Below are 116,491 nucleotides of genomic sequence, written 5' to 3' on the forward strand. Positions count from 1 at the left end.
GTGTTAGACATGATTCATACATCAAAACTCAGCCACATTTGAAGTGTTCCGTGTCAAACACCTACGCAGACGCACACAACCCCCAGCACCAGCATTATTTCCCTGCTTACCTAAGGACGCCAGTTTAAGTCACCTTCGGACCTGAGTCCGGGCTCATACTCACTTCAACCTCTTTAAAAATTCATCCCGGTCGTTTTCCGGATGAAGCAAATGAAATCGACACTTCCTAAACGTGACCAGGCCGGCATGGGGTGTAATCAAATCCATCACAGACAACTTCCAGGAAACGAGATTGATTTTTGATCCAACTCTCCAACGACTGTTACTATCTCCACAATACAATTTTATCTGTAAATGGAACGAGAATAACCTCCTAAACCATCAATGCCAGTCTGTTCCAGCTCAACCCCGAGCCGAATTCCGTCCTCACTTACGACCGCTTCTGTCCTGATTCTGTTATCACGTGCGGGTTATCGTTTCCTGGTGACCAATGGTCAAGCGGATAAAATTAAGCGATCGTGTTGAGATAGTTTGTACATGTCTGTCATAATATCTGGTCATTTACGATCCAAGATTTTCCACAGAGGAATATAATAGCAACTTTGTAGCCTATTTCTAACAGGACTTGTGGGGTGATGAAAGCATTCAGCATACTGAAGGCATAGGGTCAGATCTAGCCTTGCTCCAAGACTGAACTTAAGACTAAGCCAATGAACGTATAATTCTATCCTTCATATCTTCCTTTGTGTAGATACATCACACTGATTTGCTTTTAGTTTCACATAATGATCCTGGTGCATTTGTGGCGTCATCAACGTGATCCTGGTGCATTTGTGACGTCATCCGGAGTTGTTGATGTCAAATACGTTCATATGTTGATAATTGGTTCCAGAGAAGTGTATGCGCAAAGGAACATAGAAGAAGTTTGTGTGGGTTTATAAAGAACACAGTCACACAACACCCCCTTTATAAGAAGCACGATTGTGCTGTCGGCACTGCGCCAGTTCCATTTCGTGGACTGGCCATGGATGGCGATATTCTGTAATGGACGAGGTGTGTGCGGCAAACTGGCTTCGCTCTAACTTCCTCATACACAAAGAATGGCAATGAATAAATGATAATTACACATACCGGTTTGTTTATATGGTGTAAAGATTTATGGTGTTCTGCCTCAGACAGAAGATCGTGGATCTGCGCTGAATCCTAATATGTTGGTTTCGTCGTTTGTTTGTACATGGATTGATAGCCGTATTGTTGATTGATGATGATGATGATGATGATGATGATGGCGACGACGATGGTGACGATTATGATTATGATGTCAATGATGGCGTGGCGAAGGTTATGATGAGGAGGTGAAGGAGGAGGAGGATGACGTTGATGGTCATGCTGAACGTTTGCGTTAACGATGATGATGATGATGACGATTGTGGTGTCGGCGAAGGTTCAGTCTTGTGATGATGATGATGATGATGATGATGATGATTAATCACATGTATTAGGATACGTTAACACAGTATACGGACTCATGTATGATCTGATACTCATGTATCAGCTCCCCACGAAACCACAATTAAAGCAACTAACGACAGTTCACTCCCCCTGCCAGTAAAGCACACAACTCCTCTTATTCCAATTCCAAAAAGCACCATATCCAGTAAGCACTTGCAACAGTTACCAAACCTCCACAAACATCTGAAGTCGTTCAGCAACATCCGTTCAGGAAACAAATCAGTTTAATTTGTTTGGCAAGCAGACGTCGCTTTAAAGGATGGATGTCTGTTTGTTGAAAGGGGATCTTTTTTATTGCCGTGGGCACATATATCGCAGGTGTTAGATTGCTTTCTCGGAGATAAAGATTTGATGAACGGGAGATGCATTGAGCGCCCTGAAGCTGGTCTGGCGTCCATTGACGTCTGGTCCGGATGGCGAAGATTGTAGTGAGGATATACAAGTCCTGTTTGAGAACAGGGGCTTACACAATCATGTCCGATGTCTGGGTGACAGTTCGTGTGGGATTGGAGACTCGTGTTGAACAAGCACAGTAGTGCGTTAGAGGTAGCGTTTTCAGATATTATGTCTGAAAACTGATGAATGCATAGAAATGTATAGGTGTAGCTCAAGGTGGATTTGGGATCTGATCATTGTTCTGTTTAGACGAACCAGGTATAACATATAGTATACCCTTACAATGAATTGAAATCGAACTCCACCATTGTCTGGAAGTTGGGAGCGGGCTGAGAAAACTTATAACTGTGTAGGGGATGTAACACAAATACAAAGCACAGCACCAGTGGGGAATTGAGTTTTTTAACAATATTCCAGAAATGTCACGGCGAGGGACACTTGAAATGGGCTTCACGCGCTGTACCCATGTGGCGAATCGTCGACGTGATGAGCGGACGCCACCCCACCACCCCACGACCAACAGTGTGAATGAGTTTAGTTTTACGCCGCACTCTGCGTACTAGATATGCAGCAGTTGTCTGTAAATGATCGAATCAATCCAGTGATCCACAGCATGAGCATCTTTCTGTGCAACTGGGATGCGATATGTGTCGACAAAGTCAGCGAACCTTACCACCGGATCCTGTTAGTCGCCTACTGGGTTACTGAAGATCAGCTCTTACCCGGATCTTCATGGGTGTGCTCCAACAGAAAAATACGTATTGAGTTCGACTACTGTAGCCTGTGAGTCAAACCATCGACTGCACAGTTGAGTCTTATATTATCAACAAAGAAGGCGCCACAGGTTGTATGACAGGAGCAACAAAGACATGACAAGAACGCCTTCATGCACGGCAGCATCACGGTGGCAACACAACAGCACGTATTCGTTACAATAAGAAGCACATTTAATGTAGTCAAATAATTTACCCCCAGTGTTTAATCAACACAGTCATGTTTGAAATTATATGAAAAATATCAGTTTCAAACGCGTCCCTTGTTTTGACTACAATGCGATTTCACCTGCCACATGCCGAAATTGATAAACATGGTGTCCACACGTTGTAAGTGCGGTTACTCCCCCCCCCCCCCCCTCCCCTTCTGATTTCATTTACATTGTTAGAACACCATGGAATAAGAGGAAAGACTATTTAGTTCTGCTGTTCATAACGAACCAGTATTCCGCCATATTTGATCACATTGGGCAGTACGTTAAAGGTGTAACTAACAACTAAAACATAATCGTAAAATAAAAAAAAATCCTGCTGAAAATAGAAAATGCAGGAATTACCAAACAACCAATGTGCCAACAGACAAGAAATTACAGATTTTTACAGACCACAACAGGATGGTCGGCATGAAATTAAAACGTTCGTGACAGCTTCGGAGAATACGGAGCTCAAAACCAACTAAAAGTACAAGATAATGTAGGGTCATATGGAGAGGTCAGCAAATGTACATTTAGGCACCAAGCAACCATAGTCAGAAAAATGGCCACACAGGGGCTTGCAGTGCTGAAAATAGTACGTCCTGGGTCCAACAAGCGTACACTGATATCCATACACATATAAAGAAGGAAAGGGATGTAACGCGCACAAAGTTGTCAAACACCCCACTCTCGATTATGGGCGAATTCTGGGTGGGAGATTGTGGAATATACAGCCTCAATTCTACGGTATCCACCATGATTGTCCTTCACTCTCATTAGGCTTGCTCCAACGACGAGCTGCTCTTTTCTGACTGGTCAAAAATATAACACCAGTATTATATTTATTTGGTGGTGCGATATATTGTGTTGGTGCAAGCCTGTTGAGGGTGAAGGACAAACATGGGGAACTCGACCACTCGATACCGCTAATTTCCCAATATTGTCGTGTATTACAGGTAAACTAATAACCTATTTCATTTGAGAGGTTGTAGAACGCAAGCGGAATATCTAGCGATTACGGAAAGGTTATGTTCTTTCGCCGATCGGATGTTTTAAGTGAAATACGCAGTATTTCTTCTCCGAGAGGCGTTGATTTTGGTAGGCAGGTTTTTGGCGTACAAATGAAAAGGTTGTCTTTTCCCAAGTTCCAAGCAAAGTTACTCCTTACATAGAGCGCTAATTTTGATAATCTTGGATTTATTTGAAAGGGAATTTATCTGACTGTTTCAGTAAGAATTTCCCATCTAGAATTCGCCCATAATCGAGAGTGGGGTGTTTGACAACTTTGCGCGCGTTACATTCCTTTCCTTCTTTATATGTGTATGGATGTCAGTGTACGCTTGTTGAGCCGAACCGTGGTGGGTAGCAATAAACAAAATGCTTAATACTGTTCCAGCACCGCACCACCCAAAGAACCATCGACAGGGAACTGCATTTAGGTTCCTTTGTTTGTACATCTGTCGTAATAAGAGACAAGTATTGATTCAGTCATTTGTAGTTGTGTGTCCCACGCAAAAAAGAAATTGATTAGGATGTGCTGTGAGACAGGTGGAAGACTGGGAACGCCCTTTGCCATTACTATCTTGTTTTGATATCGACCGTGTAGCGTGATCTGTCTCCCGATAGGACATGTAAGCTTCTGATACTTCCGGGTACCCATTCACAGCCTCTGAACATGGTCATTTACGGAGCTGTTCTCTCTACAGTGTTGCGTGAAGCCCATACATAGTGTATCTTGCCTTAGTATTCTGTAGAACATGTCAGCATTTCATCCTACCGGGTACCCATTCACAGCCGATGAACACGCTCACTCGTCCAGCTGTTCTGTCTACAATGTTGCGTGAGGCCAGTACATGGTGTTCCCTGCCATAACATTCTGCAGAACATGCCAGCATTTCATCTTACCGGGTACCCACTCACAGCCCAGCTCACTCGCCCAGCTGCTCTGTGTCCTGTGTCTCATACTTGGCGTCTCCAATACGGACATCACTACTGCATGATATTGCCAAAAGCGGCACTGAACTCTACTCACTCACTCACAAGACAAATTCATTCCCACCACATCCCCCGCCCCTTTCCCACCACACCCCACCCATCACCCACTCGCCTCAACGTAGAATATTTAAACACACAAAGTGAGCTTAAATATATTTCCCTGAAGTGAACCTACAATAAATAAGTAGTTCAAATTGATTAAATCCTCTTTACAAAACAGTTTAGTTACAACAGACCATGGTTCATCATTTACATTACCACAGCAGTGTTAACATTCAAAACCCAATTAACCCCAATCTCTTGGCGTCAGACCAAAGTAAATATTCCCGGCCTTTCCACACGTCTACAAAATCACGAAACCCTGAAATAAACAGACTAGAGAAGTGGCTTGTTCGTTCAAAGCGATTGAAATTCAAAGTTGTTTCAATAGATCGGGAGGGAAAAAAACTCTTTGGTAGCCACTCCGAGTTGGCACAAGTCTGAGTCGTGTCTGCGCCGCTGAGAAAGATTGGTTTTCTGTCAGACGCCGGTACCAAAGACACAGTGCCTTCCAGACAGATGTCTGCTGAGATGAAAACATACTGGCAGTTAATGACTGACGGTGCTATTCCCCTTTCTGTATTGAACTAAGGTCTGTTCAAACAACGAGGGAATCGTTTTGGTAGATCGAGAGGACATGAACTCTTTTTTCTGCAATATTAAAATTCTGTTTAACAAGACATTCACTTAGGCTTTTCACGTTAAACTTTTAGATTTTAAAGAGTTTTGAACTTAGAATCAGTGTTCGGTTTAGAAAGTGCGTCCTTATTTTAATATTAAAATTGCTTTTCTTTTAGCTTCCTGCTGTGCTTGGGGCGGTGGGTAGCTTAGTAGTGAAGGCGTGCGCTCGTCACGCCGAAAACCAAGGTTCAATTCCCTACATGGACTTTATAACCCTCTTTCAGGTGTGCCCCGTTGTGATATTATTGAAATGTTCCTAAAATATCACACATTGTACCCCGATAAAAATTATCCATTACGCATTTTCCCTCAGCAATTTCAGTCTCAAAACCTATGATAACATAAAACAACTTACACTGTAAAACCGTTTATTCTCCAACACAATGTACATCATGAATTCATCTCTTGAAACAAAAAAGACAACATAGGAATATAATTTTAAGAATATTTGTCATGTTTGAATTGAACTTTATCGATGGAACCAACTTTGAAATTATCGTGGCACATTTATCAGCACTGCACTCCATCTGTCAATAATGTCGCAATAGTCTGTAAATTCACCCCCAGGCGATGTCTGTAACGTTGCGCGACATCGACAACAGCACTTAGATGTTGTCAACGTCAGCTGCTACGAGTCAAGTAGCATGGGAAATGTCAAGCATTCTGACTGACACTTGGAGGTTGTGGGTCCAGGCGAAATGCACTGATTGTTTTGTCATCAACCTTGCAGTAGATTGGACATGTTCAGTCGTGTTACAGCTTAAAGGTAGTGAGTGTTGTTGATATCTTCCACCGCTGACAGGCGGGGGAAGATATATGGTGAGCGTTGATCGGCGACTGTCTGGAAACGCACAGATCTTCCTGTAAGGGTGAGCGTTGATTCACGTCGGTCTGGAAACGCAAAGGTCTTCTTGTAAGGGTGAGCGTTGAATCACGCCTTCCTCAAAACGACGTCAACTATTTGTTGTAACGGTGAGCGTTGATTCACGTCGGTCTGGAAACGCAAAGGTCTTCAAGTAAGGGTGAGTGTTGAATCACGCCTGTCTCAAAACGACGTCAACATTTTGTTGTGACGGTGAGCGTTGATTCACGTCGATCTGGAAACGCAAAGATCTTCCTGTAAGGGTGAGCGTTGATTCACGTCGGTCTGGAAACGCAAAGGTCTTCTTGTAAGGGTGAGCGTTGAATCACGCCTGTCTGGAAACGCAGACATCTTGTCGTAAGGATAGGCGTTGATCGGCGCCTGTCTCGAAACGGCAAACGTACGTTTCATAAGGTAGGAATCGATGCAAGCCTCTCTAAAAATTCAAAAACATGCCTGATAGGGTGACTCAAGCCAGCTTTGGAACTGCAAATATGTTGTTTATCGCAACATTAGCTCTGTCATGACTCGTTGTGATAACTGGATGCGAGGAGAAACCCCCGAGGAATCCGGGTCACCGAGACTTTCCATTGATCTATCAACACCACACATCTCCGATGCTCGTGGATTCAGCTACAGCTGTAAACGTGTCTATCTTTTATATATAACACGCTCACCTTTCCGACACGTGTAAGTGACGTGTCATGATAAAACTGAATTATTATTCAAAGCGTCTCCCAGGTCCAAATCCCCTGGTGAGCCGGAACCCTCGGAGACGACATGCAGATGTTGACTACTTCCGCGTCTACAATAACACCTACCTCGGCAACAATTACTGCAACGTCAGCTGCTTTGCCGCGATATGCTGCTGTTGCATGTTGGGACACTTTTTCATTTCAGAAATAGGAGATGACTGTCTGCCCTCATCGTTTTCCTGAACGACGCTGGCACTGAGGTTTAATGTTTCGTTCGTGATGATTGCACTTACTCGTATATATCGGTGGTTATGTGCGTGTGTGTTTGTGTACATGTCGCTGGTCACACAGAAGGAATAACATCGGTTCCTATGGAGGGCAGAAAGTGCGAAATGCGTGATATCTCACTCACTCACTCACTCACGTGATATTGCTAACGCAGTAAAATTGAAACTGCACCTAGAAGATCAGCATGGATATTCGATCACACACGACTGACATACGATTATTAATTTGGTATGTTGTTTTTCATCTGGATAGGAAACAGACTGCTTGTCTATGCGACATATAAAGGTTCAGTGTAATTATCCCAATACAGGGGGGTTTTTTAACACAAAAAGCCATACTGAGATTAACGATGAGAACTGTTGACTGCAATTAGATACAATGACATGTGATGGCGGTGGTGGAGGGAAGTGAAGGGAGTAGGTTTGCTGGGTCCAGTGAAATGGGTTTCGAACCCGTGATCATCCGTTCTTCCGGCGTACGCCCTTACCACTGCACCATAGAGGAGGTCGGGGGTTGATAGGAACGAGATAGATTCTGAAGGTCCGCGTGGGAATTGTTGAATTGGTCTTCAGCAACCCATGTCGTAAGAGGCGATTAACGGGATCGGGTGGACATGCTCGTTGACATGGTGGACACGTCATCATATCCCAGCTGCGTAGGTCGCTGCTCATGATGTTGATCATCGGATTGTCTAGTCCAGACACATAGCTGTGACATTTGTGTGTGTAGCGTTAAAGAAGTATACAATGCGTTTTATACGATCTTTGTAAAGCGTAGGCAAACACATTAAATCTTGTGCTGTATAGAAGGTATCCCAGTAGTCATCTAGGAGGATTTGCGGCCCTTGAGCGTTCCAGGATCAGCACCAAGAATCAATAGCACTTTTTCTTTTAAATTCCGATGCCGAGTAACTGTCACATAGAATAACCACGACACTGACATATCAGGTTGAACAGATTCGAATATAACTCATGATAAAGTGAATGACTACAACCGTGAATTCGACACATCAGTGTTCGACATAGTGAAATTCTACTGTTCTCAAAATAATAAGCCCATTGGGATTGTGTCGTTTTCGTATCTATCATTGATCGGTCCATGGTCGACTCTTCTTACGAGTTATGTAAAGAGCCGAGTGGCAGCGTATGCCTTGATTGAAACAGCAAATAATTGTGTTCGTTTGATCTGTCGAACGATAATCTGTCCAAGAACGTGTCCGTTTTGTTTATTCCTGAAACCTCTTCACAAGGACACCATCAGCTGTTGTAACCTGAAGCCGTTTAAATGAACGGGCTTTTGTGTTGGTCTCGTAGCATCAGCGATGCCTTCTATACAGAGCCTCGGAGTATCTCCGAACAGCGTTCTTTGTTGCCATGCTGTATTCCTCACAACTCTAATTGGACGGTCAACATCTCCATACAACCCTCTGTTGATAAATAGCCTGGGGTCAGTCAGATGCCACTGAGCAAGCCGCTTTCTTGTTAGACGTTTTCCTTGGGGCTTGCTGTAACACAAAATCTGTCAATCATGTACTGTAAATACGTTGAAGCGATATGGGTTTTCTTGTTCTTTTTTCAGTATTAGAATTTAAGCTGGACAGATAACACACGCTTTGATCGGATTGTCTTTTCTACACACTTTATGTCTACACCACAATTTCCCGTTGTTTTCTACCCGTGAACATGCAGATTAGAAGTAGCCTTCAGGTACCCATGATTGTCGTAATAGGTGACTTACGGTTTGGGTTTTCAGGCTCGCTGACTTGGTTGACACATGTCATCGAATCCGAACTGCGTTGATTGATGCTCATGATGTTGACCACTGGATTGTCTGGTCCAGACTCGAGTATTTACAGATCGCTGTCATACAGATGGCATATTGTATTGCACCGTTAAAGAATACACCAACCAACCAAACCCGTTGTTCCTCTCTCGGCGCGAGGTATCGTGTCGCATGATTCGCTGCACCTCGCTATGCAGAGTTGTGTCCCTTTGGTCCGTCGAAAACATGGAGTCGTTTCGATTCGAATCCCGGTTCGTCACGTTTATGCTTCGTATTTTGCCAACTCCATGCACGTGCTTGTGGAGACCTGCTTCAAGCCTTTTTCCAATGTACGCTTGCGCGCTGTGATATGACATGAATACTCTGATAAGGTGAGCGGTGTTGTAGCGTCCACTCGTCACTTGGAACACCTGAGTTCGATTCCACACATGGGTACAATGTGTGAAAGCCATTTCTGGCGTCCTCCGCTCTGATATTGCTGGAATATTGCTAAAAGCAGCGTAAGATCACGCTCGCTCTCTCACATGTTAGACGTGCGTGTACCTCAACGCATCCACACATGCTCCCTCAGTATGGACATATTTGCCTGTTAAGAATTTCAAAAAGTGGAAATTTGCTAGTAGATGAGAGAAAGGAAGTATAGCACGTATAGAATAAATAATTTACAAATAATGTTTCTGCATTGATCGTTATGTTTAGTAATTAAAAACGGTATTCACCAGAATCAGAACGAATAAGTGAACGAGCTGGCGTGCAGTCTGTCACAGCCTGGCGAATGTCCAATGGCAGAACAATTAAAGGGCCCTACGTGTTGACTGTACATGGCTCGCGCGTGAATTTCAAGAGAGCACGATCTCTAAACCATTCGGGTCTACTCGGCACATTCCGTTACCTACGTAATGCAGCATCGTAAATGGAGTAGTGATTATGTATGATGTTACTGTAAACTGCATCACGACAGATCCCAGAGTACATGGTTTGTTAAACCACGTTTCATATGGTGAAAAGTATTAGGCATTAAGTTGTGTTGCAAGTACATGTTACTGACTGCGAGCGGAACAGAATAAGGTGCTTGAAAATGAGAGTGATCTGCCTTAGTTGTTTACTAGTATCTACGCGGGCTGTTCTTGACCTCTTTCACTGACACCCCCGGTCGAACTTTAGGTTGATCATAAATGCACGTGTCCGCAACGACGAATAAAGACTTCCGTTGGTGCCAAACTTCGGATAACTCGAAGCATTATCTTAGTTTGGCCATCAGGAACCGTGGCAATTTGCACTGTGTCGCTGCCGAGCACGAACTCAAGGATCTTCTCTTGGGCGTTCCTGAAACAACTGTACTTGTAGATAAAATATCTGTCTGTCTGTTTAACAACCATGGACCTAGGTACAATCAGTGACGAGATGTATACTTTACAATGAGAATCAAAGAATCAATGGTGATGGGTTGGTGGTTCTCAGCAAATATGTTCAGTCACGAAAACTGAACATAAAGATAACCATTCATCCTTTTAACTAATTACCAGATATTTCACGGCGAATCTTAGCAAAATATACGTCCCTACCCAGACAATTCTGACAACGACTAAAGGTCAGCTCGCGGAATATCTTGTGTTGAGATTGGTAATGTTTCTGGTTCAATAATTGCAGAATCGCAGTTCCAGATCCGCTTTGGCATGGTAACAGGTTCATCTTGTACTATGACTGTAGGTGTGTTGAAATTTAATCAAACCAACCTTGACTTTAACCATGGTGAAATCAGCATTTGAAAATAGTGTAAAAAACTAAAATAGACTTGAAATGGAAAGAATAGTATGTGACGTGTATGTAAAACTGAAAACTATAGCACAGCACAGTGATACGAAACTAAAAATACGAAACGAAAAATCACTCCTACTTTACCTGTTAATTTTGAAACTTAAGGTTGACAGATTTCATTGTAATGTTTTATCGCTATAACGATGAACCTTGTGTTGATCTGTTGAGCGAGATTATGGCTGGATGTATTTTCAAATGTTATTAGAAGTTTTCAACGTAATTATCAGTGCTTAATAATACGAGGTTTACTAGTTTTCAACCCATGTCATTTCTCATGAAGATATATATTATATACTGAACAGCAAAAGAAATGCAATACAGGTTCATATAACGATGAACCTTGTGTTGATGTGTTGAGCGAGATTATAGTTGGATGTATTTTCAAATATTATTAAAAGTTACCAAATGAATTATCACCGTCTGTGCTTAATAACGCGAGGTTTAGAAAAAGGTTTTAGAAGACGACCTAGGTTCACAAAAACGATGCAGAAGGCGTATATTCATTTCATGTCATTCCTTATAAAGATATATATTATATACTGGGCAGCAAAAGAAATGCAACTCTATTTCTCTCTCTTTTTTATTTTTGGTCAAGTTTGTCAATAGGAGACATAAACATGAACGCTTGTTTTATAGGAGTTCATTTTTTCGAAACGTGCATTTCTTTCGCTGTTCAGTATATATCCCCCGCCTTTACAGAAAATAATGACAAATCAACCTTTCATCATTTCCGACCAAAATCATAAGCTGATTAGGCTTACAGTCGCATGGGGATTACCATTCCCATAACGAGAATTAATTACCTTCGTCAACCTGTCTCAGGGATTAGGTCACGTTCATAGGGACTCATTTTACACTATTATGCTGGTTACAGTCAGTTTCTTTAAGCTGTAATCATTATGAAGCTGGGTTAGACTCATTATACAACAGGACTAGGGTTTAAATTGGTTTAGGCCATTATGATGGCAAGAATATGCTCTGATTTCACTGACTTGGATTACTGATTGACTAGATACTGATGTACATACAATACGTCAATCTGAATCAATAGGCCTTTAATTGATGTACCTGGTGGTTGTCGGAGCTCGGCAATTTAATAGTCCGAACTAATGTCAGTATCTATAGTCCTAGCCCACACATTGTGTCTGCATGCGGGTGCCTTGTCTCTGTGCCTGCCTGTCCCTTGCTTGTCTGCATGTCTGTTTGTCGTCATTGTCCAGACTAATGCCGGCTCGTTTGTGCTACAGCACTGATAGAGAATGTCGCAGTATAACATGAAAATCCCGCTCAGACGTATTATGAGGGGCGGTGGGAAGCCTCGTGGTTAAAGCTTTCACCCGTCACGAAGTTCGATTTCTGGTGTCCAGGTGTCACACGCTCATTCACTCACTAATTCATCTCCTGAACGCTTTAACCACTAGGCTACCCCACCGCTCCCTAACAGTACAGAAGTAGTACAAGTATTATGTGAGTTTTGTTCTGGGATGAAAAGGCATCAAGTTGATGGAAAACCATTTATGAAACCATTTAAGATTGCTTGGTTGATTTGCCCAAAACCACCTCCGATTTACCTTCTTTAAAGAAAAAAGACATTACAGTGTCAGTTTTACAGGGCCTGTCACACCTTGAATATTTAACCAGCGTATGTCGATGTATCAAACTAACTTAAACCAAGGAATGTTTAGCGAGTTCACAATATTAGTCTAACTCACGCGCTGCGTATCAACAACGATCACGTGTCGTAGCCTGTAAAAAGGCTGCCACTCTGGACATTGCACTATTAACATCACTGTCACAGTATCCACATCGCCGTATCAACATCATTCCGAAGAAACCTTCGAAGAACGCTGCCAAGACGTCTTCTGGCCGCAGCTGTGGTCGTGGAAGTGATGGACGTGATCCTCGCCATCCGATGGAGATACTGCTGATTCCAGCCACTCTCGGACATCGTCAGAGACCTCCTCTCGGCCCTCCTCCTCTCAGCCATCCATGGCCAAGAAGTGGAAGCAAAGAAGACACAGTTCTGTCTTGATGCCCAATGGGAGCAGCTTGTGCGCGATTTCCTTCTCGAGAACGCTGCCTTATGGGACATGAAGATGACTGACTACTGAAGGGTGTACAGAAGGGTAAAACTGTGGGAAGATCAAGCCAAGGCCATGAGGAAGACTGTCGAGCACCTTCAGGGATGATTCAAGTCGCTGCGAGACACCTAGACCCATCTCGGCAAGGAGAGCCGGGACAACTCCCTAGAACTGACTCAGAGAGAGCGGTGGTTTAAGGCAAACTTCGGCTTGATCAAGAATCTGGCCAGCCATCATGAGCCCATCAACAGAGTAAGTATGAATTATGATGATGATTATTATTATTATAGATTCATATCAATCTTATTGCACGTATAGATATTTGAAATTTGACTTCATTTCTTTTACTTGTATTGTCGTAATTGCACGTGAAGGCTTCAATTACAGAAAACAGCGGGGGCCTCGAGGTTGCCGAGGCTGCCTGTGCAGACATGGTGGTTGATGACCACACACCGTCTCCTGTCCTCTCCTCATATTCAAATTAGCCAGAACAATGACAACTTGCTGCAGTCACACCAGAAGAGGGCGCACAAGTCTGGGGAGCTCATCAAGGGTCTCGCACAGTCTCATCCCATCACAGTCACCACAGCCTTCACCAACAGCCTGGTTATCATGTACAAGAGCAAGGTCCAGAAAGCACGTTCACGCATCAACACCATCCTTAGTGAGCTGATGGACGAGGAGAGTGATGGGAAAGAACCTCCCAGAGTCCTCATCTTTCCTACTCGTACTAACGTGCGACTACGTTCGGCACCAGCTACCTACAACCCCACGGTATGGGTGATACGCCAGCTCCCCTCCTCAGCCTCCTCCTCAACCTCTTCCTCAGATGCCACAGCAGTTAACATCCGTCTCTGCACCCGCTACTCTAGGTTCAGCCCACCAGAGCCCCAGCGCCCTTGGCTCTGACGGGCAGAGTATGTCTAACGTCCCGGGTTTCTCATGAATGATCAGCCTGTCCAGTCCAGTTCTTTTGATCCGTCTGAGGAGCTGAAGACACCTTCATCACCAAGAGGGACTAGTTTCAGTGGTAGTGACAGTTGCAAAGTAGCGGAGACAGTGTTTTGACAATTTTTGCGCCGTTTTGTTTGAGTTTGTATGACCATTGTTGTTATATTCCGTTATTTTGCAGACGAGCACTTAAGAACATTTGTGTCAACATGTTCGTTAATGTTATTTTTACTATAGTGGAAGCTGTCTAAACCGGCATTCATTGGGACTGAAAAAATAATCCGGTTATGACGATGTGGCGGATTGTAGAGCTGGTGACGGGACTGAGATTTTATGCCATTGTTGACAACTTGCCGGATTGGACAGAATCCGGTTTTATCACCTTACACTGTATTGCATTCCTAAACAATAACTGATAATAATACAATACTTGTTACTTTATCTTCTAAGTCCTTATCCTGCATGTCAATGAAAAGCTGTTGGTTAATATGTAGTTTGTGTCTGTCGTTGTTAGCCTTTACTTACTATGTGTGACTATGTGACTTTGCGAACAAATATACACAAATCAACTGTAAATTTTTATTTTCACAATGTCATGCGTTTATTTATTTAACATATGTTATATGTTTGGCCGCACTTTGTTAGTAATGTACAAATTCTAGTACGTTTTTGGATTCTTATCGGGGATTCGACCCCACAGGCACCTAACTGCCAGCTCACAACGTCGGTCGCCTAACCCGCTCAGTCACCGCTTTGTGTGCTTGCAATTACGATCTGCCCATGCTGAGACGAGAATACCTATTGTCTGTCAGGGGAACGAAGGAGAAAAAACTGGGTGTGGCCATGGAACACTGGAAGGAGATGGTAGCCTGACATGTAGGACCAGTTTATGGTGGAACTCCAGAACAATGACAATGCATCCTTCACAACATCGTCGTACTCCGACACATTTTTGTGTGTGTGTGTGTGTGTGTGTGTGTGTGTGTGTGTGTGTGTGTGTGTGTGTGTGTGTGTGTGTGTTTGTTTTGGGGTTTTGGGGGGGGGTTTTGAGGAGGGAGGTTTGTTTTTGTGTGTGTGTGTGTGTGTGTGTGTGTGTGTGTTGTTGTTTTTGGTTTTTTTCATTTTATGTTTTGGGATTTCTTTTCTTACGTCGGCATATGCTGGCTACAGCTAAATCCTCACTGTGTGACCGGTCCTTAAAGGGCAAAACGGGTGTCCATAAGTGAGTGTACTTTTACTTTCAACAATATTCCAATAATGTCATGACACGGTGAATGACCTTCGCACAATGTCGCAAATACCCTTATTTGTTAGAGACCGTAATTATTGCAAGACTACATACTATTCTTATCACATAATTAGCAGGGCGTCCAGCTGACAAGATCTAATTTTTAGGAATATGGCACAATCCACCCCACCTCTACATTCCTACGTCAACATCCACACTCACATTCACAGCCGCATCCACACACACACCTGCATCCACACACACCAACACCGACGCTCGCACGCACATCCACATCCACATCCACATCCGCATCCATACCCACTCCTTCCTACACCCACTACCTCATCCACGCCTGCACCCTCACCCTCACCCACACCTGCATCCTCACCCTCATCCCTCACCCACACCCGCATCCACACCCTCATCCCTCACCTGCATCCATACCCACTCCCTCCCACACCTTCATCCACGCCCACACCCCAATCCATATCCGCACCCACACTCGCACCCACACCCGCACTCGCATCCACACCCACAGCCATACCCACACACGCATCCACACTCACACCAAAACCGACGCTCGCACTCACATCCACACCCGCATCTATGCCCACTCCCTCCCACACCCACACCCTCATCCATATCCGCATCCACACCCACACCCTCATCCATATCCGCACTCGCACCCGTACCCACACCCACATCCTCACCCACACCGGCATCTACATCCACACCCACACCCTCATCCAGATTCACGCCCACGCCCACACCCACACCCACACCCACACCCACACCCACACCCACATAGCCGAAAATATGAAAAAAATACGGTTACTTGTCTCCAACTACAACTCTCCATAGCCGTAAGTCCACTTCCCCGTCAGTGAGCTGTCATAGGCCCTGTTATCTCGGTGGGTCTTTATAATGCTGCTTCACTCAGACTCCCGACTGTAGACGACAGGTGCTTGATGGGAAGCCCTTTGACTTAATCCTAATACTCAAAGATCGGGTTCCATAATAGGATGAATTGGTCGCCCGTATAGAGGCTGTCGTCACATAATAAGGTCCTTGCTATCAGTAATCTAATTATCTCTGGTGAGAAGTAGTTGGTGAGTTAGATGTGGCGGTGGATATTTAGTTGCTGATACAAATAACTAGAATCTGATGTGGGTTGAACGTCGAGTGTCTGGAGTACCTCACACGAATGCGTTGGTGTTTTGATTAGTATTCAAGTTTCTGAATGACAGTTTCCTTGGCGTTCACCCCTTCAAAACGAACACCAGTGTGACGGGACAAGATGTATAGTCAAGGCGAATCTTAGGTTCATGATCACAATCAGCTGATCCGAGCACGCCCAAGGGGCACAACTCTGTCGTGAGGTAGTAGATAAGGTTTACGAAATGAGACACGGCGGGCAATAATCAAAAATAGGCTTCATACCTGTAATCGTAAGGATCAAACTCAGATGACGAGCGAAAGCTTGAAATGCTTGGCTACATGATGTGTTACACTTTAAAAGCTTCAACGAATTCAGTTCAAGGCCAACCTTTACTTCTTTATAACGGTCATAGCTGTTAGTCTCCTCCATACATCATCTTATCCCAGTTGCTCATGCTGTTGATCACTTGGTTGTCTGGTCCAGATTCGATTATAAACAGGCCGATGCCATATTGCTGGGCTATTGCTGAGTTAAACAACAACCAACCTAAACCTTGCATTCATTAGTATTTACTAGTAGTTTTGGCGATCTTTACGATTGTCTGTCCTCGTAATTATTAATCTTAACCACTGTTAGTCTTCGCAACCATTAGTCTTAACTATTAGTAAGTACACACGAATGTCTCCCACTGATAGTGAGTGTATACAACATAGAACAATTGTCTGTGCAACTATTAGTTCTTGCATATATAGTCCTTACTACTGTTAGTAATCCCATCCTTTTGCCCTTGCAACTGTCAGTCCTTGCATGCTTGCATTAGATGCGAACGCTTTAACCACAAGGCTACCCCACTGCCCAGTTTGGTAGTAGTTCAAGACAGTGTTTCCAGGAAACATTTTTTCACGATAGTAACGTTAAGGTTTTGCTTCACGTTGTTCGTAGTAATCATTCATCTGACGTAAGACGATCTTCCCAATCTTCTATCATGCATTTATTGTTTGAAAATGTAGTTATGCACATGGCCATGAAAATGTATATAACAGCTCGGTAAGTGATTGGTGTAATTTCTAAGATTATTGTACGGTTTAAGACCACTTCAACAAAAGACTGCACGACTTTACGACTACTGTTGGGCGATTCCGCTTTCCGTTGGGCAGGAATTAATAAAACGAAGACTGCCTTTTTAAGTTCCAAACTCCAGTTGAGGAGACTTTAAGAGAGCCGTTTTGGCTTCTGCCTTCTCCGACTTAAGGTGATGTTGAAAATATTGACTGGGAGCTGCTGCGAGAAGCAGACGACCGGTTTAAGGAATCTGCGGAGCAGACGACTCATTCATAACGTATACACTTCAGTTAGAGTCGTCTGCTTCTGTAGATACCGTTTCCAAAGTCGGATCAGGAATGGTTCATCGGAAAGAAAACTGTATGATAGAGGATTGGGAAGATCACCTTACGTCAGTCGATGTCCGATATTGAACGAAGTGGACGAGCTCGCGAAGCGCCCTTCTCCAACGATGTTTTGGCAGCTCGTGGATCAGTTAGAATGACCGCCTCGGCTTTGGAAGAACAGACGACCCTATTGACTCTGTATGTTGCCTATTTCGTTTGGAGAAATGTCAGTTATTTGAAGAGGTGTGTCGACCTTACTGGTTCGAGTGGGGATTTTCTTTGTAAGCCCGGATGCGACAGTTTACTGGTGGTGTGTGTGATGTAATCATTAGCATCCAGAATTATCCTCGGCGGAGACAATAGTGTTGAAATAGTGAGATTTCCTCCATCCTCTTTGATACGCTCATGGATGAATCGTTATGAAAAATGAAAAATCCATGACTCATTGTTCCGATTCCACCAGAAGATAGACATTATCAAAGGTCATAGTGACCCACGATATTGTCAGCCTCTGTTTTCTTGGATCAAACGTTGTGGGGAGTTTGGATCTACTTACTTACATATATGAAGAAGTGGAACTCCTCACCTCGGAAATGGCACGGTAAGGATTCGCTTTTCTCCCATTACATTCTAACGTGAAGCAAGAATGTACTTCGTTCAAGTCTTTTTCCCTCATCAAAATTGATTTTCAGTTCATAGAAATCCTGCGCGGTTGTTAAAAATGTTCAGTATTGGAAAGGACTAACTGACAGTTGTTTTAGAGCCGGGGAAATGGTTCAATTAAGGAGGGACAAATGTTAGATCCCGTTTACCGATATGACATCAAAGCGTTACAGTCAAGCTTCATTTTATATTGCCTCCCTGACACTCAGAATACTAAACCGGTATTTTATCACCACCACTTTTGCTCATTTATTCTGTTAACGTCATACTTGAGATATTCATATTGTCAGAACGACAAAATTATGGCAAACGATTAAGAAGGTTCGAACCATTAGACTTCAGCTTTGACCCCAGAGTCAATGTTGACAGATTAATGTTGAAGAAAAATATGGACTCTGACTAGCATTCGATTAAATAACTATCTTGTGATGAAAGGTCTCGCGTGCTGGAGGGTTGAAATACAGCTTGTTCGATACTTAGAATAAACGGAGAGCTTGCAACAATATGTTTCTGTTTACAGAAAGTATTGCTGTCGAGTTTTATTTTCTGGGCCAAATTCTTACGAGAAGTCGGTATTTTTGCGCCATTGGGTTCTTACGTGATTTGTTTTTCATGGTCTTACATCATTATAATGTTGACAGTTGTTGGGGGCGTCAGCTGACGGCTGCTAACATCATCAGGTTGATTCCAGTGGACAATATTGATCTATGAGTTGTAGCGTTTCGTTTGACATTTATAACAGATGAACGTTTTGTCACAAATTCGACAAGCAGTGCATTTCGGTGACGTTATTTCCAAGACGACGTCGTTACGTTGGCGTTTAATCTACGAATTATCGTTAGGATGTTGTCACAGATCTTTGTCGTTGAGTTTGTGAACAGATGTGAAAGAAATGTGTAGCAGTTTGTAATACAAAACAATTGTGGGTAATTAAGGACAACTGTCCTCTATTTGAAGCATCATTTGCAGCTAAGCTTTTATACAAAGGAATGGAACGAGGACGCCATAGACGCCCGCGCCGTTTTAACAGTGCCTCTGACCCTGCTTATATATATGCGTAACTGTAATCACCAATTTGTGTCACTTTGATCACATGTGCATATGATTTTGATCATTGCTTTATACCATTTTCATGCCCGCTTTATAGAAGTTCGACCACTGGTTAATATCATTTTGATCACTTGTTTTTGTCACATTCATCGCTGTTTTCTACCACTTTGATCACTAGATAATATACTTTTCATCAACGCTCTGTCACTTTGATCACTGCATTATATGATTTTAATCAACGCTTTATACTCTTAGATCCCTAGGCTATACCACTTTGACCACGGGGGCATATGATTTCTATCAAAGGTTGATCACCAGGTGATACCACTTTGATCACTGGACTCTGATATTTTGATCACTTCTTTACACCACTTTGATCCCGTCCCCATCTCTTTGGTTACCATTTCATCAATAATTTCCATTATTTTGATCACAGCTGTATGTCACTTTGATCACCTATTCACACGAATTTGATCACTGATCTGTGCACTGAAACTTCTGCCGTATACCACTTAGATGCAATGTCGCTACTACTCTCAGAGCTAGTTTATGGCACACCCCATGCGTATGTATGTATGTGTCTTGGATAACACACCTCAGACACCTGAGACACCTGACAATGACTATGTTTGATGTCAGGACCATGATCGTTCTCTTTGACTGGCAGCGAAGTAGTAAACGTTTAAGAACTATATTATTCGGGATTCCCCACCCCGTATGACGCTGACACGCTGTGTTCAGTGTAAGGGAGTAAGTGAGTTTAATTTTATGCCGCTTTTAGCAACAAATATCTGGGCTGAGGACACCAAAAATGGGCGAACCTCAAAGTAACCATCTGAGGAATCGAACCCAGGTCTTCGGCGTCACAAGCGAACACTGTAACAGGGGCGGATATTACGTTTGGGAAACTCGAGTTTCCAATGGTGTAAGTTTAGATCAATTCAAAACACGTATAATTTCGCTCATCGTGCGACATTCAAGAACAGTTGAGACTAAGTCGAACTTCTTTGTTTCCGATTTATTTTTCTAATTTGTGTGGCGTTTTGAAAACGACGTCAGTCGCCATTTCAGTAACTCGTGTTCCACGTCAGATGACTTCCAAGGTACATTTAACGCTAAACTGACACATTTCCACTATGTAAAGGAGAGTGATTTATATATACAAACATACATTACTTGCGAATTTAAGCAATCAAATCCCCGAGCTATGTTCAGCTGAGAGAAGGCGTTCAAGAAAAATGTTTTGTAGGAAATCGTGGCAAACGGTTCATGTTTCAGATTCACAGTACAGATACATCTGGCACCGTTAGACATATGCTGTTACAATGATATATATCTGTATTGACTGTGGCGCCGTTTTCTAATTGACAAAATTGATCTGTGTTGCCTCTCACAGACGCAGAGAATTAATTGTTTAAAAATGTGTTCATGTTCGCGTATCAACTTGAGGTTGACGGTAGTTTCCTAGAGTATTGCAGATCTATGACAGAGGTTTCAAAATCTCCGCGGAGACTTAATGTATGATTCAGTTCACACGAGGCAGTTTGGAAACGTTCCTGTTTGGACAGATTTAATTTGATCATCATCACGATGTGAAACACTGACCCACTGCTCCTGCTCATCGTTAGGACATCGTCGTCGTCGTCGTCGTCGTCATCATCGTCGTCGTCGTCGTCGTCATCGTCGTCGTCGTCATCGTCGTCGTCGTCGTCGTCGTCGTCATCATCGTCGTCATCATCATCGTCGTCGTCGTCATCATCATCATCATCATCATCATCACTTCTGAGATACCTGCAGGCTTTAAATTCGATTTCTTTTCATCCTCATCATCGTCGTCGCTAGCACTTCACTCTTGTCATTAAATCGATTTCTTTTCATCAGCAACAACAACATCAACAATACCGTCATATACAAAACCTCAGCGTTGGCGATCAACCACTCCAAACCCACCAACACAACATGCCCTTGTGAATAGAGGCGGTGAATGGATCAGTTAAAAAACACAACAATCGAAAACAAACCGATCACAAAATCATCAACACCACAACATATTCCTCTCCTTTACCATCGTCATATTCACAATCATCATTCCCCCCCCCCCCCCCCCTCGTCCCCTCTTTGTTTTACCACAATATTAATAACGACCACAGGGAAATTAACCAATAAGAAACATCGTCAATGCCACACAATATCCAGCAAATCGATGAATACTACCCCTCACCGTTCCTATCACTATTATATCACTGACGCCGACCTGACTGATGTGATGGTTTACTCTGAAAGATAAATACATATATTTACCCAGTTGGGCATTTGGCGGGCGTCATGTCTACAGAAAGTAACAGACAGGAGATTGGTTCCCCAAGCTCGGCGTTGCATGTTCAGGGGTACTCAGATAAATTGCTGCACAAAGTGACACCCTCTTGGTGTCACCTCTATTTTAATATTTACGTTGCAGGATGATTATACTTATGTGACACTTATACAAATGGATTGCTATATATAATAAAATAATGTACCACCTCGAAATTTAAATAATTTGCATTCTCCTTCTTTATAATTTTAAGTTGTTTTTCTAGGGATTCATCGATCTTCAATATACAATCTCGAATTTATTCCTTAAGCGTTTTTTTTTCTGTTTTCCTTGAGTTGGGTTGAGTGGTGGTGCAGCTAGTTGTGGAGCGTTCATTTACATAAACACTCATGGCCATCGAGTTAGCTACTTTAACGACATTTTCGCGTGATTTTAGCCTGATGGCCAAACAATTTGCATGTAGGAATCAATTATAAAATACGAAAAAGTCTGACTGCTTATATCCATGCGAATGCACCTATTATGTTGGAATAAAAAAAATATATGTGAAAGTGTCAATCCTTATTTACTTTGAAAATACCTTCGTCACATCCTACTCTAACAAAGTAACCCGTGATCAAGTGCATGAAAAATCAGAACAAATCGATTACGATAATGGTGCAATACTGTTGAAGGATGCCTCTATATTCATGCTGCAGAGATAGGCAGAGACAGAGATACAGATAGGGCGGGAACAATGAGATTCTTAAAGGCGACCTCCGCGCTGTGAGGTTAGAAATACAAGACCTGATCAGGCGTATAGAGGACATGGTGATAAATGAGCGTCAGGATGTCAGGTCTGGAGGCATTTCCCCTGAGAGAGTATAATTCATTATCACAGAAACTTTGGCATTGAAGTAACTCGGTGGTTCGAAAGCTTCAGGCATCTCATTAAAAGCGCACCGGGAAGAGTATGTCACGTGATCATCTCTGTTAGAGCTGATCCAAACATGACATGTGACCATGGATGAACCCTGAACTGAACCCAAACAACACTTAAAACAAAGGATGTTCTTGCGTGCATGCATGCCTGTGTCTGCATTTGTTACTTCCAGTCTTTAGTGGATGGGGTGGGGTAGGTTGTTGTTGTTGTTTTTAATTGTTTGTTTTTTGCGCAGCTATCTACAATAATTTAGGTATTTGACATCTGTCTATAAATAATTACAACTGGTTCAGACACTTCTTTTATTTATCGAGACTAATGAGTGCCCATCAGAACACAAGTTAGTCAATGCCATGGCTAAAGATATAGATTTGTCGTCTCATGGCTCGTCAGATTTTCTCGAATGATGATGAGATGGCAGTGAGGTGGCCTTATGGTCAAAGCATTCGCATATCATGTTGAAGGTTTTGGTTCTGTTCCCCACATGGGTACAATGTTGGAAGCCCATTTCTTGTGTCATCATGATATTGCTGGAATATTGCTAAAACCATACTCACTCACTCTTTCTCGAACGGTGACGTCATTTGAAGAGAAATTTGGGGCAACCAGTTGTGCATTTACAAACTCGGATTAGAATTTTCCAAGCATCCTTGATTAGAATAATGAAGAATATGTCACTTTTAAATCTTTCTCTACGAGGCATTTCTCGAAACTCGCCAATCAGCGCTCGTATAACCGAAATTATGGCAATATATATAAAAATACAACAGACAAAATATTCATCGACCCTATGAGAAAATCATGCGATTACATTGCGTGTAGGAAGCGTGTTACGGCAATCCTGCCCCTCAAATTTCACTTATTTTATAACGAGTTGTTAAAAAATTGACCGTGTTTTGTCGTGTAGATAATATATGACAACAAGGAATATATAAATAATTTTAGAAAACGACACCAAGAGAGTAGAAAGCATTGGCTACGTACCAAACCAAAAAGAAATATGTCACTGACTCGTCATAAACTCTTTACGGGTTTAGTGGTGAGGGAATACAGCGTGTTATTTGCTCTCGTTCATCTGTTGATCTAGTTCGGTATCCATGGATAGCCACACCCTACAGACACATTACCACACTTAACATGAATACAACTCACAAACATATTGTCGGAACATCAACAGATATTGAAAATGGCTTGGTGCCAGGTTTGGAATGGAGTGCATGTCTCCAATAGATTCAGGTCAAAGAGTCACATCGATTGTTTATCGTTGAGCATAACGGAGGTCGCTCGAGGGGGCATGCGTTTTTTGGAATGTGTATGGAATTAAAAGTACGTGCAGAGAACGTTCTAATAGGATTGTATCAAACTGTATTGGAGTGCATAGGTTCCAGTATATTTCTAGGGGTAATTTACGGCAGAGTTATTGGTTTATCGGCAGCATCCCCACAATCTCATAGCTTTACTTATACAATCTTCAGCATTGACATCGAGATGAATTGGGTTCGCTGTGTGACCTCGACGATGGATAATGCTTTTTAGGTATTGATTGGATGAAGATGCACCAAGGTGCTCTGGTTGCGGGTGCTACCAAATACATTAACACAAACTCTTGAAGATTCTGCAGTTACATGGACGGGAATAGAATTCGTTGTGTGACCTCTTCGATGAGGTATGTCCTTTGATGCTGGCTGGATGGAAGATGCGTCAGGATGGTCTGGTTGGGGATGCTAGTAGCTAAATTAACATTATTCTAAGACGGTCCCCTCTCTCTTTGTTGGTGGACATGGAAAACCTTCTAAAACCAGATATATTATTCATATTTGGTATTTTTACCCTCTATATCTGTCACAGAAGGTCATGTGTAAACCTTGAGAGAACATCAACTACCGTCAGTTGCTGTACAGAGTTGTGTCCCTTGGGAATGCCTGCTATCTAAGATAGTAGCCTCGAATCCTTGATTCTCCCAAGGACGTCTAGCGGCTGCATTACTAGTGATTAAAGCGTTCGTTCTTCACACTGAAGACCATGGTTCGATTCCCCACATGGATACAACCTGAGACGCCCCTTGGTGACTGCATGCTATGGCTGGCGTAAGACCATGCTCACAGTCACTCACTAACAAAGACGAACGTGTACAACATCACAGGTTCTAGAATCTCCTAAATCGTCCTAACTCTTTTACCACTTAACATAAACGTGACTTATATTTGTATCCTAGAGAAGGATAGTAGGTTGTGCGTCTTTGTTTGACTCACTCTTTTGAGGAGTACGTACCCTGTATAAAATATCGAACTTGGGTCAAACAGTCCGGTGGTTTAAGATCTGGTCAACGCTGTACGATGACACGTCATCGGTGAAGACACAGATACCCACCCCCACCCCACCCCATCCCACCCCCCTATCTCCATCTATCTGTCGGCCGTGACGAGCAGCTAAGGAGTGAGTGAACATAACGCCGCCAAAGGTATTGTCAACAAGCATTGTCATTAAATTAACTATATGTTTGAAAGACAATGAACGTGATGAGCATTAATCACAATCACAGTCAAGTATCACATTCATGTGAATATTATATTTGCCATATAGTTTGATTTCATGTATGAATACTAAAATCAGGTGTTTAGAAACTGAGCTGAAAGCCCGGATAGTATATACCACATTCTAACCTTGCGTCACAACGCTGGACACAAGATGAAAATATCTTTATCTAAGAATCCGCTTGCTAGCAGCCAACAGTGTTGTCTTAACCCATTCATCAAATAGACAGCTCTCCACATTAATCTCCATACGTCCTCTTATCTCAGTATCAGTTGGAGTAACATGTCATTACTTAAATATAACATTACAACTATAGAAGCTCTGTTACTCCTCCAGGACAACACGTCTTACAGAATGACTTAAATTCACCGAGGTCTTACAGAATGTCAGACAGGTTACCAGACGGAGTGTTGTCAATTTGTTTGGTTTATGTTCAGCTGTAGCGATCGAACCTCATCGAACAGCTCGTTTGGAATGTGTCCTAATTTGATTGATTGGTAACTGCAGTGTGCCTTGCACATATAAGGCCGGTGGGGTAGCCCAGTGGTGCAAGCGTTCGCTCGTCACGCTAAAGAGCGAATTTCGATTCCCCATATTAAGGCAATGCGTGAAGCCCATTTGTCTGTCCCCCGTGATATGTAGGTAGAATGTTGCTAAAGGTGGGGTAATAAAGAACGTATAATAACACCTACTTGGTTACTGGATGATTCACTGATGTGTTGAATATTGATGTATCGAACTTTCGGTTGTTTGGAAGAAAAGGGATCAAATAAATAAATAAATAAATAAATAAATAAATAAATAAATAAATAAATAAATAAGATGATGTGAATTTGTTTAAAACAAGTTGACCATCACACTTACCCTGGTTTGGAATCAAACCCAGTCCCTTGACGTGACGAGTGAACGCATGTAGCACTTGTCTACCTAACTCTTCAGGGTGTAGAGTTTCAATGAAAACAAGGGTTAAAAACACGCTGTTTGCAGATAAGATTGTTTTGACATTGCCAAGTCACTTTCAGTTCAAACTCAGTTTTTATTGTAAAACACCTACAGCTAAAAAGTAATTATAGCGAAGCCAGCGTGAGCGTCGTTTTTAGATCTCCATTTCTCATACAATAAAGCTTTAAACGTCAATAATTAGGTTTTCCTCCAGCATTTACGACTTAAGTGCTTGGTAGAAGATTGCCACATATGGAATACGAAAATTTTTTATTAATGTTTTTTTTTTCAGTAGAAAGGTCAGGAAATTGCACATTGTGTCTTCCACTCTTCTTTCATTTTACTCAACTCGGTGTATGTTTTTTTAAATAAAAAAGACCATAACTAGCGGTGCCCGAGGTAGGCGCAGTGCTGAGACCATATTCCCCGCTTGGTGGTGTGATGAACGCATTTCGCTTTGCGGAAAAAAAGAGGACCGTTTTCAATTTTTTTGTGTCCATTTGAGAAAATTTTATGTTTGAAAAGTGGGACCTTGAGTTGTCGATCGGTGTGTTTGAGCATTTATCAGTGAGAGGTAGAAGACGTAATTGTCATCGAAGGAAGGATGCGGTTAAGCGAACTAAAGTGGTAACCTTGGACTGGCATTAATGTCCTTCCTCCAACTGTAGGCTCTCCGGCCGGTAGCTATTTATGGACTAGAGGTTAAACCCGATACAAATCAAACCTGATACGTGTGGGGTGTTATGGTGTTATAAGTGGTACTCTAGACTTACACATGTCTCAACGGTAATGACTAATTGTTTAAATGATAATTTCTAAACATTTCTACAGACTGGCGTGCTCAGCTAGACTTGCCTGTTAAAAGGATACAATTACTATACGCCCATTGGCTTAGCATTTCATAAAGGCCTTGGAGCAAGGCTGGCGGTAGTCTTAAGGGAGCATTAATGTGTGTTACTGACATTTTCTCTGTTTTTGTTTAAATATTTCAGCTATATGGCGCCGGTGTGTGCATAATTTGGTTTGGACCAGGCAGTCCCGTGATTAACACCGTGAGCATCGATCTACACAACTGGTATAAGACGACATATGTCATCCGCACGATTCCAACCGTTAATTTCGAAAAGCATGGGTTGCTGTAGACAAATTGTAACCCGGATTTTCACCGATCTTCACACTGCTAGCATTATGATGAATTAATTATATCAAAGTAAGGCCAGTCGTTAGGCGTTAAGGCGATTGCTCACCACGCCCGGGTTTAGTATCTTTCCCCATAAAGAAAGAGCATGTTTCTGTCTCATAGAATATTACAAAAGGCGGCATAAAGAACATCCGCTCACTACATGAATAAAGGTGAGATTAAACTTGGTTTACCGTTACAGTAGTCCACCCTTGCTCCAATGTACGGCGCAGGTCGACCAAGACATCAGACTTTAGCCTGTAGAATTGCAGCTTTGTAACAGAAAGTTCTGAAAGACCCATCAAAGCATCTATGTAACATGTTATATCTGGCGTGACACTTTCTTAGTAACGTACATATTCTAGTATTTTTATTGGTTTGAGTCTCATCCGGAATTCGAACGCACACCCTCAGAGGCAGGCACCACATCTCCAGCACAGAAAGTCAGCCATCTCACCCACTCAGCCCCGTCAGCTTCCGGTTACTCAAAGTCAAAATATGCTTATTCGTATGTGAGGCCACCGGCCCATATACAGTGTACAGCGATTACAAAGAAAGTCTACATTTAGGAGGATAGCAATTGTTTCCTTAACATAATCGCATGATGAATATACAGTAAATATACTCGGAACCGGGTCGGACACAGATGGAATCAAGTCCTATTTCTGGGAATCGAGTACCCGGAAAGGGAGAGAACTCTACTGTCAAGGGCAGATAATAACCTGTCTTTTTCATAACTGGCGTAACACACGTTTGCATAGTTCGATTAATGAAGTTATTATTAAAGAGGAGTTAGTAATGGTGCTGGTCTTTATAGTGGTTATACAGACGCGAATTAAATACATCTGTTTAAATTTCTTGTTGCCATCCTTTCAAGTTTTCTCTGTCAACTCTTGATTGAATACTAGTATTCAGACAGTTGACAGAAACGCTGTGTTCCTTACATTTCCGGGTACTCGATGCCATTTTTTACCACCCGTCCCAGCCCTACATGCGGTCATCCTTAAAAGTAAGTTCATGTTATATGGTATATAGACAATTAGGTACGTGAGCTACGTATGTAGTATAGACGTACAATCCAGAGACGAAATACTTGTCCGATAATCGTATAACCTATGATAAACTGCCAATCCACTTGCTATTCTTTTAAGGTGGAACCATAACCCGGAAGTACATCCAACAACGACTTTTAACCTTCAAAGGAACCCGCGGTGAACCTTTCCCAGAACAGTACAAATGCATAAAGCGGTTTCAGGTGGAACCGGCGCTCGTCTTTGATGTGTCATGAATTTACACTGACGTATAGCGTGTGTATAGGGAATGCTCCCCGCTACCAACACCGGTTTCAATAAATGATGAATGTCAGGTGTGCATCTGACGTGGACGGACCAACTTTCCATTCCCCGTTTCAAGTTGAATAAATGCTTTGCGATTTTAATTACGGCAATGTTCTGTTTACGGAATGAAACCATGACGTACATTCGGTTAACCTCGTTTATTTCCGTAAACGGGATTCAGCGCGTTCTCCGACTGACACAGGATTTGAATTCTTGGACTTGAAGGCACGATGGGATACCAGAAAGTCGTGAGCCTAACTATATTCCCCATGCCCAATGTTGGTTCAGTTTCCATTTTGTTTTGAAGGGATCATTAGCAAAGCCATATCCAAAGTTTCACTTATGTAGGTAATGGGGTTCACGAGGTATGAGTCATCACAACACATTTGGGTATAATATTTTTAAGGGATTGTAGAAAATGAAAACGATGTCATTTTTTGGTACTTCTTGGATAATGGTATGTCCTCAGATATTATCATATACAATATGTTCAGAATGGTATTGGGTGAATTCCCGCCATAATCAACAGCCAAAGATTTGGATTGCTTGATTTGGACAAGGGCTGTTTTCAAGGACACACCCATTTTGATCTTTCACAATAACATTGTGTCCAGATATTCAAGTTGGCACTGTTTACAATATTCATGTAATGGGAGCTGACACTTTTGTGACCATTCATAATTTTGTTTGAACCCTTGGCATCACGTATAAATAGTGCAAACATTAGAATCATTTATGTCCATATGATTACGTCATCTGGAAGGGGATGGGGCGGTGCGGAGTAATGTTTCCTAAACAAGCTCTTTCAGTAACATGAAGAGGGAGAGTCACTTTATAAGTGTTTGTAGTTTCAAATTAGTTTTTATGCTCTTTTACATCTACGTTCGGTTCTAGCGGAGCTCTACCTATCTCAGACATACACGATGTTCTTGTGTATTTTGTTTGCGATGCATTGATTGCAGATTTTGGAGGAGTGGTGTGGTGTGCCAAGATAAAAAAGTCAAACAAAATAGAGATCGTAAGGCTGGAACATAACAAACCTATTTGCCTGAAGTTGACAGATATTATGTAGAAAAATAAAACATAAACACAGTTGCATTCATATCACTGTCCGGGTAAGGCTATAGATGATTACACAGTGCTGTTTAGAAAATGGTCAAATATTTGCGGCCCAGTACGTTTTGATATCCCCTCGTACCTGGCTATGTTCACGTGTAATTGAAAAAGAGGAACACGTGCATTATTGTCTAGGAGTAAAGATGAGCCACAAAAGACACAGCCTCAGTTTGAAATCACAGTGGCCATATTATTCTGAAGGGTTCAGTTTCAGTATGTTTCGGCTGATCCAACATCGTGCTGCCTGATCCAACCCAGCTCCGCCCAGCAGTCCAACCTGTCCTGACCCAAACCGACCCGACTCGACTCGACCTGAACCAATCCAACAGGAACACAATTTAATGCGTTTTTAGAAGGATTTTGCATAATTGAAAGGAACAATCAAAACTTTAAACGAAATTCACATGTTTTTTGTAACACGTCGAACAAATTTCAGGGATGCATATTTGATGTGAGGCCACAAAAACATTACATCAACAGCTGTGCACTATATGTAAACAAAGAACACTGGTTAATAGCCCCGGCTACTTTATAAACACAACTCGGAATCAAATCGAAGCCAAAGAGAAATAAAAGCCTGGGACTGCTCAAGTATGAAAGAAATATGAGATGTTATCCGATTGTTCAAAAAAATCTAACGACGAATATTTGAAAGTGTTTTATTTTCATTCTATCTTGATAAATATCGATTTTATGAACGTAAATACTCTCACCACTCTCACCAAATATGATATACTGAACAACAAAAGAAACACAACTTTTTGTCATGTTTTCAAAGAGAAGACATAAACACGAACGCTTGCTTTTATGAGATTTCAGTTTATCGGAAATTGCGTTTCTTTTCCTGTTCAGTATACAACACTTTTATATGTGGCGTCTTCAAACAAACACAACAAACGTTAAACATTGCAAACAAGGAATGATTTATATTAATATGCATTTTTGTGAATGACGTGATGCCGTTAGTGCGAGATATGCTTACTCTTTCTCTCTCCGAACACCTGATGTCATCATTGATTTTCAGTTATCTTTGTTTTGCTTGTCTGTTTTAACACCGTCCTCAGCAATAGCACAGCTGTCAGTAAATAATCGAGTCAGTGCCAGACAATCCAATGATCAACAGCATGCGTATCAATCTACGCTGTTAGGATACGATGTCATGTGTTACTCAAGCCAGGACTCTGACCACCCGATCCCGTTAGTCGCCTCTTACAAAAAGCATGTTTTGCACAAAACCAATTCTAACCCGGATGTTCACGGGTTTCAAAAATCTGTTCATGACATTCTAACCTCAAGACTTCTCTTTCGATCCAGTGGAATCCTCTTTCGGCAGGTAACTGACGCTGGTCATTGATGTTTACCTTGACTTTGACGTTTCAAATAACATATAACTACGTGGGCTGGATCAAAGCCAGCAATGGTGCCATTCTATTTCTTGAAAGTGCAATATTCAATTATCACAGATTTGTAGTACCAATAAAACGTTTCATCCAAATGTTTGAAGTTTTCTGGTCAAATGCAACATTTGTCGCATACTGTGAAAACAATTTACTCCCCTTTTAGCAGTGATTCATAAAGAGTGTGTCAAGGCTTTTATTGCTTTAATCAAAAGATAAAGACCGGCGTGGGTGAGCTTTGATCTGTGACATGGGAAAGACAGAGGCGGTAACATGTTTTTGTGAACATTTTACATTATTTCAGATCTCAATAGAAGTTTCTTGGACTTACATCTTAATGTCAGTACTCATGAAAATCAAAAATAGTCGTGAAAGCAATGCCTCCAAACTACATCCCAGGATCAGTGGGCACAGCCCCCAAGAGTGAGTACACAGCCTCGTGAGGTGGAAGAAGCGCACTCTCGGGTTCGATTCCTTACATGGTTACTACATCATAGCCAAGGTCTGGTGTCCCCGGCAGAAATCCTGCAGTGTATTACTTACGGCTTTCTTACTGCGAGGGCGTTCCTTGTTCCCGACGACGTAGGAAATGTATCTGATGACGTGGCCTCAGATGAAGACAAGTGCCTTGCAACAATTTCTCTTCAAACCACGCCCCACCAACACCATGCGGATGTAAATCTTGTATCTAGTATGTCGTCAGTCCTTTCCCAACTATACCCACGATTACGTAGATATGGCAGAATCTGCATTCATCTGTAAAAAGCAATGTCAATTTGAGCACTGTCAAAATTGGACCAGGCATCTTTGTGCTGTCTTTGTCCAGTGGTGTTCCCAACGTCCTTTTTCAGTGCTGTCCCTCAAAGGCATTCCAAAACGATTCAGAATGCTCAGTACTGATTGGCTGATGGGTACGTTTAAATGACGACGGTATCTGATGGAAGGTTAACATGTCTTCATTGAGAGAGACATTTTGTTCGGAGCAGTCACATCGTGGGTGCCGTGTCATTTTGAATGAAACCTCTATTTCATCATCATATTTATGTAGTCTTCCAATAGGGCAAAGATCTATCTATACTGTACACGGTGAGGCTTATTGAGAATGCGCGGTATAAGCAATGTTGAAACCTGTATGTCAGTCAACACGGGCGTGAAACAGTCACTTTTTAGTCTCTACGGCATAGGCGGTTCCAGAGGAGGGATTGAAGGGGTGCGCACCCACCCCACCCCTTTGTCCTGAATGACCATTGATGCACTTGTGAAAATAAAGTGTGCGCCCCATTTTTTCAAGGGTGCGCGCACACACACCACCACTTTCTCAGATAGCTGTATCCATCCGTGTACCGTTGACCTTTGAACTTCACTCGAGCCTTACAGGTGAGGTGAAATGAGGTTCAATTTGGTGTTGATTCTACTGGTAGCTGTTAGATGGGCGTATTATGTCGCCCACAGCAGCTCTTGTAAACACAAACGTTCCAAGAATCGGGGGGGTTTTTTTCAGTACTTGTGGTTGTATTTATCTTAGACAATTGTCCAGGAATGTATCACGATAGCAAAATATTGGATGTCAGTGAGTGAAAAGATCTTTATAGATCTTTATAAATGTGCGCTATGTTTGTTGGTGTAAATGTCAGAGGCTCTTCTGAGACCAGATTAAAGATGGCGGTTATTATCGTGGCGCCATGCATTACCTTCTTTATGTCGGTCGTCTTTTATGGCTTTTTAACTCTTACATGTTTTTTTAACTCTTACATGTTAGAATCATTAAATGACACTTGAATCGTGAACGCGTATGTGCGTGCGTGCTTGCGTGCATGCGTGTTAAAAGGGTTTCTTGGTTGTGCTTTTGGTGTAGATTGTTTTTGTATGCTCCTCTTTTGTGTTTTTGTTGTTTTTATTGGGGTTGTATATGTTGTTTTTGTTTGGGGGGAGATATTTATTGTTTTGTTTCCAGTTTATTGGTATTTGTTTGCATATTTGTTTTTCTTTTGGCTTCATTTTTGTGGTGGTTTTTTGCGTTGGTGGGTTGGTGGTTTTGTTTGTTTTGTTGTTGTTGTTTGTGTTTTTCTCCAGATGTGTCCAATACAGCTGGGAAAGTTAAAATAGGTTTAACAGCTTTAACATAAAAAGACATTCCTGTACTATCATAATAAAAGCAGACTATTCAATTATTCAAACTGTTCATAAAAAAAAACAGTTCTCTCACGCCAGATCATGATCAAGGATTGTTTGACCATAATCAAGTTATTGTTGATTCCAAAATGCCCAATTCTTGTTCAGTTTCCAATCACCTTGACAAAGCATGCTTGTGGACTATGCTTTAAAACAAATGTCATTATCTCTCTGGAAAGAGTCATGAGAGTCCAGATGTTCATATAAACCACGTCTGCTCAGAGGCGCAATGAATGAAATCAGGCCATCGGTCCACTTCCGCTTCCTCATAGCGAGTGTCTTGTACGAAACCCCACTCATCAACTCCCGTCACGAAAACCCCCAAAGGTTTGAATCAGGGAAATGAATTGTTTCAACTTTATCGTAAATGCCCCTATATCACGTGTGTTTCTTTGAGAAGCTTACCAGAGATTCTGGGGAAGATGGGACTCTTTAGAAACGGATATAGTTCTCGGACCCGGCATAGCTTTGCAGCAATAGATTCCAATGAGTAAATCTGAGTTTAGCACCCGTCCCCATCCACTATAAGACTGATTGCATATAAATAGCCTCTTTTCATAGTTGGCAGCTGGAAATATATTTGCCAAATAGGTCTACTTTCGGTTTAAGATTCAGAAGAATTCCCTCACGGGGGTCGAAAGCGACATGGCTCACTTTTGCGGAGTGCCTGTGTGATACTGGCATGCGATATGAACGTTTTATCGGTTTGGTAAACGCTCTGGAGATTTATTTTTCCTAGCCAGACGTGTCTTTTAAAATTCCCGGTGACATGTGAGTGAGTTTAGTTTTACGCCGCTTTTAGCAATCTTCCAGCAATATCTGGGGACACCTGAAATGGATTTTATCCATGTGGAGAATCGAACCTGGATCTTTGGCGTGACAAGCGAACGCTTAACCACTCGGCTACCCAAACACCTTAAGGATCATGATATCACACACAGAATGCGTTCGACCAAGCTGACATTGCGTGCATGCTTTCGTGTACGCATTTTTTACCTACCTCCTACAGCCTACGACCAATCGTGGATAAAAGTAGCGCAAGAGGCACTTTTAGTGGGATTTGGTATTCGGGCTATTATGTCTATTTAAAGGGTGCTTATCGCGAAAAAAAAGGATACCAAAAAAGTGTTATTGACCCTCAAATTGAAAACCAAATCACCGAAAATAGTGGTAGGTGTGCACAGTATTTTCACCCATGACTGTATATCTCTGTTTAATTTTGAAGATGTGACTTTTTAAAGAGAGATAATCATGAACAAATAGAATTCCAAGCTGAAAAATGTTTTTGGACCCTCAAATTTTAAAAACAAAATGGCCGCCATAGTCCCCCCAAGTAAAGGTAGGTGTGCATGCTATGTCATAACTTGTGACTGGATATGTATTTTCTAAATTTTCATACCTGACCTTTTCAGACATTTGATGTGTGCTGATCACTGAAATTTAGGATACCAACTGAAAACAAAATTGATTATATACCTCAAAACTGGAAAACAAAATGGCCGCCAAATTATCATTTCGTGGAAAAAATTCTTAATGCTTAGATCGGTATGTGATGAAATGTGAATGAGCACTGTACAATTATAATTTGACGGTCTAAACGTTGCTGCTTCTTACAATTTCTTTTTAGAAGAGACTATTCAGTAAATTTCTCATACATCAAAATATTCTTTTTCACGTAAATTCGATTATTTTCCCGTAATTATAAATCATTTTAGAAACTACCAAATTCTCTTCACTTGAATTATTTTCTCAAAAGTTCTGGCATTTAAATAGAATTGAAGTAACGTAAAAATAATAGGATTTACGATAAAATAATCGACGTGGAAAACGACATCAAAGTTAAGAGTCTTTAAAAAAATTCATTTAAATTAAGGAGAAACTAATCGAAATTTACAAAATAAGCTGACCTATGAAGGAAACAATACACCTGTGTTGTTTCGGGTTTTTGTTATTTTTCTTGTGTGTGTTGTTGCTTTGTCTAATGCATGATATCGTATCCCAAACGCGTAAATCGATGCTCATGATGTCACTCACTGGATTTTCTGACCCGATTATTTACAAGCCATAGCTTGACGTAGCTGGACGATCACAAAGTGCAGCGTTAAAAAGATACTGTGACGTTGAAAATACAAGCACACTTTACTTCATAGTTTATGTATCAGTATTTGCATCACGACTCAGATATTATGTTTCCATGACAACGCGATTATCAATTTAGATATTCGGAAGCACTTGTTTCAGATGTTTCATACGAATAAAAAAGTTGTTTAAGACGAGATAAAAGCACCGTGTTGTGCCATTGTTACATTCCTTTAGCTACGCTGGAACTATTCCTAAATAGTCCTCTATGGTCAGCAATCGTATTATGGATCCCACGCTCATAGCCAACGACAAGGATCTAAACGTGCTATAACAAAAGGGATATTGCTGCCATCATCATCCTGCTTTACTTCAAAGCCATTCAAAGGCGAAAGGACGAGAACTTTCAGTGATATGAAAATAACGATGGGGGTTTTCATTTGATTGCTATTTGCTCTGACCGGACTGTTAAGAGATTGCTAATCAAATGAAAAGACGTTCGTTCCTCAAGGGCGTTTCAATGTGCACGAAAACTGGGATACCTTCTTTTAGTTATGTCCGATCGGCAGACTAAGAAAGAATTGTTTTGTATTGTGTTTTTATTGATAACTGGGATGATTCGGAGAAATTATTTAAGATCTGGGTTGACGATTTCAGAATCGAATTGTCTCGCTTTAATGTAGGCTGCAGAAAAAACATGCGGGTTTACCTCTGCCTTGGGATCCACTGGTACTGTTGGATTTTCCAGTATGGAAACTGGATCTCAGCGGACACCCGGTGTCTCCACTGAATTTGTATTCTCACCTTGTACATTTTACACACAATGGCATCTGTTTCAAGCGACAATTGACGGTGTATATTCACATTTTCAGGTGTCTCATTTCAGACATAAAAGTTGTCATCGAACGCTAATCACAAACGCTGCTTTGTTCCTAGACGAGTCTCACATTAAAATTAATTCGGGGGCCCTTTTTATGTTATTTCACTGTTTAAATGGTATTTATTACACGTTGTCTTGTACTGAGGTCTATTTATTTAGATTACGTGTTTTAGGACTTCCAGAATTTACGTTTCACTTGATGGCTTTATGAAATTCGTATTCCTGCCAACATTTTAAGGCAATGGCAATGGTAATTATTATCAACGTTCCCTCGAACATTAGATCATAACGAAATAATTACTGTGTAATTAACAGATGAAATTTTGTAAACGATATTTTACGGCAATTAAGAAATGACATCGTACAGTACTGTAATATAAAAAGGGTATAGTTAAATGAAACCGTGACTTTTTCACTACGAAGATGACACACCAGTTCTAACCAATATTAATAGTGACCCGTGAAGGTCCCGGGGTAGAATAGGCCTTCAGCAACCCATGCTTGCCATAAAAGGCGACTATGCTTGCCGTGAGAGGCGACTAACGGGATCGGGTGGTCAGGCTCGCTGACTTGGTTGAGACATGTCATCGGTTCCCAATTGCGCAGATCGATGCTCATGGTGATCACAGGATTGTCTGGTTCAGACTCGATTATTTACAGACCGCCACCATATAGCTGGAATATTACTGAGTGCGGCGTAAAACTGAACTCATTCACTCACTCAATATTTAGTCATAACATGACAGATGACTGGGTTTTACAGTCACTAAATGATGGCTATATTTTCACACTACTTCTGATTACAATGCTAATTTTCATCCAATGTCACTCCAAACTAAAACAAGAAAAACGTATACGAATCTACACTCGAAAAAACTTGTTGTACATTTCAGTTCATTTTATTTGTTGTTTAGCGCTTAGGGATATTCCAGCTAAGTCTGTGAATAATCGAATCTGAACCAGACAATCCAGTGATTGATTATTAGCATAGATCTACGCCTCAGGGATACGATTACGTGTGTAAAACAAGTCAGCGAGCCTGACCACTCGATCCCGTTAGTCGCCTCTCACGACAACCATGGGTTACTGACGATCAATTCTAAGCCAATTTTTTCACTTTCGATCAATTAATACATATGTTTTGGGCAGTTTAAATATTGAAATTAGTTCAAGTTCTGCAGTCAACCAGAAAAGAAGAATTGCTGGCAAGATAGGCAGACCTTTCCGGCTGTTTGATCCGCAGCCCCATGTAGTGACGTGTACTGTTACTGATACTGTATGATGAGCTGACCACGTTAATTAACTAGACAAACGTTACCTTGGTTACCTGGCTTCCTGGATCAATTATCTCAACGATGACCATTGGTCATTACGATCTGTGGAGAAAACCTTGTTGATATTTTGCCTATTTTTGGAAAAGAACTTTCAGACAGCGGTCAATGATGTGTTGGTGATGGGCTGTATCTGACGAATCACCGTATAGTTGAGCGCGCACCAGTCGACTGGATGGATCTTTAACGTCGGTACGTGTTGTCACAGGGATTGTTTTATAATAGGGCGAGCTGCTATCCCTAAGGTTTTGGGGTTTCGTTTCGCTGAAGATCTGCTGCATATGTCCGGCCATAAGAAACCAACAGTAATTATTCAACCATCAAGTTTCAAGAGCATACATATGTACGATACTGGTACTGGGTTGTTCTGTATTTTCTTCTTGTACGGTGCAGGGAGATGGGTTATGTTTTGTGTGTTAATATTTGTTTTGTAAATTAAAGGGTGTAGTGGGTTTTGTTTTCACTTACGGCTTTGGAGATGTTTGTGTTTTTGTTTTTTGTTTGTTTGTTTGTTTGTTTGTTTGTTGTTGCTGTTTTTTATGGGAGGGAGGCGGTCATATATTTTTGTTGTGCTGTGGGATCTTTTTGAAAGGGCGGGGGCTTATCATTGCAATTTCAATTTTGTTGAGTGCCATTTCTGAATAATGTACGCTTTCCCTACGAAACTATTTTGAAGAACTGTTGTAGGCGGATCTTTAATTTCCTTGTCCGCTTGTGCCAAGCATCTATTACGTTAACCCGGTAGACGAGCAAGAAACGGTTTCTGGTGAGTTTCAGGTGTAAGATTTTGAATGAGAAAATTGGATTCTAAAATGTTTTCAGAAATGGTTTTATTTCTTGCTCAGTCATCAACGAAATGCCTTCACCATTGGAATTACCGTAGATAGGATGCAAAAAAACGCCCAAACCTTTTGCATGGAAACATTTGTTACCCATGGTTCAACATCTCCGTTATTGAATCAACCAAAAGTATGTCCATTTCACACCAGACAAATCAATATCATTTGAAATGTGTACCAACACATGTAAATTTCACCCAGTTCGTGAAGGCGCGAAATTCCTAAACGAACTTGAATCCTCTTCAAGACGTACAAACCGATTTCTTCTGCCACGATTGACCCTTTGAGAGGAGACAAATTGATTTCTGTGCCATCAAGAGAAGGAACGCTGAAAAATATCTTCGATTTCGGCTAATTTTGTCTGTCAGCCATTTCTACCAAAGGATTGCAGTGTCTCTTTACCAGTTTCTCTTGGGAATTTCACGTAAGATTGTTCCTCATGCTGAGCCGACAGCCGCCTTGGTTCCTTGCTCCGGTGAAATGTACACCCAGTGTCTTTGACACCTGTCTGTTTAATTCTTTGACGTGAGGTCACTTCATTGGGTTAGGAAGACCTTGGAGCCTAATGTGTCATTGTTGGGAGATTGGTTGTTTGCGCCCTGCAATATTCCAGCGGCGATCTGTTAATAATTGAGTCTTGACCAGACAATCCAGTGACCAACAACATGAGCATCGATCTATGCAAATGGGACGCGATAACGTGTGTCAACCAAGGCAAAGAGCCAAACCACTCGATCCCGTTAGTCACCTTGTTGTTGGCAGATGAAGATCAGTTCTAACACGGATCTTCACGAGTTGTCATGAAGGTAATCTGCATGAATGATTCTTCAGAATCAGCGCACCCGTAAAAGCTGTCCATATGCAGACGGTGATTCGTTGTCAGTGAAAACCGCTTCACAACGGCCCATGCCTATAAGAAACGACATACAAGATATCTAGCATGGTCAATGCATCACTTTGTATCCCAGTTGTGTAGATCGATGCTCATGCTGTCACTCACTAGATTGTATGGTCCGAATATTACAAACCGCCGCCATATAGCTGGAAACATATGCCGCATTCGATGATATCAACAGATATATAGACGAAGAGGCACGGTGACATAATGTATATTCTTTTGCTGATATGTTATCCTGAAAAATATACTGTCAGCATATATTAAACCTTCTACTCATTCATTGTGCTTCATTTAAAATCCACCATGCGCTTTCCACAATCATATGAAACAGAATGACTAATTACTGTATTTTAAGCGGGTGTTTACAAATTACTATCAAACAGTGATGATAGAGGTGCGAAAATGTGATCGTATTCTGACCTATCTGCGTCACAAGTCAGCAACTCATGCAAATGCTAGTCAGTAGTTGGTTTAAAAGAAACAAGAAGCGGAAAGGTAGTCTAGTGGTTAAAACGTTCGCTCGTGACACCGAAGACCCGGGTTCGATTATCCATGAGTAATTATAAACGCAGTTTATGCCCGAAATCCGTACAGAAAAAAATACTGTTACAATTGAGTGATTAGGTAGTCACATCGCCTCACATTTTACACTGATCTGGCACGGCTGTTGGCCTAGTGGTTAAAGTGTTCGAAGACCCGGGTTCGATCCTCCGCATTGGTACTCTGCATGAAGTCCATTTCTGGTGTCCTCCGCCGTATTAATGCAGGAATAATGCGGCGTAAAACTTAACTCATTCATTCTCTCTAAAAGAAATGCACGGAAACATGTGGAAGAGATGAAAAAAAGGAATGCGTTCAACATTTTTGGCACTGAAGGTCAAATCTGAATCTGTTTCCCACAGGTGTACCGACACATGTTTAAGACATATTAATGCATGGAATCCTGCACACCATCATTCTCGATGGTACCTCTATTTTTACATTTTTCCAAACATACCATGTGTAATCATTAACCCAGTTTCAAGACATCCACTTTATCCCGGATGTCTGGTTCTGCAGACTGATGGATTTCCGGTGGTCATCCGTCTCTCTGACACATAATCTCACAGCTGGGGAGACCGGACCGACAAAGGTGGTCAGCGTCCTTGTGCCTGACCACAGGGAAAGCCCTTAGCGCCGTGACCGATCACCTGGCTCACGAGCAATGCTCTTAATGGCTCAGGGGATCTCAGGCTATAATTGGCCTAATTGTAAAGGATTGTTCGTTAATAATCAATCTGCTTCAGATTTATTAAAAATAGCCCGGAAACTGAAACATGATTCAATGTGGCATTAGTGTTTGCTGGCGGTAGTATTATCAATTAATAAATATGATTTTTTATCTCTCATAACCATTGAACACCATGAAAATACAGTCTTCGGTAACCCATGCTTGTCGATAGAGGCGATTTGACGGGATCGGGTTGTCAGGCCCGTGTCGTTGTGCAGATCGATGCTCATGCTGTTCATCACTGGATTGTCTGATCCCGACTCGAATATTTATAGACCGCGGCAATATAGCTGGAATATTGCAGAGTCTCTCGATTTCAGGGGATCGGTTTCCTGATTTGGTTGACATGTCGCCGTATGTCAGTTGCGTGGATAGATGCTCAAGATGTTGATCACTGGATCACTGTGGACTGTATAGTCCAGAATCGATTTCATATAGACCGTTATCACGTAAACTAGCGTCCAAGAGAAACGTCACCAACTGTTTTTCTGGTCCAAAACAAAACGTAAGCAAAACATAGTATTATATGTATGTAATGGATAGTGATCTAAAATCACATGAGTGACACTGGGGTGCATTATCCAGCATTCGATCACTAAAGCACAATCGACTGGGAGCTTTTGCAAATTTCTCGGCAGCACATATTGTTCAATACCGGGTGTGGCCATCCCTAGCAGTGATGCAGGCCCGAACTCGACGTCGATCTTAGTAGGTGAGTCTTCTGACGTTTTGATTAAGGATCACAAAATACGAAATGGAAGTGCAAGTGTTCTTTGTGAATAGACATGCTGTGTTCGAGAGATGTGTTCTTCACTATTTTCATACAGACTGACAATTATTTCGCCAATTTACAGTCGTTTTTATTTTGGTGGCGTTTCTTTTGGCCGTTAGTTTATATGGAACATTGATGAGTGTGGCTTTAAACTACACATAAATCTTGGAATCAGTCGTAATGGATCCTGATACGGCACAATCATTAAGTCATTTTGATCTGAATATTTAGATCGATGCACTGAATTGTCTGGTGAATTAACTTTATTTGATTTGACTGTTTACAAACTGCAGCCATATACCACGATTATTGCTGGGCACTGCGTTAAAGAACAGTAAACGTACTACTTAAGATTAATGAAATTTTATGAAACAAGGGAATATTGTATGTGAGAATATTTCGAGTTTGACTTTATGCTATGTGATGAATAAGGAAGTATGCTTGACCAACAAACGGACATGGATTTGAAGTACAAGGGCTGTCAGCTTGAATGTAGCACGGAAACAGCTTTGAAAAACAAAACCCCAACAAAATCCATGCAAGGTTTTTCCCGATCTTATCGCTACAATGGCTTAAGACAGTCGTAGCGCCGAGGTCGCTTTGTGCAAGTGGGCCCAGGTCTTAGCGAAACGAGCTAACGCTTTGATCTCTGGGCTACCCCACACTCCAAGATGAAGATATAGAGATTCAACGTTGACAATAGCTAACGTTGCTAAAGCACACGCGAGATAGTTATAGTATGTTAATAGTATTTTGATAATATGAGTTCTAATTACATATTTCCTAAATCTTCCTGTAATATTTTAGCTATCAGTTTAATGTTTCGGGAAAATGCCTGAAAGTTGAGGGGATGTTCACTTAAACTTTATTTTCCCTTCACCAATCCCTCCTAACATGAAGGGTTGTTCTATTTCTGAAAGATATTGACAGAGTGAAGTTGAGATGCGAAAAATTTCAAAGGTTTACTTGTTTGCGGAGTTTTGAGTCGATGGATCTAATAACCAATTCATCAAAATATTGCCTAAGGCCTCCCAAAATGACACGCATAAACGCTGTATGTCAGCTTTGCTATTAACCTTCAGCTGTCAAAGTGGGTTTTCAGATGCCAGACGCTTCATACAAATGGAGTCTATGTGAAACAGTTCACATTTAGAATTTCAGTTTTGCTGCCCTAACGGCTAATTAGAACACCAAAGATGGCTCTCTGGCAGCCATATTGAATTGTCATGCCCACAAAAACATTAATATATACATTATTATACGCGTTGCAAGTGAGAGAGTATAACTGTATGCCGCTTTTAGATATATTCCAGCAGTATCACGGAGAACTCCAGAAATGGGCTTCACACATTAACCCATGTTCCTACAAACCTTCCTAACCGGATATCGAGATTGCATTATTGAATAATGTCCTAAGTCATATCAGCTGTTCTGGAACAGTTGAAAATGTATAGGTTGCGAGAAGAGTTTGTTGTTGTTGTTCGGGTTTTTGTTTGTTTGTCTGCTTGTTTGTTTGTATTTGTGTTTGTTTTGACCACCCGATCCCGTTAATCGCATCTTACGACAAGCTTGTGTTACTGATCTAATCCGGATTTTCATGGGTCAAATTTCACCTTCGATGGATTAAAGCATATGTCGTATTCGATCTTCCTTTTAACTGGTCAGTTTACTATCGACAAAGACAACGGATGACTTCCCATCTCCAAATGTACATTTGAGCTAATCCCCCTGTGTGTACGGGGCACAAAAGGAGAGAGTGCTCCTGTCAACCGCCCCCAAGCCGCTTTTACATAAATCCATTTTCTGGTGCGACATAAATGGCAAAGGTACACCCATCAGACTGGCGGCTAAAATAAATACGTCTGTGACGTCAAACGTCATAACGGTGAGCAATGTGTGAACACGAATTATTAATTATTACTGTTTATCCAGAGTGATGAAGAGAACGAGTCTGTGTGATGAAGATTACCACCATGAATGTCATCAAACTGATGCAGTGTAACATAATGTGTGAGTTCACTTTCAAACTTTGACCAAGCTATGACATGCCAATTTAGGGTACTCGTTGGTGTTAAAGGGAATTTGGTTCAACAGTCAGGAACCCATTCAGTATATAATCGCGTCTGTAATCCAGTGATTGATAGTATGAGCACCGATCTACGCAAGTCAGCGTCAACCAAGTCAGCGAGCCCGACAACCCAATCCCATTCGTTGCCTCTTAAGACAAGCATGGTTAGTAAAGACAAACTAGATCCAGATTCTCAAGGGATTAAATTAATGAATTGAATTAATATAATAATAAACACAACTACTGTCCGAATCATATTTTCTGTAAAACTGGGTGATTAAGTTGGCCATACACCGATATGGGACGGTGAGGAAGCCTAATGGTTAAAGCGTTCGTCCGCCACGCCGAAAACTCGGGTTCATTTTCCCACATATATGCAATGCGTTAAGCGCTTTGCTGGTAATCCCCGTCGTGATATTGCTGGAATATTGTTATCAGTGGCGTAAAACTAGGCTAAACACACTCACTCACTCACTCACTCACGAAATAATATTATACACCAAAGATTATTAAAGACTGATTATTCTTACGTTATGTTCGCAAGATTTATCCTTGTTTATGAATTTATACCACTTTTCTTTTAACCATGTTAAGAAAGTGCTTGCATTGATAAACAAGAAATAATATCAGTGTTTAGACGCACCTTTACATTTTTAGGTGCAAAACACATTCAGCAATTGGTGTCTAGTTTCCTCTCGCTCCCTAGCGGATGATTGACATTACAACTGTGCTATGTACACGATAATCAATATCAGTCACGCCAATATGGCGGATCGTATTCCTTAATGACAACTGTCAGTTGCTGCACTCAGAAATTCTCTGAGTATGGTTGCCTGATGAGAAAATGGCAAGTTGTAGTCTGGAGTATATATCGGAAATATATTAATTGTTCAGATGATGTATGGCACGTAAACGCGCATGTGTGAGTTGTCTCCCTTTGAAGTATCAGGAAATTTCAGTTGTGATAGTAGGTATTTTTACCCTTGGTAAATATCTTTCGGCCATATCACGGGGAATTAATGAGAAGGAAAAGTGATGGCATTTGAGTTCACTTAATGGGGTGAAATTTAGTTATTTGGGATTGTGGGGAGGAAGTGAGGATAAATATCAGCGCTTATTTTGGAGTAATCTGTCATACAGACCCTGAAGTTTATATATCCAAGAAAGCCCATGCAAGTCTAGAAAATGTGGCAAGTCTAGATTTTCATAGCTTCTGAAAATGAAGAAAGTCTTAGGGCTCCATTTCATTATTTTTTTTTCACTATGAACGTTTTTCAGTAAAAATTGTTCATTTCAGAGACTAGCTGTTAGTCTAATTTTGGAGTCGAGTTAGTGCCTGTCGGAAATTTGCGACACCTTGGACTACTTGACCTCTAATCTTCACTGTAGCGTCCAACAAATTCAGGATTCAAACACCTTAGGACTGAATGCTTGGTTTGTTGTTGTTTGTTGCCGCTGTCAACAATATCCCAACGGTCTACAGGTAGGCTAATCGAGCCTGGACCGGACAGCCATTGACTGACAGTCAGCACTGAGGTGCGCAAATGGCATCAGTGACAATAGCCACTGACAAGGTTCAACAAAGGGAGTCTGACCACCCGATCGCTTATGACAAGCATGAGCTACTGAAGGCCAATTCTAACCCGGATCTTCTTGTGTGATTCGCCATGATAATAACTCGTCATCTGTCACCATGAAACATGTATGCTTGTGTGATAAGAACGTGTGAGCTGGCCATGGCTATGTGCCTCCGGAGTGAGTGAGTCTGTGAGTGAGTTGGGTTCCAGAAATATCACGGCGGGGGACACCAAAAAAGAACTTCACACATTGTACCCATGTGATGAATCCAACCCGGGCCTTCGGCGTGACAAGCGAACGCTTCATCCACTCGGCTACCCCCTGCCTCGTGCCTTCGAACAGTGCGTACCTCCGATTAGTGCTTAAGGCTTATTGTTTATCATGCTTATATATCACACTCGACATCAACCCGACAACCTTCTGTCCGTTTCGTATGGGGTCAAGAGCTGATATCTTTATCACACACCATAACATCAGATAATTAAATGAATCTTTGAGCAAGGGAATGCAACACATTTCCACCTTGTTTGCGAGACCTTGTCACGCACACGCCATCAGAGCAGACGAGCAGACGACCAGCAAAGGGACGCAACTCCAATTTATTACCACTCAGGGCAATATTGATCGCCCATGCAAAAGCCATATCAGCCCGACGGGGGCCGTTCTACGTATCTGGTTTTTAACACCATCTTCTTATTGTCTCTACGACGGCTCTATTCATGTGAAAAAATTACTCATCTTACTGATATGTATGTGAGTATCATATCAATGGTATGTATGATATATGGTTATTATTTCCGATCTACAATCATTGTTACTCGATAAAAAAGTGTGCTGGATGCATGAGTTTAATGCTACACCACTCTTATAGCAATATTCCAGCAATATCAGGGCGGGGGATACCACAAATGGGCTTTACACATTGTACCCATGTGGGGACTCGAACCTAAGTCTTCTGCGTGACGAGCGAACGCTAAACCACTAGGCTACCCCATCGCCCCGGTGCCTAATAAACGAATCAGTGAGAGAACAGCGACTCTTTGTTCAGGAGACCGGTAACTATTCATGCTGTATGATAATAGGTTAGTTCAATGGATGTTATTGATTAAATACTTGATTTGCTGGCTGTGTGTTGTTTGGTAGTTCGGAGCTAAAATTAGTCACTGTTTTCATTGGATTGAAAAAAAAATATGACTGAAGGTCTGCCAAGTCGGATTTGATGCTCTTTTTATCAACCACCGGATTATCAGGTCCTGTGTATTCAGGCACGGTACAGCTCCTGCGCTGAAGAGTATAGGACCGTTCCAATTCACTCACCCCAGTTCTTATCATAAGGACGCCTAGAGCTGTATAGAACAGTGAATAATTAAAGTGATATGCCGTCATTCTAACCCGGGCCTAGTGGCTAAAGTGTTCGCTCCGAAGACCTGGGTTCGATTCCCCACATGGGTTCAATATGAAGCCCATTTCTGGTATACCATGTCGTGATATTGCTGTATATGATACCTGCATAAACTATTCACTAACTTATCCTATCCTGTTATCCTAACGGATCACAACGCTGCAACATAACCAATAATGTTACAGTGGAGTATGTATTTGTGTATTTGTAAGTGTTATCACTAACATGTTCTCTTAACATTAGGGCACTAGTGGTGAAGGTGTTCGCTCGTCACGCCAAAGTGAGTGAATGTGTTTAGTTTTACGCACTATTCCAGCTAAATGGCGGTGGTCTGTAAATAATCAGTCTGGACCAGACAATCCAGTGATCAACTCACGCCAAAGACCCGGGTTCTATTCCCCACATGGGTAAAATGTGTAACGCCCATTGTTGGTGTCCCCGCCTTGATATGGCTGGCATATTTCTAAACGCGGCGTAAAGCTAAACTCACTCACTACAGTACCTCGTGATACAAAATGCGGACAACTGTTCATCTGACTGACTAGAACTTTGACTGGTTCTCATGCTTTCATCCACTAGGTGACCTGATACCCTACTTGTCTTATGCATATTACTGACAACGGCTCTGCGCTACATTCGCTAGCTCACCAGTGAACATACGTGCTTGGTAGATTCATGCTTGTGCTTGTAATCACTGGATTGCCTGGTCCAGACTCGATTATTTACAGACAGCCGTCATATATCCGGAATACTGCAGACAAACGACACATTCGTAAGGTCAGCAAGCTCTCTTTTGTTCATGACCTGTAAAGCTCGACTCTTTACTGTCGTTCCTGTGGTCTCAGTACCCCATGCTTGGTCTTAACGTCCACAAAGAAGGCTGGTGATCGTTAAGCATTCATTCGGAGACTGGTTTGTCTCGTTCAGAGTCGAACACGCATTGCCTGCCACAATATAGTGTGTACCTGTCTTTAGTGGTTGCTAAATATGAGGCCAACAAAATATGTTGTTTTTTCGTAAGGGACATTTGTATCCATGTTTTGTTTTAGAACTTTTAGTTTTAATGCGAATGTTTTCGGCTGGTAACCGAAATTGATACTGTTACTAATTTTATAAATTTTGTGTGCTTAGTTGGTCTACAGCTGATATGGTTAATTCGTTGTTCGTAGCACAAAACAACATTCACTTGTTCATACGAACTATGACACAGGAAAGACATTGCTGAGTGTAGCACACAAAACGATTCACATACCGTTTACAGAAATCCTTTCACCACTGAAATATTGCTGCTTACTTGCAACGTTTTTGCACATAATTTCTTGAGATGTAATTGGTGCACCGGGCAAAAGTAATTCAAGAATACTCTCAACAACGGTTCCTGGAAATACGTAATTACCGAAGTCGTCTCCACTTCCTCTTATTGACAAGTGAGCAGGAGGGTCTGTCTGGGAGTTGTTGATATCAGAGGTGAGTGGGCGGGAACGAGGTGACATTGACACAGATCTGGTTAATTTCATTGTCAATTTCATCAAGTCGCCGTGACATTAATCTGAGAATATTGACTTACGAACTTATTTTTGTCGTATCGCCAACGCATCTCCACTGATTACATAATTACTGAAATGCACAAACAGTAACTTGGATTTTCATTCCAGTCCCTGACTTGAATCAATAAAAAAACCTCACAGATCTAATTCCATGCATATGGTAAAACAGATTTCACCCACTGTTACGATGGGTATGGTGTCTATTCTTGGCTTTGGGAGTAGAAGATGTTATGTGTGTTCGATAATATGACGTACATATGTTCTCGGATGTGATTAAGTAATCTTGAAGAAACGCATGATCGGCGAAAGATTTTCGTCACGGCGGGTGGGTGAGTGAGTAATTTGTGTTATACGCCGCTTTTAGCAATATTCCACTAATATCACGGGGGACATCAGAAATGGGCTTCATAAACTGTACTGGCTCAGTACCCTTGTGGGGAATCGAACTCCGCCCTTTGATCATTGTGATGTCCCACCACCACCCCAAAAGAAAAGCAACTTTCGTGTTTGATCGCGGTACAAATGAAATCAACAAGAATTGGTTATTCGATATGGTTGGTGTAGTTTTGTTCTTTGTCTTTTTTCACTATCTTTATATTTATTAATATACTTGTTTATTTATTTTATTTATTTATTTTATGTTAGGTTGGGGTTTTTTTTGTTTGTTTGTTTTTTTATGGGTTTGTGTGTGTGTGTGTGTTTTTTGTTTTTTGTTTGTTTTGTGTGTTTTTTTACTTGTGTTTTTTTTTTGGCTTTTTGGGGTTTATTTGTTTTGTTTTGTTTTTGTTTTATTTGTTTGTTGTTTGTTTGTTTGGGGTTTTTTTCGGGGGGGGGTACTTTGTTTTATTTTCGGGGGGTGTTTTCTGAAGTGTGTATGTTTTCTGCGTGTCTTGCGGTTTCTTTGGGTATTTTCGTCTATTAGTTATTTTGAGTTAAAACTAGAGATTTCCAGTTGAATCTCCAACCACTTCCATCCGGTGGCGGTCCGGTCTTTAACATCCCACGCTTGTAGTAAGAGGCAACTAACGAGATCGAGTGGTCAGGCTCGCTGACTTCGTTGACACATGTCATCGTATCCCAGATATGTAAATCGATTCTCATCCTGTTGATCACACGAATGCCTGATCCACTCTTGATTATTTACTGACCGCCACCCCAAAAATTGCAAAAATGCTGAGTGCGGCGTAGAACTAAACTCACTCCAACCATACCCACTCCTTAAGCCCATGACAATCTTTTCCCCTGTGCTGCTCTCTCTCTCTCTCTCTCTCTCTCTCTCTCTCTCTCTCTCTCTCTCTCTCTCTCTCTCTCTCTCTCTCTCTCTCTCTCTCTCTCTCCATCCATAAGGAAGACTACACGCTCATTCTGATCGGTCAAGGATATATAATGGAAAAGACGACTGCGCGATGGGCTATCGAGGCATGTACTACAATGCGCTACCCCTCGAGTCAGTATGCCGCTTTTCATCTATAATAGACCTCAGACACTGTGGGGGAAATCGATGACTGGGGTGACTAGCCCGTGTTTGATCCTATATCCTCAGTCATGTCTGTTACTTCACTGTGATTGAACTTATTTGCTGTAAAATATGTTCAAAGATGCCTCAAAAGAGACTGCTTTTTCGCTGTTAGCATTTAGTTTTTCAATTTCTTAGCCTAAGTGCCAAGCATATTGGACTTTCAATATTCATGAAGGAGTGCCGTGGACAGTAGGTCGGATGAATTTGATACCGGGGACATCTCCGGAGATCTGAGGGTCAATAGTTGAAATAAGAAGCGAGCGGTCACTCCAGCGATGGTTCTCCAGGCTTGTATTGCAGTGATACCGTCATGTGTCATGGATTATACTACCCATTAGTCCAGCATGTCTGTTTGTTGTTTAACGCCCCACTCGGCAATATTCCAGCTATATGGCGGCGGTCTGTAAGTAATCGAGTCCGGGTGAGACAATCCAATGATCAACAGCATGAGCATCGATATAAGCAACTGGAAAACGATGACGTGTCAACCATGTCAACGAGCCTGACCACTCAATCCCGTTAGGCGCCTCTAACGACAAACATGGTTTACTGAGGACCAAACCCGGATATTCACCAGTGGTCTTAGCATGTAGTTATAACACAAGCGCAGTGTGTAGAAATTCTTTGGCATGGTAAGGCCACGTGGTTCTGTAGACCCTCCAGTCTTTGGGCATTGCTTAATGGTTTCCTTTAAGTAGTTAGCTTGGCGTGTCACCCTGAGACTCGAGTGACCTAATGTCTGGTGTTCATGAATGTTGGAATATTACTTTCGTAATTGTTGCAGTTTTGGACAAGTTGAAAAGCTACGTAAAACCTATTAATTTCTCAGTGTCTATCTCCAGCGTTAGCGTTCTTGAGATTTGAGTGAAATACCTTCACGTTACACCTCGCGTTTTGTTTTGCAGTTTTCAGAACAACCTTCGACCTTTTCAGTCAAGAATATGAATATACAGTTCGTTTGATTTAACACACCGAAGAAACGGATGTCATTGATCAATTTGTTGGGCAGATTTCCACAAGCTCCTCGCAGCGATATTTCGATCCCTAACGAGGAGGAAGGGATTCTACTACGCACTGCAACACAGTGAATACAATGGGTAAAGCCCACTTCAGGCGATATTGCTGGATTATTGCTTAAAACGACATAAAACCATACCCTCTCGCTGTTCCGTATCTATTTTTGTCTTTTAATCTGAATCTACCGGTATCGCTACAGATTCAAACTGAATCATGTTCATCCGGCAACGAAACCGATCTTGTAGAAATTGAAGTTTTAAGTCTGGATATTTCTGTAGCTGCAGCATAAAAATAGAAAGTGATTAGTCAACTATTGTCTTATGAAGTAATCACATTCTGCAGATGGTATATGAAATGAGATCGATGACATATAGAATTGTTCATTGAGAGAGAGAATATTCTTGCTAATGTTCGCTTTCGTTCTTAAACAGAACTTGACGTAACTCTCTCTGTTCACAATGTCACATTCTCAGTCACAGGACTCACTGAAGTGTATTTTTATGATCAAATTCATTGGACACATTTCACAAACATACGTAGAATGGACCGAATTTGATTCCCTGCAATAAGCTGAAATCGATTAACTTTGTAAAGTTTCCATATATATGCAAATTGTATATTAAATTATGTGCATGTTACGTCACACCTTTAGGTTATGCCCTAATCCATGTTCAAACCGATATGCAAGCTCCGCACAGCAAGGCTGACACCGCAAGCGGTGCGCAGAGTAAACCACCTCCAGCTATTAATTTTTCATTAAAGACAAATTGATAAAGAAAGCTCGTGTGTTTACCATGCGGATGAATTGCAGAATGCTAGCATGATTAAGTCAGAAGCCAGTGTTGACTAAAGCAAAGATTAATATATAAATATGTCTCCGTCGTCGTCAAACAATCGCTCCCCTACCCAGAGTTCATTTGGGTCAGCATCATCTTCCGAGTGACGTCACATATCACAGTCAGTCTTGTGTTTTCTTTTCTCCCATATTGGACGAGTATATACTTCTGGATAGAGAATGTGCCACACAATATGTAACATTCCTATGACTATCATACGAGGGAACTCTGTGGAGAGCGACTTGGTTGACGGCGTGTCTTCGTGCCATGACGGTGCTCATAACATCACTCACTAGGTTTCCGGTCAAGATGCAGTGATATAGCTGGGGTTAGGTAGAATAGTCCTACGCCACTTTTAGCGATATAAGAGCAGTATCACGGCGGGGGACACCAGAAATGCGCTTCACTCAGTGTACCCATGTGGGTAATCGAACCGAACCCCGGTCTTCGGCGAGAGGAGCGGACAACTTAACCACAAGGCTACCCCACCACCCCGATGGAGGTGGAACATAGTGAAACGACGAATAAAATGAAACTGGTTTATCTTGTGACTTCAGGACGCTATTAAAACGCTGAAACGGTAATCGCTTCACCACCTCCGTGGCTCTGCAGATAATGTCCTCTGGCCAGTGAAAGGTCGGTGGTTCGATCCCCGATCACATCATAAAAAAGAGTGAGTGAGTGAGTCAAAAGTGTACAATCGCACCAGCATTATTTCAGGCGTGCCCTTGAAGGTCTTCAGCAACCCGTGCTTCGATCGGGCGGTCAGGCTCGCTGACCTGGTTGACAAGTCATCATGTCCCAGCTGTGTAGATCCATGCTCATGCTGTTGATCACTTGATTTTCCGTTTACGTTAAACAAGAAACACGCGAATATTTCCACCATATCCAGACGCATATAAAAGGACATTTTAGGAAGGTACTGGTACTCCACACAAGGGGGATAAATCAAGCCTTTGGGAGCACATGTAAAACCTCGCCAGTACAAATACCCACACGTGCACGTTGTGAACGAAACGTGAGCCTCATGTCATCATATCTCATTCGTAATCTCCTTCAAAATTTCATAGAATCCAAAAGAATCTAACGGAATGCTTGAAAATCAATTCCCGTCCCCTTACGGGGCTCTCCTCTGGCAATCAGTGAAGTGAGGGTTGCGGAGGAGGGATGGAGACGGAAGTAAAACGATAACGTTTCCTGTAGTTAGGACTAGCCCTGGTTCATCAATTCTGCATGATAGCAATCTAAAATAGATCACATCACCGTCAGTCTCGTGGTTCGTTGTGAGCTCTGGTGCAGACGAAAGGCAGTGACCTCTATTGATCATGTGGGTTATGAATGAAAGATATGAAGAACTCGCATCTTCTGACTGTTAGTGATTGCTGTTTTCGGATTTTATTGACTTTTGTCTGGATGTACGTGCCTTTGTGCTTTCGAGACATTATTGCTGAAAGAGCGTAAATTCGATTTAGAAATGTCATTCAAAAGTACCGGTCTTTAAGATTGTATCATAAAATGTCGGTTCCATTATGCTGGCGGCTGTATGTTGCGTTTCTCATGGAGCGTGAGTGGTTGAGATGGTGTATGTAGTTTTACGCCACGGTCAGGGCTGTCGCAGTATCAGGCGATTAGTTCATCACCATGGTGATTGATTCAGGTTTATAGTGAGTATTGTTTTACGTGTCAGCGACCGTTTTAACCCAAAGTACCTCACCTCACAAAACAGGGTTGGGGCGGATATCCACACTATAGTCACTGATCCAAGGGGAGACTAAGTGGATTGGGTGGCTCTGTGGCTGTATCGATCGGGTTTCATAGTAACCCGCCGGCTCGTAATATCAATCACTGGTTGTCTGACTCGATAACTTGCATGCAGGACACCGTCATATATCTAGTACTGATGACGGCGTACAAAGCCGCCATTCTGAAAACTTAGCCTCAGGTAACAGTACCAATCTTCGAGTCTGTGGCAGAAAAACAAATAGCTGGAACAAATATCAAAGATTGCCGGCGTCGAGGCAAGACGGCGTGCAATCAGACAGGTCATAGAGCTCCTAAAGTACCGCATCGATTTTATGTGATGTATGTGGCCTTGTGTAGGTTTTTCCATAGGCTTGAAACGTGTGTATGATTATAATCGGGTGTATACAGTTGTTTTGCTTGTTGGGCTTTCTGTGGGTTTTTTTGTGTTGTTTTTCATGTTTGTTTTGGGTTTTTGGGTTTTTGATATTTGTTTGGGGTTTTTTTTTGGTTTTTTTTTTTTTTTTTTTTTTTGGGGGGGGGGTTGTTTTTTTATTGTTTTTTGGGGTTTTTTTTGTTTTTTGGGGTTTTTTTGGGGGGTGTGTGTGTTCTTTTGCTTGTTTTTGTTTTGTTTCGTTGTTTATTGTTCTAGATTTGTTTTGTTATCTTTCCTTTTCCAGCTTTATGTACATATGTAAATAATAGAGTCCAGTCAGCTAATACCGTTAGTCGCCTCCAATCACAACCATTGCCTGCTGAAGATTAAGTCTTCGCGGGTGCAAAATATTGAAGACGCTTGATGCTGGGTTGTTGGTATTCCTTATAATAATGTTGGTACCCATGAATGACGACAGATTATTATTATACTCAGAATGGACTACGTAGAATTAAAGAGAACGACATTGTGAGTTGCCTCGTAATTACTACAGAATGGAACGAGCTGCAGCTGAGACTCTCAAAATCATTTGTAAAGGGACATAACTCGTATTTGCTTTTCTCGGCTTCATTTATTAGTTGGTAGAGCGCACAGAATGAGCCCGACAAATAGATATACTAGAAAAGACGAAATACTTTTCACGTTCGTAAGAGATCTAGATTGTCAAAAGTCGATTGTACAATTCTCACTATTTCATGTGTATGTTTAATGCCGCAAAGGGCAGTAATAAGCCAGTACGACGCGGTCTATAAACAATGTCTGGACCAGACAATCAAGTGATTGACATCAGAAGAGAGTATAGTTTTACGCCGTACCCGGGAATATTTCCGCTATATGGCAGCTGTCTGGACCAGACAATCCAGTGATCCACGGCATGAGCATCGATCTGCGCAATTGGGAAACTATGACGCGATCGTGTCGACCAAGTCACCGAGTCTGACCACCCGATCCCGATAGTCGCCTCATACGACAACCAGTCGCCTTTTGTGGCAAGCATGGGATGCTGAAGATCAATTCTACCCCGGATCTACCCAGGTCGACACCGTAACATAGTATGCATGGGCGTGAATCACTATCAAACAGGTGTTCACGAAAATGTTAGGATATCCTGCCCTGGGTTTGAATACATGGGTACAATTCCTGGGTACAATGCATATAGCCAGGTGCGTAGCAAGTCCATATGTGTGTGTGTGTGTGTGTGTGTGTGTGTGTGTGTGTGTGTGTGTGTGTGTGTGTGTGTGTGTGTGTGCCCCATACGTTGCAAGCTTTGTATTTAGATAGTAGTGAGGGCTTTCACTGCAAGAAATACGTGTAAGCTCAGACTTTTCCATACTTTCCATACATACGCCCCTGGTAGTCCATTTCTTTTACATGATGTTTCATGTGGATTTGTCTACTCCTCGGTCAAGTCGTGCCTCGTTCCGAATCCTTTAAACCTTATGGCACGCTTCGCCATTCAAGTGTAACCGTTATTGGGCCTAGCAGTAATCCACATTGGAAGTACTTTTGGGCATGTGACTGTCACGTGACACAACGCCAGCCATACGATTCTTATAAACCTATTTCAACTGTTCCCGTTTCCCTTTCACTCAAAGGTTATTACTTACTTCTGCCTATCACAGAATAATCTGTCTTCAAAACCAGCAGAGAGCGGTGAGGTAGTCTAGTGGTTAAAGCGTTCGCTCGTCACGCCGAAGATCTCGGCTCGATTCCCCACATGGTTCAATGTGTGAAGCCTATTTCTGGTGTCCCCCGTCGTGATATTGCTGGAATATTGCTCAAAGTGGCGTAACACCACCCTCAGTGAGTCAGTACCAGTTGCTCTGCCATGCGAACTATATGCCTTTGGATCTCGCTGTTTACCGTGAATTCACGAAGTATCTCTAGGTCATTGCTGCTCGCGGATGTATGCAGGCAGCGGAACAAGTCGAGTGGACCCGACTAAGTCACGTACGTGGATATCGCCGAATTCTCGGTCCATCCTCCACCACACTTATCGTAGTGACTGGTTCCTGTCCTGATGACTCAGTGTTGGGGGTCACACGCTTTTACTGGCGGTGGGGTCCAGGATCTTCTGAAGCGGCAGACATTATTCATAGACCACGCGGAAGCGTGTCACAAGCGATGTAGACAACTGAATTATATGCATGTTTAATTTTCATCATATATATTTGTGAATGGCAAATGCATAATTACATGCATGAAGACGGGCGTATTTCCTAAGGTTTTAGTTTGGGTGAGTTTAGTTTTACGCCGCATTCAGCAATATTTCAGTTACGTCGCGGTATTTCATAAAGTGCAAATATACTTACACTAAACGGGTCTGTAACTGATTCAGGACACAGGATTCATGATTCATTTGTTGTGAATATGTAATTTAATTTTTATTGAAACGCTATAAAAGATTTTTTGCGGAAGAATTTTAAACAGGCAGAACATCCCTGATCCAGCTTTATTGCTATTTTACAACAATTGATGGAAAATGGGTGCATTTACGATGCATATTGTTGACACTACAGTATAACACACAGGCTCTCTGACACACGATACAAACATATCTGATGTCGAGGATTAACCTCACACAACAATCAGGCATGCGGTTGTCACTGGCAACATGATCACAATGTCTGTGTAATTGGTGGAATTTCTCCCCTTTTCGAGGCTATTTCAAGGGTCAGTTGTTTAAGCACGAGATCATCGAGGTATGATATATAAGTATGTAATCGCCTTTGCGCGCTCGAGGGCCCTAGCGTTTGGAATTAAGGCTAATGCAGTCACCTGTAGTTCACAGCTGGCCTCTCTTGTGTCGCTATCCTGCCTGGATGAAGTGTTACATGATAGGGTCATCAAAACAAACGCCATCAAAAACAGCTGACCTGAGCCTTACGTGCACATACAGTTTGATGGAAAGGGCGGAAGGGTGGCCTAGACGTTAAGGCGTTCGCTCGATGACCTGGGTTCAATTCCCCACAATGTATGAAGCCCATTTCTGAAGATATTGTTGAAATATTGCTAAGACCGGCGTGATAGTCAACTATTTCACTCTTCGGTCCATCAAATATAGATGAGTTGAACTATACTACGACAGAAAGAAAATATACATACATGGGCACAGGTGAAGATCGGAATCGGTGTTCAGTAAGCCATGTTTGTCGGTAGAGACGAGTGACGGAATATGGTGGTCACTTGTAAGACACTCTGACTTTGTTGACCCATGTCATCGTGAGCCATTTGCGTAGATCGATGCTTGTGCATTGGTGACAGCGATTGTCAGAATAGTAATGATAACAATGATTATCACAATGGTATTGATGGCAATGATTATCACACTGCTTATGCAACCAGTGATTACCATAGCGGTTACTTGAAAAGGTGTTATCATATACTTTGTGAAAGGTGTCTCGTTGCCTGTGTCCCCGACATGTTAATCAGTGCCTACCTACTATCCTCACGCTCACCGTGATACCTAAGGCCTACATGCTGTCACTGACTTGCACTGGCTGTGTTTAAGATATCACCCAGATTCTGCGTCGTGCCATGCATATAAATAAACATCTCTGACTGTTTTGTCATTCTTCTCGTCACGTGACACCTGCGCAGTTCTTGGGCACTGAGAATCACCTACTGCGCAACCACGACGAGAGGGAACTGCTCATGGAACCGCAGTATGTATTTAGTGGGGTCGTTTTGTCAAGGTCTCGCTGGTAATGATAGGTATTAGTACGAATCTTGAAGTTAATGAGGTCACACAAACAAACACGGTAGTCTATGTGTCAAGTAAATAAGTGGTTGACAAAAGCAAAGATGGCCGCCGCCGAGGCTAGACGGTACACAGTCAGCTAAATCTCAAACCAGCTGTGTGCGTGCGTGCGTGCACCCTTGCAACTGATCAGGATTGTGATAGAGACTGAGAAAACGAGAGGAAGAGGTTCGAGTTTGGGGCTCCAGAGAAGAGCCTCGTATAGAAATTTGAAACTTAGTTCCGTATTGTGTTGGTCTTCGCAACGAAGACGTATACTGTTACACCACGGGACATACCAGATCTCAATTACACGCATCTGTCCTTCAAATGACCTTGTTTTACTGACAAGAAGGTAGATTGGTTTTCACTAACTTAGTTTCGTTTTACTGGTTTCAGACACGTACTGAGGGTTTTATTTCCATTGGGGGTAATCATGCAAAAATTAAATTTTATGTTCCTTTTTTCCACCAGCTCGTCATTTCAGTACATCCACTTTCACCTGAATTTTTCATCTGACTTTGTATGCATTTGTGCTTTCAAGTGTCCTCTCGGGAAAGAAGCGGGTATTTGTCAAGGATACCAAAATACGGGCAGCAAGAAAATTTTAGACTGACTGACTGAGTTTGGTTTTACGCAACTTATAGCAATAATTTCAGCAATATCATGGCGGGGGACACCAGGAATGGGCTTCACATATTGTACCCATGTGGGGATTCGAACCTAGGTCTTCGGCGTAACAAGCAAATGCTTTAACTACTAGGCTGCCCATAGCCCCAACAAATTTAGGAACGATCATTACTTTGTAACATGTTTTTGTTTGGGAGTATCATGCGGGACTCGAACCCACATTTCACACTATTTATTCATGTAATGTCCTTTACTGGCCCAGTTATTATGCGGTGGTGTGAGGTCCTGTGCACGGAGCCGAGGTGACAAATCAGTTGAAGCCAAGCAACGTTGGTCACGGAATCTTTGGATGGGGACCATGTTTGGCAGCTTGATTCCTGAGTGTTTCTGAGACGTCAGTCCTGCCCCACAAGAGACGCATGTGGTTTCACCAAGTGCGCTTGTTCCTAAACCTCTGTTCAGCCAGCAGTGAATGGGTACTTGGTGGGATAAGTCACGTGACTGGTAACAGTCATCATGAAGTCACTGACGTAATAATGTCTCAGTACCTAGTAGGCACGTGTGCGTGAATACAGGCGCTTTACTAATAACCATTATTACATTATTATTATCGATGACACTCAAAGCACCACCACAAAGAGAGCACACTTGTTACAATTATGCTGTATGAATGTACATGACATAACGTCTTTTTATTGACACTGGGGCCGAATACAGGGATTTAAGCAAATGTATGGGTTTCACGGTACCCATCTGGGCAATTGAACCCGGGTCTAGAGCGTGATGAGCGAGCACTTTAGCCACTTGGCTACTCCGCCACCCGTTAATTACCCAAGGAGAGCGTAAGTTTAATTTTGCGTTTTTAACAATATTCAACACACCAGAACACCAGAAATGGGCTTCGCACTGTGCCCATGTGGAGAAATTAACCCGGATTTTCGGCGTGACAAGCGAGCACTTTAACCACTAACCCCGCCCCTTCATTTCCCAGAAAGAATAAGAGTGAAAAATCAACGTTTGTGAATGTCACTCCATCCTACTGTCAAACCGGCAACAGGAAGTCCCAGTAGAATAGGATACTGTCCCTCCAAGCCTGGTGAGACTCTACCGACAGTCCCAGTCAATCAGCAATTTGTTTACATAGGACTCTGGCTAGCGTCACCCTGTTGGGCGAACTGCGTACCTATTCGCAACGGTTCGGCGACCTGAGCACGAAATAAGCAGGACGGACTCGCTTATCACATGCTCCAGAATCTGTCCCTGGTCACACTTGTGTTTACACCAGCCAGCTAGTACGACCCAAGCTTCCAGCGCCTAACTTACTATCGGATATTTTTACTTGTGGGAGTCAGTCGAAAAACACCGCCATGGTCACCATCAGTTCACCGGTCAAGTTGACCAACAAGTTTTCGTCCATGTTACACTCGGCCGTCCATCACCACCACCATCATCATCATAAAGGTAACAGGAAGCTTTGTGAGAATTTTATTTTGGTATGTTCGAGATAAAACGAATTGAAAACTGGGACGTTTTGAAAAAAAAAGTTCAATGTGTGTACTTTGAACTTCATAGATAAACAGAGGCAATACTAAGTGGTTCAACCCTATTTTGGGGGCTTCAAGTTATTTTTGTGAGTCCTCTAGAAATTACTGTGTTAGGTTTAGTTAAGAACTGTAGTATATATCAATACATAAATGTTATTTGGGAATGGGGGAACGGGATGAACCTTAACGTGGTTTGGTAGACTGAGTGTTGTATACGGTTTAATGTGCAAGTGTCGTATCTCTGTGCCACTGTCGAACCAAGGCAGTAATTACACTGATCAACAGAAGTTAAGGGTCACCTAATTCCTTTCATATCACCACGGTTGATAAGATATGATGTGACACATCAGCTAAAGTGATATAAACAACACGTGAAGAACCTGTTGATCATTTTCTTCGTTTAGATAGTACACGTCGAGACAGCTGGCGTTAATGTGACAGAATCCGACTGTCCCTAACTTCGTTTGAGTAGAATAGTGTAGTGTGTTTATGTGCCGACTAGCAAACGTGACCAACCATAATTGACTGAATCATATAGCTGACATTGAGGTTGTTAACAACAATGCCTCGTTTTCATAGGAAAAGTATATACATACATGAAATCCGATGTTTTGATCTTCATGGGTTTAATCACGATCTAACTTGGGTATTTTTTTGTTACACCTTTTCGGTCTATATGGGACTTGATACCATTTATTTCAGCAAAAGACCCGAGAAGGTCTACCCGGGGTAGAATAGGCCTTCAGCAACCCATGCTTGCTGTAAAAGGCGACTATGCTTGTCGTAAGACAAACGGGATCGGGTGATCAGGCCCGCTGACTTGGTTGACACATGTCATCGGTTCCCAGTTGCGGAGATCGATGCTCATGTTGTTGGTCATTGGATTGTCTGGTCCAGACTCGATTATTTACAGACCGTCGCCATATAGCTGGAATATTGCTGAGTGCGGCGTAAAACTAAACTCACTGACTGACTCGCGGATTATTTCAGCAAAATCATCCCTGTAATAGCTTAAATGTTAGAAGAACTGTTATATTAAGATACCAAATCGAATAGCATGTATCGGATGAAAGGAGTGTTGGAAAGGAGCACAGTGGTTGATATGTTCAGGTTCGAACCCGACCCAGCGTCGACCTCCATGATTCAGGGCCACTCACCCACCTTCAGTAATCTGACGCTCAAAGTCGCCAAGTGTAAATGGTTCAAAGAATGTTTGCCAATTCTTACTCCTGAAGTATTTTAGGATTAATTATCAGGCTAGGCCCATCAGTCAAGACTGTCAAACAGTCGTGTTTAAGATGTGGTCAGCTTCAGGTCATCGCTGAGGTCAGGAGTCGTGGAGGTCAGGTGATGTGTACAGAAGAAGGTGGTGGACGTGGTGCGCTTGTTGGTGTAGTGTGAAGATAGAAGATGAATTGGATCTCCTACTCGATATGCAGGAAGATACGATGAGAAAATGCTAGAAAAAATCAAATAATTGTCACGTATTCCCATTTATATATTCATATATTTATTTGTACCTTCGCTTGATACACATGGAAGATTTTTCGCTGAGATGACGATCACGGATGTGAATATGAGATGATGATATTCGATTTTCCAACACCATGCCATGAGTTTCAGTTAAAATGTCGAGGGATTTTTTATTAAGTGGCCATATCCTCCCACATTGCACTCACTCACTCTCTCATACATTGAGTCACTCAATCTTTCCTGAAGGCACGCTTTGTGTAACACGAGTTCCCCGCAGGAATATTGGTAAAAATGGCATGAAACCATACTAAGTAAGTAAGGTAACTCCTGTTTTAATCCGTTTTATAGCCACGATAACCTGTCAACGTTGCCCTTTGGTATATGTATTCAGTTAATATTGACTTTGTACTCAATTACGCAATTTACAGACAGTAAACTTCACACTTGCTTTCACTGGAACCTTGATACAGGGTGATAACTTTACTGTCTATGTGTCAGTTGAGCAGCGTGTACGTGACTTTGATGTATGATCCGTGTATTTACCGTTTAGCAGAAAAGACGACTTACTCGACACCGACCCTGAGAAAGATAACACGGCAATATTTGAAACTGAAATCTGCATTGTCAGAATTTGGGAGACCCATCTGTGCAGGCCTTCCAGATATATAGCGATCACTAACAACGACGTGATAGTCGTTGCAGTGATGTTGAGTGAGTGAGTGAGTGTAGTTTTACGCAGCTTTTTGCAATATTCCAGCAATATCATGGCTCGGAACACCAGCTTCACATATTGTACCCATATGGGGAATCGAACCTGGGTCTTCGGCGCTTTAGCCACTGGCTTCGGCTTTAACAACTTAAATTCTTAAGTTTATGAGAAAAACAATGGCAGTTCAGGGTAGGTTGGTTTTTTGTCATCACAGCTTACGTTATCCGCTCACAGAGGTTCTTTGTTTTCTTTTCTATTTTTTATTAAAAGAAATGGAATAAAACGTCAATATTTTCGTCCTTTTGATGATTGGAGCCAGCACAGGCACATAAACTTCTGCTTGTAGAAGGAGACTACAGTCCGTTTGAGTCAGAAACGGACCGATGAATTGCAAATTTTATTATTGTACAAAATTGCCACTTAAATATAAATAGTACACGTGTACGGACTGTAACAGGGTCGGGTGGTCAGACTCGCTGACTGTGTTTGACTCCCTGTATGTCATCGTATTTCAGTTGCATAGAGGTGCGGTGGGGTAGCCTAGTGGTTAAAGCGGTCGTTCGTCACGCCGAAGTCCCAGGTTCCATTCCACACATTAGTACAACGTGTAAAGTCCATGTGTAGTGTCCCCCGCCGTGATATTGCTAAAAGCGGTGTAAAACTAAACTCACTCATTCAGTTGCATTGATCGATGTCCGTGATGTCAATCACTGGTCAATCTGCTCCAGACCCGATTATTCACAGACAGCTTTCACATAACTCGGACGACCGAACGCTTTAACCACAAGGCCACCCCATCGGCTCTTTTTCGAACCGGTTGTGATGTATTTGTAGTCCTGGTGTATTGAGCCTTAAGGGATTTCCGCCCAAAGAGATCCTAGTAACCTGTACATATTGTGCGAGCCCATCTAAAGTGTGGATTGGACAGTGAAACTCTGCTCGATCCAAAGCCTTGGTGTTGCTGGAATATTCCTAAACGCGGCGTAAAACTAAACTCACTCACTCACTCACTCACTCAAACTCACTCACTGCTCGTCATATACTTTCGTGCCAGCTGACACTGATCTTTGCTCATGCTGTCAGTCCTCGGTTTACGTGACTCGGAGTCGATCATTTACAGGCCTTTGCGACAATAGCTGAAATATCATACATGAAACGGTTGGGTAGGCTAATGGTTCAGGCGTTTGCTCGTCACGTCGAACATCCAGGTTCGATTCCCCACATGGGTAGAACGTGTAAAGTCCATATCTGGTCTCCCCGCCGTGATATTGATTACTACAAGCGTCGTAAAAACATACTCATTCATACTCACTCACGTGCTTCTCGAGAAACAGTTATTGTAGATCTAATATATTATCCTTTATCACATGCCACACATATCAGTGATATGATAATATTTTTTTAGTTGTTGTTGTTGTTGTTGTTGTTGTTGTTGTTGTTGTTGTTTTGGTTGTTTTTGGGGCTGTCACATCATGCACGTATCGTGGAAGTGGTTGATGTCAAAGAGGTATATTACTTTGGGTTTTCCTCCCATATAAAGCTGACAAGTTGAACTGGAATATTGTGCGAAGCGCGTTTAACAGAACTTGCCCAGTTGTAAACTGTATCCCCTACCTTTTGAGCGTCGTCAACATGCCTATATTGCGTTACGAGAGAAGGAACCCGGCTGAATTCTCTCCCGCTCCCTATCAAGCGGACAAAAATGATGATCTGTGTGAATCAGGCGCAAAACAACATTAACCAAAACGAACCAGCGCCCTATCTGCTGTACACATAAGCTATTATTAGATGAAGTGCTGTACACTTGTCAGTTAAGACATCTAAGTCATCATCATTGCTGTACAAAAAGAAATGAAAAAAGCTAATGTAGTAGATGTATTGTTGTGTCAATGCGCATGCCAGATTTATGACGTCACTTAACGCGTCATCGCTGTTCTTTGTGTATGGAATGCGTTCAGAAAAACATACATGCAACGCTGTGAACGTCGTTCCCGACGCTAAATAACGCTATGCTGCAACTAATTGTACCTGCTGGTATGAACACGACAACCTTAAGGAGTGGTTGACTGAATAGTCTTGTTACTATATTTTTTTATTGATGCGACGCTTGATATACTTGATGGGAGAATGATTTGATGTAGTTCATGTGTGGCGGTTTATTTGTGCTGGTAGAAGGGGCGTATGGGTAGCCTAGAGGTTAAAGCGTTCGCTCGTCAAGCGAAGGTCCTGGTTCGATTCCCCCCATGGTTACAATGTGTGACGCCCATTTCTGATGTTTCCCTCTGTGATGTTGCTGGAATATTGCTGAAAACGGAGTAAAACAACCACTCGTTAATATGCTGGCTGGATGACCCGTGACTGGTTAAATGTTAGAATGGCTGTTGAAATACGTCGGTGATCTACACAAGCACTGGTTGACTCAGAGCCAGTATACTGTGTCGAGGTGGCGTATCTACATTTTACTGTGGCAAGGTTATTTCTATGGGCTAGCACTGATGAAATAGTCAAGATTAGAGCATGTGCACGCACATGCACACGCACGCGTACACGTGTTGCTTCGTAAGTTTGGTTTATAATTTATCTTCAACAGCCAATGATTTTCGTGGGAGGCTACTAACGGGATCTGGTGGTCAGATTCGGTGACATGCTTGACACACAACGTCATATCCAAATTGTCTTGATCGATGCTCGTAATATTGATCACCGGATTGTCTGGTCCAAACTTGATTTTATACAGACTGCCGTCACATAGCTGGAATGCCGCCGAATGCGGTGTTGAACATCAAACAAACACAACACAAGTGTAATAATTTAACGCAACGTTAAACCCAATCCCCCCTGACCTGTGTGACCTCAAAAGAAACCGATCACTTCGTTGAGATATCCATCACTGTACCTAAGGTGGTGTACATTACTTGCATCCCAGCATGGCGGCAGGGAGACTGCTTGGCGATTGTTTCCCTCGAATCAGCAGTCTTCCACGTGTACACATAATTACAGTGGAAGCTGTCTAAACCGGCACTCATTGGGACTGAAGCAACAATCGGGTTTACATGTAGACAATGTGCCTAATTGAAGGGCTGATGATAAATGTCAAGCCACGGACGGGACTGAGATTATACGCCAGTGTTGATAACTTGCCGGATTGGACAGATGCTGGTTTTGACAGCTTCCAATGTATTAAGAACACTGACAAACACTGCTGGTGCTATTACATTGATTGAATTCTCTCATGTCGGTGTGTTGAAAAATAAGCATTTTAAAAACTGCGCGAGGATGGCGGTAGCTGAAAGTCTGGATGCTGGTAACACCAGCCTCACCTTAGGTACAGCTATGTTAAGTATGAGTGTCCTATCTTCCGCGCTGGTACGGTAATATTTCGGGATCATTTCGCAGTACTATTCCAAAAGCACAATAAATTCAATGTGTAAATACATTTTCCGCTGAACGAAATCTAAACATGACCACCGCAACAGCCTCGTGTTCAATGAATACATAAATCATATTCTGCCTGTCCACAGAGTATGTACATAGATTGCTAGATGTCAACACTGTAAGATTGTTCCCGAGAAACTCAATAACGTGAAATCTACATGTATCGATATGCATGTGCCGGACACAGCTGCTTGTCAACAAACGTGCCAAATGTCCCCTGAAGGCTGAAAAAGATCGATAGTACTTGAAACTGACACTGACGCTCGAGCCGGGTCACGAGTCGGCATACCTCTTAATCAACGTATCGGCATGACGCCTAGTTAGGCAGTAGTCCTACTCCCGTCTTTCGGTGTTGATCTTATTAATACATATTCGGGAGCAAGAGTGATTTCTTAGGCTCAGTTAGCCATGTCCCAATTATACAGGGGACATAGGCAGTGATATTGAGATATGGAAGCTTATGAATGATAAATAATGGCTTTCATGTAACAGGTCTGAATACCCCTTAATGCATCGTGCTGAATAACTGGGGATTTTGTCTGAAAACAAAGGTATGGAACACACTATAGTGAAAATGCAATGGCGATGTTGTTATACGGAGCGGTGAGGTAGGCTAGTGGGTAAGCATCTTGCCCGTATTGAGCGTCACATTACCAGTGATTAACATACAGGGGCAGTGTGGTAGCCTAGAACCTAAAGCGTTAGCTCGTCACGCTGAAGATCGGGTTCGATTTCCAAGATGGGTACAATGTGTGAAGCCCATTCTGGTGTCGTTCCACACACACACGCACCCTTACTTCTTTCTCTCCCCCACCTACCTACACACCCATGATATTGCGGCGTACATCTAAACTCCAGATTCACAGATTGCCATTCCACAGTAGTGTTGCTGGAATTTTCTTAAAACCATATTTATTCACTTCAGGGTGCCATGTACGATTTGATCCTAGCAGACTGCGGCGTTAAACAACATAACTAATTTCAGAATAAAATACCAGTGAAGATCCGAGAAAGAATTGGTCCTCAATAACCCATGTGTATTGTAAGGGGCGACTTAGGGGATTAGGTGGTTAGGCGCCCTGACTTGGTGGGCATGTGTCATCGTATCCAAATTGTGTACACCGATGCTCATTCTGCTGATCACTGGGGTGTTTGGTCCAGATTATTTATAGACCACTTGCATATTGTTGAGTGCGGCGTAAAACTAAATTTATTCATAATAAAACACGCTGCTATTCCCTTACTGAAAACATGTTTGTGTACACGGTAACAGAAAGCATATGGAGATACACTATCACTTACACCAAAACAAGGACCATTTTCCGCACCGCCTAACATACGGGTAGTTGCTTTTGATAGATAAAGATCTGTTTACCAAAAATAATAAATAATCTCCAGCCACTCGTTGGAGTAGGATGTCGCGTACTGTCTCACAGGTCCTGAACCATATCATTTTTCCTATAGCCAAGGCCTCTCTGCAATGCTAAAGGGCTAGCGCAGCATGTCTGTCTCTGGTCTCCTTGGGGCTCCTTTTCAATCTAATGGGATTATTTGTTACAATCAAACGTATGTATGTGTCCAGAGACTAAGCGTTGGTCGAAATGTCGCGCTGCATGAACTCTTGGTACGGTTCAAGTAGTTTTGAAGATTTTTAGGGTCCCTTGTCCTTTTAACTCGGTACAATCATGACTCACTGCCTCAAGAAGAGAAGAGTCAGTGTACGTTTACGCCATATTCCTGCAATGTCACGATCGGTGATACCACAGAATGCGTTCCACCCATTGTACCTATTTTGGGAATCGAACTATGGTCTTGGGCGCTTTAACCACTGGGCTACCTCACCATTCCTAAGTTTATGAGAAATACAATGGCAGTTCAACATGAGTTTGATATTCAAGGGTTAGTTGGATAACTAACTTATCTGACCAATAAATGGTTTGGGATAAATTATGTGCTATGTGTGTTTAATATGGTGAGCAGATTTCACTCGTACACGCGTTAACATAATTCTATTTCAACTGTGATTTTGAATTCGAAATGGTGAGTGGGTGAGGGAAGAAACGTAGAGGTTAGTCCTAATCCTCCGTCGTTCCGTTCTGTCAATCATAGTTGAAAGATTGCTGTGATATTTTGTTGAACCTTCACGGTTAAAGGTTTTTATTTTCGTTTTCGTCATCACAGTGGTTGGTAAAACGACATTAGAGACTAAAAGTGCGTTATGTTTAGTTTTTCTTCAGAAATCCGGGTTTGAAAATGAAGTTGACATCCCATCGCTTTTTGTCATCACAGCTTACGTTATCCGCTCACAGAGGTTCTTTGTTTTCTTTTAAAAAGAAATGCAATAAAACTTGTCAATATTTTCGTCCTTTTGATGTTTGGGGCCAGCACAGGCACATAGACTTATGCTTGTAGAAGGAGACTACAGTCCGTATGAGACAGAAACGGACCGATGAATTGCAAATTTTATTATTGTACAAATTGCCACATAAATGTAAACAGTACACGTGTACGGACTGTAACAGAGTCGGATCGTCTCTAACTATGTGTGACTCCCTGTATGTCATCGCATAGAGGTGCGGTGGGGTAGCCTAGTGGTTAAAGCGGTCGTTCGTCACGCCGAAGTTCCAGGTTCGATTCCCCACATCATTACAACGTGTAAAGCACATGTGTGGTGTCCCCCGCCGTGATATTGCTGAAATATTGCTAAAAGTGGCGTAAAACTAAACTCAGTCACTCAAATGCATTGATCGATGCCGTTGATGTCAATCACTGGACAATCTGGTCCAGAATCGATTATTCACAGACAGCTTTCACATAACTGGGATATTGCTGAGAGTCGCAGTAAGCAACACACAAAGAGTCAACTTAGGGTAACAATTCTATGGAATTCCCATGCCAATGAGCGGATCCTGCAGTCCGGGTTTGAATTCCATATTCGGACCGATTATGATTCATGGTTTGTGAGACTTTCCACAATATGATGGATGGTGATTAACCTGATCGTCACATCCCGACTGGATGACTCGTTGCTCATGCTGTTAGCTATTCGCCAGACAGATGGGATAGCCCAGTGAATAAAGCGTTAGCTCGTCACGCCTAAAACAAAGGTTCGATTCCCCACATGGGTATAATGTGCGAAGCCCATTTCTGGTGTCCTCGCCGTGATATTGCTGGAATACTGCTAAAGGTGGCATAAAACTATTCTCACTCACTGATATACTGAGTATTGCTACGTATTGCAACATTCAGCTTTTCATATCAACTTTATCTATAGTTAGCTTTATTTATGCCACTTACGTACGTGTGATTATGCCCTGGTTAGAACTGATTTTCAGCAACCGATTAACCGATAGGTTGGTCAGGCTCGGTCTAGGCTGATGCATGCCATTGTTTCCCAATTCGATTTACTAGTTTATTACGATTATTTACAGACGTGTAAATGAAATACTCCAAAATGCAGCGATAAACAACAAACAAACAGGCAAACTTATATGATCGGTAGCTCCTGCTGAACCCCAAAGTCTGCTATTCGTCACGTTGGTATTCAGGAAGTCGGATGTAGGTCCTGAGAAATGTACAGTGATTGACACATGTATATATCACCGAGTAGGCCAGAGCGTCAGCTCGTGGTACTCTTCCGTTGCTTGTACATGTTCGTTACGTGAATGACCGACAAACTGAAAGGTCGCGGTGACCTAGACTTTAGCCTGTAAGCTCATCGCGCTATATTGTTTTTCTGATGTGTAACATTTTTTGTGTTTCCTTTTGTTTGTTTATATTTAGCACGTGCATCAGCGTTACCAAGTGGTTCCTGCTGCTTATAGTACAGACCCGTGAGGGTCCCGGGGTAGAATAGGCCTTCAGCAACCCATGCTTGCCCTTCATAGCCTATGCTTGCCGTAAGAGGCGACTAATGGGATCGGGTGGTCAGACTCGCTGACTTGGATGAGACATGTCATCGGTTCCCAATTTCGCAGATCGATGCTCATGTTGTTGATCACTGGATTGTCTGGTCCAGACCAGATTATTTACAGACCGCCGCCATATAGCTGGAATATTGCAGAGTGCGGCGTAAAACTAAACTCACTCTCTCACGCTTATGGTACGTCGCTATCTCTCGGAAACCTGCCTTAATTTGACCTCGGTAAATCTGATAAGTCAATAACCTAATGTATTGGGTGGGCTTGAGTTGGCATTACAGAGTTGAGTCCCTTTGGACATAGAATCCATTGCTTCTAATCCCAGTCTTACTCCGATGAAAGAGGGAATTTAATTTTACACCGCTTTTAGCAATGTACCAGCACCATTCTGGGAACACCCGAGACAGGCTTCACACATTGTGACCGTGAATGGAATCGAACAGGGGACTTGGGTGTGACGAGCAAACGTTTTAACCACGAGGCTACCACACCACCCCTTGACGTTTTCCGTCACTTGGCTATTTAGATGTCTTAGATTCCAGAATGTCACCATTAAACAACACTTTTCACCAGAAGTGACGAAGATGGAGTGGCTACTTGCGATGGTATACGATTTTGTGTCACGGATTTGTATCATTGTCCGTGCAACCAAACATTGTTTGATTGACAATGATACAATTATTATTAAACTGCAGTGCAACTGACTCACTCACCAACGTAGAGACTTTCCTCTCGGAGTTAATACAATTGGCCGCTGTCCCAGTTGGATTATTCGTTTTCATAGAAACACACTTATTTCGCTTTGAGCGACAGTCACGTGACAGACTTCGAAGGCGCCGCAATTACCTTTCCGATTTGCCTCCCTTGGCCACGTCAGGACCTTATTCAAAATTTGTCGCCGCGTGTACTATGGTTCGACCAGTGTGGTATAGGTCTGAAGTCTACAGGTACCCTGACGTGATATTACTGGAATATGGCTTTATAAAAAAACTCACTCACACTATTAGCAAAACTATGCGTAGTGTAATCATAAACAGAGCGCCAGTCCAAATCTTATATCTGTCCATCAAAGTTGGTTTGGGTGGAACGGTCGTTTAAAACGCCATAGTTTACAATTTGGAAACGAGACCTAAACATATGGAGCAAAATATACCTTTCCGTGCGTCAAAACAACAACGGGCAAAGACCGCTAAAAATAACATGTTGTGACATTAGTCATCCAAGCTCATCATGGCTTCTCGGTGCACGCATCACTCAGTAACTGGTTTTGTTTTAAAATATGCATGGCGATATATGAGAAACGAATGAATGACAGTCTTGGTAAACTTAGTCTCAATATTTTTCGTTACACTCCTCTGCTGGGTCTAACAAAACCTAGTAGGAGGTCGCGTCAGGTAACCTTTGAGCGACCTATGACTGTCCAGTCAAACGCGAAACGACCGAAGGGATTTAACCAATCAGCTACTGTTTGGGTTTGGCGGGACTTGCAAAATTTCCCGGTCATTAACACTGATCCCTCAACAAACGCAAATCCGCATATAACACAGATATTTAACCTGCAGTATATACGCTTAGGGCTTTCGGGTGACATGGTTACCATTAGCCAATATTTCCTCAAGTTGGCATCCTTGAATACTGACAAAAACGCTATTTTCAGGGACTCTTTGCTCACTGTTGACATTGTTGTAGCGTTATCCATGTGCAACACCCGAAAGCAATCGTAGAGAAAATAGCAGAGCCTCGTTTTGAGACTTTCACGATTTCTAGGTTTCCGTTTGTCATTTTTTCTCTGTACGACTGAGCATGCTGTACGACGTGTTTGCCAGAATTAGAAGGAGCGTAGTGTTGCAATATTCAAGTGCTTAGACGTATCAAATCATACTGATTAATATTTATGCATCAAGTTATATGGCAATGTCTAAAACTTCTGGCCTTGTTACCGCACTAAGCTGAGCGATAGGACGGAACTCAGTAAACAGGAAACGAGACTTTTCTGTAATCAATGTGTTGACATATTTTGTGCAGTTCTCGGGCGAAGTTGTACAAGTCTTGCATATGGTTGTACAGATTTCGGACGAGGTTGTACAGTTGTCAGACGAAGTTGTACAGATCTTGGACGAGGTTGCACAGATCTTGGACGAGGTTGTACAGGTCTCGGACGAAGTTGTACATGCCTTGAACGAGGTTGTACAGATCTTGGACGAGGTAGTACAGGTCTCGGACGACGTTGAAAAGGTCTAGGAAGTTTACAGCTATTGTGAACGCCACATTACTAACAGTGGTGACAAAAATAACTTGATCCAGATATCAAACGGGTAATCAGGCGTTTCTGGTCTGCCAAGGGGACACGCACAATTTTGGCATCTACGACGAGACACGCTGTCTTAAGTTTAAAACTACTTTTTGCATGAAACGCAGTATTTAACACCCTTTGAAGCCTCTTCTGTTTCCGTCCTCGTCGTGATTTTGCTGGAATTTCGCTAAATGCGACATAAACCACAGTCTCTCATCACCGCTCATTACCGCTACCGAGCTTGTATGATATAGTTCGTGCATGTCAGAGAACTCTCCTTCTACCTGTTGTTTGGGTCGATGAACGGTCAAATGTAGTAATACCTGGAATTGCTGTCTAATGCTAGTGATATTCAAAATATCCCCTAATGAAGAGCGAGAGGTCATATTGTGACTTTGTTATCTTTACTCAAGTCGTCAACAACAGGTGTGTCTGGTCGATTATTATCACGTCACGTTGACCAGTAACATCTGCTTTTTTGACTCTTTGACATTTTGAGACCAACTGGGGTTGCCACCACTGTCACTGGTGGTGTTACAATTAATTGAAATAATCGAAGATTGGTCTCCAAACGACCAAGTAATCGATCGCCTTTTCTCATACTCGAACACAAACGATTTTGGAGCAATTGTTTTAGCCTTTGAAACACTGAAAATGAAATATATCTTCAAAGTTGTCAGTTGCCTGAAAACATGTTTAATTCTTACAGAACTCACTTCACAAACTGAAAGGTGATGACTGAATATTTCATGAAGACTCCAGGAAGTGTATCTTCATGATATATTTATCACCACTCTAAAGTATGAAGTTCCATCAGGATATAAACATGTGCAAGAACATCCTGGATAGGAATATCTGAAAACTGACGATAACCAGCATTTGTCCATGATTGTTCGTTGATAATGAAGAAATCATCAGTTGTGAGATTTCAACCAGTTCCCAACAATACTCGTCACGCCGAAGACCAGGGTTAAATTCCCCACAAGAGGACAATATGTAAATCCCTTTTCTGGTATCCTCAGTCTTGATATTGCTGGAACCATACGCTCGCTGATACTATTTGAATATTGTTGACCATGGATTTTAATGTGATATTTTTTTGTCACATGTGAGGCAAATATCAGCACGTAAGGCAAATATCAACAACAAGAGACAAGCGTTTTTCAATGACCTTGACCTTTTCTTTTGGCTAAATGGAGACGCAGCTTCCATTCTTGACCCTGGTTATTGATGAGCTTTCGCGTCATTGGTCTTACAATGTCAAAGGGCTCAGTCCAGCGTAAGACAAATAATTTGCTGGACTTGGCTCTTTGAGAAAAGGCGGAAGTATTAGGATGAAATCCATTTGGAGGCTTTTAACGAAATTTGGCCCGAAAACTGTTGGTGTTTGATGTTTTTTCCATCAACAGTTGTCTCCCTTGTTTGCCGGTTGTTTGATCTTTAATATCCCGAACTTTGCAATGTTTTATACAAGTCTATGTATTTTCTTTATATTTGGCTAACTCGCCAGGACTGTAATTTCCGTTTTGCTGTTAAATGTCTGTGACGAAAAAATGAGATATATTTACTGTTGGAATTATTCTTTAACATCTATCAGAGTTAAAACTGCACTTCGGTTTCCCAAGAGATTAGTGGGGAATAAACGAACACACCTCGCGTGTGCAGTAGGCGTTGGTGCCATGGACGCTGAATGTCTGAATATATATAAATACGCCGATTATATTAACATGGTTAAACAAGTATTTATAAGTAAACTTGATGTCAATACCCAAGGTAACAATTCTGGACACGCCAAACGCTTGGCCAGGTGATAAGGGTCATCCTGTCTCATCGAGTTAGTTTCGGGTTAGAAATGGTCTTCAAGTTCAGTAATCCATGGTTGTCAGAGGCAACTAACGGGATTGGGTGGTCAGACTCACTGACTTGGTTGACACATCCTATCCTATCATCCTATCTCATTTGAGTAGATTGATGCTGTTGATCACTGGATTATCTGATCCAGACTCGATTATTTACACACGGCTACAAATTAGCTGGAATATTGTGGCGTTAACAACAAACTGAAAAACTGACTTACTCTCGGTCCATGCCACTAGAGTAATAGAGAAAAATTTGCGTTGCCCTTAACGTCTTTTGAGTAGTGTATTTTAGCAAGCGTTATAGGATAAGATCAGCCCACTTTCCTTGGCATTAGGTATAGAGGTGGGACGGGAGCATATAACTGGTGCTTTTAAACATGTTTAAATTTTTATCAAAGTTTATTTAGGTTTCCAAGTAAACAATTTCGACTCTTACAACAATAGATTCCTTTCATAGCCATAACACTCAAACTGACTGATATTTTGCATGAAGCTATTCCTTTCATAGCCATAACACTCAAACTGACTGATATTTGTGCATGAAGCTATTCCTTTCACAGCCATAACACTCAAACTAACTGATATTTTTGCATGAAGCTATACTATTGCAATGACCACGTGATCAGCTGTTCGTTTTTGTATATTCGACATTTTTTTTTTGTTATTAATATCTTGAGTTTCCAAGACAACAATTTGGACTTTGTCTCAAACTAAGAGCGTTTGTTTCCATGGAAACACCACACATAATGAACTCTCCTTCATGAAACCATTATTGTCCTATTCTAAAAGTTATGGCTATCCTGAGGTCATCCTATTGCTATTTTCAAACATGTTGACATCTCACGTTTCCATAACAACATTTTGCACTGTCTCCTGTGATGACAGCTGACATATTAATCAACCATAATGAGTACATACGAAAGCATTACCGTTTGTCGACAGTGGATTTCCATATATAGTGTTACCAGTGACTTATTGTCTGTCCGTTTATAATAATCCTCATGCATAAATTGACACTAATTTTACAAAAAAAATTATCGATCGATTGAAGTCTGGACAGAGGATAAGATCGTATGGAAAGTTAAGTTGAACTTTTCCAACAGCAATCGATAGTCAAGACAAATTGCAATTCATTCCACTTTGCGTGTCACTTCTTCCAAAGGTCGCTGTGTGCTATAAACGTCTGTTCTTGTAATATATACCCCCTTATGTAGAAACGCAAGGATAGTTATATCTTACCGAGGCTATTGTTTACAGTGACATTGGTGGCGAGTGTCCATTTCTCCTACTCCTTCACCAGACAAGACTTGTGCGTGTCAAGTACTCATTATTTTTTGGTACATGCAACAAGAGAAGTTGATCAGAAGTGTAAAATATGAACGACCTTGAGAGACTGACCTTGTTTGTGGTAATGGTTGACTAAATTGTCAGTTGGAGGTTCGCAGTGAGTGGCCTGGCATAGAGAATACCAACGATACAATGCGACGCGGGGTTTGTTAATGCTATCAACCACTGGTTTACGTGGTCGGGGCTCGGTAACGTATCGGTGACCGGGATCGAGAAAGACACTGATTAAATCAAGAGCGGTGCGGAGGAGCGCTGGGACGGGTATAAGGTCGATGGCAGGACTTTGACAGGTGAGGGGTATAGAAGGCCCAGGACGGGTGGGTTCGAGAGGGACCTATTACGACTTGCGTCGAACTGAGGTTGGGTGAATTCGAGCAGGACGGTTGGGACCCCAGCCCGAAAACTTTTGTGAATTATTTTATGTGCGCTTCTCACGATCGCTACTTGATGACGAGTCGGGTTCAACGACTTTTAATTACATTTTCCAGTTTAGGTGATAATTGCAACAGATATTTAAAAATTCAGCAAAGGTCCTTACTTCTAGCAAATGACATAAAAAGTTGTTAGTTGTACCTCCGTTGTTGGCAGGTTGGCTGTTTGGTTAGTTGGTTGGCTGGCGGGTCATTCAGCGAAATGTAAATGATTTTGTTTGGACGAGGCCTCCTCGTGATTTCATCCATGAACCATGCACTTAAGACATATGACTTTAACATTTCGCTTTTCATAAGGTCCTTTTCACCTGAAAACCCTTATATTATTGATGAAAAGATTGAATAGTTAGTGTGATTCAAATGAAACACCCACAATGTGTATTTTTGATCAAAACAAATGGAAAAGTAAATAGTAACAGTAGCATTAGTTGTCATCATTTCATAGTAGTCGATGCTCGCGACGTGATCAATATCTCTCAGAAATACATGTTTGTTAACGAATAAAACTTAACTTGTCATCGATGCATGGCTATTGATGACTGGCAGTTGCAGTCCATACATAGTTCCATGTCTGCTTGCAGCCTTATCCATTTGTAATTGATATTATTTTTGGACATTACCGCTCCTACAACGTTAAAAAGGCTATGTTTTTTGTTGTTGTTGTTGTTTTGTTTATTGTTGTTGTTTTATTTATTTTTTTATATTTTTATTTTTTTTATTTATTTTTTGTTGTTGTTCATTTGAGTAATGACTATTTGGCATTTGTGTGTATTTTGTTTAGTTTTTGTTTTCTTTTGTTTGTTTTTGTTAGGATATTTTGTTTTTAAATCGAACTCATCAAAATACTTCACATTCAATGTTAGGTTTAGTCTGTCTCACAGTCCCTGAACCACATTATTTCCCCTACATCCAAGCCCTCTATGCACTGCTATAGCCTTAAATGAAGCAAGTCTTCTCAATCTCTCAGTCTCAATCTCTGGTCTTCCTGGAGCCCCTTTTCAATTTTTATAAGTTTGTTTGTGACTATCAAAATTATGTATTCAGAGACTAAGTGTTAGTCTAAGTTAGGTTCAGCCCGGTTCTCTCTCTCGTGCGTGTTATCTCTCGGCACAGTGGGGCGGGGATTTGATACGTATCCCTTAGAAATAGCGTCAGAAAGACATGTGGGTGTGCAGACCTACCCTAGTACTATACAAGTGTACTTTCCTTTTATATAATTCTAGGGTAGGGTCTATACACGTATATGTCTTTCTAGCACTGTTTCTAGGAGATTCAAACCCCTGCGGTTATACTTTTATCGTGGAAGATAAAAAGGTACTTTATCTCATGTACTGCACAATATAACGTTAACTCAATCACTCGCTGTCCCACTTGAGTTGACCATTCTAGGACGAATTGATGTGATAGTTACGGAAAGATGCGAGCTGTTCCGAGTGCCTGTATCTGCCGTTATCAGCATGGTATTTGCCTTGTTACGACAATCATGTGATGTACAAAGCGAAATTAGATAAGCACCTGCTATAAACAAGAAGGAAAATATATTTCTTGTGTCTTATCAACATGCTGACCAAGTTCAAGGATCTCACAACCCATCAAGCATACCGTCATGTCGCGATGTCTTAATTAGCATTTGGGGTGGTGATGGAAGCGGTCGTACAATCGCTCCGGATGCCGTGACCACTCACAACATGCCAGTCGGCGACTGGAAAGTTATACCCTCCTGCGGTGGATACATAAATTATATCCGTCTGTACCACATATTTCGTTTCCGGATCCCGATCTTACTGAGTCTAATTCTACGCCGCTTGTAGCAACATTCCACCAATATCACAGTGAGGGACACCAGAAATAACCTTCACACGTTGGGCCCATGTGGGCAATCGAACCCTGTGGGTTGTTTTTTAGCCTTGACGTGTTTCTCGGACCAAACTGATGAATTTGTTTAGTTTCTTTCTTTGTGTTTCCATGGATCCGTGAAGGTCCCGGGGTAGAATAGGCCTTCAGCAACCCATGCTTGCCATAAAAGGCGACAATGCTTGTCGTAAGAGGTAACTAACGGGATCAGGTGGTCAGACTAGCTGACTCGGTTGACACATGTGATCGGTTCCCAATTGTGCAGATCGATGCTCATGTTGTTGGTCATTGGATTGTCTGGACCAGACTCGATTATTTACAGACCGCCGCCATATAACTGAAATATTGCTGAGTGCGGCGTAAAACTAAACTCATTCACTCACTCGTGTTTCCATGAGAACAAGCTATATCTTTTTCCGTTTTATGTTTCCAGGGCATGAAGGCATGGCTTCATTTCGGAACCTGGGTCATAAATCGTTTATAATTCCTGATGAAACTTTGAATACATGCCCGACCTTCTCTGAACTGGCGCTTTTCGCTACAAAGAACTTTTGGAAAAAAATATATGGCCTTTTCAAGAGACCGTTTCCACAACGTGATCTTGGAGCTGAGACAGTCGTAACTGGTACCCTGCGTATTAAGCGTAGCGTAAACTACGTACATACGACGTAACGTACCTGTTAGCCTAGGCTTTACCTAACCTGTATTCGGTGTGTCAAGAGGCAGGGTTCCACAAACTCTGTGCGGTAAGGTGGGGTGGGTTTGACGCCGCTTTTAGCAATATTCCATCAATATCGCGACGGGTGAACGCTAGAAATGGGCTTCAAATATTGCACCCATTTGGGGAATCGAACTCGGGCCTTCGGCGTGACGAGCGTACGTTGTAACCGTTTAGCTACCTCCACCGCCCTCTCAAACTGTTGAGGTTTCTCACGACTGGTGTTACTTCACTTCGCCAAAATCCGCGCTTTACAAGGACCGCTTGTCACCCTATGCTTCTTGTCGTTTTCTCAATGTTGTTTTAAGTTGGTTGAAAATTTGATTAATCGGTGATTTCGACGATACCACGTGACCGTAAGGTGGATCGTTGTTCACTGGATATGGTGGTTGTTCAACACCGTACTCATAAATATTGTAGCTACATGGCGGTATGTTAATTGAGCTTCGATCTACGTGGCTGACATGTGTCAACCGAGTCAGCGAACCTGACCATCCGATCCCGTTAGTTACCTCTTAGGAAAAGCATGGGTTACTGAAGGCGAATTCTAGCCCGGATCTTCACGACTGGAAACTGTTTTATATGATTCAATGACTTACAAACCGCAGTCCTGAATGTACATAAATATTGAAATGTAAACAAAACATGCATGTTTAGACCATCTCCGAGCAACGAAGAAACCGTTAGACGCGTCTACAAGCGCATGCATACCGACCCGCTTATCGGGACAATCTACTATATCATCTTAACCTGTCATTAGCAAAGAATTGCTTTCGTTGCCAATATGTCGATCACGATCGGTGTTCATGCAATATACAACAAGAAATGGACAATTTTCTGCCAATCCATTGCTGACGGTTTTCGCTCCGGAAGCAATATTTTGTCATATGCGACGGGCACACTTTCAACACTCCGCATTACTTGTCCCAAATCTAATATCTCTCTGTCTCTGGATAACTAACACACACCTTCGAGCAGCTTCTCGACTTGAGCACTAATCTTGTCCCATCGACCGCTATCCGAGCGCTTAGGACACGTGGCATCAGCGATATTGATTAGATGAAATCTGTGTCGACCTTCGCGTCAATGTCCATTACTTGAGTTATTTTTGACAAGTTAAAAATACTAGATGTTGCGTTGGTTAGCTCTGTGCATTCAACTTCAAGCAGTTTTTGTTTCTAAAAATACTCCGCAAATTACATTCGTGCAGCTCGTTTTATTTAAGGTATGTGCACTGACAAGCAGTCTGTTCTGTTTTTTTGTAGAACGTTTGGAGATGCGCATGTTTCTATGGGTGTTTCTTTAAGGAAATGTGATAATGTTTTTGGGGTTTGTTTAGGTTTTTTCTTGTGTTTTCGTTTTTGTATTCTTTTACTTATGTTTGAGGGTTTTTAAAATATTTTTTATGTGACATTACGTAAAGCAGATGGTAAAGTGTTTAAGGTAATTACGTGGTGGTAGTTGGTTGGTGAAGAGGTGGGTGGTAGTTGGTAGATGGAGAGGTGGGTGGTTGTTGGTAGATGGAGAGGTGGGTGGTAGTTGGGAGATGGAGAGATGGGTGGTAGTTGGTTGGTGGAGAGGTGGGTGGTAGTTGGTTGGTGGAGAGGTGGGTGGTTGTTGGTTGGTGGAGAGGTGGGTGGTTGTTGGTTGGTGGAGAGGTGGGTGGTAGTTGGTTGGTGGAGAGGTGGGTGGTTGTTGGTTGGCGGAGAGGTGGGTGGTAGTTGGTTGGCGGAGAGGTGGGTGGTTGTTGGTTGGTGGAGAGGTGGGTGGTAGTTGGTTGGTGGAGAGGTGGGTGGTAGTTGGTAGATGGAGAGATGGGTGGTAGTTGGGAGATGGAGAGATGGGTGGTAGTTGGTAGATGGAGAGATGGGTGGCAGTTGGGAGATGGAGAGGTGGGTGGTAGTTGGTAGATGGAGAGGTGGGTAGTAGTTGGGAGATGGAGAGGTGGGTGGTTGTTGGTTGGTGGAGAGGTGGGTGGTAGTTGGTAGATGGAGAGATGGGTGGCAGTTGGGAGATGGAGAGGTGGGTGGTTGTTGGTTGGTGGAGAGGTGGGTGGTAGTTGGGAGATGGAGAGATCAGTGGTAGTTGGGAGATGGAGAGATGGGTGGTTGTTGGGAGGTGGAGAGGTGGGTGGTTGTTGGGAGAGGAGAGACGGTTGGGTAATGGAGAGATCGGGGGTTGTTGGTAGATGGAATGTAGGTGGGAGATTGATAGTTTGGGGGAAATCGAAAAACAAGTGATCGAGTGTGAGACTCATAGATGATTTATGGTTGGTGGAACAGTTGGTGGGGAGAATAGGTTTTTCTCGAACGACTTGTAGATGCGATGTTGAAAGTGAGTGCTGCTTCAGGGGTTACTATGTGGGCGGTATGATTAAGGATGTGGGTTATATATCAGGTACAAATTTGCTGCTCGTTACTATTATTGGCTTTTATTGGCTGCTTTTAATTCGACGATGTAATCAGATATACAAGATTACAACGCGATCTCGCGTCAAAGAGGATTACTAACTACGGGTGAGGCTATTTTCCTTAAGACAGCTCTTAAGTATTTATGACAGGGCTTGTGACACACGTGAATGTATTGTTAGAGGCCGTGTATGTGTTTAACAAACACGAAAACCTGTACAAATGCATTCCATTTTTTATGATCATACATAGAAGTAACGAGAGTGGATTTGTGTGGTTGGGTGTTTTAGCTCTGTTTCAAACATGTATTTCTGGCTTATTTTCAATTTTGTAAATGTTTTTTTTTTAATTATTATTTTGTTATGTTGGTCTGGGGGAGGGGGTTTTACACTTTGGGAGTGAGTAGAGGGGATATCGTGCACCCATTTTCTAATCTACAGTTTGATAGCTGCTTCATACATACTGGTTCCCTACTTCCCTAGGTTTCTTTAAACATACACGTATATAGCATGTTTAATTCAAATACACCCCAACAGTGTGTGAAGCCCATTTGTATTGTCCCCCGTCGTGATAGAGCTGGTATATTGCAAAACGCGTGGTAAAACAAACCTCACTCAAATATACCCCACTTTCAAATGATAGCAAGGTTGGTGGGATGGCCCAGTTGTTAACGCGGACGTCAATGCCACGTGCACTACATGTCACAAGCTTACAATCCGAGCGGATCCGAACCAGAGCTCCTTTCTTGACGTGACCCGTGAAAATCCGGTTTAGAACTGATCTTCAGCAATTAAACGCATGCTTGTCACAAGAGATGACTAATGGGATAGGGTGGTCAGTCTCTCTTCCTTAGCTGACACAGTTGCGTAGATCGAAATTCAGTATGTTGATCACGGGATTGTCTGGTCCAGACGCGATTATTCATAGACGGTGGCCATATTGTTAGAATATTGCGGCGTTAAGCAGGAAAGAGACGTATGCATCACTTAAACCTTTATTAAGGGTCGGGACAAATAACAAGGTACTGAGGTCCGGCCAGTGTGGCAGCTCTTGCAGATTTCGGGCTAGAATCGGTCCCCCATACCACCAACTTACAGCCAATTACGAAAAATCAGTCGTCATGTATGGTCACTAGGAACCCAGTTTGTGTTCTAATTTGTGAATCAGACCCACGGTGTTAGTCACTGGATGGTCTAGTCAGAGTATTTGCACAACAATTGGCATAGTGCTGATTGTCGCTTGAAATAACAGTGTCAGTAGTTTTCCCCTCTATTCTACGACTCTACTATTCTAGGCCATTCTTTCAAAAGGCAGGGAAGGAGTAACAGTCGGGTCTTTAGGCCCACATAGCAGATTGTACGCAAATCGAGTTATATTCGCCAAAAATAGTTTCATTCCACACCGTAGTTCAACTTTTAGCATTAACCATCATTGAGGACGTCGTCATCTGTTCTTCCAATATTGTTTATCAATGCCATGATCCATTCGTAACTACTCGTGTCATTCCGGCAATGACACGAGTAGTTACGAATGTGCCATGATCATGCATTGAGAAACACACTCCATCCCTGGAATATGCAAGTCGACTACAGGAGCCAAGTATGTGTATTGTACATACTGCCGTGCAGATATTAATATATCGCATTCGGGAGACATACTGGGAAGAGCAAGATTTTATTTCTTATGAGGTTATACACTTTTTGACCTCAAAATACATGTACACGTTTTAGTCACCGTGAAAACACTTTGAAGGCAAATGAGGTAGGCAAGTCTGTGCATTGATCGCGGGACATCGTTGCTCATATATACTCAGATGTGGTCTGTGAAATTATAGCTGCAAAACTACTGACTGTTATACACCCACTCATGAACATGTGAAATCCATTACCAACATTATCTACTCGTAATCGTGGTCCGCGTTGGGGTAGCCCAGTGGTTAAAGCATTCGCTCGTCACGCCGAGCTGGTATATTGCTAAAAGCGCCGTAAAACTCAACTCACCCGCGGTGTGATAGCCTAGTGGTTAATGCGTTCGATCGACAGGTCCTGGTTCGGTTTCTAAAATGGGTGCATTGTTGAAAACCTCATCTGACGCACTCATTGTACAATGACTAAATCGCTAGAAACGGTGTAAAACGTTTCTGAATCTGGTGGCAATCCACACGGAAGCCCTGTTTCAGTTCCACAATTCCAGAAAGTTATTTATCACACGAAACGCCCACAGATATTAACACACCACACCTGCTTGCTTCGCTGATTCGTAAGTGTTCGGTGATTGGATATTGGTGTAACGAAAAGGACTATGTATGGAGGGTTTTGCCCTAAGCCTTTTCCTGTTTATTTGTATTTACGAATCTGAGAGATTATTAGTCGTTTATTGATTATCAGAATTTCAAAGGAAATGTCGCGGAGGTCCAGGGCTGTGTGTTCACAGTGTTGATAGCACTGAATAACCGAGGTTCCCGTGAACTGTTACGAAAGTTCCCATTGTTTCACAATTATACTGTTTTCGTGACAGGATATGGAATTAATACTTTAATGGGTGATTCACATTATAATAGACGTGAAGTGGTTCGCTATATGTTGATATACTACCCAGCTTTAGTTAGGATCCAAAAGAGTATGGGTGCGTATGTCTGTTGATTTGTACTTCTGTGAAAAAAAGGTATATTGTATAATTTCAGGATGTGTATGATGTGGTTAAGTGTTTAAAGTAGTTGGTTTGCTTTCCTTTAGTTTTTTTCACAGAAAAGCCCACAATTTTCCCATTGGCTTTGTACCTCTCCGCGTGGCAAGTAAATGAAAACACAAATAAAAGTTATTGTACTTCCCATTTCAGTTTTATTTGGAGATGTAGCTTCTTTGGACGATTTGGGGAAAGAATCTGAGTACTGTTAACCTAACAACTGACTTTGAATGCGACATGTAATGCATGACCAAATTACATGAAAGGGTTTGAAAATGGTATGTTGAGTGTGTTATCGTGATAAAACCACACGAAATAAGCATGACTGCATTGATTTGCGTCCATTGGCCTCGTCTAGACCCCATTCTCATTGTTTGCAAATCTCAGTCGCCTACAATTACGTTTCTACGTCTATCGCCACCAAACCCCTGTGCGTGGTAAAAGTCTGAGGCAGGGGCGGTGGGGTAGTCAAGTGGTTAAAGCGTTGGCTTGTCACAACTCGAGTTCGCTTCACCACATGGGCACGATGTGTGAAGCCCATTTTCGGGTGCCCCCTGCTGGAATATTGCTATGAGCGGCGTAAAACCATCCTCATTCACTGAGACATGGGGGCGGTAGGGTATCCTAGAGGTTAAAGCGTTCGCTCGTCAAGCGAAGACCCTGGTTCGATTCCCCACATGGTTACAATGTGTGACGCCAATTTCTGGTATCACCCGTCGTGATATTGCTGGGATATTGTTAAAAGCGGCGTAAAGTTAAATCGCACACTCAGTGAGTATTACAGTATTACTCCGGGTTTTCCTCATCCGTTAAGCAGACACGTTGTGCTTTATAACTGGAATGCTGTTCAAAAACGTGTGAAACCCAACTCACTCACTCACTCGCGCCATTACTTGTTTCTTCCATGTGTCCTTTTCAGTTTAGTACACACATGATATTAAGACTTAAGACTCTTACCTTGGAGCAGTAAAACTGAAAATTAGAATCGCTGGCAGGGGAAAACATGCCTGCCTATCAACGACAGCAGGTGTTCTGCAAATACACCACGAAATTCATTTATCCCAATCAACGAAAATTCAAATGCAGACTATCTTAGCGTAAGCATCAGTATTAGTTTTCCTAATTCTCGGATGAAGGTTGTCGGTTTAAACCTAACTGTTAGGCATTAGAAGGGGTATGTTTGTCCAAAATATATACAGTAATTGTCGTCATGTTTGGAATGATGATACATACGGCTGCACGGTATATTTTAAACACACCACTCTGGCGGTGGTTTACCGTTACAAATCTGTGAAAACACTTATTTTATAAAACAACACATATGAAAATTAACTCATCCAAGGGAGGGTAGTGATACATATGCAGGTAATCAAGTTTGTAAGTTAGCGTTAGGTTAAACAAAACGTTTACTGCAGTTCATGTTGTAAATACAATGGGTGTTATGTTTTAACAAGAATCTCTGCATTTACAAACATATATTTTGTATTGTAGGCTCAGGCCTCAGAAGCAGCAGTATATATTTTATCTCTAGCAACACAAATAGTGGGAATTGTGTGTTTCAACAGACGGTTTATGTCATGTATTGATGTGTCGTTAAGAAATCACTATGTGTGTGCCGGGCTTCCCATGGTGCATTATGGAAGTGACGTCATACAACACTTAGCCACAGTGCGCCATTTTGATATGTCTTCTATGAAACTACGTTAAATGTCAAATCCAATGACATCCTCTATTAACCAGCATATCTGTGGAATTTAAATCCCTTTGCAAATTGCTAAAACGTTTGAAAAAATTAGAGCAAGATCCATTTTGATTCATGATGGCGGGTAGGTACAAAATTATTTATCTTGTCGAGTCTTGACAGCGTCTTTCCGGCATGAAGATAAGATTCACTCGCGACAGCATGATAATGAATGTTTTTTTTTGTTTTTGCAGGCAATGGCGGGGAGATTCAGTGGTGTTTCTCTCAAGTTAAAGGGACAATAGAAGATGAAGTGACTGAAGGTATATGAGTCCTCGTTACTTGGTTATTGCATATGTAATAAGCTGTAAATTCATTCTGTCTGCCCAACTCCCACTCGTCTGACAAAAGTATTCGACATAGAGGTTGACTTTTCTATATATTGGATACTATTCATTCCTGATTCAGTGAACGGTAGTTAGAAAATTCGTTATTGTAGAAGATGCAGAAAGATAACTTGTCAAACTGTTCTAAGAAACATAGCCCTTCAAAACGTTTTTACCCGTCAAGAGTATTTTGCAGGTGTTTGTTTCCTTCGCAAAGTAGATGGCCACAAATGGAATATTGTGTTTCACATTTACATTCAAACTGCGTATGTTTGCATGTTTTCTTTGATGTTTATCATGTATCACGTTTATTATGAGCTCGTGTCCAGTTGGACCTAAATGAAGGTTAACGGAAGTACCATGGTGTTGCAGTGGGAATCCTTGATCTGTTCTATTTTCGGCATGCTCTCTGATACGAAACTTTGCTCGCCCTTTTGTCTGGTTTTCTGAATTGGCATCAAACTTTCGAAATATTGTTTCGCACAGGAACATTATGATAGTGATCATGGACAGTGACTTTTCTTGAATGTCTAAATCACTTTCAAATTTAGTATTTGTGCCAGAACTCTGCAACTCTCCTTTCCCCAGTTGCTTTCTAGCACTGCTTCAATTGTCTGTACATGACATGATTTATGTTTCTAATGCATTAATCACATTTGCATAAAGTTTTGTTCTGTGAATAATGCTCATATAAGCAAGCTTTTGGGAAATAAACGAAAGTACACAGTGCTTAAACAAACGTACACAGAAGCATCATAACTTGGCATCTTTCAAACAGTTTATTCTTGGGTTTGAAATGGAAAGGAAACGAACAATATCCAGTGATTATATACTACTGATGCTACATGACCAAAACTGATCATGTCATTTGTTTGGGCAAAGTTGTTTGTTGTTGCTATATGGGTAAAACAGTGATCATGCATAAAGTTTAATTTAACATCTTGCCACGTCAATTTGAAAGTCTTATCTTCATAACATTCCATAGTGAAGTGTAGATTTAAATTAATGTTTACTTCCTTATGACTGCATAATTGTAAAAGTATTTGTGCATGATTACATTGGTATCAACTTGTGGAACCTTGCATGCCTGCTGTTTCATGTCTGTTTTAATGTGTTGTCATTGGCAATGCTTAAGCTGTTACTCATTTTTCTTGGCATGCTAATTATTCTTTCCTCCTATGTCCACCTGCTTTTGTAAATACTTTCACAATGTTCAATTAGCACATGAAATCTTCATTGAAATCAATAAAAATGTTGATCCACAGTTCCTGTTTTTGCAGCCGACATCATTTCTTGTGTCGAGTTCAACAGTGATGGGGATTTGCTAGCCACTGGTGACAAGGGAGGACGTGTTGTCATATTCCAGCGCGACAGGCTGGTCAGTAACATCAGTGTTTGTTTATACATGCCATCAATCATGAAATCTGTAATACATAGTAAATATCAATATGACCTGTCATGGCTTCAACTTTTTATGACATCTTTTTATACCATCACCATTGTATTTGAACAAATGACATTCAGCTAATCTGAACAGTGAACCATGCTAGATATATAGAGTACAAGCTTAGCAAGTAGAACCAGAGGTTAAAATGCCCAGTACTTTCAGTGATTGTAGTTAATCTTGTGACAAAGTGGTACAGACATGGTTGCATTAAATCAAACAAAGATAGGATGAATATTAGATTTCTCCATGTAATATTTATTGAGTTCATTATATCTATCATAATTTCTTTGTAGAATGATAGTTTACATTTGAAAATTACCCAAGTTTGTATTGGTCAGTGTGCACTGCTGCAAATATTTCTCCAGTTAGTCATGTGACTTTAAAATATCCTTTTTCAGAATGATACGTTGCTTCAGGGCAAGGTAGCAGGTGGCCCAAATCGTGGGGAATACAATGTGTACAGCACATTCCAGTCTCATGAACCGGAGTTTGATTACCTCAAAAGTTTAGAAATTGAAGAGAAGATCAACAAAATCCGTTGGCTGAAGCGAACAAACAGGAATCATTTCCTTCTATCTACCAATGGTAGGTTGGACACTGTTGACAGGGGACCCATGAAGATCTGGGAATAGAATAGGTCTTCAGCAGTCCGTGCTTGCCATAAGGCACTATGCTTCTAAAGGCGACAGGATCAGATGGTCAACCTTGCTGACTGATTTGACAGGTTTGATTTGATCCAGGTTCGGTTATTTAGACCACTGCCATGCAGCTGGAATATTGCTGAGTGGCGTAAAAATAAACTCGCCCACTCACTGTTGATAGGGAGTCCATATGTGCAATTTCACGTAGTGTTTGATAAAGGTTCCTGCAGATATACCTGGCATTCTGTAATATAGTGTGAATATAGAGATTGTTTTTCCAGGGTACTTTGTGGAAACCTAATCTGAGACTCACCCTTTTGTTTCAAGCATTGCTTTTCTACTGGCTGGATTCCAAATTATGAACGTCGTGGATAAATCTTTTGCTCAGGCTGAAGAATTTCTTATTCCCAACATTTGGTACACAGTGAGGGAGGCTCCATCTGTGATGTTGGAGCATTGCTGAAAGTAGCATAGAACTATACTCATTCTCCTAACTCGACAGTCTCAAGTATGTATCCATCTTTAGAAGTTACATGATTTTTTTTTGATTTTTTTTCAGATAAGACAATCAAGTTGTGGAAGGTTGCTGAACGTGACAAGCGACCAGAAGGCTACAACCTCAAAGATGAGAACGGGGTCCTCCGTGACCCAAACTCCATCACCTCACTCAGAGTGCCAGTGTTCGCTCCCATGGAGCTGATGGTTGAAGCTAGTCCCAAGAGAGTTTTCGCCAATGCTCACACATATCACATTAACTCCATATCTGTCAACAGTGACCAGGCAACCTATCTCTCTGCTGATGACCTGCGCATCAATTTATGGAACTTGGAAATTACAGATCAAAGTTTCAGTATCCTTTCCTGAGAAAATATTTGCCTTCATTTTCACCTTCTATAGGGTACACTCTGAGGTATAACATACATATGCAAATAATTAAATCTTTTCCAGACAAAATGCTATCATGCAGCCAGTCTGGACACCAAATCTGGCCACTTGCCACATTTTGGCACCTCTTGGTCGTTGCTGCTACAGGTAGAAACAGAAGTAACACATGTGCTTTCATCTGATGGAGCAGCTATATTCCCCGCTTCAACCTGTCACAGCTTTAATCTTTTGAAGTTTTCATCTTCTTTGGATTTTAATTGGCAGGGATAGTAAGTGTAGGTCTTGAGCTTTGAGATGTCATTTTCTCTTAAGTTCCAACTACTGCAAACATATTTGGAATCAGGTCTGATAATTTGATCACTGCTCTTTTCTGGATCATATTCAAGAATTACTATTCTGTTAAAGATTACTTAGATTCTGTTCTGATGTGCATTTGTAACCTTGCAGTACTTTCTTGCTAATCTTTACAATCCAATATAGCAGTCACATCACACTCACTGCCCTCTTGAGCACTCAAGTGGAGACAGTAAGAATATATATGCAACAGCATAGCTTTGCCGTTACACACAGTGTAACCTAAATGGAGCTCTGTTGTTGTGACCTGGGACTCCTTTAACGAAGCAACCTTTACTAAAGTTCGCTCCCTTTATCTAATATTGTGCTGGGGTTACCTTAGCGACTTATGATCACCTAAGTGGTTTGTAAAAAGAGGCCCTGGTTTATTGCTTGTTTGGGTACTTTGCAGGTGTGAATCCTTGCTAAAAGCATACCTTGTTTGTTACATGGCCCTTGGCAGTATTCAAGGTGTGTTGATGGTCTTTTCATACTTGAATCCAGACTATACAAACCAGTGATTTTAACACCATAAGCTTCAATTGGGGAGATGGGGATTCAGGCTCATGTGAAAGCATGACCTGGGATTATCTTTTTAACAAAAACTAGATTGTCATCTATACAAGCATCTGTCTCAGCTGGAACATGGCTGAGCATTAATCAGAAAAAGCACACAGATCATTGGATTCCCATCTTATTTTCTTTAACCAGTATTAAGATATTGTGGACATAAAACCAGCTAACATGGAAGAGTTGACGGAGGTGATAACAGCGTCCGAGTTTCACCCTCGGGAATGTAACATGTTTGTTTATAGTAGCAGCAAAGGAACAATTAGGTTATGTGACATGAGGGACAATGCCTTGTGTGACAAACATGCCAAACGTAAGTTTGCAATGATTAAATGTGAAATAACAGAAGTAATTCTGAGTCTGAATAGATAAGATTTCTAACCATGATTCTGCAAAGCACAAGTTTCAGTTTTGCCACCGGTAGTCATAAGTACCTGTGAGACACTTGTTTGTCCTGATATTTGTTTTCTTGACAAAACTAGAAACACAGGGATATTAACCATGCAGGCTTCGTGCTTGAAGAATCAAATGTCATGTCTTACAAGCCCCGTTACCTGCAGATAACTATGTATTCAAACATTTCAGTCAAAACAGTTCTCTGAATCTGTTTATTAAATTACGTTGAACTGTTAACCATCAAGATCACCTGAAAATAGCAGTAATCTTAAAAGCCAAAGGCAGTATCTAACAGTCTCATCTTATGAATTAAGTTAATTTTCCTCAGCTCATTCTTCTTCCCACAGTAATAGTCTTGATAACCTGAAAAGTGGATAAAATGGGCCAAAAGGACTTGCCCATATAATCTTTGTAATGAATGCAGATCATCTGTTAATGTAGTGACAATCTTCTACCAGAAGTAGATTTGTGAGATTATTTTATAACATTGAAGCTAAATCAAGAGCAGTAAAAACTTCTACAAGGTACTAAATATCCATGCTCTGAAGTCACATATAGGTGCCCCAATGTCTTTCAAAGAGGGCAAAAAATCTGCTTTACGTCCATGTGTTCATGCCTTTTTGTTTTCCATATTTTTTTATTACCTGTGAGACACTTGTTTGTCCTGATGTTTGTTTTCTTGACAAACTAGAAATGCATGGATATTAACCATACAGGCTTCGTGCTTGAAAATTGAATGTCTTGACTTACAAGCCCCGTTACCTGCAGATAGATTTTTTTATGTTGTTGCAATCAAACGCTTGAAATACACAATCACCATTTTTCACATTCTTTGTCATAGTCCTTTTTGTTATATTCTTTCAGTCTTTGAGGAGCCAGAAGACCCAACAAACAGGAGTTTCTTTTCGGAAATTATATCAAGTATATCTGATGTGAAGTTTAGTCACAATGGAAGATACTTGATAACAAGAGACTATTTGTCAGTTAAAGTATGGGACTTGAACATGGAAAACAAGCCTGTTGAAACTTACCAGGTCCATGAATATTTGAGGAGCAAGTTGTGTTCTCTCTATGAAAATGACTGTATATTTGACAAGTTTGAGTGTTCCTGGAGTGGAGATGATAGGTAAGTACTGCAAATGTGTCCATTAGATGAAAAAATCTATAAAGCCTTAATTTCATCTTAAAGCATTGTTTTGAGAGATTTTTGTGAATGCCAGATCAAGTCTTAAAGTGATTCCAACACATACATATGCATATGCCGTGAAGGTACAAGTTAGAATTGGTATCCAGTAACCCATGCACATCATAATAGGCGACTATTAACACTGGGTTTTCAGGCTTGCTGACATGTCATTATCTCATTTGAGCCGATCAATGTTCATGCTGTTGCTCTTTGTATTGTCTGGTCCAGACTCAATTTACAGACCTGCCATATGGTTGGAAATTGCCGAGTGTTATGAAACTAAATTCTGTTTCGCACATGCATTTTTGTAAGATGTTATTAGCTTGTTCATGTCGGTATGTAGTGATAACTTAATGAAGGATTTCTGAGAAAGATTTCTCTATGGTAAACTGCTTGTGACTTACTGATGCATCTTGATTTTCACATATGCTTGTATTTTAGATAGAATTGAACAAAGACTGTTTCTTTTCAGGCACATTATGACAGGTTCATACAACAATTTCTTCCGTATGTTCGATCGTGACCAGAAGAGGGACAGTACGCTTGAAGCATGTCGGGAGAACATGAAACCAAAAACAGTCCTGAAACCTCGCAAGGTTTGCACTGGAGGCAAACGCAAGAAGGATGAGATTAGTGTAGACTGTCTGGACTTCAACAAAAAGATTTTGCACACTGCATGGCATCCTCAGGAGAACATTATTGCCATTGCAGCTACCAACAATTTGTATATATTTCAAAGCAAAGACTAGCACAGACATGAACCTAGATGTATTGTTCTAATTGGTGCAAACGATGCCTGCAGACAGAACACTTGTGAAGACACAGTTCAGTCTCAGGTTTTTTGTGCAGGCGTAACTGATGTCTGGAAGTTAACATAACTTCCTTGGAAAGCGATTGTAAATATGAGAATGAATTCAAGCTCCATTCCTTGAAAGGAATAAGGATATTGTTTTTCTAAGTGATATCCCAAGGAACAAAATGAAGTCGGGATGGCTTTAATGAATCAAGGATACAGTTCAGTGGTCCTTTCTGACCAAAAGACCTGATCTTGACACATGCTCTCTCTCCCAGTCTTGAGCATAATTTCTCAGCAGTGAGACTGATTCAAGCAGCACTCTCCATAAGCATAAGTTTCCAGAAACCCTTCCACCCCGAGTGTTCTCTTACCTTCTCGGCATAAACTGACTTATCTGTACTGGTGTTTCTAAAATTTTGAGTTGGTTTTCACTAGCACCTGATTACAATGGAGTGTCTAAACACAATAGTGCTGCAATGTCTCATCTACTACTGTTAACACCGGTTTTGAAGTGCTATGTTAGATACAGGTTTATCATCCTCATAATCATTGCATTATCTATCATGTGCCAATAACATTTTCCATGATCATTTGAGAATGACGGCTGCTGTAAAGTACTTGCCAGTTCAGGCCTAGAAAATTGTTCTGTACGCTATGAAATGTTTCTCTATTCATTTCTGAAATGAAATGGCTTAATAATTTGATTTACTAAAATTAAGATAACTATCAAGTTTCTGGCATCTTTAACCTGTGTGATGAAATGTGTATTTCATGTTCTTTAAGCTGGAAAATGATTTGCATTATCAAGACTAACAAACTGTTACTGGTATACACAACTTTCATCTATTAATGAGTGAGAAACGGGTATATAACTGGCTTTAAGCATTAAATTCTTAATCTGAAGTAACAGTAATAGAAGGGATTCGTGGGGCTGACAAAGGTGTACATGTGCTTGAGGCTTTGAGGGAAGGAGATGGACTACTTTGTATTATTTTTGAGAAATTTTGGTATAATTGACCGACTCTCCTTGATCATTATGTAAGCACTAGTCAAACATGTTTTCAGGGAAATAAGAGATTGACATAATGCCTTGGTTTAATTTGCTTAGAATGGTTCTGATTAGTTTGACTTGAGCCTGTTATTAAACATGGGATCTTCCTCGCTTTCTTTTCAGTGGTTAGTGACATGGTAGTTGAGCCCTCTTTAAAATTCATCCTTTTTAGGGCTGCATGTTGTGCTTATTCCTATGTTGCTTGTACTAAAAATTACTGAGAAGCAGAAGTGTGGTTTCAAATTTTATAGGAACAGTGACGTCTCATATTTCTGTATGTCTTAAGGTATATCTTCATAAGCGATAAAAGATTGAGCTACCCTCTGTTATTGTGTTGAAGGTGCCAAGTTTATATATAAATTAACTTTCTTACAATTTAGCCTTATGATACACATTACAGATAGCTTAAGAATATGGACATCCTTTAGCTCTTGATCTAGCAATATATGGTTTTAGTGAATCAAAAGCATCAGTTTGAAAAAGTGTTCAAGCACCAAGCTAATGTATCTCCTTCCCTTTTTTGTTACGTCTGAAACAGGATCTATTCTTCAGTTCTACATTACTCTGGTAGTGCGTACATAGAGGGTTAGGTTCTTTTGTGCTCATGTTAGATTCTTTGAATTGTTTTTGCTCAAGTCTTTGCCAAACTATACAAAAGAACTGTTTGTGTATGGGATTAGGTAGTGCTCAGTCTGTTTGTTCATCAGACTTCCTTGTTACCCTGTTGCTTTCTGTAAGACCTCAGTATTAGTAATGTACTTAGTTTGTAATTGAGGATCAGTTTGTACACTTGTGCAATATGTTTTGTTATTGACATGAAATGTCATGGCTTGTCTGGACATTTCCCTGAAGCCCCTGATGGTTAGCGAAACTGATATGGCAAACCATCCCTCAAGGAAATGTCAAGAACGTTGGCTGTAGTCACACACCTGGGACACACGTCTGCTTAGGTACCTTACAAGCAGTGCCGAAGTAAGGTTCTTTTACTAGGACTGGTATGAAACCCTTAAGGCAAGGGCATATTAACTTTGCTTGCTTGTAAGTGAAGTAAAGAAATAAGTTTAATTTCATAGTCCAAAAAGGCATTCCTGGATCATCTTGCAGGATAGTGAGAGGTACAAGGAGGTTTTTATTCATGTGTTGATAGTCATTAGAAATCAGAGAATGTCAGTACTACGCTGTGCTAGTGCCTGTTTCAATAAGATGCTGGCCGTAAGCAGAAAGATGTTGACAGAAACCTGTGAGAGCTGCTATTACGTTGTAACCCAACTTCTGTAAATGGTTTTGTCTTAAGTTGTGTAGATTGTAATCTAGTAAAAAGTCTTGCCTTGAGTTTTATTCAGATAGAACTTGATGCAGACCCAGTGAAACATGGTTTTTGGTCAGGATTGCATTCCACAGTCTAAGTAAACTTAGTCTCAGTGTATTTCGTTACACTCCACCACTGAGTCTAACAAAACCTAGTAAAAGGTTGTGTCAGGTAACCTTTGAGTGACCAATGACCGTCCAATCAAACGCGAGACGGTTAAATAGATTGAAGCAATCAGACAACAGCTACTATTTAGGGATCGGAGGGACTTTCAAAATATTCAGGTCAGCAACACAGATCTCTCCACAAACCAAAATCCGCATGTAAAACACATTTGACCTGCAGTATATATGCTTTGGGGTTTCTGTTGACATGGTTAGCTTATACCATTAGCTAATATTTCTGCAAAATAACATCCTTGAAAATTGCCAAAAACACTGTTTTCAGCGATTGTATACTCACCGTTGTCATGGCTGTACGTACTCAGTGTGCATCACCCAGAATCCAGCGTACGCTAAATAGCATTCAGAATCGTTTGGATACGAACCATTTCGAGATTAAAAGTTCAAAAGGTATATGCGAATGTGCACTTTCGTGATTTGGTAAGCTGTTCTGATTGGTCACTCTCAAAGGTTACCTGCCGCGACCTCCCATAAGGTTTTGTTACTCGGTAGTGGAGTGTAACGAAAAGTACTGAGGATGAGTTTACTTGGACTGTTCATTCCATGAATTATACAAATGATGGCACTGAACCAATGTTGTTAATTAAGATTAATCAAAATATATCTAAGGTAACCTCAGTCTTGGCTGAATCTGCAGTGTGTCCCAGAAGAAACTCACAGATCATTCCATTATGAGTTTGTACTCCTGTATGTTTGTGAACATATATAACATGTTATGACTTGTGTTGGCAATGAACTTTCATTGTAATATCTATCAGGTACACTCATTTGTATGCATATCTGAAAGCTTGGATTTGCGCTGTAGCATTCTGTTGCACTGTAACTGTCTTCAGTGTTGTTTATCAAAGTTGAGTTTTTCTTGTCCCGGTTTAATCACGTACCAAATCCTATTTAGCCTGAATTGTGCTTGTGCCATGATATTAATATGCTACTACTACTTAATGTTTTTACAACTAAGAAATCTAGTCGTGTGAAACCTGTTGATTCACATTAACAATTCTAATCTGGCCTGAAAGATTTGACATCACCATCTCTTTATGTTCCTCTTTCCACTAGGATTTCATTCTGTTTTCAAAATTAATCAGTCTGTCTTCTGTTTGGCCCAGCTTACTTGTATCTATCCATGCTTGAAGTTATTAAAACATGGATTTGGTCCATGTTTACTAAGATTTGTGACCACCAAGGCATATTTGAATTACATGACGTCAGACGAAATTTTTGCATTCCAAAGCAAACTGTATGCATAATGCTGAGGTTTAACAAAACTGTGTACCTGAATATTTGTTGATAAAATTTGTTGATCATATATCAAGTGATACAGTTGAAATGTCCTTAGCATTAACTTGCCACAAGTCATGTAGACCTTGTGTGTTGCTAAACACCGACTTGGCAACCACTTTTCTCTCAAGTCAGTTGATTTTTACTTTATTCATATATTTTGGGGGTTTTTGATTGGAGTTAATTTTGTGCACCAATATTCAATTCGCAGCTCTTAGTAGAACTGGAAATATATTTGTTGAATGATACAAACGTACGTAATAAAAGTTCTCAGGGGTTATTACAACCCAAATATCAACAATACAGATTGGATTTAGAGTTTCCCCTCCCTATTTTGCCTGCCCTCTGGTCTGTCCATTTCCTTCCAAAATAAAGCAGTATTGCTGAACTGTACATAGAGATGAACAAAGCTATTGTGATAAGAAATGAATCAAAGGACCAATGTGAAGACTTGAAGAGAATGGTAACCAGTCAGGAAGCTAGTTGAGATTAAACCTGCACCAGCACAAGGCTGCAAGTATTACGCAAGCAGCGAGCGACTAAATAAACAGTGGAGACAGACCGAGTGTTGTTAAGTGTGGATATGTCGTCATGTATGACATGTGCATCCATCCCATTGTTATCATTGCCATGCAGGTAGTCAGTCTCATCATTGTAGACACAAGTCTGTGTCGTCAAAAATCTGCTACAGCAATAAAAAGAAAAAAATAATGGTTGGTTTTGTGTTATATGAGGCTGGAATAAGGTGGTGCACAGAAACCATTCACCTCTTGCAGTGGCCATGTTAATGCTGGTTTCAGTATGAGTGAAGTATTGCAGCTTTCTGTATTGCATGTTGTACAGAATCAGAAGGTATGGTTAAGAAAGCTTTTATCTGTATTTTAAAAAAATCTGTTGTGGTTGAAGACAATGGCTTTCCTCTCACATTGTCAGGCTGAGGAGTTGTCGATGCCAGTGTACAACTTATAGTGTTTCATACTGACTGTAGCCATTTCACTTGAAGTAGGTGGTGTATTTATAATGAGCATCTAAATTTCTAAAAGAAAGAAAAAAAATATCAAAAACTAAAATCCAAAACACATTCCATGTAATGTCAACAGAATTTATTATGAATGTGATGAACTTTAAAACAAAAAAAACAAAAACAATTTTTCATAAAATGGTCATGGTTTATTGACGTGGATATATACACTAACATGAAATAGTCATATGAAGAAACAATGGAATTCGCAAGTGTTTTATTTGGTTAAGTTAATGTCATGGACAACAGACCAGCCTACCTGGTGCAATTTGTATGATTTTTTTTTATCACTAAATACGATTACATGTCCAGATAACAGGTTGTATGCCAAATGGAGATAGTCTTTCAAAACTAGTTTCATTCCATACTCTAGTTCAGCCTTTAGTAGTAACCGTCACTGAGAATGTCCATGTGTTTTCTTCCAGTATTGTTTGTCAAAGTCATCAACATGCATACTCGACTCCTTACTGATACATTATGATTGCTTACAAAGCCATTAAGTAACTCTTGGATTTGAAAATCCAAAAATTATCATTCAGAAGGTTCTATACCTCAGAATAAGCAGTTCAGGGGCCAAGTATGTGTATTGTACATACTGCTGTCCAGACATCAATATTGCACATTCCAGAGACGTGCTGGGAGGAGCCAGATTATGTTCCTTATGAGATTGTACACTTCAACACCTCAAGATACAAATTTTAGCCACCATGAATACACTTTCGATCAAGGACATCTCACATTATGTCCACCACTCCAGGATAGACTGTAAAATCACTAAAACAGCTTTATCGATGTACACATGAAACCACAAGCTGACAACATTCATAGAGGTTCCATCCAGTAATTGCACAGCTTTGATTCTGGCTAAGCAATGAGCTTTTTTCTTGAGGGGCTTGTCAACTAGTGTCCAAGGACATAATAGAAACAAAGTTCCCTCTTGCACAGATGACTTCTTGGAAGTGGATCAGCATAACATTACCCAATCTACCAGTCTGCGCTGTTGTGAGCCAAATAGTCTCTCCTACCAATGCCCTGGGCTTGTTTTGTCTGCATTGCCTCCAGCTTGGGACAGTCCGCAATACGATGACCCAGACCACCACAGTATGAACATCCAATCTCACCTGGAATAAGACACATAATGATTGAAACTACATAATTTTGAATACTTATTTACAAAGCATAGATCATTACAGAACTACAAAAATAGGCACACTATTTTCAGAATAATTGGCGAGTTGAAGCTAAGCCATGTTATCACCACTGTCAAATGTTAACTGCCTTGAAACACCACAGCACTTCAATTCCAGTATTAGCCCGAATAATTAAGGATAGGAAAATGGATAAGTTAACCATGCAACACTCAATACATTATTTGTTTCCATAATCCTCTGGACTATATTCTCAAAATATTTGTACCCCTCGGAACTTCATATTTAAAGCCCATTCTTATCACATTAGCTACACTCAAAGTGAATGTACCGCTTTGTTCAACTGTCCCTTCGCCTGAATATATGCCGTGATGTTTATAACTAGGCAGTCAAACTTGTGATTCATAAACTCTAAATCTAGACAGAATTCTTATTATTTCTCATGCACCACACTACAAAATCCAGTGTTTAATCTTTCAAATATGTAATCAAACATTCAAAGAGATGAAATATCCCATGCAACATAACCGTACAGTGGATGTCAATGCATGTGTCTTTGTTTGGATACTGACCGCCAATGTCCAGATACTTCTCGCTCTCTGAAGACAGAGTTGCCAGGAATGCTGGCACCTTCTGTTTGGCTTCAATGAGGAGATGCTTCAAGTCAAGCAGCACAGACTCATCTGCAAACACAAAGCCATAACTGTTAGAACTACAAAACTAAACTCTTAATTCTCAAACGAGATGGTACAGAGTCATCCTTGAAATGTATGTTGTTCTTACCTGGATGTCCGACTCAGCAAGGAAAGAATTGTCATGCAGACTTAAGTGGATTTTGTGGTCAAACGGCTACCAAGTGTGGGCAGACCTTGACTGCACTATCAACCACTAGTTTGCTGGTCCAGAATTGTTTCTGTTCAGCTGACAGTGACAGGCGATAATACTTGATTACTGTGTTGTTCATCCTTAACTTTTAGTTACTCATCTTGGCTTCAAGGTTTCTTTAAGAAATACGTACAGCCAGGATTAAGTAAGTATAAATAAAAAATACTGTATTGGTCTATTCAAACTGAGTATGGAAAATGCAATGTCGGCACCCTCAGTTATTTTCTCACCGACTGTCTTATTGATGAAAGTTGTTGCAATGCCTGTCTTGCCGCAACGGCCTGTACGTCCAATTCTGTGAACTAAAACACAAGGAAAATAAGATGTTTTAATTTGTTGCAATAAATCAGAAATGATGCATCATGTGATCTTTCCAATAAGACTATCAGCATCATGACTTTGCAGTTCTCCATATAAATGCGCAAATCATTCAGACAATATGTGATGTCTGTCTCAAAAAATAACTTTGAAAAATATTTCACAGATGAACATTCAGGCTTTTTCATAATATTGTTGTGTGGCTATATCATGTCTCACAGTAGAACACCAACACACTGTCACAAGTATCTTAGTTAAGCTTTGTTAAAGGGAGACAACTTCAAAACACTATGTATGGTGGATCCAAGCAATTTTGCTTGTAAAGCACATGAACAAAAGTCTGCAAAACCTCTTCACAGTTCCCATGAAGGCCGGGTTAGAACTGATCTTCAGTAACCTGTGTTTGTCGTAAGAGGAGACCAAAAGAATGGAGTGGTCAGGCTCACTGGGTTCGTTTATACGTGTCAAACAGTTCCCAATTGTGCATATGGTGCTCATGCTGTTGATCACTGGATTACCTGGTCCATGCTTGATTATTTACAGATCGCTGCCATATAGCTGGAATATTGTTTAGTGCCTCGTAAAGCTAAACTCACTCCTCACAGTTAATGGGAAATCAACCACAATTTACTACTTTAGTTTAATTTCTACCCATGTGGGGAATCGTAGCCAGATCTTCGGCGTGACGAGTGAACGCTTTAACCACTAGGCTACCCATCCTCCCCTCTCCACACACAAACCCTTGAAAATAAATCACATACAACCAGTAATTTCTTGCTACTGAAATATTTACAAGTATGTGCATTGTCAAATGCAATCATGATTAAACTTATTTATGAATGGAAACATTCTACAAAATATCTGTAGTCATCACACAATGTTTCTCAGTTTTAGTTGCAGCTTAATCTCACCATAGTTCTCAATGTCCTCAGGCATGTCGTAGTTAATAACATGTTGAATGTCAGGGAAGTCAAGACCCTTTGATGCCACGTCGGTAGCCACAAGCACGTCTTTCTCCCCCTTCCTGAACTGCTCCACTGAGCGACTTCTCTCTTCCTGGTCTAAAGCAAAAAAGTAGTCCTGACACCAAATACTCCCACTGCAGACAATACCTTGCTGAGCTTATTTATTTATTCGTTCAATGCCTATCTAACTAACATTAGACTGAAAGCCTTATTTCTAAAAAACCCAAGGTGTAATCTTTATTGCTGCTGTTTTATGAGTGATATTAAGAGAGCAGATGTGGAAGTTATCAACACGGAAATAGTAGCCTTTTTCAGAGAGGACAGTGGTCATAGGTTACCATTCCTGCATCAGGTCACTTGAACCACATGTATCATATATCATGTATCATGTATCATGTATCATGTATCACTGACCTATTCTGACCATCCCCATGTGACTTTGGACACTAGGGACCTATTCTGCTCCATGACATGGGATATTGGGGCCTATTCTGCCCTATGACATGAGGTACTGGGACCTACTCTGCCCCCTGACACTCACCCTTCCCTCCATGTATAGCAACAGCCTCCACACCCTTCAGTAGCAGGTACTCATGTATGGCATCAACATCCTGTTTCTTCTCTGCAAATATCAGAACCTGGAAATTCAAATTCAAATGTGTTGTTACGTTAATTCATTCCTAACATCAATGACACCCTTAGACATGCCAACTCATTATGTTTAGCCGATCATTTGAGAGTGGCAATAGATTAATTCAAAATGACTACCAAGTTCCTCAATACAGTAACAAACTGTCACATATGGGAGAGAACTCTTCAAGGATTACAGTCCTTCATAGAGGAAGGCTAACACAAAGTCAAAAGCAAAAAATATATAAAGATATACTGATAAAGCCCACTGGATTAAAAACAATGTAGTAACTTCTGAAATAAAAAGCAAAAAACTAACACTATTATTGACATGGTACAGATGGAGGAACACCAAAACCACTTATTGGAAGAGGGCTGTGGAATTGGGTTTCTTACCGGTGGTGAAGTCTTCTGGAGACATTCCAACAAGTACACCATCTTGGCCTCCTGTTTGACGTACTCAGCTTCCTGTATGACGTCCATGCTGGCAGCACCGGCTCGGCCGACGTTGACAGTCACAGGCTTCACCAGGGCACTGCGGGCAAAGTTCTGGATCTTCTTGGGCATAGTAGCAGAGAATAGCAGAGTCTGCCTCTGACCCTAAAGAGACCAAAGACATAGTCAGGAACCATTTTGACCATCTGATAATCAGTTGAATGGATCGCATGGTGGGTGTGTAATTGATGCCGGGGCACTATCACAAAATGAACTGAACCACACACATTGGTTGTTTGCTTTGTTGTTCAATGCCACACTCAGCAATATTCCAGCTATATGACACTATCTATAGATAATCAAGTCTGGACAAGACAAACCAGTGATCAACAGTATGAGCATAGATCTACACAGTTTGGATATGATGACATGTACCTTGACAATTTGATCCCCTCGTACCAGAAACCAATTCACGGCTGGGAAACCCCACAGTACCTCCACTAATCAGCAATATTAGTGTGGATTCTTTTTAACCAGAGTGAGTGAGTGAGAATCACTTCTAGCAATATTCCAACGATATCATAGCAGAACTGGCTTCACCCACGGTACCCGGGTGGGGAATCAAACCTGAGTCCGCAGCAGAGTGAATGAACACCTTGACCACAAGGCTAACCCTCTTAACTGGAGGGTTAACAACAAACTGACAAAACAGGCCTTTACAGAAAAAATACAAGTCATGGGTATATCTCATTTTTTTAAACAGTAAAGTAGAACTGGGGGTGTGAAGAATGTAAATCAGAACTTCATTAAGCGGAACATATATACATAAATCCCTGTTGAATATATTGGCACAAATGGCCATTAATTCCTTGCAGCTGTAGTTCCCATTTCCCATGAACTTACCTTAAAGTAGGAGAAGATTGTTCTGACATCCTCCTCAAAGCCCATGTCAATCATCCTGTCTGCTTCGTCCATGCTGAGGTATCGACAGACATCCAGATTAATCAGTTTCTTGTCCAGCATGTCCATCAGTCGACCGGGCGTGGCAACCATGATGTGCACACCCCTAGAGAGGAGATATAGAAGAGATATAGGGGTGTCATCAGCATCACATGCAGTAAAGTACTTCATAGCTACGAGGTGACAACACCCTTGTCACAAAGTTGGAAATCTTCATAGGTCCAGTTAATATCAGTCTTACCAAATTCATAAGAAAACACTGGGTGAGTGAGTGAGTGAGTATGGTTCTACACTATTTTTAGCAATATTCCAGAACTGTCATGGCAGGGACACCAGAAATGGGCTTCTCACATTGTACCCATGATGGGAATTGAACCCGGGTCTTCAGAGTACCAAGCTGATGCTTTAACCATTAGGCTAACCGACTGCCACGCATTAGAAAACAGCATGCCTCCAGTGGATAGTGTGAGGTGTATTCAAAGAGAATTTATTTTGAAAACCGATACAGCCTTGAAACACGAATCAATAAACGCAACCTGTATCACACTACCCCATCTAAATCTATGACACATGAACAGAGACATTCCATCTTCAGACAAGGCCATCATGTTTATTGTTCTCACCTTCTGATGACCTCCAGCTGATCTTTCACGGACATGCCACCAATACACAGGGCCGCCCTCAGCGCCGGGAACCCGTCAGCCTCCAGACACTTACAGTAATACATGATGATGTCGTGGGTTTGTTTCGCCAACTCTCTCTAATGGGTAGAAATATCAGTATTAAATATTAAATGAACCCTAATCTATTCATCAGGTTACAAAAAAGGTTTTGTCAGATTTTGCATTCAAATTGGACATTTGTGAGATATCGGAGTGAAGAGATCAAAATGGCTAAAGGGAGATAATAATGTGCAAGAATTATGAATTATTTCCCCTAAGACTGCAGATGCCGTATTTGAACGTTTTAGTCAGTACTGCCATCACTCGTGTCTGCTTGCATTTCTGTAACATGACCATGGCAGGCACATATTAAGGTCAGTGTGGTAACTCATGAGGCTCTACCCTTTATCAAATGGCCCCGACGTCAACAGATGATAACGCCATACAGTGCCTCACCCTTATCACAAACCAATCTCACCGTAACTCACCGAAGGACAGATGATGAGGCCATATGGCCCCTCGCCCTTGTCAAATGGCATCCTCTTCTCCTGTTCTAGAGAGAACATGATGATGGGGAGGATGAACACCAAGGTCTTTCCCGACCCGGTGAACGCAATCCCGATCATGTCACGCCCACACAGCCTGAAACATCAAGAGAGAACATGATCCAGTTTACTGGGATTCATGCTGCAATATGTTCCTGTATCATACTCCAAATTATGGGAGGGGGAGGGGAGTGTGTGTGTGGAGAGGGCAGTAGCCTGCAAAAATGCTATTTAAATTGTTTTGGCATCACACAATACATCAAAAAGCAATCAACTACCCCAGAAATAAATAACAGTCCCTTCAACATATTCCCCCAAATACGAGAGCAATTCAGTATCCCTTTTTTGGTTTATTGAATAGAAAATGATAATGTCCCACAAAACCAGAGGACCAATAAATAGACAATAATTAGTGGTCCTGTCTGTACTTCACTGGTCCAAAATAACATACATACACACAGACCTAACAGATGGACACACACAGACAGACAGGCAGACCTGACAGACATAAATGTTCCATTATGCTCTGGAAACGACAAAGAGATGGACAGACAGATGGACAGGCAGACAGAAAAACTGACAGACAGACAGGTGGACAGACAGACAAACATGCTCTGTTATGCTCTGGAAATAGAGATGGAATGACTGACAGACAGATGGAAGGACAGACAGATAGACAGACAGACAGACATATGGACAGATGGACATGCCGATTGCAGTATCCCCATGCACTTAACTATTCATCAAACCCAGCTAGTCCCTAATTGTCATAGCTCCTATGTTATTCTCCAGCTGTCCTCCACTCACACAGCTGGTATTCCTTGCATCTGTATAGGCGTGGGTTTGAGGATGCTCTTCTTCTTCAGCCCGTTGATGATAGCCTTAGGGAACTTCATCTCCTGGAATGTCTTGATGGGGGGTGGCAAGTCCTCCCCCTCTGTCAGTATGTGCATCTTGCGGCGCAGCTTCTCATGGCGCTGGAATGGCATTGCCAGGACACGGCGTGGAGGGCGCCATCTGATAATGATGAAGAGTGAAGGTTAAAACTGTGTAGCCATATGAATGACGTAAAACTGGAAAACTGCAGAGTGTGGTGAAAAACAAGAATACGACGGGGTGGTGGGGTAACCTTGAGGGCAAAGCAATTCTCTCTGACACTGAAGATCCAGGTTCAATTCTGCACTAGGGTACAATGTGTGAAGTTCTGGTGTCTCCTGCCATGATATTGCTTGGAATATTGCTAACAGCATTATAAAACTCAACTTATTTACTCACTCACTCACTCACTCACAAACTCCAATAAAAGCATTTGAAACCGTAACCAGGGGCAGATAACTCTAACCTTCCTTACCCAAAAGTGAAAGTACAAATTTTAGTGCATGAATATATATTTGGGGGCAAGAAAGAGAACAACACAGAGCACATTTGTCTTTTCTTGAATTAACCTTGACTATAGTCAGCACTAAAACATATTTCACAGCACTGCTTTTTATTTCAAGAAGTAAATGGTTCTCATCAAAATGTGTTGGGCCAAATATAGTAACCATTGTGTAAAAAGATTATCTCAGAATGTCCACATTCATATGACTACCTTTCCCAAATTGTGGCACCTACCCTGTTTTTATCGGATCCTGATACGAAATACCTTTTGCTAACTCAGCCACACCCATCAAAGCTGAAAATAAAGGACATATTTTTCACTCATCTACATTTGATTTTCTCAGTGCTTAGACTATTCTTCTGTTATATCAAACTGATAGTAAAACTAGAAATGACATGACAATTCTTATGGGGTACACTGACATACAGCAAGAAAATTAATATACTGGTGGATAGTATTAAATTTTTATGATTTCAACTCATGAGAAGATGTCTCTTGCACTGACCTTTTTTCTCAGCAACACTCTCCAGAATCTTCTGTTCTTCCTTCAGCAACTTCTCACGGGCTGTCTCCTTCCGAGCTGAAACAAGTAACAATAACAGTTCGCAGTCTAATTACTGCCCCTTCATCTGTTGGTCTACCCATGAAGATATATGTTAGAATTGATCTTCAGTAACCCATGCTTTAATATGTGGCAAGTAACAGGACCGCCACGATATAGCTGGAATATTGCTGAGTGCAGCATAAAACTAGACTCACTTAGGAGATAAACATCATGTGTTGCCCAATTTCCCAGTCTTATTGAATCTTTGAAGCACAGCTGACGCCGTTGATTCCAAATGAAATATTCCCGTGCTTCAAATACTCAATAACACCCGGAAATTGGCCAACACATGATGTTTATCGACATTGTAAACAAAAAAGTAAACCAAAGGGGTTTTACTGTCTACACTCAATTACATTGAGTATGGGTACAACAGTGAAGTGTCATCAGCTGGCCGTTTCAGCTGGTTCCCATTTTAGCATCTGGAGTTGCTTTGTTGTGACGTCATTCTAACTTCACATCACAATATGATTTGAATGACGTCACCACTGTTGATGACACAACAAAACAATTGTTTATGTGTCAATACGCAGTGAATAGTCTTGCAGTTTCTGGGAATCTAATACCATTTGATCATGTTTGTCAACCAGTCAGATTACAGAACACAGTAACTTTTGGTTTATAATTATCAGTTGGTCACTCCAATCCACAGAGATTTACAGGACGCGAATTCCTGCGTCCTATACACATACAAATTTACAGTGGATGCAACGAAATTTATTATAGCATCCACAGGGATGCAGAAAAAGTCAAAATAGATCAGCCTAGCACATATCCTCTAGCCTGTGACTCTCAGTTTTTACCCTACCCCAAATATCCTGCCTCCCAAATGACCCTACAACAACAACACTCCACAACACCGACCCGACCACACCATTTTCTAATCCACACCTTGAAACTATTAGTCATCATCTTTCTCTCCCCACCCGTCTACCCCACCCTGCTCTTCCCCATCCATCTTAACCCTTACCTTACTCTTCCACACCCCTTTCCCACTAATTAATCCAGCCCTACACTCCTCTAACTTCATCTCCTCACCTGATTTGTGACCCTCCTTCACCAGTGCCACCTTTAAGAGTCTCCTTGCCCCTCACTGACAAACACTACCCACAACTGAGTCTTCAACCGGCCCTGTACATCTCCTTGTCTTATCACCTCTAACCCACCTCTCTCATTTCAAACCCTTCCAAACTCTCCCTCTGTTTCTTCATCTCATTCACCACCTACCATCATCCTCCTCAAAGTCCCTTACCTTCAGCCTTCTTCTTGAGTTCACTGTGTTGATCAAGCAGACTGAGATGGGATTTGGGTCCCAAAGAATCCCCTTCTGGATCCTCTTCCTCCTCTTCATTGGTGGAGGACTTCACCTCTTCCTCCTCAGCCTTCAGCATCCCAGCACGACCCAGTCTCTTTTGCATTTGCTGGGCCTTTGGTTCATGAAAGCAAAACATGAAAGCATAACAATCCCTCAAACATGGTAAATTGCCAAATCAGTTCTTGAGTAATCAAAATGACAGAACAGAACCAATTTGCCATATGTAACTACCTGTAATTTCTTTCTCTGTTTGATGGGAACATATGGGACGTAGTTGTCATCATCTGATGATTCAGACTCCTTTTCCTCTCTGGCATAACGCTGCAAATAAAGTAAAGATTATAGTGTCCCATAATCCATCGTCGTAGGTTAATCTGGACAATCTGGACATAACATGCACAATAGTTTCACATTATCCTTATGATATTATATATGGGAAGATTTCCACTCTACCATTATACAAGGTTCTTGAGAAAACGGAACTTACAGAATATACTTCACTCCGTGCATATGAGAAAATATGATTGCAGATTTCAACGATACATTTCGTGATTGTGATGTGATCTACCCATACATGCAATTACACATAACAAAACAGAAATAGAAAAAAATGGGGACTATTTGCGAAAGATCATTTTCACGTTGCAACAAATTACTGTAAATTTGGTAGGGGGGTGTCTTTTTAAATTTTACGATATTGTCCTACTTTTCGAGCATATGATCCCGGTTCCATGTTGGATGAAATGGGTCCCGACGAAATTTACCAAACTGATATCAACAACAACATATTGAAAACGTTAGGGCACTGCATGTTAGAGTTACGTCCCTTTACACGTTCTAGTCACCTAACAACTTTCCTAATACAATGACGCTTACAGTAGAATGGGTTTCGCGTAACAGATTAGTGAAATAAAACAAACCGTTATTTTGTGGAGAGGGTGGTGATATTAGTGTCTATTAACAATAAACTTGGATATCATAATGTTTCTGTTTTGTTGACATGTTTATTTTGATGTGTGATTTATGTTAGTTATTCAAGCAGATGTAAATTATATATTACCACCTTTAACTAAATTTCCATGTTGTTGATTTAGGATGGTTCAATATCACTTTCCCTTCATATTGTTCATTTTTAATTAGATATTAGATATTAATTAGATATTAATTTTTTAAAGCACATTTACTTTATTTTTTAATGTATTTGTGTGAGTGTGTGTGTGTGTGTGTGTTTTGTTGTTGTTGATCTGTTCAGTCTTTGATATACTCTTTGGCATTTGTTGCTAAAATTATACCGTTTCACTTCTTTCATTTACCATGCCACTCAGCTTAAACACTCTGCAGCAAAGTGAACTACCTCATGTGCATCATGTACACCTACATACTTATGTGTGACGGACCGTACAATGTTGTACCAGGGGTCGCTGGCTCACATAGGTACAGATATAAAGAGATGAAGGAGATTCAAATAAGTGATGAGGCGTGTGGATTACATTTGTTAACTGTGTTTACAGTATTTTGTGTGTAAAATGTGTTTTAATATACCCCTGGCAACTTTTTCTTCTAATTGATAGAAGGGATGTTCACTAATGCATTCAGCACTGAGCATGACACTGGGTCGTGTTGTTTTTGTAACGTAGTTCAATGTTGACGTAAGCAGGAGTCACCCTACCCTACATGTCCGAGGGAGTCACCCGATCCCACATCCCATTTGGTGGGAAGACAACAAACAATTTGTCACATTATGTTATCATGAGAAGGTAAGTGCGAAGTTATCTGCAACTGAGATGGAGAATGGGTTGTCATTTCCGACACGCAGCTGAAAACGGTCACTCCTCCCACATCCGAGCACATGGGTGTTACGCACGCTTAAGGCGTCACAATTAGCAGTGCAAGGTTTCGTTGTTTGGGCACGCCTGAAAACTGACTGGGGTCCGACTAGAGCAGTCAACGTCTTAGACATGCTCCCTGATTAAAACGTTTAGTTTTACTGTTAGGGGTTTTTTTTCACATTTTTTAATAATTTTATTTATTTTGAAATTTTATTTCTGGTCAACATTTCATTAATACCACGGTTGAGACACCACTGATGGGGTTCACACATTGTGCCCATATGGGGAATCGACGTGAATTCGGCGTGAAAAACGAACAGTTCAACCACTTGGCTACCCTACCGCTCCATCCCAGATTAAGCGAGGTGACGCGCGTTAATAGCGACCCTAAACCTAAACTTACTTATTTACAAGAGCACAAGGGTACTACAGGACATCGAGCGTACACGTTGTAACCTACGTCTGAAACGCTGCTAAAAATGGCTTTAAGCGAAATTCATTCAATCACTCGGACATGTGGGGGCTTTTTATTATTTATTCATTCATTCATTTATTATGTTTGTTTATTCCCGTGTTAAACATTCAGGTATGAGACCTGTAGTAATAAGTGCATTTATATTGTGCTAAACTCCATTCTCTGCCGGGATGTTTCATTACCCCGGGTAACCCGATCTGCCAGTGAGGCGCTATTTTCTTAGTCACGTGACTTATTCCACCGGTTGCTCATTTTCTGCTTGGTAAACAGGGGCGATTTTGAACACGCTCACATGCCTAAGGTGTCTCCACAGGTGTTACAGGTGCATCGTTGTAGGGCAGAATTGAAGTCGTTGAAATTCTCAGGGGTCAAACTGCCAAACAAGGTCACCCATCCAAAGACTCTCCGAGGTACCCATCGAATCCTGACCAGACAATTCAATATGTGACTTTATGAAACACTGTTCACGTCTTCGGGATATGATGCCATTCTATCGACCCATTGAGCGAGATTAACAACATGTCCATTTGGTCACCTCTTGAGAGCAGGATGGGTTAGAATATTATCACATGATTTGTGGAAGTACATACAGTAGAGGTTGGACAACTTAAATCAATGCTTACTTGTACGTAATCACCAGTGTATTCGACTAAGAGGGGTGGTTGGGTAGCCTAGTGGTTAAAGTGTTTGCTCGTCACTCCAAATATCCAGTATCGTTTCCCCACAAGGGTACAGTGTTCAAAGTCTAACCCTGGTGTCCCCTGATATCGATGGAATATTGCTAGCAGCGGCGTAAAACTTGAACTTACTCACTATTAAACCTAGGACATTCCTCGATTTCCATTCGTTTTTTCATTGCGTGCGAAGGCCAATGACGAAGTTGACTTTCTGTTCACAGGATAAAAAGTGACAGATATTTGTCGGATTATAACGCCACGAGACAATGCCCGGGAATCGTAACCGGAAGTATCTTTAAGAAGTAAATTCCTGTGTTTTTTCATTTGCAGATAATTTTATCATAATCGTGACGCTCACTTCCGAATATGTTATATCTTCAGTAGTAATAGCAGTGACACCCCAGTGACGTCACGTGACAACAGAGCGCACGGGCACGCACGCACATGCCTTCGTGTCTTTGCGAGGATGAAAGACTTAAAAAATATCTATTTTGAGATGACCCTCTCCCGACTCGAAATGCAACACAGTGCAACACATCATCACCTTGTCCCTACAAATGGCGTGACGAGGGAACACCTTAACCGCTGCCGTCCCTATAATGCTCATGAATGTGATGACCGTGCAAGTGCTTTGTGGTAGTATCACTGCCTGTGAGCGAGATTCTCTGTGCAAGTAACAGTTTAATAAAATGAGAATTCCCCAAGTGAAGATGGTTTTCACGTAGAGGGGTTAAAAGAAGTTAGCAGATATATTACTTTGCCGTACGTAAGTTGATTCTGCAAACACGTTTTGGAGAGTGGCCTGTTCCCCGATTCTTGGAATATTGGCTTAATTGTACCATTGCACAAATCCTGTGATAAGTGAGTGAGTGCGTTGTAAATAATCGAGTCTGGATCAGACAATCCAGTGATCAACAGCATGAACATCGACCTGCGCAACTGCGAACCGATGACATATGTCCACCAATCAGGGAGCCTGACCACACGATCCCTTTACTCGCCTCCTACGACTAGCATAGTCGCATTTTGTTGCAAGCATGGGTTGCTGAAGGCCTATTCGACCCCGGACCTTGAGGTGATAAGAATGATAAGAAAGAACCCAGTATCCCAGGGGTGTAGCCCTGCTGAATACGGTAAACCAAGATATTTACTACTATTATACTGAGTGAGTTTAGTTTTACGCCACACTCAGCAGTATTCCAGCTATATGGCGGCGGTCTGTAAATAATCGAGTCTGGACAAGAGAATCCAGTGACCAACAACATGAACATAGATCTGCAGCATTGGGAACCGATGACATCTGTCAACCAATCAGGGAGCCTGACCACCCGATCATTACGACAAGCATAGTTGCCTTTCATGGCAAGCATGGGTTGCTGAAGACCTATTCTACCCCGGACCTTGACGGGTCACCAATATCATAGAAAACCTCTTCAAATTCGAGTGAACAGCTATTATCAGAGCATCAAGCTGGTTTCAGAGAAGAGCTCTCTAATTTGGATAATATTTTTACCTTGAACAGTTTAGGACATAAATATTTTTGTAAGAAGTGGGGCGGTTGGTTAGCCTAGTGCTCGCTCATCGACCCGGTTCGATTCCCCAAATGTGTGCAATGTTCCCCGTCCTAATATTGCTGGAATGTTGCTGAAATCGCCTAAAACTAAACTCACTCTCTAACCGCGCAGGAAGTGAGGTCAGTTTTATTGCTTATTTGTGGATTTCGGCAAGCCATTCGAGTATGAGAATGTTTTATCCAAACCTACCTGCGTCCGTCAGGTATTCACTGGAAACTTAAGAAATATGTACTATAACGTAAATGTTTCAGTAAAAGAGCTAGTAAAAGTGAGATGACAGATATATTTGATACGTAGTCTGGTGTTCTACAAGGTTGCGTTTTGTCAATTGTACTATTCCTGCTATGTACAGAAGAACTTGTAAAAGAAATATTAGCTAATGAGTCAAGAGGCATAGTCATTTATGAAACAATCCACAATATATATATTTAGTATTGTCCACGGATGACGAATCTATATTAACATCGTAAGTTGTCAAATTACAGCGAAAGAGTGAAGTTTTAGGGAAATACTGTTTGAAGTGGCGTCTCTCAAGAAACATTAACATTAACATATAAAGTGCTAATGAAATCGTTCTAACAGCATGCGGATGCATGCTTCTAGTTATCAATGTTCATTGTAATAATAATCATAGTAACAGTCCATTTATCATGCACATTAATCCATGCACATGCATGCTGATTGGGACTCATGATCCCATAATTATCCTATCTCGGTGTTGACAGCAAACTGGTTAAAAAACCAAAACAACAACAACACTTCCCTCTATAGCCTGTCAAGTGTATGCATATGACACAACGCCCACACAAGGATGCCAGAAGTTGCATTGAGAGGGAATCGTGTGATGATTTTGATGGTACATACATGCAAGAACATCAAGAGTCTATTTGACACTTACATCGGACCTTGGTTTATATAATTACGATACGGAGCTGCCCAAATGGGTACAATGTGTGAAGCACACTTCCGGTGTCCCCCGTTGCATATTGCGAAAAGCGTCGTAAAACTAAACACATGCTCGTGTGAGTGAGTGTGCATATACGTGGGTGGGATTTTAGGCCTCAGTGAAGGCCTGTGAAGTGTAGAAACGTAGTCCATTTTTCTTTTGGCTTCAAACTATTCTTTACGTTTGGTCAAACTCGGTAACTTGGTTTAAGCATGTCAACAGGGGCAGCATAGTGGGAAAAGCGTTTGCCCCTCACGTCGAAGGCACGGATTCGATTCTCCACATGGGTACAATGTGTAAAGCCCATTACTTGTATTCCTTCGACGTGATATTACTGGAATATTGCGATGTGAAACCATACCCACTCAATCATTAAGCTAGTCGTCGCGTGAGTAAAGTGAGCGTCAAGGCTCCAGGCGTCAATTTCTCGAGGGCATACATCAGACTAGATTATTTACAGACTAATGCAGTATAGCTAAATATTGTTTAGCGCTAAAACCAAGCACACCGTGAAACATTACTGCGTAATTAACACAATACACTGTATCCTCAAGCCTTAGTGGAGGTAGAGAAAAATACCAGCCTGGTCCCCACTGTATACTGCGTTGGCACTTTACCAGAAACCCGGTAAGCAGTTCAGAAAAAAAACATACTTACGATATTATGTTACATAATTTGTGATTAGATAGTCAATATATAATAATTGCAGCCGATTGAAGTACGCAAATACGCAATTTCAGTGATGATTCATCTTCTTAACGGGAGAGAAATATCACAAACAAGCATAACTGACGTCAACCGGTAACGAAATCAAGCTAACTGAGCTCCTGTCTACCACAATGCGTAAAAGCGCTAAGAGTTGTTGAGGGAAACAACAGTGAGGCTAGTTCATGGTCAACTGCAACTGCGCTGGGCTGTAGTTAAGACGTGTTCATTATTTTCGTGAATTTGCAACAAATCATCGATATTTATTGTTCGATCATTATCTAAATCATTGACTGATATTAAGGAGGGGTAGTGAGTTTACATTGTTTTCATGTTTTGTTCATGTTTTTCATAGTCCAGCTGTATGACTGGGGTATGTTAATAATCGATGGATCAGACAATCCAGTGATCAACATTTTGAGCATCGATCTACGAAATTGGGATACAATGACATGTTAACCAAGTCAGCGAGCCTGGCCACCCAATCTCGGGGCCACTGAAGAACAGTTCTAACCCGGATCTTCACGGATTCTACTATTCATCAGCATCTCGGAACCGCATCTGCTTTAAATAAAAAAAAACGATGACTGTATGTCTGTATGAATCCAGATCGGGTCGTTTCATGTGAAAAACGATCCGTTACCCTAAAGTCTGAGGGCAAAAATGTAAACCTGTGTTCCTGGCGACAATGCATGAAAACGCCCCATGTGGGAAGTAAGATATGGTGATAGTGAGTTTATGAGCTGGAAAATGGCTTGACGTGGTAGACGTACGTGTAGACTGAACAGCAGAGGAAAACTTTTTTCTTTTTTTTTTTGTCAAGTTTGTTCTATTTAAAGAAGACGTAAACATGGACGCTTACGATATGAGATTTCGTTTTTTCGAAAAATGCGTTTCTTTTCTAGTTCAGTATTTGACAGCGCCGGTCATCCAGCGTATCGAGAACCCGAGTTGGTCCCTAAACTCCCTTGGTTCTGATCGTATTGACTCTTCTTTAAATACAGCGAACAAACAATATGCCGTCATCTTGATGCTAATGTTACACAGAAATGTGTGTTTCCTGGTCATTTTTTACTTTTGTCTTAGCTTTAAAAGACTTTTTCACTATAACAGTTTTGTGCATCGCTTAAGATGTCCGTCATAAAGTTACGATAGGTTTTACGATGGTCGTATCTCTACGGACACGTTGTGGATTTGTGGCTAATACGTAAACTCGACCCAACTGAGTTGCATACGTTGTGGGTGCGTTGCAAACCACCAATCCCTTGAAAGCGACGTACATCGATTCACCTGACAATGGAGCGCTAACTTTCAGCCGCTTGCAATCGCAGCAATCGCTGGATGAGGTCGCTTCGTTCTCAAACCAAAATGGCGGCTTAGGAAAATTTGAATTCGAAGGCTGAACAAAATTGTTCGGTTGCTAAACTGGCTAAAAAACAGTTTACGTCTCAGCATCCACAGTTTGTTCCACAGGTTCAGTGTAGCCTTCAACAATCATAAATTCATCACTCGTCATCGAGACTATCTTAATACGTTCTTTATTAGCGCCAGGCGAGCAAACGGTAATCGCTCCGCCATTTTTGGAAGAGCGATAAACGCTTTGAGCTGTTGCAGGCCCGTATTAAGCGATTCATGTGCTTATTCTAAGCGATTTTCGGCTTGCAACGCATCCTGTGTTTCGGAAAAAGGCAGTCAAAGTAAGAGCAAGCGTCACACTCATTGTGTGTGTGATGGCGAAGCTGCGGAGGGCAATGCATGTGAATGCATGGGTTCAATGACTATGGGGTCTGTGTAAGTAACACCCCCGGCCAAACTAGTGGCTGACAGCATGAACATGTATCCACGTCATCGAGGTAAGAGGACATTCAGCCAATCCTCAGACATTCTTCGATTATGCTGTCTATTATTTAATTGTAGTCTGACATACAACAAAAAACTAATGAGGTACAAAGCATATAATTTTATTATAATTGGTCAAACGTCAGCCGTAGTCGTTGACAACCAAGAAAACTAGCCCGGGTAGATATTATAAGTTGTTCACTGGTGGCGATGGGGCCATGGGCTCATGTACCCTCGAAGTTTGTTTATGTTCCATGAGCCCGCAGGGCGAAGGGAACATAAACAGACCTCGAGGGTACATGAGCCCATGGACCCCGAGGGACCAGTGAACAACGTATTACCGAACACCTAAACTTTTATTTTGAACAGTTTGAAGCACTTCTGTTGAATGCGAGGCGAACCGCCATTTTGCAGACGAGACAAGGTAAACAGATTTAGAGTTATCTCCCTTCCGTCGATTTTCAATCGCAAAACATCGGTAATTTCCGTGCTTGATGCTTGATTCAATGTTATTCGAGTAAAAAAGCACTACCATGAAGCACCCGAAGAGGTCGGAATTCCCAGCGGTGTACATTGAAAATAATACATCGCCTGTAAGCGGGGTACATTGAAAATAAGAGAAAGGCGACATTCATGTGCGAGATAAGATAAAGGGTCATATACCATAGGCCCTTAAAGAATAAAAGTTCTTTTCAGATGACCCCCGACTCAAAATGCTTCACAGTACAATACGTCATGATGTATTGTACTGTGAAACATTTCGTGTCGGGGTCATCTCAAAAACATTTTTTCAAACTTTTATCCTCGCTAAGTGAGTGAGTTTAGCTTCACGCCGTATTCAGCAATACTCAGCAACAGTCCAGCTATATGGCAGCTGTCTGTAAATAATCGAGTCAGGACCAGAGAATCCAGTGATCAACAACATGAGCATCGATCTGCGCAACTGGGAACCGGTGACATATATCAACGAATCAGGGAGCCTGACCATCCGGTCCCGTTAGTCGCCTCTTACGACAAGCATATGGGTTACTGAAGGCCAGTATTCTAACCTGGACCTTCACGGGTCTCTTCGCAAAGACACAAGCTTAAGGGCCCGTTGTATATACTGGCTATGTTGAGCAAAACCTACATGACTGATATTCACAGTTGGCTTACCGCACACAGAGAATGGAAATAGGTCATCATAGATTTGATCTTCTTTCCGCCCCCGTTATAAAACATAAGATTTTAAACGCACGGTGTACCTTTAATGACGTCAGCGTATCTCTTGGTTTTGTCTATTGTCACGTTTTCAGTAAATAAGGACAATTCCTACATGCCGAGAAGGAAATAACGAAATGACGCACTATTACTTCAATAAGGATCACATTACAACAGTGTAAAGCCACGCTCTCTTACATCATCTTCCTTGTTACAACACTTGTCTTGCGGCTGATAAAGTCCTGATTGACGTTAACATGTACAGAGGGAAACAAGTAAGGAAACACATGAAAATACAAGTGTTTCTTTACTCTTGTCCAGGTTTCTGAACATGATTTATATCGCACTGCGGGTAAGAATATATAGAGGAACATCGCGATGAAGTGGTGTTCCCTTGTTTGTTTCCCTCAGTATATGATAGACTGGTTTCCTGCCTTTCTTACTCTTCCCCTGTGTGCGACCAGGTAGCTTAGCCAAAGGAACAGAACTGGGGACAGGCGTGCCACAATATCGCTTTCTACTGAAGCCTGTTATCGCTGGATTTGGTATGGCTTCAAATATTTTCCAGACTACATATCCCACCCAAAGGGCATGAGTTCACGGTAGGGGTGGGGTGGGTGGGGGCACACCAGAAATGGGTTTTAGTTAATGTACCCATGACGAACCCGGGCATTCGGCGTAACGAGCGAACGCTTTAACCAGTAGGCGACCACATAGCCTCCCGGATGAAGGAAAGATGTGAATGGGATGGGGCTGATGTAGAGGGGTCAGGGTGGACCCGGGAATGTTTGTTCATTGTTTTACGCCGCTATTAGCAATATTCTAACTGCGTGGCGACAGTTTGTAAATATTTGAATTTGGACTGGACAATCTAGCGATCAACAGTACCGCCGTGGCATCGATCTACGCCACTGGGATACAACAACGTGTCACCCAAGTCTGCGAGCCTGGCCATCCGATCCCGTTAGTCGCCTCTTACAACAAGCAAGAGTTAGTGAAGACCAGTTACAACATGGGATCTTCACGGACCCCTGTATTCAGGAGCTTCGAGTTCATGTCATGAACACAATGTTCTAAATCTTAAGTAATGTGAATTAGAGTGAGTGAGTGGATGGGTGAGTGAGTGAGTGTAGCATTACGCAGCTACTAGTAATGTTCCAGCAATATCCCAACGGGTGACACCAGATATTGGCTTCACTTACCCAACTAATGTGGGAAGACCGATCCAAGGGTGTGGCGAGCAAACTGTTTTACCTGTAGGCTTATGCCGCCACCCCTTAGTCATGTATTTCAACATCTTCTTCATTGCCTGGTGCATTAAAACTCAAATAAAGTTTGATATCAGCAGATGCAAATGACTTTTACGATATCTTATAACCAAATGAGAGGTGGGCTAGTCTAGTGGTTAAAGCATTCGCTCGAAGATCCGGGTTCGATTCCCCACATGGTACAAAATGTGAAACCCATCTCTGGTATTCCCCGCCTTAATATTGTTGGAATATTGTCAAT

The 116,491-nt window shown here is 41.5% G+C and overlaps 3 protein-coding genes across 6 annotated transcripts; 2 read left to right on the top strand and 1 right to left on the bottom strand.

Moving 5' to 3' along the window:
- Positions 1 to 15,466: 15,466 nt before the first annotated feature.
- LOC137264942 (putative uncharacterized protein DDB_G0290521) lies at positions 15,467 to 16,156 on the top strand. Its single transcript, XM_067800292.1, has one exon. It carries the CDS (start codon positions 15,467 to 15,469, stop codon positions 16,154 to 16,156), a length of 690 nt encoding a protein of 229 aa, XP_067656393.1.
- A 43,042-nt stretch (positions 16,157 to 59,198) lies between these two features.
- LOC137266152 (serine/threonine-protein phosphatase 2A 55 kDa regulatory subunit B alpha isoform-like) lies at positions 59,199 to 95,549 on the top strand. Of its 4 annotated transcripts, none has more exons than XM_067801639.1 (8): positions 59,199 to 59,512; positions 84,663 to 84,731; positions 86,075 to 86,172; positions 86,640 to 86,826; positions 87,442 to 87,732; positions 88,819 to 88,983; positions 89,931 to 90,192; positions 90,725 to 95,549. In XM_067801639.1, the coding sequence occupies exons 1-8, from the start codon at positions 59,419 to 59,421 to the stop codon at positions 90,999 to 91,001; spliced, it is 1,443 nt and encodes a 480-aa protein (XP_067657740.1). In that variant the 5' UTR covers positions 59,199 to 59,418; the 3' UTR covers positions 91,002 to 95,549. The 4 variants fall into 4 exon arrangements, with proteins under 4 accessions (XP_067657740.1, XP_067657744.1, XP_067657741.1 ...); XM_067801643.1 differs by having other exon boundaries at positions 59,345 to 59,512; positions 86,060 to 86,172; XM_067801640.1 differs by lacking the exon at positions 59,199 to 59,512 and adding an exon at positions 84,357 to 84,553 and having other exon boundaries at positions 86,060 to 86,172.
- A 387-nt stretch (positions 95,550 to 95,936) lies between these two features.
- LOC137266151 (probable ATP-dependent RNA helicase DDX41) lies at positions 95,937 to 106,587 on the bottom strand. The gene is made up of 15 exons (XM_067801638.1): positions 106,444 to 106,587; positions 105,969 to 106,058; positions 105,675 to 105,849; positions 104,324 to 104,398; positions 104,052 to 104,112; positions 103,245 to 103,454; positions 102,381 to 102,534; positions 101,854 to 101,990; positions 101,174 to 101,336; positions 100,232 to 100,435; positions 99,747 to 99,843; positions 99,152 to 99,301; positions 98,153 to 98,224; positions 97,610 to 97,720; positions 95,937 to 97,010 (listed from the first exon to the last, which is right to left on the bottom strand). The coding sequence occupies exons 1-15, from the start codon at positions 106,468 to 106,470 to the stop codon at positions 96,874 to 96,876; spliced, it is 1,863 nt and encodes a 620-aa protein (XP_067657739.1). The 5' UTR covers positions 106,471 to 106,587; the 3' UTR covers positions 95,937 to 96,873.
- Positions 106,588 to 116,491: the final 9,904 nt, after the last annotated feature.

The sequence above is a fragment of the Haliotis asinina genome, chromosome 15 (assembly GCF_037392515.1).
Source record: "Haliotis asinina isolate JCU_RB_2024 chromosome 15, JCU_Hal_asi_v2, whole genome shotgun sequence".
NCBI classification, from domain to species: Eukaryota; Metazoa; Mollusca; class Gastropoda; order Lepetellida; family Haliotidae; genus Haliotis; species Haliotis asinina.

Excerpts from the sequence above, each read along its gene's own strand:
- LOC137264942 (XM_067800292.1), top strand. The coding sequence starts at position 15,467 with ATGGCACAATCCACCCCACCTCTACATTCCTACGTCAACATCCACACT.
- LOC137266152 (XM_067801643.1), top strand. The coding sequence starts at position 59,419 with ATGGTCACCATCAGTTCACCGGTCAAGTTGACCAACAAGTTTTCGTCC. Across the intron at positions 59,513-84,662 it reads CCACCATCATCATCATAAAG|GCAATGGCGGGGAGATTCAG; the intron begins GTAACAGGAAGC and ends TTGTTTTTGCAG. Across the intron at positions 90,193-90,724 it reads TCCTGGAGTGGAGATGATAG|GCACATTATGACAGGTTCAT; the intron begins GTAAGTACTGCA and ends GTTTCTTTTCAG.
- LOC137266151 (XM_067801638.1), bottom strand. The coding sequence starts at position 106,470 with ATGGAACCGGGATCATATGCTCGAAAA. Across the intron at positions 106,059-106,443 it reads CGGGATCATATGCTCGAAAA|CGTTATGCCAGAGAGGAAAA; the intron begins GTAGGACAATAT and ends CTTTATTTGCAG. Across the intron at positions 99,844-100,231 it reads TCCAGAAGACTTCACCACCG|GTTCTGATATTTGCAGAGAA; the intron begins GTAAGAAACCCA and ends TTGAATTTCCAG.